This window comes from Oncorhynchus gorbuscha, linkage group LG25, assembly GCF_021184085.1.
Source record: "Oncorhynchus gorbuscha isolate QuinsamMale2020 ecotype Even-year linkage group LG25, OgorEven_v1.0, whole genome shotgun sequence".
NCBI lineage: Eukaryota > Metazoa > Chordata > Actinopteri > Salmoniformes > Salmonidae > Oncorhynchus > Oncorhynchus gorbuscha.
Window position 1 is genome coordinate 25,523,360 of NC_060197.1, and position 114,499 is coordinate 25,637,858.

Genomic DNA, 114,499 nt, shown 5'->3' on the forward strand with positions numbered 1-114,499 from the left:
GTCAAATGAACTTATTGTAGTACTTTAGATACGAAAATATGGTGTATAAAGAGGAAGATGTCAAAATGGCTTCTTTTCCCCATGCACCAGACTCAATCTTTTCAGTTCAATTAAGTAGCTAACCTCTCAGCGGGGCTCACTTGAAGTGTCAGGTTTTGGACCCTAGATTTGCATAGGGAGTGACGTGTCACATTTTCTGGCCTATCCAGACAAACGAGCGATTTCCTGTGTCTGTGAAACTCTAATTCTAAATTCTGCCCTATGATTCAATCTTTGGAGAATTAGATGTTAGGTGAGAATTAGGTGTTTTAAAAGAGTTTAAATCTCTTGTTGTGCCTTAATTACTCTCTCAATTGATTTTTATCAATTGTTATTGATTATACGTACAACTCAACGTGATTGGCTCATACATTTATTTACTTCTAGAATGTTTGGAACTCATTTTCTCTCTCTCGCTCGCTCTCTCGATTCGATGATCGATTGTGAAACATGTGGGCATGCCATGTGACTAATTCACCTGTTTTTAGTGTGTGTGTGTGTGTGTGTGTGTGTGTGTGTGTGTGTGTGTGTGTGTGTGTGTGTGTGTGTGTGTGTGTGTGTGTGTGTGTGTGTGTGTGTGTGTGTGTGTGTGTGTGTGTGTGTGTGTGTGTGTGTGTGTGTGTGTGTGTGTGTCTCACTCTTTATACGGCGAGGAGGTGTCATTGCATTATACAAAGATACACCCCCTTCCTTTAACTCTGCTATAGCATGCTACAGCCAGCATGACAGCGCAGGGAAAACACATCGTTTGAGAGAGTGAAAGTAAGGGATAAGGAGGAGAGAAAGAGGAGTATCGAGAAAAGTAGGAAGAAGATAAACATCAAGACTGTAAGAAATGAAATAAAGGAAGTCTCGTCAATCCATGCCTCTAGTCCATCTCTTTCTCTTCCCCAGCATTAGGACTATTTGGTGAGTATGTTTTCCCTCTCTTTCTTCCCCCACCACACTCCTGACTCTGGTCCTGTCAGTCAATGGGAATAGTCAGTAAAGTCAAGTTAACACTAACGAGCTATTACCGTAGCCTCGGATAACAAAAGAGATAGATGTGCACATCAGAAATAGGAATGCAAATACATTGGTAGTCCCGGGGCCTTATGTCCTATCAAGCAGTTCAGAATAGGAGTTGACATTTTGGATACGTTTGACCTTTTACACAGAGTGTACAAAACAGTAAGATAACCTGCTCTTTGCATGACAGACTGACCAGGTGAAAGCTATGACACCTTATTGATGTCACTTGTTAATTCCACTTCAATCATTGTAGATGAAGGGGAGGAAATCGCTTAGAGGATCATTTTTAAGCCTTGAGACAATTGAGACATGAATTGTGTATGTTTGCCATTGAGGGTGAATGGGCAAGACGAAAGACTTACAACATGGGCCAGCATCCCTGTGGAACGAGTCCATGCCCCGATGAATTGAGGCTGTTCTGAGGGCAAAAGGGGGTGCAACTCAATATTAGGAAGGTATTCCTAATGTTTTGTGCACTCACTGTAAGTAAATCTTAGTTCAAATGTTCTTGTCCTATCAAAGTAATAACTTAATTAATAAGCTGCACACAGCAAGTCAATACATGTCGAACATATTTACACTATTACCCAGTAAAAGAACACACCTTATAATCTAGCACGCACACACACACACACACACACACACACACACACACACCAAGCAAACTTACTTGAACTTTCACAGTACTTTTTATTGTAATTCTGCTTCATTATCTAATTGTTTGCTATAATAAAAGCAAATTAATAGTTGATAAAAAAGAAAGTTAGACAAATTTAGTAAGAGTTCTCAATATGCGTCTATGGGCATACTACCTCTGTTCCCTATTCTAAAGTAAGACCATATTTTTACTTGCAGAATTTTTCTCCATAAATGACAGAAAGGGGCACACCTTCCCTCATAAATGCCTTTCAGCCACGATGTGAACAACCAAACTTCCATTTAATAATGACATAAATATGAATGTTGACTGTAAAAGATCAGATTATGAATTATGAGCGAAAGCATAAAATGTCTGCCTGATTTGTGTAGTTTGACGACATAAGTGGATTAATATCTGTCATATAGTCACCATTCAAGTCTGTAAACAATTCATGTAAACAATTTAGTTTCGGGCAAACATGACATGGTTTTGATCAATTCACATTATACCTTTTTATATGCCATACAGACATTCAAATATAGAAGTATAAATCAAGTCAAGTGTTGCTAATTGTTTAGGTCAAATTTGGACTTGAATGATGTATGGCATATGGTTGGGGGTGTTCCCCTTTCTGTCCAATTAGGTCATTTCTGAAGAAAAAATCATAAATTCTTCTGCAAGTAAAATTATGATCACACATATTGACGTAATATGCCCTTATTAGTCTCACATTGAGAACGCTTACTAAGAGTCTTTCTTGTCTAACTTGCTTTTTATCAACTATTAATACATCGCTATTATAGTTAATAATTTGGTTAAGGATTGTCCAGTATTCCATGACTTATGTTTGAATTAGAAAACACTTAATTAACGCCTAATATATGGCTAATAAAACATAAAGGCCTTATAAACTACTTATCTACCCATTTATACACTTCAAATTAGTGGTTAATGTGTGTATCTTAAATTAAAGTGTTACCCACGGTTCTAATCTAGACAGTTGCAAGGAAAACACACGATATATTAGATTGATTGTTATGTTTTCTATGCAACCCCTTGGAGTTGTTGTGTTCGTTTCGACTCATCTTAGATGTCCTACGGGAGCCACCGTACCTGGGATAAACAGTGTTTTTATGCTAGCTCAAGAACTTGAGAACTTGGCTGTTAGAGTTGTAGCTTATAAACCTGAGGCTGACAGGAAAGAAAAAAGTATTGTCATTTTAACACAACACTGATCTTATATTAGAACTACATTCTCAGACTATAGTCTTCTCTGGACCAAACACTAAGATATAAGATTCATCCAACATGGCACCTTATTCCCATAGCACCTTGTCCAAAGTCGTGCACTACATGGGGAATAGGGTGCCATTTCGAAAGCAGGCATACTGCTTTGAAACAGGTCTCGGAGGGAGGTAGAATGATTTCTCAAACAAACACTGTAGCTACAATATATTGTTTGCGTCACCACTCAAGTCTGGTCTAGCTGGTTAGGAATCAGTGTAGTGGAGAAGCCTGTCACAATTCCTCAACATTCCTACGCATGTAGAAACTCCTCCCATTGTTTCAGCAAAAGCCTCTGACAAATAAGGACACATACTTTTGGAAGTAAGAATACATACCTTTCGGGGGATTTTTGTCTGATGCTTTGAAATGCAATAAGGTGCATAAAAGATGTAGGCATCAAAATAAAAGTTATTACTTCAAGAATTTGAAGGTAATGTAGAGTAGTAAGCATGTGTACGCGCGCATGGACACGCACAGGCTCACACACATGCACACACACACATTACACACACACACACACACGCACTGTAATGGAGAACTGTACATTTTATGGTCATTTAGGGTATTATAAAATACTCAAACGTTTTACTGCAGCATACTATCAATAATGATGCATTGTGGGAAAATGTTGTGGGTTTGGCAAACAATTGCTGTATGTTGAATGGTACTATAATACACCCCACAGAATAAGGTATTGTACCGTATCTTTGGAGCACCAAATACCTTTTGACCACTAGTGGGTGCATAGTATTATTGTATCTGGTGCATGAATATATTTCGAGGCATGCCTTGTAAGAGGCTATATTTGTTGCACCCAAAAGTGAGAATGCTGTACCACTCCAATGTGGTTACAGTTCCCCATGACTTTGTATAGGGGACAGATTTGAGTGGCAGCAAGACTTAAGCCCTATTCACACAGGACTAGTATTACTAGGGAATGTTGGTTATTTAATTAATACCCCAGAATGTCCGTTATGCCCACACTGGCACTGCAGATGGATATTACCACTAGCACAGGACTATTAAAGGCCCAGTGCGCTACTTTTGTGAGACATTTATTTTTTTACAATATTTAAAAAATATATATATATTTTTTAATTCAGGTTTTTCAGGGGGTGCTGCAGCACCCTCAGAACCCCTACTTCCTACGGCTGTCTCCTCCCATATAAAAATGACTGCCATGGGACTAAAATTACAGATGTGGTGCTTCGGTAAAACTAATCCCATCCGAATAGTGCTGTAAACCTTAAATGGTTGAGCATTGGGCCTCCCGAGTGGCTCAGTGGTCTAAGGCACTGCATCGCTGTGGTCTAACATACGCCATCGCTGTGCCTCAAAAGATTATGGGTTCGAGTCCAGGCTCTGTCGCAGTTGGCCATGACTGGGAAACCCATGGGGCGGCGCACAATTGGCCCAGCATCGTCCGGGTTTGGGGAGGGTTTGACCGGCAGGAATATCCTTGTCCCATCGCGCACTAGCGACTCCTGTGGCAGTCCGGTTGCAGTGCAACCTGACACAGTCAGGTGTTCGGTGTTTCCTCCGACACATTGGTGCGGCTGGCTTCCGGGTTAAGTGGGCATTGTGTCAAGAAGCAGTGCAGCTTGGTTGGGTTGTGTTTCGGAGGACGCACGGCTCTCGACCTTTGCCTCTCCCGAGTCCGTACGGGAGTTGCAGCAATGAGACAAGACTGTAACTACCAATTGGACACCATGAAAAAGGGGTAAACATTTTTTTTCAAATGTTTGTCATGTCCTTTTTGGTCTGTTTTGCCATGTAGTCGCTGCCAGTTTGGAAGCCTTTGTTAAGGCCTCTTGAAGTGCAAGTTATATAAAACACTGAATATATATGGACACACTGTAATATGTAAATACTTTACCTAACAGCCAACCTGCTTGCACCAATCCCTTGTAATTACAGTAAAATACTGTGAAATACAAACCCCTCCCATGAATTTCATGCATACATGCATTCCGATTGAGATGGTTTGGTATGAGTTGGACCACAGAGTGAAGGAAAATCAGCCAACAAGTGCTCAGAATATGTGGGAACACCAAGATTGTTGGAAAAGCATTCTAGGTGAAGCTGGTTGAGAGAAAGCCAAGAGTGTGCAAAGCTGTCAAGGCAAAGGGTGGCTCATTTCAAATATAAAATATATTTTGATGTTTAGCACTTTTTGTGGTTACTACATGATTCCATGTATGATATTTCATAGTTGTGATGTCTTCACTATTATTCTACAATGTAAAAATTAAGAAAAACCCTTGAATGAGCAGTTGTGTCCAAACTTTTGACTGGTACTGTATATATACACTACCGGTCAAAAGTTTTAGAACACCTACTCATGCAAGGGTTTTTCTTTATTTTTACTTTTTTCTACATTTAGAATAATAGTGAAGACATCAAAACTATGAAATAACACACATGTAGTAACCAAAAAAGTGTTTAACGAATCAAAATATATTTTGTATTTGAGATTCTTCAAATAGCAACTCTTTGCCCTGATGACAGCTTTGCACACTCTTAAGGTATTTCAAGTTTTCAAATTGTATACATTTGCATTTTTTTATTAATATAAACCTGTTTTTGCTTTGTCATTATGGGGTATTGTTTGTCAATTTGATGAGGAAAAACATGAATTTAATAAATTCAAAAAAGGCTGTTGCGTAATAAAAGGTGGAAAAAGTTTAGTGGTTTGAATACTTTCCGAATGCACTGTACTGTAATATAACATACTGGATTTTACTTGCCTCCGAGCTGTCTGTAAACTACTGTCAAATTCACAGTAACCCCTTAACAGTTCACACCAGCCAGTTGCTCCCCAACAAGGGAATGTATTCGCCATAAGTGAATCACTCAAAGCTATCTGTTAATTCTAAATCAATTCCACATTATTCCCATGATGTTTGATCTTCTCTATTTGTTCTCTTTGTCAGGTCATGTGTTTCACTGATTTCTCATTGGCTGCTCTGTTTCCACTTCTCTCCTCTGCCTGGCTTTGTTCAACCCTGGTGTTGTACAACTGATGTGCAGTGCATTCAAAATATATGAGTTGCCATACAAAGATCATTGCTCCATCATTGTTCCGTGCCAGAGACTGATAGTTGTGATACAAATACATTTGACTGCATACAAATATTTATATAACCGTTGTGTGGGGAACTCGTTTTGTAGACACACAACAGCCTCGCTGTCCATTAGGTGTGTTGGCTACGTTTAATAGTGAGTGAGAAAAAAAAACACGTCAATTGCTGGCTGCACTCCATTGGCCTAAGCCAGTGGTTCCCAACCAGGGGTATTAAGACCCTTGGGGTTGCTTGGCCTATCCACAGGGGGTACTTCAGTGGTATTCTGGGCAGAGCAAAATTCATTTGGTGGTACAGTAACTGACAAACTTTGGGAACCACTGGCCTAAACTATACATGTTTGTCTTGCAATTACAACTGCCACAGTGTTCGTATGGATTATAGCACTGCATTGCACCCACACTACTCGCGGGCGTTAGCGAGCGGTCTATGTGGCCAGGTGCTGTAAATAGAAATCGGTTCTATTTGTGATGCTCAACGTGCTGCAAGTCCGGCCTCTCCCATCACCTCTCTGGTTTTTAGAAACATGTACCCATGCCATCTCCTCATTGGTTTTTAGGAGCATATACCCACTTGGGTGATTGAAAGATCAACTTAGGTCCATATTCCAGTAGGTTGTAGTAATGCTGTAAAGTTGGTTGCCAACCATGAATATTAAGTCCAAAATAAGAAGAATAAGCCTGAGGATTGAGGAGAAATGATGAGAATGGAATTCAGTTTATCGTTTTATCTGTGGATTAATTGTCGGAGTAGAGGACCTTGTGCATTTTCAGGTCAAATAAAGTGTGCAAGTGTGCATCTGGTTTGGTCAGCATGTGAGCTTGTTTCCAATCTTATCAGACCTGGGTTAAAATGCTATTTGAAGTCTCAAGTACTTTGAGTGTTTGTTCTAGCCTGCCTGGAGTGCCAGGTGCGTGGGATTTGACTATTCTATTGAATTACTAAACCAGGCAAGCTCAATCAAGCACAGATAAAGTATTTGAAATCGTAGTTGAACCTATCATCACATATAAGTCATTTAGCAGACACTCTTCAGAGCAATTAGGGTTCAGTGCCTTTGTTAATTAAGGGCACATTTGACAGATTTTTTACCTAGTCGGCTCAGCTATTCAGCATTGCTGCTTATACAAGTTCATAAAACATGCCACTGTTTTGAAATCAATAACCTTGTCCCTTGCAGGTCATCACAATGGCCCACAACCAAAGCATTCCCCTTCGCCTCCTGTCCAACTTCTCCCTCCCTCAAATCATCCCTCCATCCCTCACAAACCCCTCCTCATCCCTCTTTCCGTTCTCCTCCTCGACATCCCCCTCCCTGTTCCTGTCCACCTCCATGCACATCCTGAACACCACCAACACGTCTGTTTTCGGGGGAAACCAAAGCATTGTGGGTAATACCACCTCCACGACAGTAGGGGCTCTCATCCTGTGTCTGGTCTTGCTGCTGGGCCTCCCCGGCAACCTCTTCATCATCTGGAGTATCCTGGCGCGTGCCCGCCGCCGCTCCGTCACCACCCTCCTCATCCTCAATCTAGCGGTGGCCGACGGCTCACTCATGGCGCTCACGCCCTTCTTCGTGATCTACTTGGTCAAGAAGACCTGGGTTTTTGGCAACATCATGTGCAAGGTGGGGGCTCTTTTTCTTGTTTATTGTTGATATAATGGCTCCATTCCAGGCTGACTACATTGCAGTCAGTGCTAGATATTACAAAGCCTGCATAGGTATTAAGCATATACGCTAACCTCATCATATGATATACCAATCTGATGCCCGACTGTGCAGTCGATGACGTGGCAAGCAACCATTGCTTGATGCAATGCAATGACTGCAATGTCGTCGGCCTGGAACGTGACCAATCGCAATAGACCAGTGACATCATTTTATGCCAAAAGACGGACATATTTCAAAACACATTTGATACTTAACATGCAGTGAGTACTTTTACTTTTTCATTGAATCCTTATCCTTTTGAAATGCTAAGAATATGTCTCTCTTTTCGTCTCCATCAGATACTCTTTTACTTGTGCCTAGCCAACATGTACGCCTCCATCCAACTGATCATGCTGATGAGCCTGCACAGGCTGGTGGCCGTGGTGTGGCCTAAGCGCGTCGCTGCACTTGCTGGATGGAAGGCGGTACTGCGTGGGGTGCTGGTGCTGTGGACCATGGTGCTGGTCGCGTCCATCCCTGCGTTGCTGTTCAGGGACGAGCGGAAGACCGTGCACCCCAACGGGAAGAGCCGGGTCGTGTGTGAGTCGTTGCACAAGCAACAGAGTCATGTGAGTGGCACTATTTACTGACTGACTTCATCCTCTTCATTCCTGGTGGTTCTAGCTTGTATGGCGACCTATAAATATATATACAAAAAGAACACTCATAACGATCGGAAAGAAGTAAGAAAGACTAATAGAAACAAATTGTAGTATATAAATACAAACAGAAAAGAGAATCAAATTATTACCCTATTGCTAACAAAATACACACAAATAAAACTCAATTGCACAAATCCTATATCTCTAAATACACAAATGGAATAACACACTTATAAAGAAGAGAACCTGATTATTACACCTTTTCACTTCAAACAAAAAACACACAAACTAAATTGCACAACTAATTGCAATTTCTAATTACATTAATACCGTACAAAGTAAGAGTTGCGTTATTTGATACATTCACCCGATCCCCTACCTCGGGCTTCCAGTGGGGAGACCCCACTCCCAATCTTGTACTTCTGAGTGTGAGACCTTCCCAGATATTAGCCTGCCTAGCTCACAAACTAGAATCAGGGCACCCACAGGGTGTCCCACATCATTGACGTGAAGTGCAAATGAGAGACAAATGTCACCATTCGGTGTATATACACTGCTCAAAAAAATAAAGGGAACACTTAAACAACACAATGTAACTCCAAGTCAATCACACTTCTGTGAAATCAAACTGTCCACTTAGGAAGCAACACTGATTGACAATACATTTCACATGCTGTTGTGCAAATGGAGTAGACAACAGTTGGACATTATAGGCAATTAGCAAGACACCCCCAATAAAGGAGTGGTTCTGCAGGTGATAACCACAGACCACTTCTCAGTTCCTATGCTTCCTGGCTGATGTTTTGGTCACTTTGAATGCTGGTGGTGCTTTCACTCTAGTGGTAGCATGAGACGGAGTCTACAACCCACACAAGTGGCTCAGGTAGTGCAGCTCATCCAGGATGGCACATCAATGCGAGCTGTGGCAAGAAGGTTTGCTGTGTCTGTCAGCGTAGTGTCGAGAGCATGGAGGCGCTACCAGGAGACAGGCCAGTACATCAGGAGACGTGTAGGATGCCGTAGGTGGGCAACAACCCAGCAGCAGTACTGCTACCTCCGCCTTTGTGCAAGGAGGAGCACTGCCAGAGCCCTGCAAAATGACCTCCAGCAAGCCACAAATGTGCATGTGTCTGCTCAAACGGTCATAAACAGACTCCATGAGGGTGGTATGAGGGCCCGACGGCCACAGGTGGGGGTTGTGCTTACAGCCCAACACCGTGCAGGACGTTTGGCATTTGCCAGAAAACACCAAGATTGGCAAATTCGCCACTGGCGCCCTGTGCTATTCACAGGTGAAAGCAGGTTCACACTGAGCACATGTGACAGACGTAACAGAGTCTGGAGACGCCGTGGAGAACGTTCTGCTGCCTGCAACATCCTCCAGCATGACCGGTTTGGCAGGGGCTAAGTCATGGTGTGGGGTGGCATTTCTTTGGGGGGGCCGCACAGCCCTCCATGTGCTCGCTAGACGTAGCCTGACTGTCATTAGCTACCGAGATGAGATCCTGGAGATCCTGGGTTCCTCCTAATGTTAGACAATGCTAGACCTCATGTGGCTGGAGTGTGTCAGCAGTTCCTGCAAGAGGAAGGCATTGATGCTATGGACCGGCCCGCCCGTTCCCCAGACCTGAATCCAATTGAGCACATCTGGGACATCATGTCTCGCTCCATCCACCACAGACTGTCCAGGAGTTGGCGGATTCTTTAGTCCAGGTCTGGGAGGAGATCCCTCAGGAGACCATCTGCAACCTCATCAGGAGCATGCCCAGGCATTGTAGGGAGGTCATACAGGTACGTGGAGGCCACACACACTACTGAGCCTCATTTTGACTTGTTTTAAGGACATTACATCAAAGTTGGATCAGCCTGTAGTGTGGTTTTCCACTTTAATTTTGAGTGTATCTCCAAATTCAGACCTCCATGGGTTGATAAATTTGATTTCCATTGATCATTTTTGTGTGATTTTGTTGTCAGCACAAAAGTATTTAATAAGAATATTTCATTCATTCAGATCTAGGATGTGTTATTTTAGTGTTCCCTTTATTTTTTTGAGCAGTGTATATAGATATATATTCCATTTTTTTGTGTGGGTGCCCCTTGCTGCCCCCGGCAGGATGCCGGCTGTACATGTCACCTATGCCTAAATCCGCCACTGACCATAGCATGTGAGTGATGGGAGAAGGAGAAGAGCATTCCATCAACAATTAAAGACTTGTATGTCAGTTGAGAGAAGAAGAAAGTACTTACTTTTCATGATGGCTTTCTATCACCGTAGCATCTGTTGTCAGATCATCCATAAAAACAATGTTAGGTATGGAGTATAAACATTACATTGCTTTTGTGTATATAGCGTCACTGACACTAAACAATCAAGCTGTCGATGAAGGTGATCTCTATGCTGATACAGGTGGTGCTCCAGTACACGTTGGAAACAGTGCTGGGATTTGTAGTTCCTTACGGGGTGATTATAGGCAGCTACATCTGCATCCTGCGGCGGATCAGGCAGACAAGGTTCACTGTTTTACTACTGTTTTACTATCTTTAATTTATTGATCTTGATCTTAATTACCATTTTTTCGATCTTCATTTCATATTTGGCTAGAATGTATTGTTTTTCCTCATCTTTCTCACTTCATTTTATGTTTGTTTGTGAAGCACTTTGAAATGCATTTTTTGTAAGACTGTGCCGTATAAATAACATTTGATTTGACCAGGTTCAGGAGGAGGATCCGCAGTGAGAATCTCATCCTGGCCATCGTGGTAACCTTCGGTGTCTTCTGGTTGCCCTACCATGTCATCAACATTGTGCAGGTATTGCATGTGTTGTGTGTGAGTTTTATAGCCAGGGCCTCACACTCCCTATTGGGGCTAAAATAATAGGTGCTGCTGTAACATGACTGTCTGTTATGATGAAATATGTTCTCATAGATTAAATATGTCCTTACAGGTTGCTGCAGCACTTTCTCCAAAGGATTCAACTCTAAAAGCAAGGTAGGCTTTCTAAATGAATGTGTCATAACATCCTCATCCCCTTTTGTGTTTGTAGTGTCATAATAACCTTTCATTAATTTTATTATCATCAAATCCCAAACTCAATTTTCATTAAAAGAAAGAACCTCCCTTCCTCCGTGAGTTTCTGTAGGTTATCTCAATCACGCCATGAGTAGTTAATCATGAAACATACACCCCTGCCTTTCTTCTTCCTGGAGAGTTCTTTATTCTTGTGTGCGCGATGAACTAAGAACCCAGCTGGCTATATGGACGTGGGACGGTATATCCCGACAGAGCCATGATTCCGTGAAACAGAGTATATTACAGTCCCTGATGTCTCTCTGTTCGGAGGTCCTCGCCTTAAGCTTGGCTACTTCATTATCCAGAGACTGAACATTAGCGAGTAATATACTCCGAATGGTACTGTAATTCTACCCGACAGAATACAGTTCCGTACCATATCTTTGGAGCCCCAAAAACCTTTTGAACACTAGTGATTACATGGTATTGTTGTTTCTGGCTCATTAACATATTTTGAGGCGTGCCTTTTATAAGAGGCCATATTTTTTGCACCTGTGAGGGAGAATGCTGTACAACATTCTGCTGAAAAGGCAGCGCGGGAAATTCAAAAATATTTTCACAAAAACTTTCACACATTAACAAGTCCAATACAGCAAATTAAAGATACCCATCGTGTCCGATTTTTAAAAACACAACGTATATTTGTTAGATCATCACCAAATCCAAAAAAACACACAGCCATTTTCCCCAGCCAAAGATGGTCACAAAAGCAGAATTAGAGATAAAATGAATCACTAACCTTTGATAATCTTCATCAGATGACCCTTATATGACATGTTACATAATACATTTATGTTTTGTTATATATTATGCATATTTATATCCACAAATCTCGGTTTACATTGGCGCCATGTTCAGAAATGCCTCCAAAATATCCGGAGTAATTACAGAGAGCTACGTCAGATAACAGAAATACTCATCATAAACTTTGACAAAAGATACATGTTTTACATATAATTAAAGATACACTGGTTCTTAATGCAACCGCTGTGTCAGAATTTTTTAAAACGTTACGAAAAAAGCATACCATGCAATAATCTGAGATGGCACTCAGTCGTAAATATATTTCTCCGCCATGTTGGAGTCAACAGAAATACGAAATTACATCATAAATATTCCCTTACCTTTGATGACCTTTCATCAGAATGCAGAGCAAGGAATCCTAGTTCTGCAATAAATCGTTGTTTTGTTCCATAATGTCCATTACTAGTGTCCAATTAGCTACTTTTGCTAGCACGTTTAGTTCACATGTCCAAAAGCTGGCCCTGGTCCAGGCGAACTCGGACGAAAACTTCAAAAAGTTATATTCCAGGTCGAATAAACTGGTCCAACTAAGTAGAGAATCAATCTTCAGGATGTTAATATCATATATATGCAATAATGTTCCAACCGGAACAAGATCGTACTTTTTGGAGAAATGTCCTCTGGTCTGATGAAACAAAAATAGAACTGTTTGGCCATAATGACCATCATTATGTTTGGAGGAAAAAGGGGGAGGCTTGACAGCCGAAGAACACCATCCCAACCGTGAAGCATGGGGGTAGCAGCATAATGTCGTGGGGGTGCTTTGCTTCAGGTGGGACTGGTGCACTTCACAAAATAGATGGAAGGAAATTATGTGGATATATTGAAGCAACATCTCAAAACATCAGTCAGGAAGTTGAAGCTTGGTCGCAAATTAGTCCAAATGGACAATGACCCCAAGCATACTTGCAAAGTTGTGGCAAAATGGCTTAAGGACAACAAAGTCAAGGTATTGGAGTGGCCATCACAATCCCATAGAACGTTCGTGGGCAGAGCAGCTGAAAAGGCGTGTACGAGGAAGGAGGCCAACAAACCTGATTCAGTTACACCAGCTCTGTCAGGAGGAGTTCATGCCAAAATTCACCCAACTTATTGTGGGAAGCTTGTGGAAGGCTCCCTGAAACGTTTGACCCAAGATAAACAATTTAAAGGCAATGCTACCAAATACTAATATACTGTTCTCTCTGCTAATGCAAGGCTAACGGTACCGATGCACCAGCAGGACCCTTAACAGCTTCCACTCCCAAGCCTGCTAAATAGTTATTCTATGTAGCTATTTGGTTAACTATTTAACTATCTGCATTTACCCTTTTTGCACTAACCTTTTTGACTCATCACGTACACTGCTGCTACTGTTGACTATATGTCACTTTAATCCTAGTTATATGTACATACAGTATTGACCTCAATTACCATGTACCGTTTCAGATTGACTCGGTATTGGAACCCCATGTATATAGCCAAGTTATCGTTAGTCGTTATTTCTCCATTTTCTTTCTCTCTGCATTGTTGGAAAGTGCCCGTAAGCAATAATTTCACTCTTTGTCTACTCCTGTTGTTTACGAAGCATGTGACTAATCAAATTTGTTTTGAAAAAAAACAAAACATAATTTTGCTTGGCTGGAAATTACTGTCAAATTCATGGCAATCCCGTTTACAGTCCTCTGTACCCCCCCCCCCCCCTTGTATCTCCCTCCCTCCATTCCTCTCACTCCCCCTCCCCAAGGCTTGACCCTATTTGGCAGACCAGCCGTGCGGTCACCTCAGCCCTGGCCTTCATCAGCAGCTGTGCCAACCCTGTCCTCTACACTTTTGTCGGCAAGTCCTACATCAGGCGGGACGGCTTTGCCTTCATGGCCCGCTTGTTCGAGGGCACGGCGCAGGACTCTGGGACAAGGAAGAGCCGACAGAACAGCCAGAATAGCCGAGAGAGAGACAGGGATGCAAAGGAGGTCGGACTGAAGGAAAAGGAGGGAGACCTAGAGTCGACAACCAGCTCCAATGTCATGAGTCCCGTCTGTGTGAAACCTGTTAAGAATGGCAAGCCGGGGCCGATTCCGACTTAGGCAATGATGCCTTTCTTTTGCACATCTTTCCTACACATTTCTCAGTAGTTTACCTTATGAAGGTGAGTAATGGGCTTCGCAGGAGTGGTTCCCTTACGCGCACTGAAGAAATGTCATTCACCTGCTGAAAACCCTCTTACTTACTGGCCAACCGATTTTCTCGTGGAGTTTTCATTCAATAGAGTTTTCAGTACATTTATGTAGCCATCCCTTTAAATATGGCGTACCTTTTTAGTTTTGTTTACAGACTCGATACAATATATCGAGAGAATCGGTTCAGAATATTAGGGATCAATTAAAGAAAGCCATCTTAGTATATATGTGCATACTCCTCTCAGTTTCAGCACCAAGTGGTAGATTTTAAAACACTCTGATCTTTTAGATTATTTAGGGTTCGGAAATTGTTTGTGAATCCTACAAAAAAAAGGTTAGGAGGAAGAAAATGGGTTTGATTCATACAGAAAAATGCCACGTTTAGATCTTTAACTCGTGGTAATTTTGGATGATTAGTGAACAAAGGGAAAATAGTGTGAAATAGTAGGCTAAACCTTCATCCATTTCCTGCACTAACCATGGAACTGTGTGAAGACACATCCAAATATTGCCCCATACGCACCAAACTATTACGTTTGGTCTGTGCTCCTCTCCATAACGATTGAATTAGCTATGTCTTAATATATATATATATATAAACTGTTACTAATGATCCTCATCAACCACATGGCCGTGATGACGTTTACAGAGGAAGCAAATGAAGGTTAACAAAATGTCATTATCGCTCCATTTAATGTAGACTACACCAACTGAAGGGAACTAACAGTAAATTGGCAGTTGAATATGTGTTATTAGGCCTACTGACGATTGATGCTGATAGTGACTAATATTTAACGTGATAGAAATAGGAAAGGGAGAAGGTCGGGGTAGCCTATAAATCAAGACATTCGAGAGTGCCCATCCCAGCAAGGTAAGGCCGTACAATTTAAATTCTGCCTAATGGCAAAGCATTTCATAAACGTCACTGTGGGAAAGTTGATATGCTTCAGTTTTCTACCATTTGACTGGTTTCACATATGCCTCCAGCAATTATAAGATAAAAATATCTAAAACAGGTGTCATTTAAATGTAAAATTCCCTTATCCAAAGGGATGACTCATTTACCTAGCTCTTCCCAATAGCTCTTATCAAGTTATAAATTAGACAAAAATTAAGTAGATACTTTTTCCACGTTTTTCCTTATTCATGGTTTCCTCATGCTAAAGGTGTTGGAATTATCCACCCCAAAGTAATAGCAGGTGAATAGCACGCTATTGTCATGCTTAAATTCAAGTTCAAAATACGCATAGAGAGAAAAGTGCATGAAAAGGCAATTACACTCATTTTACACATGCTTAACTATTGACCCGATTCCGACTTAGGAATGTATGCTTTTCCTATGCACTTTTCAGTATTTGGCATTCAGACTTATTTAGTCGTGTAAAGCGCTCTGCAGGAGTGGCTACCTTGCGCACTTTGAATAAATTGCATTCCACTGCTGAAAACCCTCCCCATATGCTGGGCAACAGATTTTCTCTGGGAGTTTTCATTCAATGGGGTTTTCCTATAGCGCTGGTCTCCAATTTTCATCTTTGCAAATTACGAGAGCACACAATTAGAATTCGGAATAACTGCATGGCTATTTATATCCTATTTCACTGTGCAATACAGTAACTGTCATGTTGATAAGACTTTCAGTTTGCTTCCATATGGCTGGTTTCACATAAGGAAAAGTTATCTAAAACAGTTACCATGTGTATTTACAATCCCCTTCTCAAAACGGATTACTCGTTTACCTAGCTCTTATAAATATATATGATCAAGTTGTTATTACAGTGCATGGAGAAATTGTGTTATTTCTATTGGAACAAATTAAGTAGATGCTTTTTCTACTTTGAACCCGGAGGTTTGCTAGACCTTATTCATGGTTTCCTCACGTAAAGGTGGTGGAATTATTAGGGAATTAAGTCAAGGTCAGAATACGACGTATCTGTACACACTCCTCCGCCTCACCTTAATTTATTCCGTCTCCACCTCGAACGAATAGCGGATGAATAGCATACTATTCCCATGCTTAAGTTCAAGGTTAGAATACGCATAGAGAGGAAAACGCATTTAAAAAAGGAATAAAGTTCCATTTACACACGCTTAACTCTGGTCGGAAACTGGGCCATAGTGACTGGAAGATGAATGAGTTGGACGCTATTTCAGAAGCTGTTTTGGAGGGAATGTAGTTTCCTGTAGTTCGCATGGTTGGCCACTAGATGTGCAAGTCATGTTTCCTAATGGTTCATGACTGACTTACCGACTAACTGAACCATATCTCTGTTTTTAGAGGTGGTGATTCAATATCAGTGGGTGGTGGAGTGAATTTAGGTAATTGTCTTTACAGTATGCTTTGTCTGACTCTCTCTCCTTCTCTCCATTTGTGTCAAATCAAGTAAAATTTTATTTGATTTGTGTGTGTGCGCACGCGCGCATGTAAGTACACTACAATACCAAATTGTTAGAGTAAAAAGAGCACTGTATAATGTAAAGTGTTACCAATTTTTGTATAATTGTTTACCACATTTATTTGATCAAAAGCATTAAGACATGTTGTGTTTGTGCCAGTGCAAGAAAATTAAAAAGACTTTTCTCAGAGAAGATATGGCTGCCGTTGATTGATTATGAAACTCTTAGAGGTGAGATCGACATTCACAACAAGACAGCTATCAGAGGAGTCATGACCGACTGGCAAGCAATAGCATGCAGGACTTTCACAATCAGTCCAGTCATTTCTTTGCCTTCAGGGAATTAGTTTCCCTCCTCTTCCTCCTTTTTTCCTGGAACTATTGTCATCTCTTTTTCTTGTTCTGCCCCCTCGTCCTCCACCTCTCTTTTCCCTGGAACCATTGTCATCTCTTCAACCTCTCCCTCTGGTTTCCCACCTCCCCAGTCCTCCTTGTCTTTCTCTCTACCGCTACCATCATGCTTTGCTCTCACGCTGGGCATGTCCATGTTGGAGGCCGTGCCCTCAAGCAGCTGTGCCACGCCCCCCAAACACCCGGAGGAGGAGCCATAGATTGTGAGGGAGGAGCCAGAGCAGGAGCCAGCCATGGTATAGAGCAGAGGGTTGACAGCACTGCTGAGGTAAGCTACAGCTATGACCACTGTCCTAGCTCTCAGACAGAACCCCAGCAAATCCGTGGAAGACCCGGAGAGAACGGCCCCCACCTGAAACAAGGAATCATAAGTTTCATTATGAACTTGAACTATGTCTACAGACAGTAGATTTGTGATTTAATGCTATTTTTTTTACCCCCAATTTCAATCTTGTCTCATCGCTGCAACTCCCCAACGGGCTCAGGAGGCAAAGGTCGAGTCATGATTCCTCCGAAACATGACCCGCCAAACCGTGCTTCCTAATACCCGCACCAATGTGTCAGAGAAAACACTGTTCACCTGACGACTGAGGTCGGCCTGCATGCGCCCGCCCCGCCACAAGGAGTTGCTAGAGCGCGATGTGCTAACTAAAATAATACCCCTTGACTTATTCCACGTTTAGTTTCACAGACTGAATTCAAAATGTGTTAAATAAAAAAGGTTCCTCGTCAATCTACACACAATACCCCATAATGACAAAGCGAAAACAGATTGAAAATGATTTTTTTTGCTAATTTATTACAAGTTTAAAAAAAAAAAACATACTTTATTTACATAAGTATTCAGACCCTTTAATATATATGCCCACTTGCAGGATGTTGACCAGGTGGTACGGAGCCCACAAGAGGGCGAAAGTCACGACTATCAGTGTGATGAGGCGGTTGGTCTTCCTGTAGGAGCGGTGGTGCCAGTGGGCACGGCTGGATGCTAAGGCATGAGCGATGCGTAAGTAGCAGAACGTCATGATGCTGAAGGGGACCAGGAACGCAGTAACTGTTTCTAGGGAATAGTGGAACACCTGGTGGAGAGGATAGGACGAGAAACGATTTGATTTCATTATTAAAGTGTCTTCAGGATGCCAAGCCCACATGGGGTTACATTTTAGTACGAGTGTAATTACATGTTTTATCTACTTAAATTGCAGTTCTTGTCTGTTACAAATAAATGCATCAAAAACTATGTTGACAGATTGATCAATTGTTTTAGCTATATCCACATCTATTTAGAATAAATATGCATATAGAATTGAAAAAAATCTACGATGTTTTATGGAAAACAGATGAAATAATGTGGTGTACAATTCTAAAATAACAAGATGTATGAAGGAATATTCTGTCAGTAAAGTTACCTGGTGGGCGGGCCCGGGGTGATGCGTGGTACACTCCCCCTTTCGGACCTGGCGGTACACAAGCTGAGGAGTGGGCAGCACTGTAGCCAGCGCCCACACCACACCCATGATAGGAAAGAGCCTCGACTTCGTCCGGACGCGCTGGGACCAGAAAGGGCGTAGCACGCCATGGAGTCGGTCGACCCCCATCAAGGTAATCAATAGGATGCTGAGGTACATGTTGATGCCACAGACATAATGCAGGAGCTTACACATTATCTCTCCAAACTCCCAGACTCTGGCCTTGAAGAGCTGGTGAATAAAGAAGGGTGCGGAGAGCAGCACGAGTGCGTCAGCGGCCGCTAGCTGGAGGATTAAGAGGGACGTGATGGAACGGCGACTCAGGCGGAATAGTATGGTCCAAACCACTAGGAGGTTTCCAGGGAGACCCAAGGCCATAGCAACCAGGAGAAAGGAGATTCCAACAGAATAAGGGATGGAGGAGTTGGGAGCGGATGAGTCTGTAGAGAAGTAGGTGGTGGTATTCCATGCTGTGGATTCCATCCTGAGAGTTGGAATCGAGAGACCGAGGAGGGAGAGCGAGACAGACCAAGAGAGACGTAAAACAAGTGGGGGAGGAAATGGATGATTTTATCATTGAGAAATAGGAAGTTGCTTGATTCGTTGTTTAGCAACCCTGTGACACAGATTATTGTGAAATGTATTTGTGTGCAGTACATTTTGTAGTGAATTTCAATCACAGATAAAGACAGTAGGTTACTTAAGACTGACAGGAAAGGAGGATGGGTGGGCATATAACATGAAAGTCCAGCAACCCGAAGGTTACGGGATTGAATCTCAACATAGACAACTATTACATTTGAGCTAATTAGCAACTACATTGCAAACCCTCCCCCTAACCCTAACCTTAACCCTTTAACCACTTAGCTATCATGTTACCTGACGCTAACCTTAACCCCCAAACCTAACTATTCTGCCCTTGAGTTGCGTTCTCATGCAAAACTAGACACATGGCTAACAACAAGTCTTCAATAAAACTCCCAAGGCGTGACTTTTCTTGAATGAATATATTAAAAACGTTTATGTTGTGAAACTGCAAAACACAGAAAATAATATACTTTAGTATTCAATTCACACCGACATACTGTAGCTGTACATTATACATTTGAAGTTGCATAAATGCAAAGCACCATATAGCTAATAGTTCCTCATATGGTAATTGGCTAACTCATTTCATTACTCTAATAATGTACAACCATCTATGTAGAATAACAAAGCATATTACACTAGAAACAGTTAAGTATATTTTACAATTCGTTTGCATGACCCACCAGCAAAGTAATACAGCTAATGACATACATGAAAGGCATTGCAATTTGTGTGAGTAAATTCAACCAACTAACATTTATATGTATGCAACTCTATCAATAACAAGATTATCATTACATTCACCCATACGTAGAATGTATGCACACATGACTGTAAGTCGCTTTGGATAAAAGCGTCTGCTAAATGGCATATATTATTATATTATTATATTATTATCATCATTAGCTAAATGCTTGAATCGAACTTACAAACAAATATTTTCCAAGGCTGAAGCGTGACACCGTGGCGTTGTTTGTAGCTGCTTCTATGCGTGCAGAACAAATTCTCTACTTCCTGTTTGCGTAGTCTTTCTAAGTACCAGAAAGCTCAACTAGGTGGCGAATAACACCATGGAACACAATAAAAAAATAAATTTTAACCATTGTAATAAAATAATCTGTTACCTTCTAACAGGATGGCAGCACACTAACACTAACTTTAACTCCTAACCCTAACCTTAACCCCTAGCACTTTTTCATGTACCTGTCATGAATTTCGAATTTGTGTCTAATTCAGAATAAGCTGCGATAGTGTGTTTGCATACACTTTATGCAAAATAACATCAAAAGTAATCAACATGCATAAAGAAACACAAATCATGCTGTTCAATACCTTAAAACTTAAAAGTCAATTTTAAAGATTCTAAAAATACGACATAAAATTCATAAAAATGCTGCAAATAATGAAATGCCTCTCATCTCTACAGCGTCTTATTCGTGTGTAATATTTATTGGTCACATTTGGCCTCATATTGAAACCTGTTCTCACAGTTCCACAGTATCACACACTAACAGCTAACAGGCCACTGCATGCATGGAAGTATCTGATGAGTCAAACAGCAATATATATATATATATATATATATATATATATATATATATATATATATATATATATATATATATATATATATATATATATATATATATACACACAACATAAATACACACAATACTCTGTCTTGCAGTCTCTCTCTCTCCTTCTCGCTCTGACTCTCTCTTGTGCCTCTCTTTGCTCTCTCTCTCTCTCTCTCTCTCTCTCTCTCTCTCTCTCTCTCTCTCTCTCTCTCTCTCTCTCTCTCTCTCTCTCTCTCTCGCATGCTGTCACAGATACATGGTGGTCAGAGAAAAAGGGGAAGATGTTGGGAAAAACAGTGTCTTGATCTTAAATGATCAGCTGCCTGAAAAGTGGTGTGCTATGGAGGATATGACGTCATTTTGAGAAATAGAGTTCTCATATATTGGCTACATTTAATAAATTCACACAGCATCAACATCCTGTAAATATTTAACTCCGCTTCAGTTGTAGTTTAACCAAATAGACAGCACATAGACTTCAATCATCAACTGTTTGTATATAATCTGTTGGTGGATCACAACCCAACATGCTATTTCCTCCCTAAAATTTGAATGTGTGTGTGATGCATCATGAATCAGCTCATAGGGAAAAAGGAATGTCAGAAATAATACATGATGATGGAGAGAGATGATTTTTAAAAACCTTTTTTGGCACCATTTAGCTATTTGTCATTACATATAGTTGAAGTCGGAAATTTACATACACCTTAGCCAAATACATTTAAACTCAGTTTTTCCCAATTCCTGACGTTTAATCCTCGTAAAAATTCCCTGTCTTAGGTCAGTTAGGATCACCACTTTATTTTAAGAATGTGAAATGTCAGACTAATAGTGGAGAGAATGATTTATTTCAGCTTTTATTTCTTTCATCACATTCCCAGTGGATCAGAAGTTTACATACACTCAATCAGTATTTGGTAGCATTGCCTTTAAATTGTGTAACTTGGGTCAAACGTTTAGGGTAGCCTTCCACAAGCTTCCCACAATACGTTGGGTGAATTTTGGCCCATTCCTCCTGACAGAGCAGGTGTAACTGAGTCAGGTTTGTAGGTCCCTTTGCTCGCACACGCTTTTTCAGTTCTGACCACACATTTTCTATAGGATTGAGGTCAGGGCTTTGTGATGGCCACTCCAACACCTTGACTTTGTTGTCCTTAAGACATTTTGCCACAACTTTGGAAGTGTGCTTGGGGGCATTGTCCAGTTGGAACACCCATTTTGCGACCAAGCTTTAACTGATGTCTTGAGATGTTGCGTCAATATATCCACATAATTTCCCATCCACATGATGCCATCTATTTTGTGAGAAGTGCACCAGTCCCTCCTGCAGCAAAGCACCCCCACAACATGATGCTGCCACCCCCATGATTCACGGTTGGGATGGTGTTCTTCGGCGTGCAAGCTCCCCCTTTTTTCCTCCTAACATAATGATGGCCATTGGCCAAACCATTCTATTTTTGTTTCATCAGACCAGAGGACATTTCTCCAAAAAGCACAATCTTTGTCCCCATGTGCAGTTGCAAACCGTAGTCTGGCTTTTTTTATGGCGGTTTTGGAGCAGTGGCTTCTTCCTTGCTGAGCGGCCTTTCAGCTTATGTCGATATAGGACTTGTTTTACTGTGGATATAGATACTTTTGTACCTGTTTCCTCCAGCATCTTCACAAGGTCTTTTGCTGTTGTTCTGGGATTGATTTGCACTTTTCGCACAAAGGTAAGTTCATCTCTAGGAGACAGAATGCGTCTCCTTCCCTTGCGGTATGACGGCTGCGTGGTTCAATGGTGTTTATACTTGCATACAATTGTTTGTACAGATGAACGTGGTGACTTCAGGAGTTTGAAAATTTCTCCCAAGGATGAACCAGACTTGTGGAGGTCTACATTTTTTTTCTGAGGTCTTGGCTGATTTTTCCAAGATGTCAAGCAAAGAGGCACTGAGTTTGAAGGTAGGCCTTAAAATATATTAACAGGTACACCTCCAATTAACTCAAATTATTTAAATTAGCCTATCAGAAGCTTCTAAAGCCACAACATATTTCTCTGGAATTTTCCAAGCTGTTTAAAGGCACCGTCAACTTAGTGTATGTAAACCTCTGGCCGACTGCAATTGTGATACAGTGAAATAATCTGTAAACAATTGTTGGAAAAATGACTTGTTATGCACAAAGTAGATGTCCTAACCGACTTGCCAAAACTATAGTTTGTTAACAAGACATTTGTGGAGTGGTTGAAAAACGAGTTTTAATGACTCCAACCTAAGTGTATGTAAACTTCCGACTTCAACTGTAGCAAAATTCCAAATGCCAACAAAGTAAAACACCTCATTGCATAGCAGTATCAAAGCAGGTCCCCCTCTCTCCCACCACACAGGGAACCCCACATTCTTTCTAAATTCCCACCAACTTGAAATATCCCACTGTGCACAGACATCAATTCAATGTCTATTTCATGTTGTTTCAATGTAATTGAATTGAAATGACATGGGAACAAATGGCGGTTCACCCATTGTGTGCCCGGCGGGATGGTGCCAGGGAAATGAAGAGAGCAAGCAGGTGAGTAAGAAAGACAACAGACTACAAAGACGGATGGATATTTTACAGTACGACAGTGTATATTTTACGTTATTGTGTATGCTTAATGCAATAGGATTGGTCAACATAAATGACCAGGTTGGAACAGAAGGCTTTCATCGCATTTGAACATGGTCAACTGGGATGAGCACAGACTTCCTTCCTTATTTGTTGTGATCTCACATCCCCAGTGCTTCCCCTCGCTTGCGTTCAAGAACATGACGCAATAATGGCAGAAGGAGTACAAGAGTGAGTAAAGAGAGGAGAGAAGGAAGACTGAGACGTGGAGGCAAGTGGACGGACGGGCAGTCAGATCGGCGGACAGATCAAACATTTACAAAATAGCCAACAAAAGCACTTCCGGTGGATTTGCTCTGAGAAGATCACTCCACAAGTGAACCAGCTCATAAAGGTCAGCGTTGTGTTAGTGTAAAAGCCAATATACATTTTTTTTAAATACTTGTTGATGCAAACATTGTGTATAGTGTCCAGAATGAAACGTTTTTGGAGGGGAGGTGTGTTTTAATTGTCCCTTGTTTGTGACAATGTGATGTCCACGTGCGTGTATGACTGTATGGGATGATGTGTTGAAGATAGGCATGCAAAGATCCTGAACGTATCAGTGCTTATTGGAAATACAGCCACAGGGACCTAGGTGTAAACAGGTCCCTCTGGCCTTTGTCCAGTGCTTATTGGAAATACAGCCACAGGGACCTAGGTGTAAACAGGTCCCTCTGGCCTTTGTCCAGTGCTTATTTGGAGCCAGATCTGGCCGGAACAGGATCCGGAACCTCTCAAATTGGGACTGTTTCATTCCGGAACCCATTTGCCAGGATTCGGTAACTCTCATGGCATGAAAAATCATTTCCACCAGGGTTGCAACTTTCACGGGGGACAAGTGACAGTTTTATCATTGGAATGTGATATAAAAGAGTAAACACTGGACAAGCCAGATGCTATATTAAGGCAGTCTGACAAACTTCCAAGGTTGATTTCCAAACTGTATCAAGGGATGATTGAGGCTTTTCCCGATGACACAAAACAAACATTTGAGGAAGACCTGGGAGACGCTACTGGTAATGATGAGAGAATACAGATCTGTTAGAATGCCCAGTCATGTTCATATAATCTCACCGATAAATGACTGCAGTTTAAGACCATCCATAGAAACGTACTATATGCCAGTGAAACTGAATATCATGCACTCAGAAATGTCATTCCTCTGCTGGAGGTGTACAACACAAAAGGGGAGATATTTGCATATGCTATGGTCTTGTGAAGGCTGACTGAATTCTGGCAAATAGTATGTTCTTTTATCTCAGCAACTCTACAGATTCTTCTTTCTCCCTGTTTTTGTTTGCTTGATAATGTTGATACTGGAGACTTATCAGACAAAACTGTGTAACCTAGCATTTATACTGGCTAATACATGCATTGCCATTAATTGGAAGGTTGGTTATCCTTCCACAATGTATGGAACAAATGTCAAGTTGTGTACAGTATCACTAGATTTGTTTTAGGATTCATGGTATACTGTGCAACTTTCATAAGGTTTGGATGCCTTATATGGAATGCTGTACGACAAAAGGAGTTGGTCTTGAAAACATGTCCACGTCAGAGGAGATTTAGGCAATCCCTAGCTGCTGGGCTGCTCAGTCCTGGCCTTAGGGATCTGCTGTACTGTTGTCACTCTGGCCTTGGACTAACAGACCTCTGAAAACAATAATGAATGTTTCACTAAGATCCTAAAGCTGATTGGGGTGTGTTGGTTGGGGCGCTACAGGGCTATGGACCCCTAGGGGCAGGACGGGGTGACTCAGCTATATTGTGTACAAGTGAAAAGAGCTCTACAGTACTATTAAGCCTATGATATGAATTATATGGAGGGTGAACTGTTTCTGTGTCTTAATGTGTAGGTGTATGTGTGTTTTCTTTCAGCTTTTGTTTTCCAAACCTTTCCCGTGAGACGTTAAAAAAAACATGTGAAGGAAGTTGTGTTGGGGAGAGAACTGAGTTATTGACTAGACTGGTGGTGTCGTGAGTGTAGGAGGCTCGGGTTGGCTGGGCGGTCTGGCTGAAATTTGTAATAGAGGATGTCTTAAAGACAATCAAAAGTTGTCTTTGTACTTTGTTTGTAAGAGTTGTTCATTTGTTAGGCTATTGGTTATAGGTGCAACACAATACTGATTATTGAGTTATCATGGATCTAGTTCAGTCAATCACTTACCTAGCTTGATGACTGTGGGAATTGTTGCTTACTTTTTGTTGTTCTACATAGAGATGGCTAGAAGGGCCATGGGTCATATTAGATTATGTAGAAATGCAGGAAATGTGCTTTAGATGCCCCAAAAAATGGGAGGGCCCCCAGACCGCTGCCAAGTTATGTCCCCCGCTGAAAATAGCACTGCTGGGCGATTTTAAAAGTCATAGTCAATTGATCAATAGTATAATAATTCTCTGAGCAAAAACGTTTATTTTATTTTATTTACAATATGTCGAATCTATGAGAATGGAAAGGTTCAGAACTTTTGTAAAACATCACACAGCACAGTTGAAAAATATTTGGCAAATAGAAATTGAAAAAGTGGATGGTGTTCAGAGATAGATGGGGAGGGGTTGAGTGGAGCTGAAGGATGGAACTAGATACAAACAAAAGATAATTATTGTAAAATATACTGTGTCCGTAAAATGTATATAGTATGTATAGGCTGGAAGTATAAGCCTAAGTGTTGTTGTCCATTAGTTTACTCCAGGTAGGGGAGGGATGGTAGGGTTAGAGAAAAATAATAAAGGAAAATATATAAAAGTTTCGACTGTTACTGGAACTGTATATATTTACCCCCCAAAATATATGGGGGATTGGAAATGATGCGGACATTCACATTGATGGAAGCAACAATCTATCTGCAATATTAAAGCTGATCTTCCCCCTAAAAAAAGATGTATTTTTCTGCATTATTATGTCCCCACCACATAAAACCAGAGTTGCAGCCCTGATTTCCACTGTTTGCAATGTAAAAATGTGGCTTATTCAAATTGACTCCTATGGCAGTTTCCTGGCTGCCCCCTACAAAATGTAACGTGAAAACGTGCCTGATAATTGATTCTTGTTGGGCTGGACCGGGTTTTTTCATATGCTCAATATTGTAGTCTATACAGAACAGCGCGTAACCCTTGCTGTCGGGAGAGAGAGTAGCTCGCCTGTATCTCACACAGTTTTTCTTTCTTTTATTTGACCTTTATTTAACAAAACTACAATGCAATTCACTTTCTATGATCTCTCTCTCTCTCTGATAAACATGAGCCTGCAACTCATCTCTCCAGCGTTGCACTTCTGTCATGTATTTCCTTATAGAATCATAGGCACACGAAGGCTTCTTGAGGTGCCACTGCACCTCTGATAAATTGACATACATTTGTCAAAATTAAAGAATTACTGCTATCAGTTCAGAAAGAATTGAAATAATTTTTAAAACTACACCAGGAGTAGGCCTATAAATTGGCCATAGATAATTAATGGTTTATTTAACATGGATCTGGGACAATTCCGGCTGGGAGCAGGGGCACTCAGCTGAGAGTCAGACTCGGTCTATGTCATGTGGCCCGAGTCTGGGCCGTCTTCGGCAGTATTACTTATGCCTAGGATGTGGGGATTGAGCTCGGGCCGATTCCGGTGTGTGTTCTCTGGCCCAAATGTATTACGTGGGGATCAGGCCGATTCCGGTGATACAGTAGTTTTCTGGCCCAAATGTATTACTTGGGCCTCGGGCCGATTGGTGCTACTCCCTGGCAGATGATTACAGGGGCTGCTTTATATAATTAACATTTCATTATTTATTTTTCCATATTTTTTGTCCTTGTTTCTGTGATTTAAAAAAAATACAATAACATTTAAATAACATTATTTAAATGTCCTGTGTAGTAGTTTGATACTTTGCAGGGCAATTGATAAGCATTACAGATGCTGGGTCGAGACTCGTGCCGGCTGCTTCTGGGCCAATTCCTCATTGCTAGCTGGGCAATCACCAGGCATGCCTACAGTCGGGAACCTGCAGCAAATCTGTCAGTCATGCAGCCAAAACTGTTTACAGTCGGGAACGCACTGAAAATCTGTCAGTCATGCAGGCCTTTACCGATATTTCAGATACAATCACGTCAAAAATACAGGTTGGAAAGAAAATGGATTCTGTTGAAAAGAGAAGACTATTCTGTCTGTAGGCTACCAAGTTTTCAACTTCCAAATAGGCCTATTGAGCAAACAGCATTGTTTACCAAGTAAAACAAGAGAGAGACGTTTTACCACGAGCACAACGCCAGTGAGTGAAACTGGAAAGTTTTTTAGGACTATAATTTCCTCCTGGTATTGTACAATATGTGTCTCCACACACCTAGATCTAGGCTATTGATGTATTGAAGACCAGGTAGTTTTTATTGATCTCAGATGAAATAAATAAAGGTTAAATTAAAAGATTCTTACTTTGTTAGTGTCAAAGTAGCCTGTCATTTTGATTACAATTATGTAGAATTGCGGTTATAAAGGCCACCTTTTCCACAAACCCTAGGCTACAAAATGATTTCCCCATGTGTACAACTTCTGCAAGCGCCTCTACTGAACTATGCCAGTACGCAAAAGCAGAGCTTCAGTTTGCTCTTTGTGGTCTAGGCTGGGTAACCAAAAAGCACTTTGTGACAACTGTATGTTGATGAAAAAGTGCTTTATGGATATATTTGATTCGATTCTCTCTTCAGGAATTGTGTAATATCCATTGTTGTCCTCTCATTCTGTGTCTCTCTCTCTTCTATTCATAGAGCTATATTTCATACCACGTGTTCTAATTCTATTCAACAGTAGTGAGGACTGCGAATCCCAAAGTTCTACAAACCAAAGATTCTTCAATTCCCTCCCTAAATGGCGTCGGACCTCTCCATCTCCGCTGCACCCCCCAGCTCCCCTCCACCTCTCCTCTCGCCTCCTCTCCTTTCTCACCAGTCAAACCAGATCGGCATCTCCATCCTGGTCCTAGCATTCGTCTTCGGTTTCCCCGGTAACCTATTTGTTGTGTGGTCGGTGCTGTGCCGTGTGAGGCATCGGTCAGTTACCTGCCTGCTCGTCTTAAACCTCGCTGTGGCCGACGCGTTGGTGTTGCTAAGCTCCCCGCTTTTCCTGCGCTTCCTGGCAGGCGGACGAGGCTGGGAGTTCGGGGCGGTGGCCTGTAAAATGGTACACTACCTGTGCTGTGTCAACATGAACGTGTCCATCTACCTGATCAGCCTGATGAGCTTGGATCGCTGGCTGGCCGTGGCAAGGCCATTCCTGGCCCAAAGGATGAGGACCAAGAAAACCCTGATGGCTGTTCTACTGGGGATCTGGGTGCTGGCTTTCGTCTTTGCACTGCCCATGGCCTTCTATCGCAGGTAAGGCTGTTTGCATGGGTTGTGTGTGTGTGAGAGAGGCATGAGAGAGATTAAATATTAAAATACACACACTAATGTTACTGTAATTTAATTATGCCAATGTGTTTTCATTAATTGAAAACCCTTAATCTATTTCATGAGAATTTGTTAGATTCTTGTTTGCATAAAATAGACTGAGACCAGTCTTTTCAATAATGGGTAACAGAATTTATTCTCGGAGCGCACTGCCACTTCACCACGAGCAACAGTTTATATACAAAACATGACGTCATTTCATTGCTTAACAGAAACCCCTCCTCTCGACAGGGACAAAGTGAGGTGAAAAGTTCATTCTAACTTACTAACACACTCCCAGGTAACTTTTGACCCCTCGACATTATCGATCACCACTTAGCTGACAGTTCTACTTAACAGAACCTAGGAATGCACTCACTGTCTTATCTAAAAACCCCAGAGCTCAGTTTCGTCGGTTCAACCATAGGTTAACGACCTTATCTGTTTACACAGTCCACTTCTTTCTTCCTAGTTGGAATGGTGTTTATTAACTTTAATTACTCCTTGTCTGTGTCACACAATCCCCTCTTATGAACTCATATTGTCAATCAGATATAATAAAACAGAGTATAAGTTTACTTAGTTACAGTTCTATTTGAAATGGGGATATTGTTTATTCATTTACTCATAATAATTATAACAACTAACAAAAAAGCTTATTCTTCAATACTAATCTGAAGATTTTTGTTTGCATTACAGGCTGTTTTTTTGTGTAGTTCTTGAGCTCTTACACTTCTCTAATAACCTGCGGAGTATGGCTGCAATAAAGACAACATGGAACACTCCCATTGTCTCAATCAAACAAACTTTCTCTCTCTCTCTCTTTTTTTCTTATGCATTCCTCAAGTCACACACTGTGGTCCTGGGGAACATCCATGAGACCCATCATGTCTCCTTCATGTTGTAAAATGTCTCTCTCACTCTCGCTCTCTACTTACCTTACCTACCTAGTGACCTGAAGCTGCACATGAACAGCTCCGTGACCGTCTGCATGTCGTACCACTGGAAAAGTGTGGGCCACCAGGTGTTCCAGTACCTGTTTGAGACCGTCCTGGGCTTCTTCCTCCCCTTCACTTTCATCATCGTCTGCTACACCTCCGTCATCTGTGGACTACGCAGGGCCATGTTCCAGCACAAGGGACGGGGAAACCGTCTCATCCTCCTCATCATCGGCACCTTCGCTCTCTTCTGGCTGCCCTACCACGTGGTCAACATCTTACAGGTATGAGAGTTTGACAATATATTTCTAGGTACTGCGCATTATTAAGCAGTTCATTTGTTTTGTGTCATACAGGTATAATAACCGGTATAAGCCCTATCTGTCTCTCTTGTATCTACCTCTCAACTCTTTGTCTCTCTCTCAGGTGATTGGTCTACTTGGTGGTAACGACACTCTGTTTAAAGCAGCCGCGGTGGCCCGTCCCAACGTCACAGCGCTCGCTTTCCTGAGCAGCAGCGTGAACCCTGTGCTGTACGTGTTCGCTGGCAGCTCCCACATCCGCCAGGCCGGCCTCAGCTTCATGGCCAAGCTCTTCGAGGGCACCAACATTGAGGGAGGGACCTCTGCCTCCTTTACCCGCAGCACGAAGTCCAGCCGGAGTGGTTCCTCGGCCCCGCTGTCACTCAAGCTGGGGCGGTCGGGGAAGGGGAAGGGGAAGGAGGGGGATGGGAATAGTGTGACGGAGCTGCAGGAAGCTGAGGTCAAGGTTAAGTCCAAGCCGGAGCTCAAGACTTTGACCTCCAATGATCAGTTGGAGTAGTGTTACTTTTTGTGGCCTACTGTACTAGTCATAGGTTTACCGTATTTAATGTATTTCGCAGATCTTTGATACAATTTGTGCTTTATAGCTAGTGTTTGTGGCTGCCTCCATGCAATTTCTGGATAATAATATTATAAAATATTCTTAAAGTTTTAACCTGTTAACAAATCTAGTCAATGGCTGTGCCAATGGCTGAGCCAATGGCTAGTTGAGCAAATTGAAGTGTTTTCTTCTCATGCATAATGCAAGGCATTATCACTGGGATATGAGGTAACAACAGGGCCTTGCCTATGTTAAGTATTTTAAAAAGTACAGAAGTGTTTGTTAGGCATTTAGCCTGTGTTTTTAAAATATGCTTAAATTATTTAAAGAGAAAAAAGTGATTATTAATTCTGTTGATAAGTATTTGGATGAACTCATGGAAACCATTTTTATGTCTCTGCACCCAGTATGAAGAAAGTTGGAGGTAGTTTCATGAGCCAGTGTTAAGTAGCATTAGCACAATGACTGGAAGTCTATGGTATCTCCTAGCATACTAGCATTTACCATAGACTTCCAGTCATTGCGCTAATACTAGCTAGCAATTGCGCTAACGCTAGTTAGCAACTTCCTTCAAACTGCATGCAGAGACATAAGAATGGTATCCACAAGTTAATCTGACTCTGGGGATGTAAATAAATGGCTTCATTGCCAATATCCTGAAGTATTCCTTTAAGGTGTTGATCTGATCTGGAAACATTGTCTCTTTGTCAGATCGAGCGTGTGCAAAATGTATTTCTGTGGCAGGCGTACGATTTGAGTGAACTCCGGGCCAAGAGTGACCAGGTGAGATGGAGAAAAGAAACTACCACGGGACAGCAGCAACCACCTGTGATGCCATTGAAAGGAATTAATTCAACAGGATTAGTGGTATTGCTAATTAGTGGTTTTGCTATTAAAATACATTATTTTCCAATGCCATGAGCAGTGTGTTTGTTATGGTGATGAACAGAGTAATGTCTGTTTTTTAAAATAATTTATCGCACAAGGTTTACATTTTATATTGACCTTTATTAATTTATTAACAGACTCTGGCTCAACACTTTTTCTTGCTTTGTTTAGCAGCAACATATGGAGTGGGTGTGTATTTTTCTGTGAATGCAAGCTATTCAGCCAATCCCACATACCCCTACTGATGGTGCTGGCCACAGTTGTATGTACGTGGCACGTGTCCTGAGTTACCCAGGGCGCTATACCCTGGGTTACTCCACCATAAAGTTTACCCCTCCTCGCTCCACCACAGACCCCACTGACTGCTATGACAGTCTAGTGAACAACTAGCAGACATGATGACCAAACCAGAGTATCTCATCATGTTCAGCTAATAGTGACCCTTTATTATCATTTATAAACATTTGCCCTCTTCACGACTGTCTTGGTTTGCTTGGATCATGTAGTTGGTTGGTGGTTGGTTGGTTGGTTACAGTCCCGTCGATGAGGATGGGGGCGTGCTCGGTCCTCCTTTTCTTGTAGTCCACAATCATCTCCTTAGTCTTGATCATGTTGAGGGAGAGGTTGTTGTCCTGGCACCACATGGTCAGGTCTCTGACCTCCTCCCTATAGGCTGTCTCGTGGTTTTTGGTTGATCAGGCCTACCACTGTTGTGTCATCCTCGTACTTAATGGTGTTTTTGGAGTCGTGTCTGGCCATGAAGTCATGAGTGAGCAGGGAGTACAGGAGGGTACTAAGTACGCACCCCTGAGGGGCCCCTGTGTTGAGGATTAGCGTGGCAGATATGTTGTTACCTACCCTCTCCACCTGGGGGCGGCCCGTCAGGAAGTCCAGGATCCAGTTGCAGAGGGAGGATAAATCCCAGGGTCAATAGCTTAATGATGAGCTTTGAGGGCACTATGTTGTTGAACGCAGAGCTGTAGTCAATGAATAGTATTCTCACATAGGTGTTCCTTTTGTTCAAGTGTGAAAGGGCAGTGTGGAGTGCAATAGAGATTGCATCATCTGTGGATCTGTTGGTATGCAAATTGGAGTGGGTCTAGGGTTTCTGGGATAATGGTGTTGATGTGAGCCATGACCAGCCTTTCAAAGCATTTCATGGCTACAGACATGAGTGCTACGGGTCGGTAGTCATTTAGGCAGGTTACCTTAGTGTTCTTGGGCACAGGGACTAAGGTGGTCTGCTCGAAACATGTTAGTATTACAGACTTAGAGCGGGAGAGGTTGAAAATGTGAGTGAACACATTTGCTAGTTGGTCATCGCATACTCTATTTTACATAGGCTGTCATCTAGGTTTGTGCCTGTAGAATTTCAATCACCATGAAGAAAAACAATGCACAATATGATAATTGAGTACATTGAGACATCAAGTGGTTTGTGATTATGCAGTGTGATGATGTGGCTCAGTTGGTAGAGCATGGTGCTTGCAATGCTAGGGCTGTGGGTTCAATTCCAAAGGGTGACCAGTATGAAGAAAATGTATGCACTCACTACTTACTGTAAGTTGCTCTGGATATAAGTTTCTACTGAAAAGGAGTGAATAGACCATTTCAGTTTTCCCATAGAAATGAATAGTCCATTTCAGTTTTCACATAGAAATAAGTTGCAATAAGTATTTCAAGAAACTGGAGAACATATATCAAGCAAGTATTTTTATATTCCACAAGTATATTCAGGTAATCTATTTTGTACAGATACTTATCAGACTTAAAACTTCTCGAGGATACGGGGCAGCATTTGGAATTTTGGATGAAAAGCATGCCCAGATTCAACTGCCTGCTACTCATCCCCAGATGATAATACACTGCTCAAAAAATAAAGGGAACACTTAAACAACACAATGTAACTCCAAGTCAATCACACTTCTGTGAAACCAAACTGTCCACTAAGGAAGCAACACTGATTGACAATACATTTCACATGCTGTTGCGCAAATGGAATAGACAACAGTTGGCAATTAGCAAGACACCCCCCAATAAAGGAGGTGGTTCTGCAGGTGATAACCACAGACCACTTCTCAGTTCCTATGCTTCCTGGCTGATGTTTTGGTCACTTTTGAATGCTGGCGGTGCTTTCAATCTAGTAGTAGCATGAGACGGAGTCTACAACCCACACAAGTGGCTCAGGTAGTGCAGCTCATCCATGATGGCACATCAATGCGAGCTGTGGCAAAAAGGTTTGCTGTGTCTGTCAGCGTAGTGTCCAGAGCATGGAGGCGCTACCAGGAGACAGGCCAGTACATCAGGAGACGTGGTGGAGGCCATAGGAGGGCAACAACCCAGCAGCAGGACCGCTAGCTCTGCCTTTGTGCAAGGAGGAGCACTGCCAGAGCCCTGCAAAATGACCTCCAGCAGGCCACAAATGTGCATGTCTCTGCTCAAACGCTCAGAAACAGACTCCATGAGGGTGGTATGAGGGCCCGACGTCCACAGGTGGGGGTTGTGCTTACAGTCCAACACCGTGCAGGACGTTTGGCATTTGCCAGAGAACACCAAGATTGGCAAATTCGCCACTGGCGCCCTGTGCTCTTCACAGATGAAAGCAGGTTCACACTGAGCACATGTGACAGACGTGACAGTCTGGAGACGCCGTGGAGAATGTTCTGCTGCCTGCAACATCCTCCAGCATGACCGGTTTGGCGGTGGGTCAGTCATGGTGTAGGGTGGCATTTCTTTGGGGGGCCGCACAGCCCTCCATGTGCTCGCCAGAGGTAGCCTGACTGCCATTAGGTACCGAGATGAGATCTTCAGACACCTTGTGAGACCATATGCTGGTGCGGTTGGCCCTGGGTTCCTCCTAATGCGAGACAATGCTTGACCTCATGTGGAAGGCATTGATGCTATGGACTGGCCCGCCCGTTTCCCAGACCTGAATCCAATTGAGCACATCTAGGACATCATGTCTCGCTCCATCCACCACAGACTGTTCAGGAGTTGGCGGATGCTTTAGTCCATGTCTGGGAGGAGATCCCTCAGGAGACCATCCGCTTCCTTATCAGGAGCATGCCCAGGTGATGTAGGGAGGTCATACAGGTACGTGGAGGCCACACACACTACTGAGCCTCATTTTGACTTGTTTTAAGAACATTACATCAAAGTTGGATCAGCCTGTAGTGTGGTTTTCCACTTTCATTTTGAGTGTGACTCCAAATCCAGACCTCCATGGGTTGATAAATTTGATTTCCATTGATAATTTTTGTGTGATTTTGTTGTCAGCACATTCAACTATGTAAAGAAAAAAGTATTTAATAAGAATATTTCATTCATTCAGATCTAGGATGTGTTATTTTAGTGTTCCCTTTATTTTTTTGAGCAGTGTATATGAACATGCTGAACATGATGAGATACTCTGGTTTGTTGGAGCGAGGAGGGGTAAACTTTATGGTGGAGTAACCCAGGGTATATAGCGCCCTGGGTAACTCAGGACACGTGCCACGTACATACAACTGTGGCCAGCACCATCAGTAGGGGTATGTGGGATTGGCTGAATAGCTTGCATTCACAGAAAAATACACACCCAGTCCATATGTTGCTGCTAAACAAAGCAAGAAAAAGTGTTGAGCCAGAGTCTGTTAATAAATTAATAAAGGTCAATATAAAATGTAAACCTTGTGCTATAAATTATTTTTGGATAGAAAACATTGACGTTTCTAAAACTGTTTGAATCATGTCTGTGAGTATAACAAAACTTATGTAGCAGGCGTAACCCTGTGGACAAACCATTCAGATTTGTTTTGTTGAGGTCACTCTCTTTTCAATGGCTTTCATTGGGAAACCAGATTTCTAAGGGACTTGCTTGCAGTTCCTACCGCTTCCACTGGATGTCACCTGTCTTTAGAAATTGGTTGAGGTTTTTCCTTTTTGTAATGAAGAAGCACGGCCATCTTGAATGAGGGTCACTTGAAGTGTACTGTTTGATAGATGTGCGTGACTAGAAAAGTAGCGTCAGTTTGTTTTCTTTTTTTATTAAACACAGATCATCCCGTCTTCAATTTTATCGATTATTTACTTGAAAAAATACCTAAAGTTGTATTACAAAAGTAGTTTGAAATGTTTGGGCAAAGTTTACAGGTAACTTTTGAGATATATTGTAGTGACATTGCTCAAGTGTTTTCTGGATCAAACGCGCCAAATAAATTGACATTTTGGATATATATGGACAGAATTAACAAAAGGACCATTTGTGATGTTTATGGGACATATTGGAGTGCCAACAAAAGAAGCTCGTCAAAGGTAAGGCATGATTTATATTTTTATTTCTGCTTTTTGTGTCGCACCTGCAGGGTTGAAATATGTTGTCTCACTTTGTATACTGAGGTGCTACCCTCAGATAATAGCATTGTTTGCTTTCTCAGAAAAGCCTTCTTGAAATGTGACATGTTGGCTGGATTCATAACACGTGTAGCTTTAATTTGGTATCTTACATGTGTGATTTCATGAAAGTTTGTTTTTTATAGTATTTTATTTGAATTTGGCGCTCTGCATTTCCCCTGGCTATTGGCTAGGTGGGACGATTGCGTCTTTACTAGTCCTGTATTATCAGACCGATATAAACACCTTCAAAACAGGATATATATATATATATATATATTTTCTGCATTGGGTTTTATCTCATGACAGAGGAAAATGTGACATTGTGCTGTCTGCTTCACATAGGAAAGAGCAGGAAGCCACTGAAGGAGCAGTAGTCATATCGCCCATCGATGAAGACCCATGTGTTGATCCAGAGGCGCATGTAGACCCCTTCGCCCTTCTCCAACTGCAGTGTGACTCCATTGGACGCATGGTCATTCTGTTCTCCACTGGATTGGTATTCGTACACAGACATCATCCTTTGGCCATCCTTGAATATGCTCAGACCCATGTCATGGCCTGCAAAGCCATTTCCAGAAAATCTGAAGTAGTAGACCCCTCTCACTGGCGCTGTGAAGACACCTGAGGCATAGAAGGAGTCGATAAATAGTGGTAGCATTTAGCCATTGCTACTAGAGGCTTAAATCAGGTGGACCAGTCGTACGCACAAAGGAACCCTAATGGTGCAGGCTTTTGTTCTAGCCAAGCAGTAACACACCTGATTCAACAATTCAAAAGTATTTATTGAAACTAATTGATTAGTTGAATGAGATGTGTCATGACTGGCTGGGGAAAAAGACCTGCACCTCATTGGCCCTTTTTGACCACCCCTGTTATACATAATGATGTAGATACAGTATGTTCAGTGCGAGACCTGTGATTGGGTTGTATGCACTGCCAATGTTGGTCAGGACCTTTCCGAAAATGAGGTTAGTCTCTGCGTCGATGGGCCCATGGTGTTTACTTTCAGGTGACTGCAAGGCTGCTGAGAAGGCTACCTTGGGTTGCTCTGCCAGCAAAGATAGTAGCAACAACAACAACATCAATCAACAACAACACAGCAATGAGAACATCATCATCTCTAACAACGGGCAAGTTCGTTTTGCATGGCCTGGTGCCCCAGGTGGGTGGAGATTTCACTTTAGGACTAATGGAATGGTCTAAAATGAGCAAACTCCGCCCACCCGATGCAAAACAAACTCGCGCATTGGTAGAAAAAAGGAGTAAGGGGAGGAGCAAGAAGAGGACTTTCTTATTTGTGAGCATTATTGACCTGTTAAGCATTGGGTAACACTTTATATACACATTTATATACACTTATATGCATTTATATACACTTATATACATTTATATACGTTGACCTGTAAAGTATTGGGTAACACTTTATATGCATTTTCATGATAATAAGCTAATCCTGAGGACCTGAGCCCTAGGATCATGTCTCCGGACTACATGGCCTGATGACTCCTGGCTGTCCCCAGTCCACTTGGTTGTGCTGCTGCTCCAGTTTCAACTGTTCTGCCTGCTGCTAGGGGACCCTGACCTTTTCACCGGACGTGCTGTTTGCAACTCTCTTGCTCTCTCTACCGCACCCGCTGTCTCGACATCTGAATGCTTGGCTATGAAAAGCCAACTGACATTTACTCCTGAGGTACAGACCTGTTGCACCCTCTATAACCACTGATAAGTATTTGACCCTGCTGGTCATCTATGAACATCTTGAAGAACAATCTGGCCTTAAATGGCCATGTACTCTTATAATCTCCACCCAGGACAGCCAGAAGAGGACTGGCCACTCCTCAGAGCCTCTAGGTTTCATCCTAAATTCCTGCCTTTCTAGGGATTTTAGGCTGGGTTTATGTATTGCACTTTGATGACATCTGCTGATGCAAAAAGGGCTTTAGAAATAAATTGGATTGATTTGATTGAGTACATGTTTATAAATGCTTTAGAAATGTCTGCTTATAAATACTCATTCATTGATATTTACAATTTACTGTACCTTCTCTCTCTTTATTCAGCTTATCCACCATTGCTCTCTGCTCTTTCAGGTCTGCCTCTGCTGTATGGAGCTTAGTACTCAGCTCTCCCACCAAAGACCTAAGCTCCTTCAGTTCAGTGTAGATGTTCACCACAGAACCCAAGACCTCCTCTTCTTGAGCCAGACACACGTAGCCCAGCAAGACCAGCCAGCCAGTAGCCGTCCTCTTCATCATCATTTTCATTATCCTCTCGGGAGAGTGGAGTAGCTCTCAGCTTTTCCTTAGTAATCTTATTCGCTATGATCTAAGAGGGAAAACCAACCCTTGATCAGTACTTCTACTCTGAGAAGCTTTGTAAATACTGAGTGAATAGGGCTAAGGTTGATCATTAATGCCAGACACATGGATATTGGTGCTCATTGGCTGGCTGACTTGAACTTGCTCTTTTGCTCTCGTTGTCTCTCTCTCTCCTATTGGACTTTCATTTGTTTCCAAATTTTGGCTTTTCCAAATTCTGTTCATGATTTCATCACTGTGAGAACGAGTTTAAGAACTAGTAAATGCCTACAATTACATAAGCAGAATAATATTACAGTGTACAGTATTTACTTCTGAACGCAAATCAGGCTATTTGTAAGGTCATAAGGTATTTAATAATATCAACACACATCTTTACATTTTTCAGTCCAAAGATTATATCAGTGATAAAGAATGAGACTAATTTCTGGCAAACAATACATTTTCTCTCACCTGTAGATTAATGGCAGCCAAGCTCCTTCTCTGTGTTGTTGTGTCGTATAGTCATAACAAGGGTTGGGATCAATTCCACAAATTCCAATTCTATTCCAAGGATGATTTTCTTCTTCAATGTCAATTAAATTCCAGTTCAGACAGCCTAAATTCCAAATCAATAGCAATTACGTTTTCTGAAAATTGCTGCAATATCAATTAAGTTCCAAGTAAATTCTCCACTTCCTGCTTGATTTCCGGAATCTAATTTGGAATTATAAATTAAATTGGACCCCAACCTCTATCTCACCCTCTAAAGTTCCCTTTCTCATTGTCTTAAGTGGTTGGGCAGGCGAAGCAGACAGGCTCGTATGTCTGTGTTGTGTCCGGGCATAATGCCCAAATTCTTCCAATGTTGGGTAATGAGTTCATAACAGTTAATATTTTCTGGGCTAACAATGTAAGAAATAATACATTAAAAAAATATATACTGCAAAGTTTCCTAAGGACTAGAAGCGAGGCGTACGTCTCTGTCGACACCATCTGGCAGGGAACATAGTACTGAGAGAGGTGAGCTTGGACAATCTAATCTATCAATAAGAGATGAAAATATATATTTTTTAAATTAATAATTAACAAAAGCCCCTGTTGAGGGTACTCCTAGAGCAAGGTTTTCCTTAAGAGGGCCACAGCTGAGGTAACTAGCAGGACTGAGTTGAGTTGATAACAGTGTTCTTAAATGAGGTATCCTTGGACATAACTGTTAATTAGCCAGTTGCGGGCAACCAAAAGTTCAGATCCGTGGTACTGGGTTGATTATAGTAGGACTGGTGAGGTTAATGTGTAAAACGAGGGACTAGAACGCAGGTGATGCCTTGTGAGGCCCTCTGGCTTGGTGAAGTTCAATTATAATTATACTTATTGGTATTGGGCGAAACATATACACAATCGCAAATACCACTCAATTGGGGGGCAATTGGTCCAAAACATATTGCAAGTGGACCATGGCAAATGTCGGGTGTAATTAACCAAAAATCCCAAAGGGGGCAAGCGCGCTCCACCGCAGGATTCTATATGGGAAATGGTCAGAAAGTCAGGTCTCAAGGGTGAAATCTTCAAAATCTGATTTTTTTTCAAAAATGTTAAACCTCGTAAAAGGGCGTTTTGGACACAAAAAAATATTTTTTTTTGTCAATTATACATATGTAGGAACTGTATGTACACAGATTGTGTGTTTGTTTGTCCATAAGGCATATGTTTTGTCCATTTGCCATATATGATCATAGCAAGTCAGTTACTGGCCCAATGCTCTAACCACTAGGCTACCTGCCGCCCCCAAGTGACATATATAAGTATTGAAGGTACTAAATTTGGATTTTATGTCCATTTGCCATATATGCCCAATAGGAAGTCGGCTTCCAAACCCAAAAGTAAGTAAACCATGTCCAAATGGCATAGGAAATGTCCAAATGGCATACATAAGCATTGAAAGTACTAAATCAGGATGTTATGTCCATTTGCCATACATATATGATCATAGGAAGTTGGCTTCCAAACCCAAAAGTCAGTGAACCATGTGCAAATAACATATATAATGTTGAGACGGCCTATATACTTACCAGATGAGACATATCACCTTGTTAACTTCTTGCGTCGAGCAATCCCGTATCCGAGAGCGTAATCATAGCCTCAAGCTCATTACCATAACGCAACGTTAACTATTCATGAAAATCGCAAATGAAATGAAATAAATATATTGGCTCACAAGCTTAGCCTTTTGTTAACACTGTCATCTCAGATTTTCAAAATATGCTTTTCAACCATAGCTCACAAGCATTTGTGTAAGAGTATTGATAGCTAGCATAGCATTAAGCCTAGCATTCAGCAGGCAACATTTCACAAAAACAAGAAAAGCATTCAAATAAAATAATTTACCTTTGAAGAACTTTGGATGTTTTCAATGAGGAGACTCTCAGTTAGATAGCAAATGTTCAGTTTTTCCAAAAAGATTATTTGTGTAGGAGAAATCGCTCCGTTTTGTTCATCACAGTTGGCTAAGAAAACCACCCGAAAATTCAGTCATTCCAAATTAACTCCATAATATCGACAGAAACATGGCAAACGTTGTTTAGAATCAATCCTCAAGGTGTTTTTCACATATCTATTCGATGATAAGTCATTCATGGCAGCTGGGTTTCTCCTCTGAAGCAAATGGAAAAATACACGCTGCTGGAGATTACGCAATAATTGCAACGGAGGACACCAAGCGAGCACCTGGTAAATGTAGTCTCTTATGGTCAATCTTCCAATGATATGCCTAGAAAATACGTCACAATGCTGCAGACACCTTGGGGAAAAGACAGAAAGTGTAGGCTCATTCCTTGCGCATTCACAGCCATATAAGGAGACATTGGAACACAGCGCCTTCAAAATCTGGGGCATTTCCTGTTTGAAATTTAATCTTGGTTCCGCCTGTAGCATCAGTTCTGTGGCACTCACAGATAATATCTTTGCAGTTTTGGAAACGTCAGAGTTTTTTCTTTCCAAAGCTGTCAATTACATGCATAGTCGAGCATCTTTTCGTGACAAAATATCTTGTTTAAAACGGGAACGTTTTTTTATCCAAAAATTAAAAGAGCGCCCCCTATATCGAAGAAGTTAAGCCCTGAATCAACCTAGAAGGTCTGTTTGTCAAGTTTGATCATAGGAAGTCATAAGAAGTCAGAATTTCTCGTTGATGTTGATTCAGCGTGTCCATTTTGTAATGCGAAGTCCTTATGAATATACATTGGCAATGGACACTGTCAACTTGCAGAAGAGCATGTTCACACTGGCAATATAGCATATGTGTAATGGACACTGTCCAATTGCTATATATTAGCAATGGACACTGTCCAACTGCAGTATGGCAATGTATTATGTGTATTGAACACTGTCCATTAGCAATACATTAGTGGGCATTTACCATCACGAATTAGACATGCTGTTATATATTGCTGAAATGCCCAATTGTCTGGCTTGTTGAACTCGAGATGCCCTAGCAGTGATACTGGTTCCTCTCCCTCGCTCGTTGGTGTTGATTTAACCTCTTGCTCCTACCTGACACGCAGGCGTCCCATCTAGACATCTGGAAATGCAAATGCGCTATGCTAAATGCTAATAGCACTCGTTAAAACTCAAACGTTCATTAAAATACACATGCAGGGTATTGAATTAAAGCTACAATCGTTGTGAATCCAGGCAACAAGTCAGATTTTTAAAATGCTTTTCGGCGAAAGCATGAGAAGCTATTATCTGATAGCATGTAACACCCCAAAAGACCCGCAGGGGACGTAAACAAAATAATTAGCATAGTCGGCGCTACACAAAACGCACAAATAAAATATAAAACATTCATTACCTTTGACCATCTTCTTTGTTGGCACTCCTAGATGTCCCATAATCACTATTGGGTCTTTTTTTTCTCGATTAAATTGGTCCATATATAGCCTAGATATCGATCTATGAAGACTGTGTGATCAACGGAAAAAAATAGCATTTTATAACGTAACGTCATTTTTTTTAATTAAAAAAGTTGACGATAAACTTTCACAAAACACTTCGAAATACTTTTGTAATGCAACTTTAGGTATTAGTAAACGTTAATAAGCGATCAAATTGATCACGAGGCGATGTATATTCAATAGCTGTACGTCTGGAAATAATGTCCGGGTAAATCTCAACCAAAATATCCGGTCGAAGACCTGAAGAAATGGGCTGTCTCTTCTTCGTTTGACCAAGAAACAAAGCCTAGGCAAATGACAAGACTGTTGACATCGTGTGGAAGCTGTTGGAATTGCAATCTCGGCTCCAGGTAATTTGCTTTCCCATAGACAATACATGCAAGTGGCACATTGATATATTTTCCAATTTTCAGTGATCAGATTTTCCTGCGCTTTTCGATGAAACGCACGTTCTGTTATAGTCACAGCTGTGATTTAACCAGTTTTATAAACGTCTGAGTGTTTTATATCCACACATACTAATCATATGCATATACTATATTCCTGGCATGAGTAGCAGGGCGCTGAAATGTTGCGCGATTTTTAACAGAATGTTCGAAAAAGTAGAGGGTCGACTTAAGAGGTTAAGCAAGTTCATTTGGTGATGGCAAATCCTCATTAAATACATTGGAAATGTACAAATGTAAACTGTCCATTTCCAATGTATAACAATGGGCCTTTAACATTCACGAATTGGACATGATCTAATATACTGCTGAAATGCCCAATTGTCTGGCTTGTTGAACTCAGGATGGCATAGCAGTGATAGTGGTTCCTCTCCATCGCTCGTTGGTGTTGATATCAGCCTGTCTATTTGGTGATGGTAAATCACAATTTGTCTGCCACAGTTCCTTGCCTGCTAATAGTCCCTCTTTCTTATGGACAAACATTATGTATCATTTTACAGAGACAGGGTAGAATTCTGTTATTTATAGTTCTACGTTAAATGTATACATCATTTAGTAATTATTCGTAAAATTCATACACTAGCTAACAAGCTTCTGTGTTCACAGCGGCACAAGGATTCAAAATATGCTTTGTTGCGTATTTTTGTGGGACTTGAAAAAAATACCCGAAACATAAAAAACGTTAATATCCAGCCCCATGCGTTTAAAATAACGGTTCTGTTCCAGAACACTATGATTCACTTTCATTCCCGGTTCCATTTCTGTTCCCTGACAAATGTAGTGTAGTCTTATGGGATTTATAGTGATGTGTCATTGTCTTAAGTGGTTGGGTAGATGCAGCAAACAGGCTCGTATATCAGCGTTGGGTCCTGGCATCTCGCCCATATTCTCCCAAAATTGGATGGTGGGATCATAACGATGAACCAGTCTGGTCTCCCTGTAGTCCTCTTGGCAGTATCCTCCCAGCACATAGAGCATCCCCTCCAGAACCACAGAGGCTGCTCCAACATGGGGGACGGCCAGGGGTGTGAGAGCACTCCAAAGGTCACTAACCGAGTCATAGACCTCACAGGCCAGCTGGTCGATAGACGTCATGTTTTCATCAACAGTGACACCTCCTGCCACGTAAAGATTGCCGTTTAAAGTCTCCATGCAGTGACGGGCTCGAGGTTGGCTCATCTCGGCCAGGTAGGTGGTTCCTCTCTCAGGGTGGTACAGAAACATGGATACTCGACACTGGTGCCTGCAGTCCAAACCCCCTGAGATGAAAATCTTTCCATCCAACATTGTGGCAGCATGGCAGCTCAATGTCATATCCAAGGGTCGCGAAAAGCTAACAGGGAAGGCCAAAGTTGGTAATGATAGCAACAAAGAAACAACGTTTTACTTAAATCTCCAATGGAACATTAACTACTGCAAGCAATTCTGTGTTACCATTCTCTTTTGAGTTACCAAAAAAAACCTACCTCCAGGTATCTGTGTTTGGACAGTAGCGCTCCACACTATCCAGGTTAGTTTCTGGATCAATGTCCCCTCCAATGGCATATATCATCCTGTCCAGCACAACCATGGTAAAGTTGCACCTTGTCTTATGCAAGTCAGCCAACCTCTCCCAGAGGTTCTGAAGCGGATCATATCTGAAAGACAATAAAGAATGAGAGATGAAGGAAGAAAATCATGTAAAAACATAAAAAATATAAAACATGTCATACCTAAAAGACTCATTGGTTAGTAGATACAAACCCAAAGCGTCTTATCTCACCTGTAGGTCGAGTTGAAAACGTCAAGTGTGCCTTCATAACTCTGTCCCCCGACCATGTACAACTTCCCTGTGAGTACCGCCACCTCGTGACTTAGCCTTGGTGGCTTTGGCATCTCGCCAAGCAACCTCCATTCCACATTCTTTACAATGCCTGTGTAGTTCCTCAGAGAGTTTCCGAACCACAGTTCTCGGCTGGGAGATCGGCGGCTAAAGTCGGCAGAGATCTGATCTCCACCCACCAAGACTAGACTGTCCTTTGGCAAGTAAACCCTGCACAGGGTTCGAGGTGCAACGTGATGAGAGTGAAAGTCCTCCAGTATAGTCAGGTAGAGACCTTCCGTGTTGCGTTCAGACCACAGTTTTGTGGTTGTAACTTCATTGAACTCCTTGACGTTCATGAGGGGAAAGTGGACTTTCTTCATCAGCTCTTTGGTGAGTTTAAGCCTTTTGCTGGGACACGCCTCGATCCAAGCCACCACAGCCTTGAAGACGACAAGCTCAGAGGGCACAAAGAGGGAATCGCTTTTCAGATATCTTCTAAGCTTCTTGGCTGGCAGGTCTTGAAATTTAGGGGTGGCTGCCACGTTTTGGAAGTGTCTCAGGACAAAACTGTTTGCCACTTCGAGGAGTTCCGGCATCCCATAAGCCTCAGCGAAGGAGGCCACGTCCAGGCAGGAGTGAGCATCGATTTCCTGTTCCAGGAAGTTGAGGCACAGCGAGAGGGCGGGCTGGAACTGGAGCTGGAGGGCGGTACAGGTAATCTCAAAGACACGCCCCCAGCTGAGGGGGAGGGACCCACTGTAGGAGCAGCCAATCATGGCCTCCAGCTCAGCAGCCTCCAGGAAGGGAAGGGCCACACAGGGCTGCTGGGATTCCTTCATCCCGCTGGTGAACATTCCCCGGAAGAAGTCACTACTGGCAGCCATGAGCACTTTGTGGACTTGGAGGAGACAGGAGAGAGAAGAGGAAATGGATTATTGATGTTATCATCCTTATTATAATCAGGTAGCTCATAAATAGACTACCTCCCCATCTGGTTTATCATGACTCTTCTGAATTCAGATTTAAGACAGAAAGTAGGAATATTTGAAGTTAACAATTTTATTTTGTTGATCCCGGACGAGTCCACAACAATTATTACAAAAATATAAACAACATTTATATTTCATTTATATATTTTCTCATTATAACATAATGTTGTTATATATTAATATATTAGTAATATTAATATATTATATATCATCCTATTATTATTTAAAATCATCTTATTATATGCTAAATATCAATATTATTACTATTATAAGCATGCATGGGTTATTTAGCTTGATCTCGGACGCTCCCGCCTAAAAATAAATGAATTGTCTTCTCTATCATTGTACAGTACATAGTCATGATGTATTTTGACACCAGTTTACTAACCATGGAATGATGTCCCATCAGCCTCCAGCTCCACATCACAGCCCACTCCCTCTTTCCACAGCTGTCTGATTGACTGAAGAGTGAGCTTCATCTGTTCTTCAGCAGATACCTTCTTTTCTTCAGTCCTCTTCTCTACTCCCTTCTTCATTTCCCCCTCCTCTTTCCTGCAGAGTTCTAGAACTCTGGGGACCCCTAGTGTTTTAGCTGCAGTCTGTATCTGGGCCAGTGAATCTCTGTTCAGAGCTGCTATGGCACCAGTGTAGGCAAACTCGGTCACCCCTGCCAGCCCTACACACCTCACCTCAGAACCCAGACTGATGAATATCTCTGTCTGTATGTTCATATCTCTGTCTGTATCTCTCCTCTCCCTCATCTTCTCCATATCTTCATCCCACTTGGGAAGCCTCTGGTGTGTTAGTGAGTGATGTACCAGGGAGCTGACAGCAGCCAGGACAAGGGAGTGTGCGTGGAGACGCTGTCCATTCTCAGTGCTCAGAGTCAGGTCAGTGAGGAGAGACGAGTCCCTGAGCTGCTCCAGGGCTTTGAACGTTTCCCTGGCATATGAGTCTCTGCTGTATACCCTTGTTGTATCCACATCATCTATCACCCCTTTCTGCTCTCCATCAACTGCCCGCTCTTCTTTCACTTCTTGAACCTTATCATCCTCTTTTTCAGCTAGCCCTCTCTCTAGAGCTGTCTTACTGTACTGACTCCCTTGCATGCCCTTTTCCCTCTCGATCTGCCTCTATATTGTGCCCTTCCCCCGTCAATTCTTTATCTTGTCTCCATAGAGTCTCCAAGCCCCCTTGGAAGCTTGATCCAGCTAAAGCCATCGCTTATGTCAACAAATGTCCAACAGTCTCCCTACCTACAGCTTACCAATAAATCTAGGAAAAAAATACCACAAAAAAACAACAGTAAAATCTGTTGTCACACTAAACAAATCCCAAAGTCACTTACTTGACACGGGTTTCTGTGGAGAAATGCAATAGAACAGTATAGTCGTATCAGTGTTCAAGCATCTGTAGTGGCTCTCAGCTGTAGAATGTGTGTGATCTTTATACTGCAGTCTTCTCTTCCACCCCTCATACAGGGTCAGTTATCTCTGTTGTTTCCTCTTCCCCTTCCTTCTACTTGTGTGTACTGACCCCTATTTGACAGAACCCTTTATAAACCCCCCGAACAAGCAGCTATATATATACTCATAGTCATACAGATCAGATCTCACAGTAAACTATTGTCTCTGTTTCTGGTCCAGGTTCTCATTCCTCAAAGTCTTTCCACAGTACGAACTAAACAATAATAGATAATAAAGGGTTTGGGTTTCAGAGTGGCAATGTCCACAATTTTACCATGTGATAAGATAGATTGTTGTGCTGGTGATGGAGAGATGTCTTACAGCAGAATACACAAGACTGCATCTTGCCATTCTCCCATTTTCTCGTCATCATTTCCCCACACACCCCTCCATCATTATTTCCTGTTTTCTCAATAAATTTCTCACAGTTTTTTTATTAATTTTCCTTTCAGTTTTTACTATGTATAACATGTGAAGCATAGAAGATCAAAACCCTAGAACTGTAAAAAAAAGAGATTGTTTTAGGCTTAGAGCCTAACTGAGCTCCTCCAATCCCAAGGCTTCTCCTAGACATCCCAAGGCCTTGGCAGCCACCTCCCAATGTATTCTGGGGCATGTTACAAGGGGATCAGTAGGGGTATGGCATGCTTAGAGGGTCAGCGGGATTGTGTTGCTCCTCCACAGCCAAACACTGGGGAATCTGGGTCAAGGAGGTAGGAAAAAGGAGTGTGAAGGGCAGAGAATAGAACATTTACACCCTTCAGCCTATTGAGTCTATACATTAAAACAAATAAAAAACAGTTGACCCTTATTTTAACCCTGGCCCTTTACAGCACAGCCTGGTCATTACTGTCAGTTACTCCTTGATAATGCTCACTCAAATTATTACATTACCACCATATATGTGGTTCATGTTGCTTTGCTCTTTTGATTGCTCTTGGTGTGGTTTGGGGGATAACATTTTCATGACCTTGTGTAACAGGTTGAAGTTTGTAGCCGCTACGTCACTTTGTTTAACGAGGTGAGGCACTCGGATACCTATTAAATACAACGAAACATGAACAAAACACAGGTTCTTCACATCAAAGGTGAAGCATGGGCGTGATAAGACCTTATTATTATTGTTTTCTGTTACAGCAATGAGATCAATATCACCATAAATAGTCCACAATCGGAGCGGTCTGCACATATCAAACATGATCTTCAGCGCTGACACTTGAACAACAGGCTATCCAATAGTTAGGTTCAATATCAGCTTTCAATAACAAGTACAAAAGTGCATAGTTGAGGAAGGCCTGTTCAGGAATACCGAGAGTGGATCTGGAGGGAGAGGGGTACTCACGCCGCATGCACACTTAGTTCCACTGGATTTGGATTAAGCCACACTGTCGCATCCTTGCTCTCATCCTTCCAGAGCACACCAGCCTAAAGGCTATACGGATAAAAAGGGATCTGCCGAACACAGGGAATCACTGGGCATTTATACACAAAACCCCATCACTGGGCATTTATACACAAAACCCCATCACTGGGAATACACAAAACCCTATCACTGGGCATTTATACACAAAACCCCATCACAGGGCATTTATACACAAAACCCCATCACTGGGCATTTATACACAAACCCCATCACTGGGCATTTATACACAAAACCCCATCACTGGGCATTTATACACAAAATCCCATCACTGGGCATTTATACACAAAACCCCATCACTGGGCATTTATACACAAAACCCCATCACTGGGCATTTATACACAAAACCCCATCACTGGGCATTTATACACAAAACCCCATCACTGGGCATTTATACACAAAACCCCATCACTGGGCATTTATACACAAGACCCCATCACTGGGCATTTATACACAAAACCCCATCACTGGGCATTTATACACAAAACCCCATCACTGGGAATACACAAAACCCCATCACTGGGCATTTATACACAAAACCCCATCACTGGGCAATTATACACAAAACCCCATCACTGGGCAATTATGCACAAAACCCCATCACAGGGCATATATACACAAAACCCCATCACCGGGCATTTATACACAAAACCCCATCACTGGGCATTTATACACAAAACCCCTTCACTGGGCATTTATACACAAAACCCCATCACTGGGCATTTATACACAAAACCCCATCACTGGGCATTTATACACAAAACCCCATCACTGGGCATTTATACACAAAACCCCATCACTGGGTATTTATACACAAAACCCCATCACTGGGAATACACAAAACCCCATCACTGGGCATTTATACACAAAACCCCATCACTGGGCATTTCTACACAAAACCCCATCACTGGGCATTTATACACAAAACCCCATCACTGGGCATTTATACACAAAACCCCATCACTGGGCATTTATACACAAAACCCCATCACTGGGAATTTATACACAAAACCCCATCACTGGGCATTTATACACAAGACCCCATCACTGGGCATTTATACACAAAACCCCATCACTGGGCATTTATACACAAAACCCCATCACTGGGCATTTATACACAAAACCCCATCACTGGGCATTTATACACAAAACCCCATCACTGGGCATTTATACACAAAACCCCATCACTGGGAATTTATACACAAAACCCCATCACTGGGCATTTATACACAAAACCCCATCACTGGGCATTTATACACAAAACCCCATCACTGGGCATTTATACACAAGACCCCATCACTGGGCATTTATACACAAGACCCCATCACTGGGCATTTATACACAAAACCCCATCACTGGGCATTTATACACAAAACCCCATCACTGGGCATTTATACACAAAACCCCATCACTGGGCATTTATACACAAAACCCCATCACTGGGCATTTATACACAAAACCCCATCACAGGGCATTTATACACAAAACCCCATCACTGGGCATTTATACACAAGACCCCATCATTGGGCATTTATACACAAAACCCCATCACTGGGCATTTATACACAAAACCCCATCACTGGGCATTTATACACAAAACCCCATCACTGGGCATTTATACACAAAACCCCATCACTGGGCATTTATACACAAAACCCCATCACTGGGCATTTATACACAAGACCCCATCATTGGGCATTTATACACAAAACCCCATCACTGGGCATTTATACACAAAACCCCATCACTGGGAATACACAAAACCCCATCACTGGGCATTTATACACAAAACCCCATCACTGGGCATTTATACACAAAACCCTATCACAGGGCATTTATACACAAAACCCCATCACTGGGCATTTATACACAAAACCCCATCACTGGGCATTTATACACAAGACCCCATCACTGGGCATTTATACACAAAACCCCATCACTGGGCATTTATACACAAAACCCCATCACTGGGCATTTATACACAAAACCCCATCACTCACAGGCAACACCTGGAACTAATCACAATTACGTGACGCATGTCACTTATCTTGATGTCATGATCTTGGTTACACTTTACATGAAGGTGCCATCTAAGTGTTTCAACACTGCGCTTATTTGCTTTATTAAATACTTTATAAGTTGTGAATGAACATGAATGAATTCATGGCTTAAGTCATGAGACCATTGTCTGGAGTTTGTCAAATAGCGGAGAGTGTATATGGCTACTAATAATGAATGAATAAGTACTTATTGGTTGCACCACAATGTGCTGTGATAAACAACATCTTTAGATGAAACGGTCTGTCTCAGCGATAACAGAGCCAAGTTGCAAAAGAATGGCTCCATGCATGTCTTCTTGCATGTTTTAGGTACTGCAATGTATTGACTTTGCAGCAATGCGCATATGTAACAGATATAGAAGAATTCAACAAGATTCTTATACAGTGCCTTGCGAAAGTATTCGGCCCCCTTGAACTTAGCAACCTTTTGCCACATTTAAGGCTTCAAACATAAAGATATAAAACTGTATTTTTGTGTGAAGAATCAACAACAAGTGGGACACAATCATGAAGTGGAACGACATTTATTGGATATTTCAAACTTTTTTAACAAATCAAAAACTGAAAAATTGGGCGTGCAAAATTATTCAGCCCCTTTACTTTCAGTGCAGCAAACTCTCTCCAGAAGTTCAGTGAGGATCTCTGAATGATCCAATGTTGACCTAAATGACTAATGATGATATATACAATCCACCTGTGTGTAATCAAGTCTCCGTATAAATGCACCTGCACTGTGATAGTCTCAGAGGTCCGTTAAAAGCGCAGAGAGCATCATGAAGAACAAGGAACACACCAGGCAGGTCCGAGATACTGTTGTGAAGAAGTTTAAAGCCGGATTTGGATACAAAAAGATTTCCCAAGCTTTAAACATCCCAAGGAGAACTGTGCAAGCGATAATATTGAAATGGAAGGAGTATCAGACCACTGCAAATCTACCAAGACCTGGCCGTCCCTCTAAACTTTCAGCTCATACAAGGAGAAGACTGATCAGAGATGCAGCCAAGAGGCCCATGGTCACTCTGGATGAACTGCAGAGATCTACAGCTGAGGTGGGAGACTCTGTCCATAGGACAACAATCAGTTGTTTATTGCACAAATTTGGCCTTTATGGAAGAGTGGCAAGAAGAAAGCCATTTCTTAAAGATATCCATAAAAGGTGTCGTTTAAAGTTTGCCACAAGCCACCTGGGAGACACACCAAACATGTGGAAGAAGGTGCTCTGGTCAGATGAAACCAAAATTGAACTTTTTGGCAACAATGCAAAACGTTATGTTTGGCGTAAAAGCAACACAGCTCATCACCCTGAACACAACATCCACACTGTCAAACATGTTGGTGGCAGCATCATGGTTTGGGCCTGCTTTTCTTCAGCAGGGACAGGGAAGATGGTTAAAATTGATGGGAAGATGGATGGAGTCAAATACAGGACCATTCTGGAAGAAAACCTGATGGAGTCTGCAAAAGACCTGAGACTGGGATGGAGATTTGTCTTCCAACAAGACAATGATCCAAAACATAAAGCAAAATCTACAATGGAATGGTTCAAAAATAAACATATCCAGGTGTTAGAATGGCCAAGTCAAAGTCCCGACCTGAATCCAATCGAGAATCTGTGGAAAGAACTGAAAACTGCTGTTCACAAATGCTCTCCATCCAACCTCACTGAGCTCGAGCTGTTTTGCAAGGAGGAATGGGGAAAAGAAATCAAGTCTCTCGATGTGCAAAACTGATAGAGACATACCCCAAGCGACTTACAGCTGTAATCGCAGCAAAAGGTGGCGCTACAAAGTATTAACTTAAGGGGGCTGAACAACTTAAGGCTGGTTGGAAATACTGACAAATTCTCTAAAACGACGTTCGAGGCAGCTTATGGTAGAGAAATTAACTTTCAATTATTTGGACGCCCAATTTTTCAGTTTTTGATTTGTTAAAAAAGTTTGAAATATCCAATAAATGTCATTCCACTTCATGATTGTGTCCCACTTGTTGTTGATTCTTCACAAAAAACTACAGTTTTATATCTTTATGTTTGAAGCCTGAAATGTGGCAAAAGGTCGCAAAGTTCAAGGGGGCCGAATACTTTCGCAAGGCACTGTATATAAGACCCTATACCACGGATATGACAAAACAGCTCAAATTACGTTGGTAACCAGTTTATAATAGCAATAAGGCACCCCAGGGGTTTGTGGTAAATTGGCAATGTATCACACTTCCTCTGGCCTTATTGCTTAATCATAGAAGTCAAAACAATTTAGAATGACATCCGTTGATCGAAAATGATATGGAGAGTTTAATTAGGGTGATTTATATTTTCTCTTTCTACATTATTAAACTCCCAATAATTATTATTTTGATGGAAAACAGGATTTTGCTTCTTAGCCAGCGTTGTAAAAAATTACGTTGATATATAACATTATGGAAAAGGTGTTTACTGGATAAATGTGGGAAGTCCTCTCTTGCTGCCAAATTTTTGGGGGGCTAGTTTTCAGGCCTTGTGGATGGGTTTTCAGAGGTCATTGGGCTAGAAATTTTAGCTAGGCCTGGCAACCCTGTCTATGACGTTAATATTTGTGTAAACTCTTCAGAATGTAAATCTGTGGGTGTCACAGAGTAGGCTGATATGCCATTTGATGGACCCAAGCGCCATAGGTTGGGCTGTACACTGCAATATACAGTGTCTTCAGAAAGTATTCATACCATTTGACTTTGTTCACATTTTATTGTGTTACAAAGTGGGATTCTAATGGACATGTCTTTTTTTAATCAACAATCTACACAAAATACTCTGTCAAACAGAAAGAAAGATTTTAATATCTGTAAAAAAAAAAAAAACACGAATATATCTTGATTGAGGTAAGTATTCAACCCCTTTAGTCAATGCATGTTAGAATCACCTTTGGCAGTGATTACAGCAGTGAGTATTTCTGGGTCTCTAAGAGATTTTCACACCACGCCAATTTATTTTCTCCAAATTTCTTCAAGCTGTCAAATTGGTTGTTGATCATTGCTGGACAACCATTTTCAGGTCTTAACATAGATTCTCAAGCAGAATTATGTCAAAACTGTAACATTCACAGTCTTTTTGGTCAACAACTCCAATGTAGATTTCGCCTTGTGTTTTAGGTTATTGTCCTGCTGAAAGGTGAATTCATCTTCCAGTGTCTGGTGGAAAGCAAACTGAACCAGGTTTTCTTGGTGAATTTTGTATGTACTTAGCACAATTCCATAAATGTTTTATCCTGAAAAACTCCCCAGTACTTAATGATTACAACCATACACATAACATGATGCAGCCACCACTATGCTTGAAAATATGTAGAATGGTACTCATTAATGTGTTGTATTGGATTTGCCCCAAACATATTACTTTGTATTCAGGACATAAAGTAAATTGCTTTACCAAATTTCAGTATAAATTTACCAAATTTCAGTATAATTTTAGTGCCTTGTTACAAACAGGATGCATATTTTGGAATATTTGTATTCTATACAGGCTACCTTCTTTTCACTCTGTTAATTCGGTTAGTATTGTGGAGTAAGTGCAATGTATCTTTGCAGTGACTGGGTGTATTGATACACCATACAAAGTGTAATTAATAACTTCACCATTCTCAAAAGGCATATTCAGTGTTATTTTTTTTCTTCATCTACCAGTAGGTTCCCTTCTTTGCAAGGCATTGGAAAACTGCCTTGGTCTTTGTGGTTGAATCTGTGTTTGAAATTCACTGATCGACTCAGTGATCTTTCAGATAATTGTACAGTGAAGGAAGGAAGTATTTGAGCCCCTGCTGATTTTGTACGTTTGCCCACTGACAAAGAAATGATCTATAATTTTAATGGTAAAATCATTGCAACTCCACGAGGTGAGATCTTGCATGGAGCCCCAGGCCGAGGGAGATTGACAGTTATTTTGTGTTTCTTCCATTTGCGAATATTTGCACCAACTGTGTCACCTTCTCACCAAGCTGCTTGGCGATGGTCTTGTAGCCCATTCCAGCCTTGTGTAGGTCTACAATCATGTCCCTGACATCCTTGGAGAGCTCTTTGGTCTTTTCCATGGTGGAGACTTTGGAATCTGATTGATTGATTGCTTCTGTGGACAGGTGTATTTTACACAGGTAACAAATTGAGATTAGGAGCACTCCCTTTAAGAGTGTGCTCTTATTCTCAGCTCGTTACCTGTATAAAAGACACCTGGGAGCCAGAAATCTTTCTGATGGAGAGGGGATCAAATACTTATTTCCCTCATTAAACTGCAAATCAATTTATAACATTTTGGACATTCGTTCTTCTGGATTTTTGCTGTTATTCTGTCTCTCACTGTTCGAATAAGCCTACCATTAAAATTATAGACTGATAATTTCTTTGTCAGTGGGCAAACGTACAAAATCAGCAAGGGATCAAAAACTCGTTTCCCTCACTGTATGTGTGGGATACAGTGATGTAGTCATAAAAAAAATCATGTTAAATACTATTATTGCACACAGAGTCAGTCCATGCAACTTCTGTGACTTGTTAAGCTCAATTTGACTTCTGACCAATTATCTGAAAGATCCCTAAGTCGATCAGTGAATTGCCATAACAAATGGATTGAGTACTTATTGGCTCAGGACATTTCAGCTTAATATTTTATTAATTTGTAAACATTTCTAAAAACATAATTCCACTTTGACATTATGGGGTATTGTGTGTAGGTCAACATTTTTAAATTCAGGCTGTAACACAACAAAATGTGGAAAAGGTCAAGGGGTGTGAATACTTTCTGAAGGCATTGTAAGTATGCCCCCAATGCAATTCTGAAGTCTATACATCCACAGTGCGATTTCAACAGATTACATTTTTTTTGTCAATTAACTAATGGTCTTTTATTGATTTTATGTAACATTCCAACCTTGTCCAATTGTTGCATGATTCCAATATTTTCATCCATTTCAAATCGGGGACTTTAATTTTGAAGATGAACTGTTGATTCCACTAGTGTTGTTTACGACACACATGTTCTCCATTGTATGTGTGGAGTTGAGATTTCTCAGCAAGCCAGCGTATATTCCATTTCAAATCGTATTTTGTGACATTTAAATGTTATTAAAAAAACTTCTGTAAAATGGATGAAATAGTGATCACTGTTAGCCTGAACAGTTTATTAATAGAGTAGAACTATAGCTAGCGATCAGTAGATGTATATACACACCTATTCCACAGTTCTCTCTCTGGTGTAGTCCGCAGCAGTCTCTATAGCACCTCCGTTCTGCCAGCAAGAATAAGCAAGACCAATCAAGAATAAGACCATGACCTCAGCGATTTTCCTCCAAAATAAAAGTCCCGCAATGGTGAAAAATACAAATGGTCGAAATGTATAACATTTAGGGAAGATTATTTTTTTTCATATGGTTGAATAATGATAAATTAATCTCCTTTTTAAAGCACAAATAATATAGCATTGACATTCTTGTTAGGACTAACAACATTAAAAGTAATGATTTCTATTGTAGATAATTATATAAATATATAAAACATTAATTATATAAATAACAAAACATTTAATGCTACTATTAATAGTAATAACAATATTATAATAATCAACTTTGGAAAACACTTAAATCCTATTGTTAATTAGCCCATTCGCATTGTACGATGTTCAGTAAAGTTTTTCATATTGGACATACTGCTCCGTAGCACACCATTTCCTGTACATCGTGTTGCAGTAAAAGGGGGTCCCATTCTACTCAGGGGCACTGCTAGTTTCCAAATCCACAGTGTACAACCCAAGGAGCATCACTGCTCATTCTGCGGCCCTTAGCTTAAATGAAGTAGGTTTTTCATAATAGACATACATATTGCGTCGTACACAATTTCCCGTACATTGTGTCATTCTACTTAGAACCTCAGCTTTCCACATCCAGAGTTTATATTTTATTTTCTATTAAAAAAAAGACATGCACACGAAACAAACAATTATTAACCATTATCAATGATCTGCTCACAGAGGTCAAATAAGAAAATGAAAAAAAAAAAAAAAACATGATAAACAATGTTAATCCTACCAACAATGGCCTCTAGTCTTATGTCGAGGGCCTCCTTCGCAACAGGTCAAAATAGGTAAGTAGAATGTGTAAGAATACTTATGAGCTTACTGTACATTTGCATACAAAACACATACTTATTAGCTAGCCAGCGTGACGAAAACAGGCTGCATTTCTACATTTCAATGGGGCTAGCAAACAGCTAGGCTAAACACAATTACACCTCTGACAACGGCTAACAGCTAAGACCGTTTGGACATGCATGAAAGGGATGTCATCAATAGAACTACCTAGTATTCAGCCATCGGGTTACATCTGAGCCGCTCCAACATACGTATCTATGAGGCCGACAGTGTCCTGTTATCTAAAAGCTCACACATTTCACTGTAGCTTAACCAATAACCTATTAGGTCTTATGACAACGTCGCTTAACTTGCTACTTCACGTTTAATTATAGAATATCTGTAGACCTACTTGAAGCCCAATTACTGCCTGCCATTAGGCTACAATGGTTTGTTGAGCAATTACAAGAACCATTGTTATCATATCCTACTTTTAGGTCACCTTGATATTTTATAAAATGGCGACCTAGGGGAACGAGCGAGCGACTGACCTTCGGCTTCACTCGTCCTTGTTCAGTTACACAAACTGAAGAAATGCAGATTTGACATAAATCAAACATGGTAATACAAAATAGCACGAGAAAACACTTAGGATACATAACACATGGAAAGCTCTTCAGCCGATATTCTGGAATAATTTTTAGCACGGGAAAGCTTCTGTAATGACAGTTAGGTTTCACTTCGTAACGAGTGCACTGCATGGCGTTTTGGGAAACGGGCGTGACATCTGTCGTTAAGCCTAGGTTCCGACGCTAATCGGGAAACCGGGCCCTGATCACTACTGAAAAGACGCCGTAGTCTGGCTGAAGTTTCGTAACTACTTATTCACTCTACAAACAAGCACTAGAAGCTCTGACTATTGAACAGATGTTGTAGTGAATCTATAGTATTTTGACTACACAATTCCTACAAGTCTCTACATAGTCACTACTGCACAAATATGTTTTGTGTAGTGATTAAGTAGTACTTTTTTTCACAACGGTCAACACCACCACTCTGGTCTAGAAGGTCCAGTCCATCATTGGGACCGTGGTCCCACCCATATACAGGGCGTTTTCCCCAAGCAGTGCCCGAGAAAGGCCCGTAATATTATCAAGGACCCCACACATCCCAGCCACTGACTGTTCACTCCCTTAAATGTCGGGCAGACGGTATCAGAGAGTTGTGCCTCGGACCACCAGGCTCAGAGACAGTTCCTACCCAAAAGCCATCAGACTGCTGAACACCTGAACTGGCACTGACCACCACCAGCTCCTTTGCACCGACTCGCCACACCTTGGCACAGATGCACATACACCATGACTGCTGCTACTACTAAACATCAACTAATTATTGCTTAACTATTGCACAATTCAACACTTTGCTCTTCACATTCCCCTCCCTTAACACACGTGTAAATATTCTACTGTAAATTTGTTTGAGTGGCCTCCTTGCATTTATACTTATTTTATTGTTATTCAATTGAGCTGTATTATTGTTATACTTGTATTCTATTGTTGTTGCATTGTCAAGGAGGTGAACCTGCAAGTAAGCATTTTATTGTACACCATGTAGATCCTGTGCATTTAAATTTTAAAAAGGCACTCGCACATCTGCGCCATCTTTGTTGCAGGTGCATGGTAACAGTTGAATAAGATAAGATCAAAGAAGAAACCCGCACACTGCACTTGCTAGTATCACCGCTCTTGCTAGTATCACCGCTCTTTATTAAGCTTTACGTATCGGCCTCAAAGCTCTAACGAAGGCCTTGAGGCTGATACGTAAAGCTTAATAAAGAGCAACGATACTAGCCAGAGCAGTGTGCGGGTTTTCTTCTTTTTTCTTATCCTGTGCACATGACAAAAACTTGAACTTTTACTCCCATCTGACAGAAGACGTTACGTCCTAATTTTCTTTCTTTCCGCTTTTGTCCTGATTTCTTTCTTCGTGGACTTGATTCACGTGTTTCAGCAGATGAGCCTTACGAATGAATGTTCACCCACAAACTGAGCAACCGTGTGCTTATCACCTGTGTGTGTCAATATATGCCTCCACCCTTAAACCGTTTAGCTGTGACGACTGCTCCCCTCTGTATGAGTCCGTAACTGATCAGGTAGTATGATTGCGACTGAAGCATTTCCCACAGTCACCACAGCTAAATATTTTCTCTCCTGTGTGCGTCAACATATGCTTCCCTAGGTCACCCTTCTGCCGGAATCTCTTCCCACAGTCGCCACAGCTAAACGGTTTCTCTCCTGTGTGAGTCCGTATATGCCTCCCCAGGGCTCCCCTTTGACTGAAGGTTTTCCCACAGACGCCACAGCTAAATGGTTTCTCTCCTGTGTGAGTCCGTATATGTTCCGTTAGGTACTCTTTGCGATTGAAACTTTTCCCACAGTCACTACAGCTGAATGGTTTCTCTCCTTTGTGAGTCTTCATGTGCCTGGACAGATCTCCTTTGTATCTGAAGGTCTCGCCACAAACAAGGCAGGGTTTCCCACCCTGACAGAGTCGAACATGGGTCTTCAGTTTACAGGTGGAGTTGTAGTGTTTTTTGCATAAGCGGCATTCACTCTTCTTGGGGTGAGTCAAATGCCTCTGCAGGTCAGCTTTCAGAGCAAATGTTTCACCACAGTCATGGCAGCAGTGAATATGTATAGATGTGGTGCTGGGTTTAGAACGGCGTTCCCCCAATGGTGCGTTGGCATCCATTGGTGGGCTGCTGTAAAGTCCTACTGGGTGGCTGCTTACCGCTGAGCTGTGGCCAGAGGCATTGTTTTGATCACTTGGACGGTCACAAGGAATGTCAAGACCCTTTAGGTTGGTAACAGTGCCACAAGGTTTGAGATCCACTGGTGTAGAGTCACGCTCTCTGTTCTCCATAGTCTGGGTTAGGGGAAGAGTTAACGACTGAAGTGGGTCCTCCTGATCACATTCACTTTTCACACAGGAAGGAGTAAATTTGAACTCTATGATATCAGGCTCCAGCCCTTGAAGCTGTTCTTCCTCCTGACTGGTCCAGAGTTCCTCCTGTTCCTCTTTAATCTGTGTGTGCCCTGGGTCCTCCTGCCCCAGACTGTGGCTCCACTCCTGCTCACAGTGTTGCTGCTCAGGGGGAACCGCCTCTTCAGCGACAGCAAGAGAGAGCTGCAGGGAGCCTGGAGGGAAGGAGAGGAAGAGCAGAATGAAATAGAACACTTGAATCATACAGGTGAATTATAGATCTCTATGATCTATACAGCCTTTAGACGTGCCTGAAGGCAGATAGTGGACTATTTGCTCTCATTCGCACAAGCCCTAGGCCTATAGCCAGTTCACATGCCTACTATGAAATACACCATGGCTAATGTGTACCAAAAGTTCAGACACTAACTGTTAATAATCCTGACTTTCAATACGGTTTAGATACTATATTCACCCAAATATAAAAAGATACACTTTCTGCGTGTCGTTTTAACACGGATTCCGCATAGAAGTGCTTTGCGTTGCACCTTTACCTGAACTACGACACTTCCTGAGCTAATGGAAACAAGGTAGGGACACACAAACTTTGATTCAATCTTTGTAAAGTAAAATCTTTGTAAAGTTACTTTATGATAATTAAGTTGCGCATTCAAAGTTTCCAAAACTGTTCCGCAGTCAAGGATAAATTGTTCTTAGATAGACCGTTTCCAGCCCCGACGTTGCTATGCTGTCCCTTGGTCAACATCGTCATATATATATTTGTATTGATGAAAAACTAGACGTCCCTCGTCTCTCGCAAATGTTGAATAACATTTCATTTGAACTTACTCCACCGACTGTCTCAGTCTCTGGCTGCTGGTATGAACCGCTAACTCCAAAACCAGCATATTCTGACAGCATTCTGTTGTAGCCTTTACTACACAGTAGCAGGACTTGGTTGAGCTTGATGTGCCAGGGCAGCTTGTACACAACCCGAAGCCTGTCTGGTCTCATGTGGTATGAGACTGTAATCTACTACTATTGAGGTCAAAAGGCTAGGGCAGGGGACTAACAGATCAACGTCAAAACCAGAAATGTCTAGAAACCCCAGCCAATATAAATGCTATGCTAGAAACGTCTACAACAAATAAAAACAGCTGCATTGAACCTTTAAGACCTATATGTCTAGGCTTTGTTTGAAAAGTTTAAGTAGGAAATTGCATGCATTTTGGACTTTTGGAAAGAGCTCAGAGCTTGTTTTCCACTCACAGCTGTCCCCCAGTGTTAGTTATAAAGAGGAGATGGTAATGAAGCAATACAGACCAAATTAAAGTGTCAAGTTTTTTGCATGTTCTAGGGTTGGGCGGTATCCAGATTTTCATACTGTCATGCGGTCCTTCTCTCATCCCAGAATTTACAGTATTACCATAGTACACAAGGGGGTGCCAAAAACGCACAAGATACCATTTGGCGACTATTACCAGAACACTAACAAAATTTGTGAATTTCAAATTGAGGCTGCTTGCAAAATATGCTAACGAGCGCAAACGAAAAAAAATTAACTCATTGCAAAGACAGGCAATCCAGCTCATAAAGTTATACATATATAGATAGGAGCTACCGAATGTAATTTTTTATTGAGTTTGGATATTTACAAGCAAATGTGAACAAGAGACATTGTGCAAATAAACAAAGTTTCAAAAACATGCTTGTCTTAAGGAAGAAAAGTACTAGCTCTGGAGCAGCATGTGTACACGCTGTATCTGTGTGGAGTCTGGAGTCGCTAGGGCAAAGGGCCTGCCTGCTCGGAGATGATGGGAGAGGAGCGGATGGGCCGAGAACAGAGGAGGAAAAATGCAAGAAAATCAAGTTGTGCAGTGGCAGCAGTATAGATAATTCATCCAAAGGGCTTTGAAGGCAGAAAGCTAACACAATCAGATGCCATCACCTTATTAATTCAGCCACTTACTTAGATAACTAGCAAGTTAAACTTAGGGGCCACGTTAACACAGAGCAAAACATAAGGAAATGGATGATACACAAATCAGATGGCCATGCATCGTTTATGCAAAAAAGACCTTGCTTTTTCATTGTAAGCTCATTTACTTGTATGGCTGCCAGCCAAATAGTGTTTGCACTTCCGTTGTCATCTGATGACAATGAAGCCATTGTCTGCCGAATGTGTTGCACGAATGTATTTTCTATGAAGGAAAACGAGTTGCACGTCCCTGATCACTCTATTGAAGAAGAAAATTACGTTTGACTTTCAGTATAAAAACGCAACCCCTGTCAATACACAGCTGTACTGTTCCGGCTTTCTCCTGTTGTGCTATTTATAAACAAACACTTGACTGGCTCTATTCTGTGGCACTACTGTACGTTAAACTAAATAATGTAAAATAATGTGACAGGTAAAATGAAGAACGCATCTAATGTTTTGCACAAGTTGATTGCAGGTATTTACTTTAAAAGGAGCTACAAATATAAAAATGTAGAGAAATAGTTAACGGTATTTGCGGTATTGAAAAAAACATCCCGTGGCTATTTCCAAATACCCCAGTATACGGTATACTGTCCAAGCCTAGCGTGTTCTACTGTCTTGTTAAGATAGGGGGTGACTGGGACAGGTAATCCATCAAATGTTCTGGATAAAGTTTTTGTAAAACATGCACCTTACATCAGATCATCATGAAACTTTCATCGAGGTTTTGAAAGGTCTACAATTGGTTTCTCTTTTCATTGTCAGTATCCTTTTCCAGCGTTATGATATTCGCAACATCCAGGTAGGTAGCCTAGCGGTTAAGAGCGTTGGGCCAGTAACAAAAAGGTCGCTGTTTTGAATCCGAGCTGACGGAAAGTGACAAATCTTTTGATGTGCTCTTGAGCAAGGCACTTAACCCTAATTGCTCCTGTAAGTCGCTCTGGATAAGGGAGTCTGCTAAATGACTCAAATGTTAAAAATGACATCTTGATGCATCATACCTTTGCTTCAGAAGTCTTTCACCAAATTTGTTGAACTTGTTCTGAGATGTATTCATCAGACGTTTGCTGAAGCAATTGTTCATATCTTGAAAATCATGTGTTCTAGCTAAGATTATCTTGGAAATATATGCTGAAATGCATCTCATACATGGCCGGTACAGTTGAAACCAGGATTCTTCAGTTGTGCCAACCTACTGTTTCATCAGGGGCTGCAGGTAGTGTAGTGGTTAGAGTGTTGGGCCAGTAACTGAAAGGTTGCTGGATCAAATCCCAGAGCTGACAAGGTAAAACGCTGTCGTTCTGCCCCTGAACAATGCTGTCATTGTAAATAAGGATTTGTTCTTAACTGACTTGCCTAGTTAAATAAAGGTAAAATACATTTTCTTTATATCAGCTATCCATGTGGCTGGTCTCGGACAATCCCGCAGGTGAAGAAGCCAGATGTGGAGGTCCTGGGCTGGTGTAGTTACACGTGGTCTGCAGCTGTGAGGCCTGGTTGAACATACTGTCAAATTCTCTAAAATTATGTTGGAGGCAGCTTATGGAACTAAAAAAAACATTAAATTATTTGGCAACAGCTCTTGTAAACATTCCTGCAGTCAGAATGGCAATTGCACACTCCCTCAAATCTTGGGACACCTGTGGTATTGTGTTGCCTGACAAAAAGGCACATTTTAGAGTGGCTTTTTATTGTCCCCAGCACAAAGTGCACCTGTGTAATGATCATGCTGTTCAATTAGCATCTTGGTATGCCACACCTGTCAGGTGTATGGATTATATTGGCAAAGGATAAATACTTACTAACAGAAATGTGAACAAATTTGTGGAGAAAATTTGAGAGAAAAGCTTTTTGTGGGTATGGATCATTTCTGGGGTCTTTTATTTCAACTCATGAAACCAACACTTTACATGTTGCATTTATATTTGTTTAATAATATATATTTTTCCCTTGACGGAGTGATCCTAAATGTAAAAAAAAAAAAGAAAGTTCCAACTTATCCCACTCTCCCCCACTATGTTTTAGATAGATGAGAAGAGTGTTTATCAACAATCTGTGAATAGTCCAGGCAGAGGCATCATGTAAACAGGGGTATGCCCCCCCCCCATAATATGTCCTGTTTATGGTTTTAAAAATTTTAAATAAATCAACAAATATTTCTCAATAACAATACTAGTCACGTAGCAATTTTATAAAGTTGGCTTTAGCTAGGTTCCCCAATCTGCCAAACTCATAACTACCTATCAAGAAGCCATTTCAGGCTATCAATCAAGTTAGAGTAGCTAGCTTGTCTAACTATCTGAGCTGGCATGCCTGCTGGCAAGGTTGATATACTTTAGCAAGCAACAAATAAAATCAGAAAAAATAACTTCCAATCCTTTCAATCTTTTCCCCAGATTTTAGCAGCTACACAGAGAAACATATTTAGTTTATTTTTGACATATATTCGTTTATTTTTGACATATAATTTAGCATAGTTATTATGGCTATAGACTGCAGGAAAAAGCTGTTTCAGGACCACCCCCCAGCCATCCTCATGTACTTTGTTCCCCCTCAGATTTTTGGGGTGCTTGACACCCCTGAGTCCTAGAGTGTCTTTTTCAAATTAAATCCCTCCAAAATACACTGACTTCATCCAGTGTCCAGAAAGGTGGATTGGCAGTATAGGTACTAGGGTATAGGTACTTATTTTATGACAAGACTGGGGAATTACATAAAAAAGCCCCAATGTCACACTAATGCAATTCCACAAAATACACAACATGCGCAGCAGCAGATTATATAATTTTTAAATAGCATATTATCCAATTCTCACTTGGAAGCCTTCAGCCTAGTGTATTTACTTCACACAAAGTTACCATAAACTCAAAGCACACAAATAATTGACACTACAGGAGTGCACACGTGACCCCAATGCAGCTAATAAACCCTATAGGAAACCCCTTCAGTATAGCCTATAAAATAAAGTGTTCGGACAGTCACAAATTTGATAGGCCTATGCACAATTCTGTTAACAATTCAGAGAGGTATGAGGTCAAATTCCATTTTCTCCTGTCCTAGAACATAGGCTATTTTCATATCCAGTCCTAATCCCGCTGAAACTCCAAATCTCAAATCCCGACTCCTGTCTCGCATGAAAATTCCTAACTTTATTCTGTAACCCATAGTGGAAATAGTTTGTTTATCACACATTCTCTACTGAAGCCGTCATACGGGCAGCAAGTACAAGACAGTGCAGAGAAAATGGGAAATGTTTTAGCGCTATTTTGACATGCATAGTCGAGACGTGCTTGATAATGCAACCTCCTCTCCCGGTTACATAATGATGCTAGAAATGTTTGTCCAGTTGCAGGTGGTTCCACAAAAACCAGAGAGAACTCCGGAAGATAAATATTCCACTTTTTGTATTGAGTGAGGAATGCCTATTGCATGTGTGTAGATCTTTGTTTTGTTGGCACTGTGTGACTTGCGGTCTACTTCTACACGTCGCATTGAAACGAATAGCTCCTGCAAAGATATTGGAAAATGCTAGACGTGCGGGCAGGCAGTTAAATTGGCGAGGAATCTTGCTCTGCAGTAAGACATAAACGTGGATTTAATACCTTTCAGAATTTTCTATTTCTTTTTTTACAACCTGCAACTGGACACATCAACTTTTCCCTCGAAACGAGAATGAAGAAAGTATCGCCAAGACCAGGTTAGTTTAACCCATAAGGGTCTAAGTCCTGCCTACGCCGGGGGAAGGGGGTTTCTACTAAGATATAGGAATTGTTTTAAGGTCATACCAAGGACAATTTAGCTATTTGATTTGGAATACCCTCCCAAAATCTTGAGTGGCGGTGGTTGTAGATCTTCTTGGAATCATCATTTTACAGGAACATGAAGACTATCAACTGTGTACTGTAACAACTGTGTAGCCTCTCTGGATTAAAACCAAATTATGATAAGTGTACTACGTATTGGATCACTTAAAAAAAATGCAAATTTTACATTACCATGTAGTTTGTAAAAATAGACAAGATCTTGCTTCCATGGAAAGGAAATACCTGTCCATTTGTGGAAAAATCACCCTGATTAACTCTTTAGTCATATCACAGTTGACCTATTTGCTAATGGTTTTGCCTACACCTAGTGACCTGCTTAAAATATTCAATTTTATTTGGAACGGTAAACCAGGTAAAATTAAAAAGGGCCTAATATGAATTCGGAGGGCAGAAATGATTAAATATTAAAGCATTAGACCTCACACTAAAGGCATCAGTCATACAAAAGTTATACTTAAATCCAAACTGGTTCTCTATTAAATTGGTACGAATGTCTCATCCTATGTTCAAGAAGGGGCTTCTTCCCTTTATTCAGATTACACCGGCCCACTTTCAATTGTTTGAAAAGGAAATAATCTCCAAAATATCTTTATTTATTTTTAAACAATATCTTTATTTTTTTTAAACAAGCCTAAGAAGGTTGGTTGCAATTTCAGTTTAATCCACCTGAAAAGACAGAACAAATAATACAACAAATATTGTGGTTAAATTCAAATATACTTATTGATAAAAAAAAACTATTTTTCGAAGAAATTTTAAAAAACGGTATAATTTTTGTTGTGAATGATATCATAAATAGGACTGGTGGAGTTATGTAACACATGCAGCTAACACAGACATATGGACATGTCTGCTCTACCCAAAATTACAACCAATTAATTGCAGCATTACCACAAAAATGGAAGAAGCAAGTAAAAGGGGGAAAAAGTCAGCCCTGTATTAAGGAACAAATGGTTAAAGAAAAGTGTGATAAATAAAAACATATACAAATTTCATTTAAGGACCAAAAAACTGACAGCTGTGCCATATAAATTGCAAAATAGTTGGGAAGAGATTTGCGATGTGCCCATTCCATGGCACATGGTTTATGAATTGATACGCAAAACAACGCCGGATGCAAAACTTTGAATTTTTCAATTTAAATTACTATACAGAATTCCTGCAACTAATCGAATGTTATATATATGGGGGATACAATCTTCCCAGCTCGGCAGATTCTGCTGTGAGGAGGCAGAGTCATTAGATCATTTGTTGGTATTGTCCATATGTAGCTCGTTTTTGGTCACAGGTCCAGGAATGGCTGAAGAATTGCAACATTTGCCTAGAACTAACGCTGCAGACAGCAATACTGGGTGATTTGAACAGCCATAGTCAATAAATTTATAATATAAATTATTATTATTTTAGCATTTTTATTTTATTTTTTACAATCTGTAGAAGCTATGAGAATAGATAATAGTCATTACCGAAGCATCACAGCACAGTTGAAAATTATATGGCAAATAGAAATCCAAAATGGATGATGTTGAGAGATAGATGGGAGAGGTTGAATGGAGCTGAAGGGTTGGACTAATAGCAAGATAAAACATGTAGAACATACGGGGTCTGTAAAATGTATATAGGTTCAGAACTTTTGTGAAATAGCATAGTTACAAATAGAAATCAAACTGGATGGACAGAAATAGAGGAAGGACTAAAAACAAACAAAAAATAACTATTGTAAAATAGACTGAATGTAAAATGTGTAAATGTAAATGTAAATTGAAGGTAAAAGCCGAAGTGTTTATTAGTTTACTCCAATTGGGGGATCGGCGGTAGGGTTTGCGGGGAATAATAATAAAGGTATATTCTTTTAAAAAGTATGTATGTCTATATAGGTATATGTGTATGTATATATGTGTATATGTATGCATGTGTGTATGGATATATATATACCCAAAAAATATATGGGGGATTGGAAATTATGCAGACAATTACATTGATGGAACCAATATTCTTTCTGCAATATTTAGCTGATCCACACCTTTAAAAACAAAAACAAAACAACAACTGTGTAACCTACGCTTTACAAATACATCCTGCCAGATCACTTATGTGAGGCATATAATTACGTCTATATTGGTAGAATTCTCACATCATATGCATGTGAGAATATATGTTATATGTACACCATATATACACACAAAAGTATGTGGTCACGCCTTCAAATGAGCGGATTCAGTTATTTCAGTTGCTGACACACCAATTGCTGTGTATAAAATCGAGCACCCGGCCATGCATTCTCCATAGACAAACATTGACAGTAGAATGGCCTTACTGAAGAGCTCAGTGACTTTCAACGTGGCACCATCATAGGATGCCATCTTTCCATCAAGTTAGTTCATCAAAATTCTGCCCTGCTAAAGCTGCCCCAGACAACTGTTAGCGCTTTTATTGTGAAGTGGCAACGTCTAGGAACAACAACGGCTCAGTCGCAAAGTGATAGGCCACACAAGCTCGCAGAACGGGGGTTCCAAGCAGAACGGGAGTTCCAAGCCTACCAAGTTCCAAGCTGCCTCTGGAAGCAACGTCAACACAAGAACTGTTAGTTCGGAGCTTCATAAAATGGGTTTCTATGGCCGAGAAGCCACACACAAGACTAGGATCACCATGCGCAATGCCAAGCTTCGGCATGGTGTAAAGTTCACCGCCATTGGACTCTGGAGCAGTGTAAACGCGGTCTCTGGAGTGATTAATCACGCTTCCCCATCTGGAAGTCCGACGGACAAATCTGGGTTTGGCGGATGCCAGGAGTATGCTACCTGCCCCAATACATAGTGCCAACTGTAAAGTTTGGTGGAGTAGGAATAATGGTCTGGGCTAGGCCCTTTAGTTCCAGTGAAGGGAAATCTTAATCCTACAGCATACATTGACATTATAGACAATTCTGTGCTTCCAACTTTGTGGCAACAGTTTGGGGAAGGCCCTTTCCTGTTCCAGCATGACAATTCTCCTATGCACAAAGCGAGGTCCATACAGAAATGGTCTGTCGAGATCGGTGTGGAAGAACTTGACTGGCCTGCACAGCAGTGTATATGCAGTGTATATATAGCTGCGTTTTCCATTAGCTAAGCCGTAAGTTGGGTATATTCCATTCCAATGATTAGCTTACTATTGACAATTTCCACAGGAACCCTTGTCTTGTTTTTCGTGGAAAAAGGCATTAAATTGCTATCGAACACTAATGATGTTTTCAAACAGCAAGACCAAGATCAACATGGCAGTGTTGCCATTGATTTATCAAAGTTGTTCTTTATAACGTCTAAATAAAACATGTCTAGTGCAACCCCCATATCAAATCAAATGTGTATATGACAGATAAAATTTGATTTGATTTGAATTGCATTTGTCACATGCGCTGAATACAACTGGTGTAGACGTTATAGTGAAAGGCTTACTTAACTGCATTGTTGGTTTAGGGCTTGTAAGAAAAGAAAAAGTAAGAGATAAGAATAACAAATAATTCAAAAGCAGCAGTAAATAACAGTAGCAGGGCTATAAACAGGGGGTACCGGTACAGAGTCAACGTGTCAATGTGCGGGGGCTCCGGTGACGAGGTAATTATGTACCTGTAGGTAGTTATTAAGGTGGCTATGCATAGATAACAGCAGCAGCGTGGGGAGGGGGGGCAACGCAAATAGTCACACACTCACTAAATGCAGGCGAAGGCTGCAAGATGAAGTCCTGTTTGGCCCTGTCCGGGGGTGTCCTCGGATGGGGCCACAGTGTCTCCTGACCCCTCCTGCCTCAGCCTCCAGTATTTATGCTGCAGTAGTTTGTGTCGGGGGGCTAGGGTCCGTTTGTTATATCTGGAGTACTTCTCCTGTCCTACTCATTGTCCAGTGTGAATTTAAGTGTGCTCTCTCTAATTCTCTCTTTCTCTCTCTCTCGGAGGACCTGAGCCCTAAGGACCATGCCTCAGGACTACCTAACATGATGACTCCTTGCTGTCCCCAGTCCACCTGGCCGTGCTGCTGCTCCAGTTTCAACTGTTACTTACTGCCTTATTATTATTGGACCATGCTGGTCATTTATGAACATTTGAACATCTTGGCCATGTTCTGTTATAATCTCCACCCGGCACAGGGAGTTTTTCCTAGCCACCGTGCTTCTACACCTACATTGCTTGCTGTTTGGGGTTTTAGGCTGGGTTTCTGTACAGCACTTTGAGATATCAGCTGATGTACGAAGGGCTATATAAATACATTTGATTTGATTTGGATTTGAAGTTGGTGAAGAGCAACAGAAAAAAACTTGCAGTCAACTTCATGACCTTCGATCACGATTTTTTAAAGTTCACGCAGTCAACATGTCGGCAAATCGAACCATTTTCATCCCCATAACGCGACAAATTTTGAAAAGACACAAAAGTGTTCTGCTCAAACGCACCCATTCACTTTCAATGTAAGGAAAGCGAGAGAAACGGAGTGGGTGGGGAACGTTGAGCGATGCGAGCATGGGCGAGTGAGCTGAACAGGGCGGGACTAAAGTTGGGGAAAGCTGAACGTTGTGCAAATCCTGCCCGATATTGCGGTGCAAGTGACCAATCAAAGCTCACCATAGCCTCCAACCCCAAATGGATTGGCTGACAATGGCTGTTGATAGGTAGCACTACCTAGGTTGCTTGCTAGCTTGTTAACGTTAGCACCCACATGAGGTCACTAGGCGAGTGTTGATTGTATAGTGTATCTTACGCAAACGGAGCGCAACAGAGTACGTGAAGGTGGTTTTAAATCACAAAATGGCTGGCCCTTTGCAGTACATAGTCCTGCCTACGTTGTTTGCATAGTCCTCCTACAGAGTTTTCTTTCACTCAAATATTGAAAAAAGACCACGCAATTCCTTGTGCAGCGGTGGGGGCAGTGTTGAGTAATATGAAGCTCTGTATTTTAGACGAAACTCACTTTGGTTGAAAATGAAACCAGGAAAATTGATTTTGTTCTTCTTTTTGCACAAAGACAATAATTGTAAATATATCAACTGTAATTGTAAAGTAATTGTAAAGTCCTCAACTGGCAGCTTCATTAAATAGTACCCATAAAACACCAGTCTCAATGTCAACTTCTAGGCAGAGTTCCTCTGTCCAGTTTCTTTTGCCCATCTTAATCTTTTTTTTTTATTGGCCAGTCTGAGATATGGATTTTTCTTTGCAACTCTGCCTAGAAGGCCAGCATCCTAAAGTCGCCTCTTCACTGTTGACATTGAGACTGGTGTTGAGCGTGAAAAACCCAACAGCGCTGCAGTTCCTGACACACTCAAACCAGTGTACCTGACACCTAATACTATACCCCTTTCAAAGGCACTTGGATCATTCACCCTCTGAATGGCACACATACACAATCCATGTCTCAAGGCTTAATAATAATATATATATATTTTTTTTACCTGTCTCCTCCCTCCTCAGCTACACTGATTGAAGTGGATTTAACAAGTGACATCTATAAGGGATCATAGCTTTCACCTGGATTAACCTGGTCAGTCGGTCATGGAAAGAGCAGGTGTTCCTAATGTGTAGTACACTCAGTGTATATCAACAGGACAGTATAATTACATACACTTTTCAAAGCACTGGTATTGAGTTCAGATTTGTGCACAAGATAAAAATACATGCACGAGACGCGGTCATTCTTGCCGAGCTCGTACACGCGTTTACATGGTTCTGTGCATGCTTCAGGTGATAGAAATCTGATCTCAATACCAGTGCTTTGAAAAGTTTATGTAATTACACTGTCCTGTGGATATGTCTCACATTCCTACTATCATCACCCGGACGACCGGTAAAGTAGGTTCAAATATAATTTAATCAACATTCCGGCTTGTGGAGGTGGAAACCATGCGTTTGATGTATTTGTTACCATTCCACGAATTACGCTCCAGCCTTTACCGCAAGCCCGTTCTCCCCAATTAAGGTGGCACCAACCTGTGCAAGAAGCTGATTAAACAGCATGATCATTATACAGGTGCACCTTGTGCTGGGGACAATAAAAGGCCACTTTAAAAAATGTGCAGTTTTACCATACAACACAATGCCACAGAGTTCTCAAGTTTTGAATAAGTGTGCAATTGGCTTGCTGACTGCAAGAATGTCCACCAGAGCTTTTGCCTGATAATTAATGTTCATTTCTCTACCATAAGCTGCCTGCGAAATCGTTTTTGCGAATATGACAGTACGTTCAGACGACCTCACAACAGCAGACCACCTGTAGCCACACCAGCCCTGGACCTCCACATCCGGCTTCTTCACCTGCAAGATCGTCCAAGGGAGGGTGCTGAGAAGTATTTCAGTCAGTAATAAAGCACTTTTGTGGGGGAAAACTCATTCTGATTAGCTGGGCCTGGCTCCTGAGTGCGTGGGCCTGGCGGCCAAGTGGGTGGGCCTATGCCCTCCAAGGCCCACCCATGGCTGTACCCCTGCTCAGTCATGTGACATCCATTGATTTGAGCCCAATTAATTTATTTCAATCGACTTATTTCCTTAAATAATCTGTAACTCAGTAAAATATTTGAAATGGCGGCATGTTGGATTTATATATTTGTTCAGTTTAGCTATTTCAATAAGCTTTTCGTGAAAGACAGTGAAACTTACAATAAAACTGTACTTTAAAATGGATTAAATAGTGCTCACGTTTAGCCTAAACATGTTATTAATTGAATAAGATTGTATCTAGTTATCAGTAGATGTACATACGAACCTATTCCACATAGTTTTATCTCCGGTGTGATTCGCAGCATTCTCCGTAGCCGATCATTCTCCTCCTGGTACTCCACTACCGCTTTCTCAACTGCACCAAAAATCTCCACAGCAGCCTCCGTTAAGCGCTCATTTAAAAACACACGAAACGACTGTAGTTTAGACATTTTCAGTCGAATGAGAGTTGGGGAGCCAATTTAGTTCGGGCTGTGGGTCTTTCTTTACTATACAAAAAAATTGCTAATTTTCTCCTATGGTGTTATGGCTTCTTCTTCTTCGACGATGGGGTTTAACGGCGAATGGCATCCGTTGTTAATGGCGCATTACTGCCACCAGCTGGACAGGATATTGAATAAGAAACCACAACAAACATTGCGGGAAAGCGGGAAAAACGACATACAAAATTAAATACATCAACTATCAAAATCCATCCCACTTCTTTAATCACAATCCAGTAAAAAAAATACATTCCTACACAGGCTCAGGGATTTCTTGCACAGTCTCGGGTGTGAAATCACAAAGACCCAAACTTTCAACTGCATTTCACAATGATTCCAATTTTCTTAGACTTGTTTTCCGCGTGTGCTGTACAGTTTATGACCATTACAATAAATAATACAAATACCACCTTTTTAACATATAGCATTGGTCGTGGTGGCTCTACTACCATTGTTTCTTCCCCACCACGTTTTCCTTCCAGTCTTCTCACCGCCTCCAGATAGGAGACACGCTGGACACTCCTTACCCTTGCCACTTCATTCTCCTTCACCCCAACAGGGCACTCCAGGAATACAGGTGCATGTTCACTTCCACAGTGGCAGCATTTCACTTTATCTGGCATACAATACTCTTCCCTTCTGCACACACATGACACATTAACAAATATGTTATATTCATGACACTGAAGGGGCTTGTGCACAAAAGCTCTTACATGGTATCTCACGAATCCTAACTGTATATGTTAATTTATTTTCTCCATCCACCATACAGGTCAGTCGACATTCCAGTCTGGCTTCTTCTTCTTTTGCGGGTTTTATGACAGACTACAATCCAAATGGTTTATTACTGCCACCAACTGGACAGGGTTGGAAAAAAAACAATGTAAAAATAAAACCCATACGTGATAGGAAAAACGAACTTAATCCACCCAACATAAGACAATAAAAAAAATCATTGACAAAAACAAAACCCCAGACTCCCACTTCTTCCTTCCTTTAAATCTCCATATCTCCCTTCTCAAGCTCTATAACCTGCGAGGGTGGTATGGCTTGAGACAATAATCTATGCAACTCCTCCTCCGAGAAGACTTTCAGTCCCAGGAACCGTTCTGCTGCATCCACAATGATATCTGTTTTCCATGAGTTCCTCTCCCCCTTGGCAGGGGCCATTAATCATCATAGCTATAAAGGCCACAAAGTCCACATTTTTAACCTATAACATATCTGGGTCCTGCTGTTAAATGAAAACCTCTGCAGCCTTCGGTGAAGGCCTATCCACCCCCATGGACAATTCAGGGGCACCAATCAAACCCTCAACCCTTTTACCAGCTGCTGCATATGAAATACTCTGGACAGCCCTGACTTTGGCCACCTCATTCTCTTTCACCATGGTTGGGCATTCCAAAGACGTGGCTTCATGGTTCCCAACACAATTGCAACATGTCACATTTTCATCACTTTTAAAACACATGTTAAGATCTTTTCCACAACCTGTCTTCTTGTCTTCTTCATCTTGTCTTCTCCCTTCTGCAAACACTTGAAACATGTCAAAAAGCTTTACAATGATAACACTGCATTGGTCTTGGAACAAATACTTTGACTCCGTAGTCTACACTTGAGTAGGGCAAGACTCCATATTTAAAAAATGAAATAACAAGACTTCACGTTTTTTAAATTCACCACACGATTCATCCAACGAGCATCAATCACTCCAATCCCTGCAACATCGACTTCCCACGAAACGCCAGATAGTACCCCCTTTGAGGGGTTCCCTGTTCCGAAGAGGCACACAGAACACATCAAACTTCTCAAATCTGATGAGACGCAACACACCCTCCTTCTGGTACGGCAACCACCCTCTGGAGAGCCCTGCGGTTGCAGGTGGTGCAGTCTGCCCAACACATCATCGATAGCATACTAACTGCCCTCCAGGACAGCTACAGCCCCCGATGTCACAGGAAGGCCAAAATGATCATCAAGGACATCAACCACCCAAGCCACTGCCGGTTCCCCCCGTTATCATCCAGAAGGTGAGGTCAGTACAGGTGCATCAAAGCTGGGACCGAAAGACTGAAAAACAGCTTCTATCTCAAGGTCATCAGACTGTTAAATAGCCATCACTTAGAGGCTTCCAACCGGTTACTCAACCCTGCACCTTAGAGGCTGCTGCCCCATGTACATAGACATGGAATCACTGGTAACTTTAATAATGTTTACATACTAGTCTTCTCACATCAACACCATTATCCCAGAAACCCTAGACCTACTACAATTTGCATACCACCCTAACAGATCCACAGATGATCCACAGACGAAGAGGCAAAAACAGACGTACCCCCATCTCAACGTCCCCTAAAGGCTAACTTGCTAGCCCCGGTCTTCTAACTGCTAGCCTGCCTGCCCCAGTCTGCTGACTGCTAGGCCCTGCTAACTGCTTGCTTGATAGCCCGGTCTGCTAACTGCTAGCTTACCAGCCCCGGTCTGCTAACTGCTAGCTTGTTTAGCCCCGGCCTACTAACTGTTAGCTTAGCCAACCAGCCCAACCACTCATTGGACCCATATGTTCACTTAGCTACGCATACCTCTCTCTAATATCAATATGCCTCGTCCATTACTGTCCTGGTCAGTGATTACTGTCTTATTTCACTGTAGAGCCTCTAGCCCTGCTCAATATGCCTTAACCAACCATGTTGTTCCACCTCCTACATATGCGATGACATCACCTGGTTTAAACATCTTTAGAGACTATATCCCTCTCATCATTACTCAATGCCTAGGTTTACCTCCAATGTACTCACATCCTACCTTACCTTTGTCTGTACACTATGCCTTGAATCTATAATATCGTGCCCAGAAACCTGCTCCAGAAACCGTGCTAGACGGCCAGTTCATATAGCATTTAGCCGTACCCTTATCCTACTTCTCCTCTGTTCCTCTGGTGATGTAGAGGTTAATCCAGGTCCTGCAGTGCCTAGCTCCACTCCCACTCCCAGGTGCTTACATTTGTTGACTTCTGTAACCGTAAAAGCCTTGGTTTCATGCATGTTAACATTAGAAGCCTACTCCCTAAGTTTGTTTTACTCACTGCTTTAGCACACTCTGATGATGCCTGGCTATTCTTAAATAAGCATGCCCCATTAAAAAAAATGTAGAACTAGGAATAGATATATAGTCCTTGGTTCACTCCAGACCCGTCTGCCCTTGACCTGCACAAAAACATCCTGTGGCGTTCTGCATTAGCATCGAATAGCCCCCATGATATACAACTTTCCAGGGAAGTTAGGAACAAATATACACAGGCAGTTAGGAAAGCTAAGGCTAGCTTTTTCAAACAGAAATTTGCATCCTGTAGTACCAACTCAAAAAGGTTCAGGGACACTGTAAAGTCCATGGAGAATAAGAGCACCAACTCCCAGCTGCCCACTGCTCTGAGGCTAGGAAACACGGTCACCACCAATAAATCCACTATAATTGATTTTTCTACGGCTGGCCATGCTTTCCACCTGGCTACCCCTACCCCGGTCAACTGCCCGGCACCCTCCACAGCAACCTGCCAAAGCCCTCACCATTTCGCCTCCAAATCCAGATGTCTGATGTTCTGAAAGAGCTGCAAAATCTGGACAACTACAAATCAGCCGGGCTAGACAATCTGGACCCTCTCTTTCTAAAATTATCTGACGAAATTGTTGCAACCCCTATTACTAGCCTGTTCAACCTCTCTTTCGTATTGTCTGAGATTCCCAAAGATTGGAAAGCTGCCGCGGTCATCCCCCTCTTCAAACGGGGTGACACTCTAGACCCAATCTGCTTACAGACCTATATCTATCCTACCTTCTCTTTCTAAGGTCTTCAAAAGTCAAGTTAACAAACAGATTTACCGACCATTTCGAATCCCATCCGCTATGCAATCTGGTTTCAGAGCTGGTCATGGGTGCACCTCAGCCATGCTCAAGGTCCTAAACGATATCATAACCGCCATCGATAAGAGACATTACTGTGCATCCGTATTCATCGACCTGGCGAAGGCTTTCGACTCTGTCAATCACCACATTCTTGTTGGCAGACTCGACAGCCTTAGTTTCTCAAATGATTGCCTCGCCTGGTTTAACCAACTACTTCTCTGATAGAGTGTGTCAAATCGGAGGGCCTGTTGTCCGAACCTCTGGCAGTCTCTATGGGGGTGCCACAGGATTCAATTCTCGGGCCAACTCTCTTCTCTGTATACATCAATGATGTCGCTCTTGCTGCTGGTGATTCTCTGATCCACCCCTACGCAGACGACACCATTTTGTATACATCTGGCCCTTCTTTGGACACTGTGTTAACTAACCTCCAGACGAGCTTCAATGCCATACAGCTCTCCTTCCGTGGCCTCCAACTGCTCTTAAATGCAAGTAAAACTAAATGCATGCTTTTCAACCGATCACTGCCCGCAGTTGCAAATGAGAACTTGTTCTCAACTAGCCTACCTGGTTAAATAAAGGTGAAATCATTTTTATTTTAAATGATATAATCTCCATTGCACTGCCCATTCCCACATGGACAAAAGGAGCACCTACAGTGGGGCAAAAAAAGTATTTAGTCAGCCACCAATTGTGCAAGTTCTCCCACTTAAAAATATGATAGAGGCCTGTAATTTTCATCATAGGTACACTTCAACCATGACAGACAAAATGAGAAAAAAAATCCAGAAAAATCACATTGTAGGATTTTTAATTTATTTATTTGCAAATTATGGTGGAAAATAAGTATTTGGTCACCTACAAACAAGCAAGATTTCTGGCTCTCACAGACCTGTAACTTCTTCTTTAAGAGGCTCCTCTGTCCTCCACTCGTTACCTGTATTAATGGCACCTGTTTGAACTTGTTATCAGTATAAAAGACACCTGTCCACAACCTCAAACAATCACATTCCAAACTCCACTATGGCCAAGACCAAAGAGCTGTCAAAGGACACCAGAAACAAAATTGTAGACCTGCACCAGGCTGGGAGGACTGAATCTGCAATAGGTAAGCAGCTTGGTTTGAAGAAATCAACTGTGGGAGCAATTATTAGGAAATGGAAGACATACAAGACCACTGATAATCTCCCTCGATCTGGGTCTCCACGCAACATAATAATATAATAATAATATATGCCATTTAGCAGACGCTTTTATCCAAAGTGACTTACAGTCATGTGTGCATACATTCTACGTATGGGTGGTCCCGGGGATCGAACCCACTACCCTGGCATTACAAGTGCCATGCTCTACCAACTGAGCTACAGAAGGACCACATCTCACCCCGTGGGGCCTGCACTGCCAGACGTGTCCCCCTGCTTAAGCCAGTACATGTCCAGGCCCATCTGAAGTTTGCTAGAGAGCATTTGGATGATCCAGAAGAAGATTGGGAGAATGTCATATGGTCAGATGAAACCAAAATATAACTTTTTACGTAAAAACTCTACTCGTTGTGTTTGGAGGACAAAGAATGCCGAGCTGCATCCAAAGAACACCATACCTACTGTGAAGCATGGGGGTGGAAACATCATGCTTTGGGGCTGTTTTTCTGCAAAGGGCCAGGACGACTGATCCGTGTAAAGGAAAGAATGAATGGGGCCATGTATCGTGAGATTTTGAGTGAAAACCTCCTTCCATCAGCAAGGGCATTAAAGATGAAAGGTGGCTGGGTCTTTCAGCATGACAATGATCCCAAACACACCGCCCGGGCAACGAAGGAGTGGCTTCGTAAGAAGCATTTCAAGGTCCTGGAGTGGCCTAGCCAGTCTCCAGATCTCAACCCCATAGAAAATCTTTGGAGGGAGTTGAAAGTCCGTGTTGCCCAGCAATAGCCCCAAAACATCACTGCTGTAGAGGAGATCTGCATGGAGGAATGGGCCAAAATACCAGCAAGAGTGTGTGAAAACCTTGTGAAGACTTACAGAAAACGTTTGACCTCTGTCAATGCCAACAAAGGGAATATAACAAAGTATTGAGATAAACTTTTGTTATTGACTAAATACTTATTTTCCACCATAATTTGCAAATAAATTCATAAAAAATCCTACAATGTGATTTTCTAGATTAAAAAAAAATAATTTTGTCTGTCATAGTTAAAGTATACCTATGATGAAAATTACAGCCTCTCTCATCTTTTTAAGTGGGAGAACTTGCACAATTGGTGGCTGACTAAATACTTTTTTGCCCCACTGTATGTGAGAATGTGATTAATTAACTACAGCTCAGCGTTCAACACCATAGTGCCCTCAAAGCTCATCAATAAGCTAAGGACCCTGGGACTAAACACCTCCCTTTGCAACTGGATCCTGGACTTCCTGACGGCCGCCCCCCAGGTGGTAAAGGTAGGTAACAACACATCAGTCAGTCTGATACACAACACAGGGGGCCCATCAGGGGTGCGTGCTCAATTCCTTCCCTGTTCACTCATGACTGCACGGCCAGGCAAGACTCCAACACCATCATTAAGTTTGCTGATGACACAACAATGGTAGGCCTGATCACCGACAACGACGAGACAGCCTATAGGGAGGAGGTCAGAGACCTGACTGTGTGGTGCCAGGACAACAACCTCTCCCTCAACGTGATCAAGACCAAGGAGATGATTGTGGACTACAGGAAAAAGAGGACCGAGCCCGCCTCCACTCTCATCGATGGGGCTGCAGTGTAGCAGGTTGAGAGCTTCAAGTTCCTTGGTGTCCACATAACCAACAAACTAACATGGTCCAAGCACACCATGACAGTCATGAAGAGGGCACAACAAAACCTATTCCCCCTCAAGAGACTGAAAAGATTTGGCATGGGTCCTCAGTTCCTCAAAAGGTTCTACAACTGCACCATCAAGAGCATCCTGACTGGTTGCATCACAGCCTGGTATGGCAAGTGCTCGGCCTCCGACCGCAAGGCACTTCAGAGGGTAGTGGGAAACAATGGGAAAATGCAGTGGAGCTGGCTTCAAGGTCCAGAGTTGAGTTTGAGGGGCCTATAGTATCCCAACATACTCGAGAATAGCTTTTTACATTTTTTATTATGAAGGAGCAAACATGTCTAAAAACCTGTTTTTTCTTTGTCATTATGGGGTATTGTGTTAAACATTCTGGGGCCAAGCTTCCTGTCATCCAGGACCTTTATACCAGGCGGTGTCAGAGGAAGAACCTAAAAATTGTTAAAGACTCCAGCCACCCTAGTCATAGACTGTTCTCTCTGCTACTGGAGCACCAAGTCTAGGTCCAAGAGGCCTCTAAACAGCTTCTACCCCCAAGTCATAAGACTCCTGAACATCTAATTAAATGGCTACCCAGACTATTAGCATCCCCCCTTTTAGACCTCTGCTACTCTCTGTTGTTATAATCTATGCATCGTCACTTTAATAACTCTACCTACATGTACATATTACCTCAACTAACTGGTGCCCCTGCACATTGTCTCTGTACCGTTAACCCCCTGTATATAGTCTCGCTATTGTCATTTATTGCTGCTCTGTCACAAATCTCTTCGTCGTATGAGGAGGAGTAGGAAGGACCTGACCAATATGCAGCGTGGTAAGTGTCCGTGTTAATTTATTAGACTGAACACACGATACAAAATCACAAAGTGAAAGGAAGAAACGAAACAGTTCTGTCAGGTGAATACACAAAACAGAAAACAACTACCCACCAATCATAGTGGGAACACAGGCTACCTAAGTATGGTTCTCAATCAGAGACAACAATTGACAGCTGCCTCTGATTGGGAACCATACCAGGCCAAAAGCAGAAATATAAAACATAGAACAAAAACATAGAATGCCCACCCCAACTCATGCCATGACCAACCTAAAACAGAGACATAAAAAAGGAACTAAGGTCAGGACATGACAGTACCCCTTCCCAAAGGTGCGGACTCCGGCCGCAAAACCTAACCCCATAGGGGAGGGTCTGGGTGGGCATCTGTCCGCGGTGGCGGCTCTGGCGCGGGACGTGGACCCCACTCCACCATAGTCTTGGCCCACTTAAGTGGCACATTTGGAGCGGTGACCCTCACAGCCGACCTCGGACTGGGGACCCTTGCAGCGGTCCCCGAATAGACGGGAGATTCCGGCAGCGCCGGGCAGGCGGGAGACTCCGGCAGCGCCGGCGTGAAGGGCGACTCCAGCAGCTCCTGACGGACGAGCGGCTCTGGCAGCTCCTGACTGACGGGCAGCTCTTATTATGCTGCGCTGTCGTTCGCTACGTTCTTTAGTCATTTGTGTGATGAAGGAAAAGACGGGCATTGTACAAAACAAATTCATCAGCAATTGGATGATTTCTAAACAATCACAGTGTCAAAGCCAATGAAGAATTTTCAAATCGCCACTTTACCCAAGTGATTTCAGGCTCTGGCCCAACTCAGGGGTAGCTGGACCAATCAGATGGCCCTGAATGTGTTTGCATTCGGTGAAGGGTCAGGGAGGTACTCAGATCCAGGAATCTGAGTACCTCAGATCAGTACCTTTGATCATTACCATCAATCAAACCAAATCAAACCTGATTTCCATGTTTTACAAAAGTAAATCCATCGCACGTCTATTTCTGAGACCCACAGCATGAATAATACTGTGTTGCCTTGCTTTAAGATAAAAGGATAAGAAAAACGTTATTGTCCATTATGTTTACACAGAATGAAAACTATAATATTTCTTACGGAAAGAAGTATGTTCAATAGGAAACCGATTTTAGCAGGTGGGTCCTTGCTTCATGGCGTGTGCATTTCCAAGACTGTGTCCCTGTTCTAAAACTGATATTTTATATTTGTTTTGGAAGTTACAAGCCTGTAACCTTGAACATAGACTGCTGACACCCCCCGTGGAAGTCATATGAATTGCATCCTGGGAGGTAATTTTCAGAATGCCCTTGTACTTGCCATTGTAAAGAGCATGGTCTCAAAAACAAAAATTCAGATTGGTTTTTCTTTGGATTTTCTCCGACCATATCTATTGTGTTATATTCTCCTACATCATTTTAACATTTATACAAACTTCAAAGTTTTTTTTTCCAATGGTACCAATTATATACATATCCTGGCTTCAGAGCCTGGGCTCTGAAGTGACAGTTACAGGGATGGTAAAAACAGCAGTGGTGTAAAGTACTTAAGTAGTACTTTAAATTATTTTTATTTAAGATGTTTTTTGGGGTATCTGTACTTTACTTAACTATTTTTCTTTTGCCAACTTTTACTTCACAACAAGAAAATAATGTATTTTTTACTCCATACATTTTCCCTGACACCTACTCTTACATTTTGTCTGGAAAATAGTCCAATTCACACTTATAAAGAGAACATCCCTGGTCAACCCTGCTGCCTCTACTCTGGCGGACTCACTAAACACAAATGTTTAGTTTATAAATGTGTTGGGAGTGTGCCTCTGGCTGTCCTTCAATAACAATTAAAAAGTAAAATAAATTGTGCCCTCTGGTTTGCTTAATATAAGGAATTTCAAATAGTTTTTACTTTTGGTACTTAAGTACATTTCAACAAATCCATTTACATTTGATACTTAAGTATATTTAAAACCAAATACTATTAGACTTTTACTGAAGAAGTATTTTACGAGGTGACTTTCACTTTTCCTCAAGTATGACTATTGAGTACGTTTTCCACCACTGAAAAACAGCTTGATAGCGGTAGCAACATCAGGGAAACTGAGCAGAAGGGAGTTACAGCAGTTCTGTAACATCTTTAATTGAGCCACTTATCCTCCTTAATTGCTGGTCTCAATACGTTCTGGAAAGAGATTAGGTGTATATGAAGCTCTGGGGACAGGTCGTCTGGATACTGGACAGCCAATAAATTGGCAGATGCAAACAGATTATCACCTTCAGCAGACAGCAGTTCTTGAGGGCTTGAATAAAAAAAAGCTGTTTGCGATTTAGTACATACTGGTGAACCGGCATTTGAGTTGTGTAGTTGCAATATCAACAGTCCCTCATCTTTGGTACACTATATACAAACGTATGTGGACACCCCTTTGAATAAGTGGAGTCAGCTATACAGGTGTATAAAATTGAGCACACAGCCATGCAATCTCCATAGACAAGACATTGGCAGTAGAATGGCCTTACTGAAGTCCGTTCATTAAATTTCTGCTCTGCTAGAGCTTTCCCGGTCAACTGTAAGTGCTGTTATTGAGAAGTGGAAACGTTTTGGAGCAAAGCCGCGAAGTTGTAGGCCACACAAACTCACAGATCACCACGCACAATGCCAAGCATCAGCTGGAGTGGTGTGAAACTCACCGCCATTGGACTCTGGAGCAGTGGAAACGTGTTTTCTGGAGTGATGATTCATGCGTCACATCTGGCAGTCTGGCGGACGAATCTGGGTTTGGCGGATGCCAGGAAAACGCTACCTGTCCCAATGCATAGTGCCAACTGTAAAGTTTGGCAGAGGAGGAATAATGGTGTGGAGCTGTTTTTCATGGTTCAGGCTAGGGCCCTTAGTTCCAGTGAAGGGAAATTGTAACATTACAGAATGAAATTATATTCTAGACAATTCTGTGCCTCCAAATTCGTGGCAACAGTTCGGGGAAGGCCCTTTCTTGTTTCAGTATGACAATGCCCCCATGGACAAAGCGAGGTCCATACAGAAATGGTTTGTCGAGATCGGTGTGGGATAATTTGACTGGGCTGCAGAGCCCTGACCTCAACCTCATCAAACACCTTTGGGATGAATTGGGGTGCCGACTGCGAGCCAGGCCTAATCGCCCAACATCAGTGCCCGACCTCACTAATGCTCTTGTGGCTGAATGGAAGCAAGTCCTCACAGCAATCTTCCAACATCTAGTGGAAAGCCTTTCCAGAGGAGTGGAGGCTGTTATAGCAGCAAAGGGGGGACCAACTCCATATTAATGACCATGATTTTGGAATGAGATGTTCAACAAGCAGTCCACATACTTTTGGTCATATAGTGTATATAACTAATAAATGCCTCATGAGCTCAGTTCAACAGTCACCTCCTCAGATCACAAAACATCAGAACCCCAAATCTTGTTTTACTCCATTATTTGCAAACAATGTAATTGTAAACGAACACTATATAGCCTCTAAAGATGGTTAAAAATATAATTTTGATCTCATGAGTGGCCAGTCCTTCCATCCGTAGACCTGTCTGAATTTGAGTGTTTTTACATTTCTTTCTCCCTCAGCTGTTTACCGAAAAAGTGTTGGGGTGTCCACTTTGTTGTTGTTTGTACTGCAAAGGGGTATACTAGCCACCGTGCTTCTGCGTTGCTTGCTGTTTGGGGTTTTAGGCTGGGTTTCTGTATAGCACTTTGACATCTGCTGAAAAAACAGCTTCATAAATATATTTGATTTGTTTAGCATACCCCTCAGATCTGTAAGATTCCCATTATACAGTGTACTACTGTTTGATCATTACCTCGTCATTCAAATCATATCAAACTTTATTTACACAGGCTTTACAAAAGTAAATGAATCACACATCTATCTATCTGTAACGCAGACCATGAATGATCCAGAGTTGCTTTGCTTTCCTAGGAGTGTTATACACATCCTGTTTTTTTTATTCCCATCTTCAGACAGATGTCTTTGTCCGAATTATCTTTCCTTTCAGTTTTCATCCTGTTTTCTTTCTTTGTGGACTTTATGCACATGCTTCAGCAGATACGCCTTGTGAGTGAATCTTAAACCACAGACTGCACAGCCATGTTGTTTCACTCCTTTGTGAGTGAGTGTATGAGTGGTTAGGTTCCCCTTGAGACGGAAGCTTTTCCCACAGTCGCCACAGCTAAACGGTTTCTCTCCTGTGTGAGTCAGTATATGCCTCCTTAGGTCCCCCTTCTGACTGAAGCTTTTCCCACAGTCGCCACAGCTAAACGGTTTCTCTCCTGTGTGAGTCAGTATATGCCTCCTTAAGTCCCCCTTCTGATTGAAGCTTTTACTGCAAAAATTACAGCTAAATGGTTTCTCTCCTGTGTGAGTCAGTACATGTCTCCTTAAGTCACCCTTCTGAATAAAGCACTTCCCACAGTCACCACAGCTAAATGGCATCTCTCCTGTGTGAATACGCATGTGCATGGACAGATTTCCTTTTTGTTTGAATGTCTTGCCATAAAAGGGGTAGTTGCAGGGTTTCCCCATTGGTGGGCTGGGATCCAATGTTGGGCTGGGATCCAATGGTGGACTGCTGTCAAGTCCTACTGGGTTGCTGCTTATGGCTGAGCTGTGGATAGAGGCATTGTTTGGATTATCTGGAGGGTCACAGGAAATGTCGAAACCCTTCAGGTGGGTCACAGTGGCAAAAGGTTCAGGATCCACTCGTTTAGAGTCAATATCTACGTGCTCCACAATCTGGGTTTTAGGAAGAGTCAAGGACCAAAGTGGGTCCTCCTGATCACATTCACTTTTCACACAGGAAGGAGTGAATTTGAACTCTATGATATCAGGCTCCAGCCCTTGAATCTGCTCTCCCTCTATAATCTGTGTGGGCTTTGGGTCCTCCTGCACCAGACTGGGATTCCACTCTTGCTCACAGTGCTGCTGCTCAGGTGGATCCTCCTCTTCAGCGACAGCAAGAGAGAGAGGCAGGGAGCCTGGAGGGAAGGAGAGGAAGAGCAGAATGAAATAGAACACTTGAATCATACAGGTGAATTATAGATCTCTATGATCTAATACAGCCATTCGATGTGCCTGAGGGCAGATAGCTAGGGCCAGCTTCTAGAACGAGATTGTATCTTAGTCAAGCAGTAATAACACTAGCCCAGTATGCAACTTATTTACCGACCTGTATCTGTGCATGTTTGACGACGCTCAAACGGTACTTCCATTGTCAGCGAACGGTTCTGATAAGGAATGCCTTTGTATACGTCGCCGAGTGGTATGAATAAGGAATTGATTATAAAGGATTTATTTTAGTAGGTTACTATTTTTTCGATTATTTATCATGGGTGCCTATTTACATTGTCAGGTTGTATTATTGTCTGTTTTACCTATGAGGGGATTTGATTATATGGCCCAGGTTACACCGATGGGAGGCCTCCCGGCTGTGAGCCAGAGCCAGGTGCCCCGGCCAAAGTAGTGATGTGCAGTTCACAAATGATTCCTTATTTTTGGGACGACTCTTTTTTTACCTACTCGAGAGTGATGATTCGTTTTTCTGAGTAACTCGTTCATTTTAGTCGTTCGTTTGACCTGCTGGTCATCTGATCATTTATCACTCCAGTGTTAATCTGCAAAATTGTAATTATTCGCCTACCCCCTCATGCCTTTTGCACACAATGTATATAGACTTTTTTTCTACTGTGTTATTGACTTGTTAATTGTTTACTCCATGTGTAACTCTGTGTTGTCTGTTCACACTGTTATGCTTTATCTTGGCCAGGTCGCAGTTGCAAATGAGAACTTGTTCTCCACTAGCCTACCTGGTTAAATAAAGGTGAGAAAAAAAATGGGGAAAAAAAGAACTCTACAGCAGGATTAATACGCGCTTCTCTAGTGACGTGCTTACAACATCAGTATGGAATATATGCGCGCTGGCAAAATAGATCGTGCTGCAGGCAGCATAAATAAATAAAAAATACATGTTTTGAACTGATAATTGTTCGCAGGGTGAAATAATTCATGCAATTAATTGATCATTGAATGTTATGATGGACAAACCTTTGTTGAACCAAAACATACACAGCCTTTCCTCAACCAACTCGAACGCGAGAGTGAATCGTCACGGGTGCTGCAGTCCGCAAAATATATTGTGCTTATCGCCCTCGCGGCAGTCAAGCAATGCATTCCGAAGAGTTGTTCACAATCTAGTCCGGTTGTGGCCACAACTTGACCTATCATATTGTTATTTTGGTGTTTACATATTCCATTGGTCAGCGCAACATGTCCTCAGAATCTATTTGTTGGTCATTCTACAACTTATATATCAATCACGTCATGGCTTTTATTCACATATGTATGGTTCTACTTTTAGCAATACCGACGCATTTTTCAAATGTAATTCCATTGTCCTTCAAGTGTTGCCGAATATCCTCCCTACCTCAGTTTGCTACTTAATTCATGCACTTTGGTTGGAAAGTGAGGTAGTGGCAGTGATCCCTTCCCTTTGCATCCCAGATTGGTGCCCAGGAAATCATTCAATCCAATTATTAGACGTGAACATCCCACCTCCAAATCAAAACCAAACATGGATGTCAATGTTTGCGCAGGGTGTGAAAACACGCTTCGTTCTACAACCTGTCTGCAGTAGCATGGTGCCCGTATTGCCAGGCTGATTAGCTAGGACAAACAGGTGTGAAACACAGACAGGTGTGCTCACAAAGGAAGAACAACATGGAATCCATGTTTAGTGTTGATTTGGAGGTGGGGTGGTATAGCATCTAGGTACGTTCACAGGTGGGGGTCTGCACCTGCCCCGTTCTCCCTCCTACTCGCCAATAGCCCCCCGGGTGGTGGTATAAAATATATATATTTTTTGGTACAGTTTTTGTCGTTGTTGTTCTGATCCCACTGCCCCCAAGTCATTGTGACGTCAAGTTCGCCACCCCTACCCTGTCTGTTGGTCTGCCCTGTATGAAGCTGGGTTGTGCCTTCCCCCCAGTCTGCTCTGTACGGTGATTGCGTGCGTCCGGTACCCAAACATACACTGCTTGAAATACAGTCACCGGTCGAGTGTGTGTACCAAGTTTAGCTACATAGTTTAGCTACCAGAAGTGAAATGACAACATCATATTTTTGTATAAAATATCTAACAATGAAAGACAACGATTGCTGTTTTGAATTTGGTCAAGTTAGTGTGGGAAAGGTGGAAAAAACAATTGTTATCATCAATGATGATAGGCCACCAGGTACAGACAACAATGATGACAAACTATTGAGAATGGTAGCAGACTCAATAGTTTGTATTGAGCAGACTCAATGTATTGCCACGCCTATTTGCAATATTTTAAACTAAAGCCTAAATGAGTGTGTGTCTATTGGCGTGCAGGGAAGCTAAAGTAATTCCCAGGGGTGAAAGGAAGCCGGAGCGGTCCGGTACGGAGTACTGGTCAAATAAATAGTGGGGGTACGCCGTACCCATAAAACATGAGCCTATCACAATAATTAAACAGATTTCAAGAAAACTGTAAGCCATTGCACTATTATCATATTAGCATACACTACAGTTAAGAACGTGTGGTATGTCAGTGAACAGCATGCAGCCAAAACAGGTCTTTCACAATATTTGAAAAACAATGGCAGGAAAACACAGGTTGGAAAGCAAATGGCTCCTGCTGAAAATAGAAGACTAATCTGTCTGTAAGCTACAATGCAAAACAAGAGAGAGAGATAGGCTTTTGGCATGAGCACATCGGCCATCGCTGGTGACTGAGCTGCGCATCATTGGGTGAGTCAGTGAAACTGGCAGTGGCGTGTATTCATAGATGCCAAGGGATGCCAGTGTTCCCCAAAATAATTACTTACAAAAAAACAAAAAATTTATTTCCTCTCTGTGTTTCATCATTTTCCTTGAATTCGCAAGAGGATGAATGTATCTCACCGAGGGGAAAGCATCCGCGTGAGGGAAACAGCACCCCCCTGTCTCTGTATATGTAGACCATCTATCTGATGCTGTCTGGTCAAAAAGAGTATGACATCGTCGCCGCCCGTAGCATTGAATGCAAGGGAAGCCAGCGAGCATTTGGCTTCCCTTGATAAAAAAGTATTAAATAATAGCGAATCAGCATTGAACTGAACCGAGTGAGCTCAACTGTGAATGGTCCTGGTGCACCAAAAAAAAAAACAGTGTCAAGGGAAGCTAGTTTGGATTTGGCTTCACACCAATCACATCACCGCGAGAGCATTACATTTACATTTTACATTTAAGTGATTTAGCAGACGCTCTTATCCAGAGCGACTTACAAATTGGTGCGTTCATCTTATGACATCCAGTGGAACAGCCACTTTAAAATATTGCATCTAAATCTTTTAAGGGGGGGAGGTGAGAAGGATTACTTTATCCTATCCTAGGTATTCCTTAAAAAGGTGGGGTTTCAGGTGTCTCCGGAAGGTGGTGATTGACTCCGCTGTCCTGGCGTCGTGAGGGAGTTTGTTCCACCATTGGGGGGCCAGAGCAGCGAACAGTTTTGACTGGGCTGAGCGGGAACTGTACTTCCTCAGTGGTAGGGAGGCGAGCAGGCCAGAGGTGGATGAACGCAGTGCCCTTGTTTGGGTGTAGGGCCTGATCAGAGCCTGGAGGTACTGAGGTGCCGTTCCCCTCACAGCTCCGTAGGCAAGCACCATGGTCTTATAGCGGATGCGAGCTTCAACTGGAAGCCAGTGGAGAGAGCGGAGGAGCGGGGTGACGTGAGATAACTTGGGAAGGTTGAACATCAGACGGGCTGCGGCGTTCTGGATGAGTTGTAGGGGTTTAATGGCACAGGCAGGGAGCCCAGCCAACAGCGAGTTGCAGTAATCCAGACGGGAGATGACAAGTGCCTGGATTAGGACCTGCGCCGCTTCCTGTGTGAGGCAGGGTCGTACTCTGCGGATGTTGTAGAGCATGAACCTACAGGAACGGGCCACCGCCTTGATGTTAGTTGAGAACGACAGGGTGTTGTCCAGGATCACGCCAAGGTTCTTAGCGCTCTGGGAGGAGGACACAATGGAGTTGTCAACCGTGATGGCGAGATCATGGAACGGGCAGTCCTTCCCCGGGAGGAAGAGCAGCTCCGTCTTGCCGAGGTTCAGCTTGAGGTGGTGATCCGTCATCCACACTGATATGTCTGCCAGACATGCAGAGATGCGATTCGCCACCTGGTCATCAGAAGGGGGAAAGGAGAAGATTAATTGTGTGTCGTCTGCATAGCAATGATAGGAGAGACCATGTGAGGTTATGACAGAGCCAAGTGACTTGGTGTATAGCGAGAATAGGAGAGGGCCTAGAACAGAGCCCTGGGGGACACCAGTGGTGAGAGCGCGTGGTAAGGAGACAGATTCTCGCCACGCCACCTGGTAGGAGCGACCTGTCAGGTAGGACGCAATCCAAGCGTGGGCCGCGCCGGAGATGCCCAACTCGGAAAGGGTGGAGAGGAGGATCTGATGGTTCACAGTATCGAAGGCAGCCGATAGGTCTAGAAGGATGAGAGCAGAGGAGAGAGAGTTAGCTTTAGCAGTGCGGAGCGCCTCCGTGATACAGAGAAGAGCAGTCTCAGTTGAATGACTAGTCTTGAAACCTGACTGATTTGGATCAAGAAGGTCATTCTGAGAGAGATAGCGGGAGAGCTGGCCAAGGACGGCACGTTCAAGAGTTTTGGAGAGAAAAGAAAGAAGGGATACTGGTCTGTAGTTGTTGACATCGGAGGGATCGAGTGTAGGTTTTTTCAGAAGGGGTGCAACTCTCGCTCTCTTGAAGACGGAAGGGACGTAGCCAGCGGTCAGGGATGAGTTGATGAGCGAGGTGAGGTAAGGGAGAAGGTCTCCGGAAATAGTCTGGAGAAGAGAGGAGGGGATAGGGTCAAGCGGGCAGGTTGTTGGGCGGCCGGCCGTCACAAGACGCGAGATTTCATCTGGAGAGAGGGGAGAAAGAGGTCAGAGCACAGGGTAGGGCAGTGTGAGCAGAACCAGCGGTGTCGTTTGACTTAGCAAACGAGGATCGGATGTCGTCGACCTTCTTTTCAAAATGGTTGACGAAGTCATCTGCAGAGAGGGAGGAGGGGGAGGATTCAGGAGGGAGGAGAAGGTGGCAAAGAGCTTCCTAGGGTTAGAGGCAGATGCTTGGAATTTAGCGTGGTAGAAAGTGGCTTTAGCAGCAGAGACAGAGGAGGAAAATGTAGAGAGGAGGGAGTGAAAGGATGCCAGGTCCGCAGGGGAGGCGAGTTTTCCTCCATTTCCGCTCGGCTGCTCGGAGCCCTGTTCTGTGAGCTCGCAATGAGTCATCGAGCCACGGAGCGGGAGGGGAGGACCGAGCCGGCCTGGAGGATAGGGGACATAGAGAGTCAAGGGATGCAGAGAGGGAGGAGAGGAGGGTTGAGGAGGCAGAATCAGGAGATAGGTGGGAGAAGGTTTGAGCGGAGGGAAGAGATGATAGGATGGAAGAGGAGAGAGTAGCGGGGGAGAGAGAGCGAAGGTTGGGACGGCGCGATACCATCCGAGTAGGGGCAGTGTGGGAGGTGTTGGATGAGAGCGAGAGGGAAAAGGATACAAGGCAGTGGTCGGAGACTTGGAGGGGAGTTGCAATGAGGTTAGTGGAGGAACAGCATCTAGTAAAGATGAGGTCGAGCGTATTGCCTGCCTTGTGAGTAGGGGGGAAGGTGAGAGGGTGAGGTCAAAAGAGGAGAGGAGTGGAAAGAAGGAGGCAGAGAGGAAAGAGTCAAAGGTAGACGTGGGGAGGTTAAAGTCGCCCAGAACTGTGAGAGGTGAGCCGTCCTCAGGAAAGGAGCTTATCAAGGCATCAAGCTCATTGATGAACTCTCCGAGGGAACCTGGAGGGCGATAAATGATAAGGATGTTAAGCTTGAAAGGGCTAGTAACTGTGACAGCATGGAATTCAAAGGAGGCGATAGACAGATGGGTAAGGGGAGAAAGAGAGAATGACCACTTGGGAGAGATGAGGATCCCGGTGCCACCACCCCGCTGACCAGACGCTCTCGGGGTGTGCGAGAACACGTGGGCGGACAAAGAGAGAGCAGTAGGAGTAGCAGTGTTGTCTGTGGTGATCCATGTTTCCGTCAGTGCCAAGAAGTCGAGGGACTGGAGGGAGGCATAGGCTGAGATGAACTCTGCCTTGTTGACCGCAGATTGGCAGTTCCAGAGGCTACCGGAGACCTGGAACTCCACGTGGGTCGTGCGCGCTGGGACCACCAGAGTAGGGTGGCCGCGGCCACGCGGTGAGGAGCGTTTGTATGGTCTGTGCAGAGAGGAGAGAACAGGGATAAACAGACACATAGTTGACAGGCTACAGAAGAGGCTACGCTAATGCAAAGGAGATTGGAATGACAAGTGGACTACACGTCTCGAATGTTCAGAAAGTTAAGCTACGTAGCAAGAATCTTATTGACTAAAATGATTAAAATGATACAGTACTGCTGAAGTAGGCCAGCTGGCAGTGGGTGCGTTGTTGACACTACACTAATCAAGTCGTTCCGTTGAGTGTAATAGTTTCTGCAGTGTTGCTATTCGGGGGCTAGCTGGCTAGCTAGCAGTGTTGTTTACGTTACGTTGCGTTAAAAGAACGACAATAGCTGGCTAGCGAACCTAGAAAATCGCTCTAGACTACACAATTATCTTTGATACAAAGACGGCTATGTAGCTAGCTACGATCAAACAAATCAAACCGTTGTACTGTAATGAAATGAATGAAATGAAGTGAAAATGTGATACTACCTGTGAATGCGACCGGGTAGTTGAGTTCTATACAGAAGACGTTGGCTAGCGTTGGCTAGCTAGCAGAGTCACCCACGTTAAGGACGACAAATAGCTGGCTAGCTAACCTCGGTAAATTAAGATAATCACTCTAAGACTACACACTCTAAACCTAAACAACCTAAACAACACGATGAAACGAAGACAGCAAAGGCAGCTATGTAGCTAGCTAACACTACACTAATCAAGTCGTTCAGTTGAGTGTAATAGTTTCTCCAGTGCAGCTAATCAGTGGACGTTAGCTAGCTGGCTAGTGAAGACTACGTTAGGACGGCGAAATACGATAATTACGCAATTATCTTTGATACAAAGACGGCTATGTAGCTAGCCGAAGAAATTGCTAAGATTAGACAAATCAAACCGTTGTGATATAATGAAATGAATAGTGGTAGCTGCTTTTTTCTTTGCGACTTGCTGTAACTCTCCGTGGTTCTAAATCAATAGTTTAGTAGTCTGAAAATGTAGTAAACATCAACTTGTTTGACAATGTTGTAGGTCATCTAACTGTTTGTTACATGCAATATGCTTTGTGGACTTCACCGAACAGAGGTTGCTCTCTGATATGTGAATATACAGTATTTTATCAACTCAGCAAAAAAAAAGAAACGTCCCCTTTTCAGGAGCCTGTCTTTAGAAGATAATTAGTAAAAAGCCAAATAACTTCACAGATCTTCTTTGTAAAGGGTTTAAACACTGTTTCCTATGATTGTTCAATTAACCATAAACAATTAATGAACATGCAGACTCTGAAAAACACCAGAGGAAAGATGCCCAGGGTCCCTGTAAATCTGCGTGAATGTGCTTTAGGCATGCTGCAAGGAGGCATGTAGACTGCATATGTGGCCAGGGCAATACATTGCAATGTCCCGTACTGTGATATTCCTAAAACAGCGCTACAGGGAGAAAGTACGGACAGCTGATCGTCCTCGCAGTGGCAGACCATGTGTAACAACACCTGCACAGAATCGGTACATCCGAACATCACACCTGCGGGACAGGTACAGGATGGCAACAACAACTGCCCTAATTACACCAGGAACACACAATCCCTCCATCAGTGCTCAGACTGTCCGCAATAGGCTGAGAAAGGCTGGACTGAGGGCTTGTAGGCCTGTTGTAAGGCAGGTCCCCACCAGACATCACCGGCAACAACGTTGCCTATGGGCACAAACCCACCGTCTCTGGACCAGACAGGACTGGCAAAAAGTGCTCTTCACTGACGAGTCGTGGTTTTGTCTCACCAGTGATGATGGTCGGATTCGCGTTTATCGTTGAAGGAATGAGCGTTACACTGAGGCCTGTACTCTGGAGTGGGATCGATTTGGAGGTGGAGGGTCCGTCATGGTCTGGGGCGGTGTGTCACAGAATCATCGGACTGAGCTGGTTGTCATTGCAGGCAATCTCAATGCTGTGTGTCACAGGGAAGACATCATTCTCCCTCATGTGGTACCCTTCCTGCAGGCTCATCCTGACATGACCCTCCAGCATGACAATGGCACCAGCCACACTGCTCGTTCTGTGCAAGACAGAAATGTTTCCTGCAAGACAGAAATGTCAGTGTTCTGCCATGGCCAGCGAAGAGCCCGGATCTCAATCCCATTGAGCATGTCTGGGACCTGTTGGATCGGAGGGTGAGGGCCAGGGCCATTCCCCCTAGAAATGTCCGGGAACTTGTAGGTGCCTTGGTGGAAGAGTGGGGTAACATCTCACAGCAAGAACTGGCAAATCTGGTGCAGTCCATGAGTTTAAATGGTACCTCATTCAGTTGATGGTGATTTTCTATGTAATACAACACTCACAGATTATAGTGAAAACAACACAATTATCACAACACATAGGTTGTAATGTTTTTTTTTCTGTCTTGGCTTCTCCAGGGTTGTACCCATGGATCACTACTGGAAACTGGATATCATTTTTAGGACTATAATTTACTCCTCATATAGGCTATTGATGGATTGATGGCTATTGATGGATTCAAGAAAAGGTTGTTTTATTTATCTCAGATTCTCTATTTGTCAGTGTCAAAGTAGCCTTTCATTTCAATAATTTGTGTGGTATTAAAAAACATTCTGCCAAAGTCTCCAGGTCTAAAAAGTGGTAGATGCTTCCCGTTCTTAAGTTTCATTCTTGAATCTTTTACTTTCAGTTTTGTACACCAGCTTCAAACAGCTGAAAATACTATATTTCCGATTATGGAAAATATATTTCACAGTGGTTTAGATGGTACAATGATTCTCTACACTATACTTGCTTGTTTTTTCACATAAACTGAAATTAGGTGAACTATTAGAATTTCAGTAACCAGGAAATGGAGGAGTGATTTCTGCATAGTACACCATTAAGAGCATTGAAGATAAATCACAATCTGTTCAACCTAATAATTAATTGCACACACCTGGTGTTCCAGGTCTAAATCAGTTCCTGATTAGAGGGGAACAATGGGAAAATGCAGTGGAGCTGGCTTCAAGGTCCAGAGTTGAGTTTGAGGGGCCTATAGTATCCCAACATACTCGAGAATAGTTTTTTAAATATTTTATTATGAAGGAGCAAACATGTCTAAAAACCTGTTTTTTCTTTGTCATTATGGGGTATTGTGTTAAACATTCTGGGGCAAAGCTTCCTGCCCACCAGGACCTCTATACCAGCCGGTGTCAGAGGAAGGCGCTTAAAATTGTCAAAGACTCCAGCCACCCTAAGCATAGACTGTTCTCTCTGCTACCGCACGGCAAGCGGTGCTGAAGCGCCAAGTCTAGGTCCAAGAGGCTTCTAAACAGCTTCTACCCCCAAGCCGGTGCCCCCTGCACATTGACTCTGTACCAGTACCCCCCTGTATATAGTCTCGCTATTGTTATTTTAGTGCTGCTCTTTCATTTCTTTTTACTTTTATTTCTTATTCGCATTATTATTTGTATTTTTTAAACTGCATTGTTGGTCAGGGGCTTGTAAGTAAGCATTTCACTGTAAGGTCTACTACACCTGTTGTATTCGGCTCATGTGACTAATAACATTGGACTTGATCAGACCGACAGCCTCGTTGCATCAATGCTGCGTAATAAATTCTGCAGTCAAACTTATACCAATTCATAGAAAATGACAGGTCCAATCAGCATCCTCTCAGAAATAATGGGTGGGTTTAGGGACAAAATCACACTTCCAAACACGGAGGGGATTCGATTAATATGGCATGGCTGCCCGGGTGGATGGACTTTGCACCGGGTGAAATGTGATTGTATTAGTTTTGGAACCTCCCTGCTGTGGCCGAAGGCGAAGTAGGCTCAAAACAAAAGTGAAGTAGGTTAAACACATGGAGTAACGAATAGGATTCAGTGTTTTCACATGTAAACGTGATTGCCTTTGATACAATTTTTTTTATTTTTATATCCCTTCCACATGAAGACTAGTTAGAAAACTCTAAAACCTATTTTATGGAAAAAAGAGATGTATGTTTCTGGACGATGCATCATGCCGCATTGTTGACAATATGACTGAGCGGCGCAATTACTGTTCGGTCTGAGCAGGGTTCCCCTCCCTCACCGGCTTCGCCGCGCGCCGAAAGACGTGGATGTTGATTAAGGCAGCCCCCACGCACCTCTCTGATTCAGAGGGGTTGGGTTAAATGCGGAAGATATATTTCAGTTGAAGGCATTCAGTTGTACAACTGACCAGGTATCCCCCTTTCCCATAGCCCGGTGCAACCTAGGCCAACTTAATCGAACAGTGCTTTGAACTAGGCCGTCCTCTGATTGGTTGACGGTGATCCAATCGCCGACCAGGCTAGTTATTCTTGGGCAAATCTAAAAAAAAGTATTTATTTGAATCCAGGTTTATCTGACGACATAATTAAGTTACACATAATATCGTCAGAGGGTGGAGGGGGACCTGTATCAGTGATCTTGACCTGATAGAGACAGATCACCTGCATAGATTGGAGCACCTTATGTACTCACCCATGGATATAACTGGTTATAACCAGGTATAACCGTGTACAAAACTACCGTAGATAGTTGCGGTCAAAACAACTCATGAAAGTGAATAAATACTTTGTAGAACTGAAATGAGAGAATCCAGCTACCCTCTGAATGTACACATGCTGCATTGGTGTGTAATTCTCCAATTTCTTTTATACAATTTCTATAATATCCTACAATATTCTATATGTGCAACTTGATATGATATTGTGGGTGCTATACCATTTGGTTTGAAGTGACAGAGGATTTTGTCATGTTTTGATACCACTCCCATTGTTTCACTTACAGCAATGCTAATGCTGGCTGTGGGGTAAGTACAGAAATAAAATTAAGCTATCTTTTTTTCCTTAATTAAAAAAAAAACAAATGCGTATTTAAACGTTCTGAAAACGAAATGATACTATTATAAATAATGTGGATTGGACTTTTGGGAAAAAGCTGCGCAAAGGAAACATATTTTCGTTTTACAGAATATGCAAATGAACTGTAATTTTGATCAAATAAAGTGTTTTAGTCAAGTTGGTTTTCAGATAACATTAATTACATGCATAGTTATGTTTTGATAAGACATTATTAGATGTTTTTGCTATGATTGATTTTTCCAATATTTTTTTTCCTGGGATCAAACTATGTTGGTAGCTTTAGGGGTTAAACAACTACGAAATTGTGATTACTGTTATGTCAAACAGTTGATTAATTGAGTAGAACTATAGCTATCTACCAGTGTATCTACATACGAACCTATTTTACATAGTTTTATCTCCTGTGTGATCCGCAGCATTCTCCGTAGCCGATCATTCTCCTCCTGGTACTCCGCCACCGTTTTCTCAACTGCCCCGACAATCTCCACAACAGCCGCCGTTAAACGCTCATTTAAAAACACATGCAACAGCTGTAGTTTAGACATGTTTAGTCGAATTATAGTTGTGCAGTCTATTCTGCTCAGCCAGTGTGTCTTATTTTCTCCACATAAGCAATGGAAAATAAAGTCGTCTACAATCCTACTTCCGTGTTGTAGTCTTTTTTTTTCTTTCTTTTTCACTCCTTGCTTCTGGTGGGTGGCGAACACAGAAACATACAACAGCGCAGCCAGCTGGATGGGAGTTTATTACTTTAGAAGGCAGCCTACAGACCAGATGTCAATGGAAACGATAACTAAACTACATATACTGTACACAAACAGTGTTTAACATAAGTATAGGATGATGTGGGAGAATCAATTCTTCACCAGGAGTCGACTGTATATCGGTACTCTATACAAGATTAAATCAATATCATTAAGTGTCATTATATTAAAATGTATGAGAAATACTATTGGCCAAATGGGATGGAGATCTTTTCTGAAAATGATACGTTTTTAATGCATCAATAACACCAGTCTGAGCCTTCTATTATCACCCTGAGAGACATTTAAAATCAAATCATCAGAAATTCCTGTTTCTACTTACCTGAAGAAATGTACATACTTTGAACAGCTGGCCTGTGAGCTTCCAACAATACTCTGTACTGTTTGAACATTGCATCATCGTCCAAATCATACTTGATTTACAAATAACATTTTACAAAGGTAAATCCATCACACATCTATTCCGGTGGCTTTGCTTGCCTATGGACGTTTCACATATAACATGGATAAGGATGCCAAATGGACTCGGATAATACAAAATATACACTATGTGAAAGCGCCCTAAGAGTGTTGTCCACATCCTGCCTTTTTTCACCCATCTTTCTTATCCATTTTTTTTGTGGATATTTTTTACGTGCTTGAGTAGGTTTTCCTGAAGACTAACCAAAGTATATGTTTGGTAAGCATCCCCTTCTGACCAAAGCTTTTCGCCCAGTCACCTCAGCTAAAAGGACTCTCTCCTGTGTGAGTCAGTTTATGCATGGTTAGGGTCCCCTTCTGGCTGAAGCTTTTCCCACAGTCACCACAGCTAATTACTTTCTCTCCTGTGTGAACCCTCATCATGTTCCCGGATAAATGTCCTTTTTGTTCGAAGGTCTTGTCACAAAAGAGGCAGGCACAGGATTCCCCACCATGACAGAGTCGAACATGGGTCTTCAGTTTACAGGTGGAGTTGTAGCGTCTTTTGCAGAAGTGGCATTCCCTGGGTCTCTTCTTGGGGAGAATCACATGCCTCTGGAGGTCAGCTTTCTGAGCAAATATTTCACCACATTCACGGCAGTGGTGAGTTTTTCTAGATGTGGTGTTGGGTTTAGAAGATTGTTCCCCCAATGGTGGGCTGAGATCCAATGGTGGGCTGGGATCCAATGGTGGGCTGCTGTCAAGTCCTACTGGGTACGGAGAAGTTGTGGTTGGAAACATTATTGCCACTGTCTGGAGGGTCACAGGGAGTGGCATGAGTCACAGTGACAAAAGGTGTGAGATCCACTGGTTTAGTCTCTCTGTTCTCCACAATCTGGGTTTGGGGAAGAGTCAAGGACAAAAGTAGGTCCTCCTGATCACATTCCCTTTTCACACAGGAATAATACAAATCGAAGAGCACTTGAAGATGCTTTTCCCCCTAACTAGTCCTGAGTTCCTCATGTTCCTGTTTAATGTGTATGGGCTTTGGGTCCTCCTGCCCCAGACAGGAGCTCCACTCGTGCTCACAGTGCTCCTGCTCAGGGGGAACCTCTTCTTCAGAAACAGGGGAAGAGAGCTGCGGGGAGTTTGGAGGAGCAGGGGTTACCTTAGTCTGATTAATTGGACTGTAATACACAATTTCATTGGTATATACAGCCGGAAACATTGGAGTGCAAAATGGTGTAAATGTTCCTTACAAGCCAGAATGTTGAATAAAATGACATTTGAACTTACTCTACCGGTTGATTGTGCGGTTTGTTCTTCAGCCACTCTAAATTTGAGACAAAATATCCACAGGAAAGCGTTGTTTACCTGACATTTTAGAGAGTCGGTAGTTACAGTGCCTTCAGAATGTATTCATACCCAATTCATAGCTAGTTGACTATTCCACATTTTTTTGTGTTACAGTCTGAATTTAAAGTTGATTACATTTATTTGTTTTCTCACCAAATCTACACACAATAATAATGACAAAGTGAAAACATATTTATAGAACTGTTTGTAAATCTATTGAAAATTAAATATAGAAATATGTCATTTACATAAGTAAATGAGTCAATACATGTTAGAATCACCTTCGGCAGTGATGTCACACCAGCCTTCGCTTTGGCTCTCCCTCCTGTCCAGCTCAGTCGTTTCGGCGTCGCCGGCTTTCTAGTTGCTGCCGAACCTGCTGCTGGCAAACGTCCTTCACTCATCAACCCCGGACTTGTCTCGTCATCATTACACACACCTGGTTCCAATCCCCACTCTATCAATGTATACTGTATATACTCCCTCTGTAATTTATCTTTGTCGGTCATTGTAAATGCTGCTTTTTTTCCCTGAGAGGAATCTCGCCTACATTTTCCCTGAGTACTTTATTATTTTTGCACTTTGGGTTTTGTCCCGTGTTTATATAGTGCTTTAATAAATTCACTAGTTCTAAACCTGCAACTGCCTCCTGCCTACTCCTCTCTACGCTTGTGACAAATGATTACAGCTGTGAGTCTTTCTGGGAAAGTCTCTAAGGGCTTTGCACACCAGGACTGTACAATATTTGTACATTTAAAAAAAAAATCTTTCAGCTCTTTCAAGTTGTTAGTTGAATATTTTTAGACAGACAGTTTTAAGTCTTACTATAGATTTTCAAGCTGATTTCTGTAAAAACATTCAATGTTGTCTTGGTAAGCAACTCCAATGTATATTTGGCCTTGTGTTTTAGGTTATTGTCCTGCTGAAAGGTGAATTTGTCTCCCAGTGTCTGTTGGAATGCAGACTGAACCAGGTTTTCCTCTAGGATTTTCCCATGTGCTTCGCTCTATTTTGTTTATTTTTAATCTAAAACTCCCTTGTCCTTGTCGATGACAAGCATACCCATAAAACTGATGCAGCCACCACCATGCTTGAAGATAAATATGAAGAGTGTTACTCAGTGATGTGTTGAGTTGGATTTGCCCCAAACATAAAGCTTAGTGTCAGTACATGAAGCCATTCATTTTTGTAGTTTTACTTTAGCCTTATTGCAAACAATGTGCATATTTGGAATATTTCTATTCTGTACGGGCTTCCTTTTCCCTCTGTAATTTAGGTCAGTGTTGTGGAGTAACTACCATGTTGCTCCATCCTCAGTTTTCTCCTATCACAACCATCAAACTGTTTTTAAAGTCACCATTGGCCTCATGGTGAAATACCTGAGCGTTTTCCTTCCTCTCCGGCAACTTACATTGGAGTGGCTCCTCCTCCCTTAATAAAAAAAAAAACAGCTGATCCAAAAGAAAATCCAGTCTACTCTGAGGTCAAGACAGGGAAGGCCACAGGTGAGACCCATTTAACAGGTTGGCAGTCAAATCTAAACTGGTGAATTTCGAGTTTTGATGAAGAAGCATAAAATATACAATGAACTAATTCCTTCAAGTTGTTGACTGGAAATTTCAACAACGAAAAAATAGCAGCAACTGGTCCTGTTGATGTGACCTATGCTGAGGTTGACCTTAAACAGAAGGACAAAGCCAGGAAGAAGAAAGGTAAGACTGGACATCGACCCCCCCCCCCCCATATTCCCCCTATCATAACCTCACACATCTTTGACCCCATATTGACGAGGTGTATATTATTCTGTATATAACTGTTATATGACTGTATTATCCTCACCCCTTAAAGAAACCGCAAACCTACCTGAGACGGATTCAGTCTATTCTCAATTGAAGCCTGGAATAGCCCTGGGTAAGACTAATAGCCATATGCTATTGATATTTAATATGGATATGATATCTGATATCAAAGTATAATGTATCTACTTAAAGTATGTATCTTGGTTTGATTCTTAAGAGTTTGACTGCATGTCCTAAACACCTTTGTGTGGTGACATGTTGCATGTCCTTGAGAAAGGCAGGGAGGGAGGGAGGCAGGGAGGGATGGATGGATGGAGGGAGGCAGGGAGGGATGGATGGATGGAGGGAGGGAGGCAGGGACACCATCAAAGGAGGAGCAGATGGAACCCTTTAACATGGATTATGCATGTTCAATGCACGCAAACACACACCCAGCCCTGCATACACACTAAAACTCAATAAAATCTTGTACATTCAGGATTTTTAAAAATGGTTTTACTTACCAACAAATATATTCATTTAAGGTTTAGTGTATTACTGTAACAGCTTTATCTAATTATATGGTGTAATAATGTCGGCTCTTATCTGCAGCTACAGAAATGGTCTACTTGTTGTGTATTGAATTATATTTTTTGTTGTAAATGTATTATATTTGATTTATTATGTCTGTTATTCAGATGATAGAATAACTTATGTGAATTTCCAAAATATTGTAAGTACTATTCACATTTTCTTCTAATGGCCTGCACATTTACATTATCTTTGCATTGTACTTTTTTAATAAACTGTCTTTTACCCACCAGATGGGTGGTGGGTGGTTTCTTACAGTAAATGGATATTGTCATCAAAATGTCCATAGAACCTAATTTGGTCAAACCTCCTTTAGGCCTAGTAGAGAGATTATACTATTGCTAAATCCATTTTTGGACCTAATCATATGTACCAAATCTTGAATATAACATAAATTCCCCATGAGCATAGTTCAAAAGTTGCACCCCATCAGCTGAAGATCCATTGAGATTTTCAGAATGACATTAGGGGGAAGAGTGTGTCTGAAAATAACAGTTCGTCTCAGTTTAATGATGTGATATACTCTGCTGGAGTTCTGAGGAGCTGGTTAGTACTGGTACTGTATCACTTCCTCTCAACAAGTGTTTCATGTCCCTCATCCACACTGACCTATGAGAATGCGGAATAAGTCATGCAAACACTTCTGCGGGCATATGAAGCCAAGATGAAACTGCACGGGCACTGTTATGACATTTATGCGTACTCCCCCCTCTGTCTTTCTTTCTCACTCTCTCTGTCTCAATATCGTTCTGTCTATCTCTCTTTAATCCCGAGCCCTCTATCTCCCTATTTCTCTGGAAGATTGTGTTTTGCTCATAAAGTAAGAAAGCTTCCGGTATCTGTGAACACCATGACCATTAACCACTCAACCAGCAGCAGCCTGAAAACACAGGCTCCAAAACCACCAACAGACCCCAACCACACCTCATCATCTAACGCTCAAGCTGAGTGAAGGGGTATTTTCAGAGAGCAACTATAGAATGTGACTTCCTTTTCAACTAACATACAGTAAAAATGAAATAGAACAGCAGCCCTCAAAAGTAAGTCTCTTGTCTTTCTTCTCTCTATCTTCTCTGTGTGTTTTGGTTAGTCAACTGCTAGCTGTCAGTGCCAGTGATAAGAACATACAGCCGGAGAAAACAGTCAACGCCTTACAGAGATGTCTGCTGGTCCCTTCTTCTCCAAACACGGAATACTACTTCTTCTAGGCTCCATCTTCCAATATGGTAAGTTTTGTAACTATTATTTATTTTAACATTTTAAACAAAATACAACTGCAATACAACCATCAATGAGGATGACACAAGTTTAAAAACGTATCCCCATTGCGGTCCTCTTGCAAATACATGAAAACAAAAATATAAACAAGATAACATATCTCAAATACATCTCATCAATAGGGAGGAAACTGTAAAAGGAATAAAATAGATAACCAAGTAACGTTCTGTCACGCTCTGACCTTAGATATCTCTGTTTTCTTTCAATTTTGGCTAGGTCTGGGTGTGACGAGGGTGGGTATGCTTGTTTTGTCTAGGGCTTTTGTATGTCTGGGGGTTTTGTAGGTCTAGGTATTTGTATGTCTATGGTGGCCTGATATGGTTCCCAATCAGAGGCAGCTGTTTATCGTTGTCTCTGATTGGGGATCATATTTAGGTAGCCATTTCCCTTTTGTGTTCGTGGGTTCTTGTTCTATGTTTACTTGCCTGTTTGTTATATTGTTAGTTGTTCAGTGTTCATTCTATTAAATAAAGAAGAATGTACGCATACCACGCTGCGCCTTGGTCTGATTCATACGACGAACGTGACACGTTCATTGAAACAATTATTCAGTTTCGAAGCATTTTGCACATAAACCATTTCTTAAAGCTTTATCTTTAAACTCCCTAGTGTATTGATAGATTTTATATGGTTTGGTACACATTCCATTCCTCTGCACCAGTGTTAAGGAAAGAGCTTTTTCCAGCCATGCTCCTCTAGAGCAGCGGTCTCATATTGGCAACACTGGCTCTGGTGTGATGGCTATGAGAGCCTGTGATGAAATTAAAATAACCAGACCAGTAACTGGGGGAAAAGGCATGTAATCATGTTAAACCATCACCAGTTTGATCTGCACCACCACCAGATCAACTGGAAGCCAGTTCAGTTCCCTGAAATGATTAGGACCAACGTGTGTCTCTATGGCTGAGCTTGAGAATAATTCTTATTAGTTTGTTTTCAGGCCATTTGAAGTTTGTCCATTCAGAGTTTTTGTTATGCTACTGAACCATGAACTATGCTTGTATGTGTTGCATAACAAAACATCTGAAGGACAAACTTCAAATGGCCCAAAACAAACTAATAAGAATCATACTCAAGCTCAGCCATAGAGACACACGTTGGTCCTAATCATTTCAAGGAACTGAACTGGCTTCCAGTTGATCTGGTGGTGGTGCAGATCAAACTGTTAATGGTTTTTAAAGTGATACATGCCTTTCCCCCACTTACCTGTCTGGTTATTAAAATTTTATTACAGACTCTCATAGCCGTCACACTAGAGCCAGTGTATCAGACATGTTGCCAGGGTCCTCAATAGTCTCTATATCCAGGAACTTGGCTACCCTTCCCAGGAACTTTGTCTTGAAGTGAACATTCCCAATGGCCTTCAGAGCCACAAGTTCACATGTCACATGTTGGTCCAGTTCACATCACAATGTACGAAACCAAACATTTTTCCTTCACCGCCATTAAACTTGACCGAGAAGTTGGAAGAGTTGTTCACTTTGTGTTTGGAACCAAACAGGATACATTCTGTCTTGCCTAAATGGATAACCACTTACTGACTTTAGTCAGTTGGCTGCTTAGGGTCTTTTCAACGGTCTCCTTATTCTAATGTGAAACCAAGAGGTTAGAATCATCCCTAAACAGGATCTACTGCATGAGCTTGCTTGCATGATAAAGTAAGGAAAACCGTCTCTAACTTCCTTGTTGGTCTTTACATGGTGTGTGTTGACTGTAGAATGCCTGGTCGTCAGTGATTGGTTGGATATTCAGAATCTTTTGCTTTATTACTGTGTGATAACACCTACATAATACCTATATTCAGGAACATATCATGATGTGTGTATTCTGCAGTTTTGAATGAGTGCCAATGGTGTGGCTGGGTCAGCAGCTGTTGCTGTGCTTCTAGAACGCAACAGACCAAACAACCTTGTGCCTAATGGCTGTCATTCACTACATTTAAGGGGATATGGGACTGTATCAAATGATTGTTTCTATTACATAATATGATACATTGTCCGACTGGGAAAACTGCATTTATGTCTTAAATACTTCAATGACCTGTAACTGTGTTTTTTTCTTAATTCATGAATAACGTTTTTTTTTATAAGGGTTTATTAAACATTACTTCAGACTGATATGTAATTATAATGTTGCCCATGCAGTATATGATGCATTTCTGGTGAATAATTACACATGAAACACATTGGTATTTGTACTTATGAGCTGAGGAGGGGCTATCAGATCCAACCCCACTTCTCTTTTCCTGTCATCTCATCCTGTTCTACTGAATGTGGGGGAGGAGTGGACTTTAATGACGTCAAAAAGGACCCACACACAGATATGTAAAGATATAATGTGAAAATATGGAAATTGCCACGTACAGCACAAAATGAAACCTGGAAACGTGCTTATAAAAAACAATACATTATTGATTAGGTAAGACTCTGCATTTCAGTCTATTATTGTGTAATTATTCATGTAGGCACACTGTAACAAGTATTACAGTGTAACAATAAGTAATTACAACACTTGCTACATTGTACTACATGAATAATTACACAGTAATACTATCATTGTAATATAGTGTGCAACCATTGATTGATGTCAGAATAACGTGTGTATTTGTGTGTTGCAGGTGTAGGTGTTCCTCTGATCATCAACAAGAGAGTGGGGGACTCCGTGGAGCTGCAGGCAGGCTTAGAGACGGGACATTTCAAATCCTTGGAGTGGAAGTATATGGGAAAGGTTATTGCAGAATTCAATTCAGATGTTGTATATTCACCTGCATCCCAGTTTGAGGGGAGACTAAAGATGAACGCCAAAAACTACAGTTTAACAGTCAGAGAACTGACACTGCAAGACTCAGGGGATTTTCTACTTACAGGCGAAGGGGACAAAGATCAGATTGGCAGTAAGACCATCACTCTGAAGGTCCACGGTAGGCTGTTAATACCATTATTGCATCCAATTTTGATATCATTCTTATTTATATCCATAACCATGGCTGATGATCTTTAAACTATAACATAGATTTTGTAGTTTCATACTGACCTAACTCACCATGCTTTGTTAAATATCCATCATATTTTTAAGTCTTTCTCCTGGTGGTATGGCTATGGCAGGACTGATTATGAGTCTCTATCTCTCTCCTGGTTGGTCAGAGCCTATATCCAAGGTGGCGATCCAGACAGACATCAAGCTCTTGGCCAACCACTCCTGTATGGTGCTGCTGGTGTGCAATGTGTCCTCCTACCCCAATATTACCTACACCTGGGAGATAGACAATGAGATCTACGGGGATGCCCAGCAGATTCACTTCTCTCTCTCACCAGCAGAGAGAGACATCAGTGTAAAGTGCAACGCCTCCAACCTAGTCAGTTGGAAAATTGCCTCTGCGACAGTAAAGTGTAGAAATGACACAACCACCCCAGGTACCTAGATATCATAATAATACTTCCATACACGTTCAGTGTGCTTATATGCTTATGTTGTCAAATATAATATGTAATGCATGTGATTACATTGGATGTATATGATATAGAGCCATTTAGTCTTTATCATATTGTATCGTCTAATCATGTGTGGTGTACAATATGTGACAGGACTGGCGTGGTATACCATCTACATCGGAATATCAGTAGGAGGCGCTGTGGTGCTGATCCTCACTTTAGCTGTGGCAGTGTGCTACTGCAGGGGCCGAAGTAACACAGGTATGTACAGCTTAGGGGCCTCAACTGTACTTAAAGTGACATTTCAGGTGGTTCTAGAAGTATTCTTCAGCTGGTTTGATTTTGGGGGGGATTTGCTAGAAATTAGAAAAAGAGTGAGACCCCTCATTAATTCCTGAGTATGTTTGTTGATATCCTGTATAAAATGTTTCTGATTGGTTGATATTTTGTTCTTATAAAACACAGAAGATCAAACTGATAACGCAATATATGCTGATATTATGGACAACACAAGAAGTAGAGATGTAAGTATCAATGCCGTTATTATGTATCTGAATGTGTTAAAGCTGTATGTATTTGTATGGGCTGTATTTTGATTCCAGACAAGATCAAACAGTCATCTAAACCCAATATCCATCTATGAACCTGTCAATGATCTGATTATCCCAAGATTGAACAAGGTAAGATATAAATGGTCATAATGGTAAAATGTATGTGATTGAATGGAAGACCATGTTGTCTACTTTGAGAAAAGTCACTACCTTTCTTGATGCTGAAATAGTTTCTTCTTGATTATCTGTCACATGTAGCCGCAGACTCTGTATGACAAGATCGCGTTTGGACGCCCAGAAGGCCCCCAGTCTCCCTAACAGGAAGTACTGTGAGCTGAACAGGATGTGGTCATAAGCTGGGCCTTCCATAGATATGGAACCCTCTGCATCCTCTGCAACTTACACGTGTATATTCTGTAGATAGGCCTAGATGTTACTGTTAAATTTCATCACAAACTACACTATTTGCTTCTATTTCCTTCTCCCTTTGATGATGCTCATATATACAGTATATAATAAGGCCTTATATGTTCCTTTGAAGGCCTAGAATCAATTAGAAGATTCGGAAATGTGTACTAGGCAGTAGAAGGCGTGGTGATCAGACAAGCTCATGTCAAATTTCTATTTTCTAGATGAAAGACAATTGTTTTAGATACTAGTAGGACATTGATTAGCGAGGTTGATTTATGCCTGTGTACTCTTTTGTGTTATTATTATGTGCTCGCCAGGCATCAATGAGGTTGTAATCAGAGAGTATATGCTCTAGAGCCTTGGTTGCGTGTTGATTGTAGATGGTCTTATTTGATTTGTCAGCATTTCCAAAATGGCATTCATGTCTGTCCCAATTACCAGATGTAATTCAGTTCATTCTAAAAACAAATATGCTGTTCAGAGAAAAACAAATAATTATACCTTATTTGCATGCCTTGCGTGCCTTGCATTTAGAGTGAATTGTAATTAACTCTCATGACTGTATTTGTTAGTGACAGAGGCATGATTGTTGTATTGAATGGTTTTCAGTACTGTAGCCTTCACCAAGTGATTGTCTAAGTGGATATGTTATCTTTAAAATTAAACTCATTATGACACATTACATATATCATATATCATAAAGCCCCTGAGGGCCTAGTGACACCCTAACACACTGGTCTGAAACTCCTGGTTTAGTCAAATTATGCCGGCTTGCAAAGGGATGTGTCATTTCTATTGGAATCCAGCCAAAGTTAGGATATCCAACCATTTAAACTTTCAGTCACACGCAACCTGCATTCAGAATGACTGTTGGGGTAGGGAAGATTGATTTTGAGAATTTCTAAATCATATAAACTGGAACAAACATATCAGTAATGGGTGAAATAAGTCCAACTACTAACAGATTGGAATAGTTGAGAAAAATCGATGTTATCTATGTTTGTGTAGCATAAGATTAATCAACCAGTCATAGTAAATATCAAATCAAATCAAATTTATTAATATAGCCCTTATTACATCAGCTGATATCTCAAAGTGCTGTACAGAAACCCAGCCTAAAACCCCAAACAGCAAGCAATGCAGGTGTAGAAGCACGGGGGCTAGGAAAAACTCGCAAGAAAGGCCAAAACCTAGGAAGAAACCTAGAGAGTAACCAGGCTATGAGGGGTGGCCAGTCCTCTTCTAGCTGTGCCGGGTGGAGATTATAACAGAACATGGCCAAGATGTTCAAATATTCATAAATGACCAGCATGGTCAAATAATAATAATCACAGTAGTTGTCGAGGTTGCAACAGGTCAGCACCTCAAGAGTAAATGTCAGTTGGCTTTTCATAGCGGATCATTCAGAGTATCTCTACCGCTCCTGCTGTCTCTAGAGAGTTGAAAACACCAGGTCTGGGACAGGTAGCACATCCGGTGAACAGGCCAGGGATCCATAGCCGCAGGCAGAAAAGTTTAAACTGGAGCAGCAGCACGGCCAGGTGGACTGGGGACAGCAAGGAGTCATCATGCCAGGTAGTCCTGAGGCATGGTCCTAGGGCTCAGGTCCTCCGAGAGAGAGAAAGAAACAAAGAGAGAAAGAGAGAATTAGAGAGAGCATACTTAGTCACACAGGACACCGAATAAGACAGGAGAAATACTCCATAACAGACTGACCCTAGCCCCCAGACACAAACTACTGCAGCATAAATACTGGAGGCTGAGACAGGAGGGGTCAGGAGACACTGTGGCCCCATCCGATGATACCACCAGACAGGGCCAAACAGGCAGGATATAACCCCACCCACTTTGCCAAAGCACAGCCCCCACACCAATACAAAGGTATTGAAACAAACCGTTGTGAAAATCAATCTGCAAGAGTTCATGCTGGAATAATGATAATGATGATGATTGGTGTCGTTTTGAGTTGTTTTGAGCAAACATTAATTATGTATTTTACTCAACAAGCTTGTTCAAATACAACTGACTTCAAGCTGAGTTTGTTGATTAAAGACTCTAACACATTGGCTCAAAGTCCTGTCATTTTTAAGTCCACTCAACTTGCATAGAAATGCTAATTAAGCAATTGGTTAAGTTTGACTTTTTTCAGTGCAAAGTGTGTGAAATTAAAAGCCTGAGGAACTTCACATTAGGTCACTTGTTTGTCATAGTTAAGGGGTCATGGTTTGCTCTCTTCATCTTTAGCAGTGTGGGTTTGTGAAGGAAGGCACTCAGTGAAGATGTATTTTCCCGCTGTGATCAGAGAGTCAAATAGAGAAATGGTTGTAATCATATGCAAAAACCTGTGAAAACCTTGTTGCTGGGCTGTTGAGTACACATGAAAAGTTGTGCAGGGATTATTGTCCTTTTCAGAGAGAAGAATGACAATGTTCTGGCATCATACATTATCTGTAGTTCACTTATTAATTTATCTTTTTCATTCAATCTATCACTGTGATCACTACTTTCCTGGGTTATTACTTTGAACAGTTGACAGACTGTAACTCAAGAACATCTACATGCAATTGACCTCCAAATAGCTACAACATAAACCAAATGATAAACATGCCATGACGTCAAACCTTTGACACCTCTCTGAGGGACATTAAAGATTGTACTGAAAATGTCAACATGACCAGGTATGGTAAATGCAATATTGACTTCACGTTTTGTACAACTATGTCTTATCCACTAAGTTTCTTTCTCTGATATATACTATAGTTCTCTCTTCCTCCCACAGAAAGACCACCGTGTTGATGTGTCCATTTACTTTTACAGTAAGAGGAAGTGGTGTAGAGATGAACATGACATCAGATGCTATTTGTTCTGTTTCTCTTCATGCATCTGCACCTTTCTAATTCTGTCAAAGCCCCATTCGTGTCACAGACGCAGGATCTGTCGGGGTCCGGAGGACTTGCCAGAGGCTTAGAATGGAGTACACTTTATGTGCAACTCTGCGATGATGATGATTCATGTATTTCTCTGTATTTTGAATATTGTTAGCTAACTATTAACTTTATTAGACAAGAAAAAGTTTCATTCATAGAATATGAAGTATGTCATATATGCACAATAAATGTGGTAACAGATGATGATGTTGTTTGGTTACACTGTGTTTTCTGACTGCAGATTTTTGGAGGTGTTGGTCACTACAGCTTTTCAATCAGATTGTAGCATGAGCCTGAGAAATATATAATATTGTCACGCCTTGGTCATTGTATTTTGTGTTTTTGGTATATGTTTGGGTAGGCCAGGGTGTGACATGGGTTTATATGTTGTATTTCGTGTTGGGGTTTGTATTATTTGGGATTGCGGCTGATTAGGGGTGTGTCTAGTTAGGCTTGGCTGCCTGGGGCGATTCTCAATCAGAGTCAGGTGATTCTCGTTGTCTCTGATTAGGAACCGTATTTAGGGAGCCATAGTTTCGCTTTTATTTCGTGGGTGATTGTTCCTGTCTCTGTTTAGTGTTCACCAGATAGGCTGTATAGGTTTCACGTTTCGTTTGTTGTTTTTGTATTGAGTTATTTCATGTATCGTTCCGTTTTCATTCATTAAAGATCATGAGTAACAAACACGCTGCATTTCGGTCCGACTCTCTTCGTTCAACAGACGAACGCCGTTACAGACCGTTTTATGTGTGGATTAATTGTCGGAGTAGAGGACCTTCTGCATTTCAGGTAAAATTGTCATGTTTGTCATTTATTATCATGTCTTGTCCCTGTGCTCCCCATTCTATTCGTTTCCCTCTGCTGGTCTTATTTGGTTCTTTCCCTCCTTCTATCCCTCTCTCTCCCCCTCCCTCTCTCACTCTCTCGCTCTCTCTCTTCTCTCTATCGTTCCGTTCCTGCTCCCAGCTGTTCCTATTCCCCTAATCATCATTTAGTCTTCCCACACCTGTTCCCGATCCTTTCCCCTGATTAGAGTCCCTATTTATTCCTTTGTGTTCCGTTCCTGTCCCGTCGGTTCCTTGTTTAGTATTCACCATGCTGTGATTGCGTTTCGCCCTGTCCTGTCGTGTTTTTGCTGTGATTGTGTATCGCCCTGTCCTGTCGTGTTTTTTGCCTTCATCAGATGCTGCGTGTGAGCAGGTGTCTCTGTCAACTACGGCCTGCGCCTACCCGAAGCGACCTGCAGTCTGTGGCCGCTTCTCCAGTTATTCCCTCTACAGACTAGAGGATTTTTGTTATTCCCTGTTTGGACTTAAATAAACTCTGTTTCTGTTAAGTCGCTTTTGGGTCCTCTTTCACCTGCATGACAGAAGGAACCGACCAAGGAATGGACCCAGCGACTTCAGACGCTCGTTACACTGCCGTCGAGATCCAAGGAGCCATGCTCGGCAGACACGAGCAGGAATTGTCTGCTGCTCGCCATGCCGTGGAGAACCTGGCCGCTCAGGTTTCCGACCTCTCTGGACAGTTCCAGAGTCTACGTCTCGTGCCACCTGTTACTTCCTGGCCTGCCGAGCCTCCAGAACCTAGGGTTAATAACCCACCTTGCTACTCCGGGCAGCCCACTGAGTGCCGCTCCTTTCTCACGCAGTGTGAGATTGTGTTCTCTCTCCAACCCAACACATACTCTAGAGAGAGAGCTCGGGTTGCTTACGTCATTTCACTCCTTACTGGCCGGGCTCGAGAATGGGGCACAGCTATCTGGGAGGCAAGGGCTGATTGCTCTAACAAGTTCCAGAACTTTAAAGAGGAGATGATTCGGGTTTTTGACCGTTCAGTTTTTGGTGGGGAGGCTTCTAGGGCCCTGGCTTCCTTATGCCAAGGTGAACGGTCCATAACGGATTATTCTATTGAGTTTCGCACTCTTGCTGCCTCTAGTGAGTGGAACGAGCCGGCGCTGCTCGCTCGTTTTCTGGAGGGACTCCACGCAGTGGTTAAGGATGAGATTCTCTCCCGGGAGGTTCCTTCAGATGTGGACTCTTTGATTGCTCTCGCCATCCGCATAGAACGACGGGTAGATCTTCGTCACTGGGCTCGTGGAAGAGAGCTCGCATCAACGGTGTTTCCCTGCTCCGCATCGCAACCATCTCCCTCCTCTGGCTTTGAGACTGAGCCCATGCAGCTGGGAGGGATTCGCATCTCGAATAAGGAGAGGGAACGGAGGATCACCAACCGCCTGTGCCTCTATTGCGGAGTTGCTGGACATTTTGTTAATTCATGTCCAGTAAAGCCAGAGCTCATCTGTAAGCGGAGGGCTACAGGTGAGCGCAACTACTCAAGTCTCTCCATCAAAGTCCTGTACTACTTTGTCGGTCCACCTACGCTGGACCGGTTCGGGTGCTACATGTAGTGCCTTGATAGACTCTGGGGCTGAGGGTTGTTTCATGGACGAAGCATGGGTTCGGAAACATGACATTCCTTTCAGAGAGTTAGAGAAGCCTACGCCCATGTTCGCCTTAGATGGTAGTCATCTTCCCAGTATCAGATTTGAGACACTACCTTTAACCCTCACAGTATCTGGTAACCACAGTGAGACTATTTCTTTTTGATTTTCCGTTCACCGTTTACACCTGTTGTTTTGGGTCATCCCTGGCTAGTATGTCATAATCCTTCTATTAATTGGTCTAGTAATTCTATCCTATCCTGGAACGTTTCTTGTCATGTGAAGTGTTTAATGTCTGCCATCCCTCCCGTTTCTTCTGTCCCTACTTCTCAGGAGGAACCTGGCGATTTGACAGGAGTGCCGGAGGAATATCATGATCTGCGCACGGTCTTCAGTCGGTCCCGAGCCAACTCCCTTCCTCCTCACCGGTCGTATGATTGTAGTATTGATCTCCTTCCGGGGACCACTCCTCCTCGAGGTAGACTATACTCTCTGTCGGCTCCCGAACGTAAGGCTCTCGAGGATTATTTGTCTGTGTCTCTTGACGCCGGTACCATAGTGCCTTCTTCTTCTCCGGCCGGGGCGGGGTTCTTTTTGTTAAGAAGAAGGACGGTACTCTGCGCCCCTGCGTGGATTATCGAGGGCTGAATGACATAACGGTTAAGAATCGTTATCCGCTTCCCCTTATGTCATCAGCCTTCGAGATTCTGCAGGGAGCCAGGTGCTTTACTAAGTTGGACCTTCGTAACGCTTACCATCTCGTGCGCATCAGAGAGGGGGACGAGTGGAAAACGGCGTTTAACACTCCGTTAGGGCATTTTGAGTACCGGGTTCTGCCGTTCGGTCTCGCCAATGCGCCAGCTGTTTTTCAGGCATTAGTTAATGATGTTCTGAGAGACATGCTGAACATTTTTGTTTTTGTCTATCTTGACGATATCCTGATTTTTTCTCCGTCACTCGAGATTCATGTTCAGCACGTTCGACGTGTTCTACAGCGCCTTTTAGAGAATTGTCTCTACGTAAAGGCTGAGAAGTGCTCTTTTCATGTCTCCTCCGTTACTTTTCTCGGTTCCGTTATTTCCGCTGAAGGCATTCAGATGGATTCCGCTAAGGTCCAAGCTGTCAGTGATTGGCCCGTTCCAAGGTCACGTGTCGAGTTGCAGCGCTTTTAGGTTTCGCTAATTTCTATCGGCGTTTCATTCGTAATTTCGGTCAAGTTGCTGCCCCTCTCACAGCTCTTACTTCTGTCAAGACGTGTTTTAAGTGGTCCGGTTCCGCCCAGGGAGCTTTTGATCTTCTAAAAGAACGTTTTACGTCCGCTCCTATCCTCGTTACTCCTGACGTCACTAGACAATTCATTGTCGAGGTTGACGCCTTCAGAGGTAGGCGTGGGAGCCATTCTATCCCAGCGCTTCCAGTCTGACGATAAGGTTCATCCTTGCGCTTATTTTTCTCATCGCCTGTCGCCATCTGAGCGCAACTATGATGTGGGTAACCGTGAACTGCTCGCCATCCGCTTAGCCCTAGGCGAATGGCGACAGTGGTTGGAGGGGCGACCGTTCCTTTTGTCGTTTGGACAGACCATAAGAACCTTGAGTACATCCGTTCTGCCAAACGACTTAATGCCCGTCAAGCTCGTTGGGCGTTGTTTTTCGCTCGTTTCGAGTTTGTGATTTCTTACCGTCCGGGTAGCAAGAACACCAAGCCTGATGCCTTATCCCGTCTGTTTAGTTCTTCTGTGGCTTCTACTGATCCCGAGGGGATTCTTCCTTATGGGCGTGTTGTCGGGTTAACAGTCTGGGGAATTGAAAGACAGGTTAAGCAAGCACTCACGCACACTGCGTCGCGCGCGCTTGTCCTAGTAACCTCCTTTTCGTTCCTGTTTCCACTCGTCTGGCTGTTCTTCAGTGGGCTCACTCTGCCAAGTTAGCTGGTCATCCCGGTGTTCGAGGCACTCTTGCGTCTATTCGCCAGCGCTTTTGGTGGCCGACTCAGGAGCGTGACACGCGCCGTTTCGTGGCTGCTTGTTCGGACTGCGCGCAGACTAAGTCGGGTAACTCTCCTCCTGCCGGTCGTCTCAGACCGCTCCCCATTCCTTCTCGACCATGGTCTCACATTGCCTTAGACTTCATTACCGGTCTGCCTTTGTCTGCGGGGAAGACTGTGATTCTGACGGTTGTCGATAGGTTCTCTAAGGCGGCACATTTCATTCCCTCGCTAAACTTCCTTCCGCTAAGGAGACGGCACAAATCATTATTGAGAATGTATTCAGAATTCATGGCCTCCCGTTAGACGCCGTTTCAGACAGAGGCCCGCAATTCACGTCACAGTTTTGGAGGGAGTTCTGTCGTTTGATTGGTGCGTCCGTCAGTCTCTCTTCCGGGTTTCATCCCCAGTCTAACGGTCAAGCAGAGAGGGCCAATCAGACGATTGGTCGCATACTACGCAGCCTTTCTTTCAGAAACCCTGCGTCTTGGGCAGAACAGCTCCCTGGGCAGAATACGCTCACAATTCGCTTCCTTCGTCTGCTACCGGGTTATCTCCGTTTCAGAGTAGTCTGGGTTACCAGCCTCCTCTGTTCTCATCCCAGCTTGCCGAGTCCAGCGTTCCCTCCGCTCAAGCGTTTGTCCAACGTTGTGAGCGCACCTGGAGGAGGGTGAGGT

At 42.3% G+C, this 114,499-nt stretch overlaps 9 protein-coding genes across 10 annotated transcripts; 3 read left to right on the forward strand and 6 right to left on the reverse strand.

Moving 5' to 3' along the window:
- Window positions 1-746: 746 nt before the first annotated feature.
- Window positions 747-14,836, forward strand: LOC124013663 (leukotriene B4 receptor 1-like). The gene is made up of 7 exons (XM_046328036.1): window positions 747-948; window positions 7,241-7,687; window positions 8,071-8,340; window positions 10,781-10,884; window positions 11,088-11,184; window positions 11,321-11,364; window positions 13,976-14,836. Exons 2-7 carry the CDS (start codon window positions 7,250-7,252, stop codon window positions 14,313-14,315), a joined length of 1,293 nt encoding a protein of 430 aa, XP_046183992.1. The 5' UTR covers window positions 747-948; window positions 7,241-7,249; the 3' UTR covers window positions 14,316-14,836.
- Window positions 14,837-16,574: 1,738 nt separating this feature from the next.
- On the reverse strand, window positions 16,575-19,246 carry LOC124014227 (leukotriene B4 receptor 1-like). The gene is made up of 3 exons (XM_046329023.1): window positions 18,622-19,246; window positions 18,082-18,291; window positions 16,575-17,564 (listed from the first exon to the last, which is right to left on the reverse strand). The coding sequence occupies exons 1-3, from the start codon at window positions 19,162-19,164 to the stop codon at window positions 17,145-17,147; spliced, it is 1,173 nt and encodes a 390-aa protein (XP_046184979.1). The 5' UTR covers window positions 19,165-19,246; the 3' UTR covers window positions 16,575-17,144.
- A 4,427-nt stretch (window positions 19,247-23,673) lies between these two features.
- On the forward strand, window positions 23,674-30,863 carry LOC124014525 (leukotriene B4 receptor 1-like). 2 transcript variants are annotated; one of them, XM_046329627.1, is made up of 4 exons: window positions 23,674-23,826; window positions 28,224-28,829; window positions 29,835-30,105; window positions 30,248-30,863. In XM_046329627.1, exons 2-4 carry the CDS (start codon window positions 28,324-28,326, stop codon window positions 30,641-30,643), a joined length of 1,173 nt encoding a protein of 390 aa, XP_046185583.1. In that variant the 5' UTR covers window positions 23,674-23,826; window positions 28,224-28,323; the 3' UTR covers window positions 30,644-30,863. The 2 variants fall into 2 exon arrangements, with proteins under 2 accessions (XP_046185583.1, XP_046185582.1); XM_046329626.1 differs by having other exon boundaries at window positions 28,264-28,829.
- Window positions 30,864-35,872: 5,009 nt separating this feature from the next.
- On the reverse strand, window positions 35,873-38,317 carry LOC124014593 (complement C1q-like protein 2). The gene is made up of 3 exons (XM_046329779.1): window positions 37,989-38,317; window positions 36,861-36,995; window positions 35,873-36,568 (listed from the first exon to the last, which is right to left on the reverse strand). The coding sequence occupies exons 1-3, from the start codon at window positions 38,209-38,211 to the stop codon at window positions 36,282-36,284; spliced, it is 645 nt and encodes a 214-aa protein (XP_046185735.1). The 5' UTR covers window positions 38,212-38,317; the 3' UTR covers window positions 35,873-36,281.
- Window positions 38,318-43,182: 4,865 nt separating this feature from the next.
- On the reverse strand, window positions 43,183-44,221 carry LOC124013727 (kelch-like protein 33). The gene is made up of 2 exons (XM_046328177.1): window positions 44,113-44,221; window positions 43,183-43,979 (listed from the first exon to the last, which is right to left on the reverse strand). The coding sequence occupies exons 1-2, from the start codon at window positions 44,214-44,216 to the stop codon at window positions 43,457-43,459; spliced, it is 627 nt and encodes a 208-aa protein (XP_046184133.1). The 5' UTR covers window positions 44,217-44,221; the 3' UTR covers window positions 43,183-43,456.
- A 183-nt stretch (window positions 44,222-44,404) lies between these two features.
- LOC124013832 (kelch-like protein 33) lies at window positions 44,405-46,548 on the reverse strand. Its single transcript, XM_046328397.1, has 2 exons — window positions 45,828-46,548; window positions 44,405-45,348 (listed from the first exon to the last, which is right to left on the reverse strand). The coding sequence occupies exons 1-2, from the start codon at window positions 46,546-46,548 to the stop codon at window positions 44,405-44,407; spliced, it is 1,665 nt and encodes a 554-aa protein (XP_046184353.1).
- An 8,963-nt stretch (window positions 46,549-55,511) lies between these two features.
- On the reverse strand, window positions 55,512-72,252 carry LOC124014111 (zinc finger protein 79-like). Its single transcript, XM_046328828.1, has 2 exons — window positions 71,989-72,252; window positions 55,512-59,667 (listed from the first exon to the last, which is right to left on the reverse strand). Exons 1-2 carry the CDS (start codon window positions 72,152-72,154, stop codon window positions 58,619-58,621), a joined length of 1,215 nt encoding a protein of 404 aa, XP_046184784.1. The 5' UTR covers window positions 72,155-72,252; the 3' UTR covers window positions 55,512-58,618.
- An 11,350-nt stretch (window positions 72,253-83,602) lies between these two features.
- Window positions 83,603-96,577, reverse strand: LOC124014157 (myeloid zinc finger 1-like). Its single transcript, XM_046328907.1, has 2 exons — window positions 96,287-96,577; window positions 83,603-84,769 (listed from the first exon to the last, which is right to left on the reverse strand). The coding sequence occupies exons 1-2, from the start codon at window positions 96,450-96,452 to the stop codon at window positions 83,787-83,789; spliced, it is 1,149 nt and encodes a 382-aa protein (XP_046184863.1). The 5' UTR covers window positions 96,453-96,577; the 3' UTR covers window positions 83,603-83,786.
- Window positions 96,578-101,938: 5,361 nt separating this feature from the next.
- Window positions 101,939-107,554, forward strand: LOC124013833 (SLAM family member 8-like). Its single transcript, XM_046328398.1, has 7 exons — window positions 101,939-102,021; window positions 104,691-104,993; window positions 105,217-105,486; window positions 105,658-105,765; window positions 105,970-106,028; window positions 106,107-106,184; window positions 106,314-107,554. The coding sequence occupies exons 1-7, from the start codon at window positions 101,955-101,957 to the stop codon at window positions 106,371-106,373; spliced, it is 945 nt and encodes a 314-aa protein (XP_046184354.1). The 5' UTR covers window positions 101,939-101,954; the 3' UTR covers window positions 106,374-107,554.
- Window positions 107,555-114,499: the final 6,945 nt, after the last annotated feature.

Bases quoted from the DNA above. Each gene is read 5' to 3' on its own strand.
- LOC124013663 (XM_046328036.1), top strand. From the start codon at position 7,250: ATGGCCCACAACCAAAGCATTCCCCTTCGCCTCCTGTCCAACTTCTCC. The intron at 7,688-8,070 runs GTGGGGGCTCTT...CGTCTCCATCAG, and splicing joins TTGGCAACATCATGTGCAAG to ATACTCTTTTACTTGTGCCT. The intron at 11,185-11,320 runs GTATTGCATGTG...ATGTCCTTACAG, and splicing joins ATGTCATCAACATTGTGCAG to GTTGCTGCAGCACTTTCTCC.
- LOC124014227 (XM_046329023.1), bottom strand. From the start codon at position 19,164: ATGGAATCCACAGCATGGAATACCACCACCTACTTCTCTACAGACTCA. The intron at 18,292-18,621 runs GTAACTTTACTG...CCTCTCCACCAG, and splicing joins ACCCCGGGCCCGCCCACCAG to GTGTTCCACTATTCCCTAGA. The intron at 17,565-18,081 runs GTGGGCATATAT...TCCTTGTTTCAG, and splicing joins ACCTGGTCAACATCCTGCAA to GTGGGGGCCGTTCTCTCCGG.
- LOC124014525 (XM_046329627.1), top strand. From the start codon at position 28,324: ATGGCGTCGGACCTCTCCATCTCCGCTGCACCCCCCAGCTCCCCTCCA. The intron at 28,830-29,834 runs GTAAGGCTGTTT...TTACCTACCTAG, and splicing joins CCCATGGCCTTCTATCGCAG to TGACCTGAAGCTGCACATGA. The intron at 30,106-30,247 runs GTATGAGAGTTT...TCTCTCTCTCAG, and splicing joins ACGTGGTCAACATCTTACAG to GTGATTGGTCTACTTGGTGG.
- LOC124014593 (XM_046329779.1), bottom strand. From the start codon at position 38,211: ATGAAAATGATGATGAAGAGGACGGCTACTGGCTGGCTGGTCTTGCTG. The intron at 36,996-37,988 runs GTACAGTAAATT...CTTTGCTGGCAG, and splicing joins GCTGAATAAAGAGAGAGAAG to AGCAACCCAAGGTAGCCTTC. The intron at 36,569-36,860 runs GTCTCGCACTGA...TCTATGCCTCAG, and splicing joins TGCATACAACCCAATCACAG to GTGTCTTCACAGCGCCAGTG.
- LOC124013727 (XM_046328177.1), bottom strand. From the start codon at position 44,216: ATGGTTGTGCTGGACAGGATGATATATGCCATTGGAGGGGACATTGAT. The intron at 43,980-44,112 runs GTAGGTTTTTTT...CTTCCCTGTTAG, and splicing joins CCAAACACAGATACCTGGAG to CTTTTCGCGACCCTTGGATA.
- LOC124013832 (XM_046328397.1), bottom strand. From the start codon at position 46,548: ATGCAAGGGAGTCAGTACAGTAAGACAGCTCTAGAGAGAGGGCTAGCT. The intron at 45,349-45,827 runs GTTAGTAAACTG...GTCTCCTCCAAG, and splicing joins TGATGGGACATCATTCCATG to TCCACAAAGTGCTCATGGCT.
- LOC124014111 (XM_046328828.1), bottom strand. From the start codon at position 72,154: ATGTCTAAACTACAGTCGTTTCGTGTGTTTTTAAATGAGCGCTTAACG. The intron at 59,668-71,988 runs GTTCGTATGTAC...CCTTCCCTCCAG, and splicing joins GATAAAACTATGTGGAATAG to GCTCCCTGCAGCTCTCTCTT.
- LOC124014157 (XM_046328907.1), bottom strand. From the start codon at position 96,452: ATGTCTAAACTACAGCTGTTGCATGTGTTTTTAAATGAGCGTTTAACG. The intron at 84,770-96,286 runs GTTCGTATGTAG...CCTTCCCTCCAG, and splicing joins GATAAAACTATGTAAAATAG to GCTCCCTGCCTCTCTCTCTT.
- LOC124013833 (XM_046328398.1), top strand. From the start codon at position 101,955: ATGTCTGCTGGTCCCTTCTTCTCCAAACACGGAATACTACTTCTTCTA. The intron at 104,994-105,216 runs GTAGGCTGTTAA...CTGGTTGGTCAG, and splicing joins CATCACTCTGAAGGTCCACG to AGCCTATATCCAAGGTGGCG. The intron at 106,185-106,313 runs GTAAGATATAAA...TGTCACATGTAG, and splicing joins TTATCCCAAGATTGAACAAG to CCGCAGACTCTGTATGACAA.